Source organism: Mugil cephalus, chromosome 4 (assembly GCF_022458985.1).
Source record: "Mugil cephalus isolate CIBA_MC_2020 chromosome 4, CIBA_Mcephalus_1.1, whole genome shotgun sequence".
Lineage (NCBI taxonomy): Eukaryota > Metazoa > Chordata > Actinopteri > Mugiliformes > Mugilidae > Mugil > Mugil cephalus.
This window is the reverse complement of record NC_061773.1, coordinates 8,843,766-8,986,958: the sequence shown is the minus strand read 5'-3', so window position 1 is coordinate 8,986,958 and position 143,193 is coordinate 8,843,766. Positions and strand designations below refer to the sequence as shown.

Here is a 143,193-nt window from a genome sequence, read left to right as displayed (position 1 = left end):
GGCAGTTTGCTCCTAAAACAGGCGCCTGAAGACACGTATATTGAACAGAGTTAGCTTCAAACAACAATACTAATGTGTAGCACATATTTAGCATTTAAATCGTATTAGAGTTATTTCACCATTTTAACTAACAACTACATGCAGTAGCTGTTGAAGTTTTGCGAGGGTCTCCCACGCGCAGGTACACAACCAATTAACGTGATTGAAAGCTAGAGGCGCTTGTTTTGTAGCATTGGGCAGCACGGATCGGGGTGGGTAAGCGGCTAATCCATTCTAAGCCCCGCCCACAACGGCCACGCTCATTTTTTTTTTTCATTTAAACATACATTTAAAAAAATGCATTGATTTGTGTATCCAAAACACTGTCCATATAAAATAGACAACACGTATTACTAAACACAACTTCAGTCACAGCTAAGGTCATGTCTGTGTTAAAGCGTCAGTCACAATGTGATGTTAAGTTAAATCATATACGGTAAGTGGTTAAAACTTAGGGGGGATCAAAATTCTGTCTTTTAAACAGGCTAAGTTCCCACAACACACCACAAAGCAGAGACTAGCAGGTCAGGTGGTTCTTATTATCAGATTCTTCCGAGCAAGCGGTCATAATGGAAATCACTGTTCCCTGTGAAGACCAGGTGGCTATGGCCCATGAAGACAAGAAAGCAACATATCTTGAGCTCAGAGTAGCGGAGAAGGAATGAGTGGAAGGCCCGTTTTGAGTCTGTCAAGGCTGGCAGCAGGGCAAGGCATCTCATCAGTCATAGTCTTCTGGGAGCCAAAGGGTAACAGGAGAGAAGATCCAGATTTGCTGTGAGCTAAGTTCTGAAGTGGTATAATTTTTTATCATGCTAAACAATGTTTTGCAGACTATAAGAAATCCTAATATGCACAACAATTCTTTTCTTGTTGTAAGACGTTTTCAAACATTGAAGTGTGCATTATTGGATCCTTCTGGTCAGTGATAACCCGTTAATGTTAATAACAGAAAAGCACACACAAGTAGTAGTTTGTTTCTTTAAGATTTAAATAAATAATTCATAAGGTGCTCTCACTGTTCTGCCAATCCTGGGAATGTGCGGTTTGCAGTTCCCAAATTATCCCCCTTGTGCCTGTGTGTTAAATTTACCAAAATGAAGGAGGTTTTTGAGCTACCACTAATGAAGCATGATGGGATTGTCCACTTCCTCTGCACCGAGCGGAAACCAGATAATAGCAGTTGGCTCACTGTCTAGCAATACATTATGTGCTGAATATGTGAGTGGCTACTCACATTAAAGGAAAAGTGAACTGGCCCAGTTTTTGAGAGATCAACATTACTCAAAGAAAAGTGAAAGATGAGAGACCAAGAAATGGATTTAAGGTATGAATGTAAGAAGGCACGGTGTAATTCTTACAAGAAACTGAATGTCGAAATGTGACCACTGCTGAGTATTTAATCGGAAAACCAAAGTACCACAGATTTACTTTTTATTTTAAAACAGTATTTCATCCTGACTCATGGAACTGAAATTACTACGGGCTTTCTTTTTTTGCACATTATATTACATTTCTATGGAGCAGCAAATTGTTTCATTCAGCTTCTGAAGTTAGTGAGTTAGTTAGTTTTGAGTTACAAAACTAATAAGCATTACTGTGATTAATATTGTCAGATTGCCATTTTCTGTTTTTACCATGCACTGAGGTTATATTGTTGTATATCTGTGCTCTGCTTACATAGTTTTAGCAAAATATTGTATCAATTTGATGTACTTGATTTTCTACAAATGTCTCCATCTGCAGGTGCTGTTGTTAAACAGCATGTGTTGCCTCATGAACAGAGATAGATGGGATTGTTACCTGGCTGGATGCCCGGCTGGTGGCTCAGAGATTCCATTTAGACTCGTTGTAATAAAATATACTATCAAGCATTTGTACAGATTTGCAGTAAATTTTCATCAAGTGAAGTTGTATGTGTGTATGTACATTTTTATTACTCTCTTCCTTTCTAGTAACACATTTTAATACTGAATGTCAAAAGGTTTGTTTTGTTCAAATAACTCGTCTGCCTTAATGTAACTGTGAGATTTTCGTTTTGCATATCATTACAAAGAAAGTAGGATGCTTACAACGACTAGTTACACTTCAAGTGAAAAGCTTCCTTCATAGCATAGACATTTAGACTTGTCAGAAACGTCACAGGTCATGATCGTACCATTTGTTTATATGCACAATGGGGCCATTTTTGTGAGGTTATATATTTTCAAGCACAATGTTCACTTTATTTATTCATTTGAAACATTTCAGTTTGGAACATAAATTAGTTTTAGCTTTGTATGTAATAACTTTGTCTCTAAAAATAATATTTTTGACAGATTTAGCAAATCTCATAATTTTCACAAAATAATCAGTTCTTTTCCAGGTGGAAATTGCTCTCAGACACAGTTTTGTGTGTGGTTTCCTGACTACAGTGTGTGTGCACCGTTGTATCAGTGGCCCTTGACACCTGGTCTTATCAGTTATGTTTTTATTGCTGATGAAATGGTGTTGTCTTTATTAATGATTGTTGTGCTGATTTGTATTACTGTTTCACGGTGGTATATACACATGAATGAATCAGATGATGTTTGCAGTTATAGGAAAAGCACAAACACAAGAGGAATATGAATTATTTATCACTCAGACTTAAATAACAAACCTTATTTACAAAGTGCCACTTTTCTGCCAATCCTAGCAAGATAGAGCTATCAGTTCTCAAATTATCCCAGCATGCACAATGTGCATGTGACAGTACAGATATCAAAGGAGGTTCCGTTTTCAGACGTCATTAGTTGTTGTGCATGCTGACTCATTGCTGCATTGTCATGGCTTATCGATGTGAATAGAACAACACTTTTATCCATTACGTACATCTGCACTGTAGGACAGCCATCTTACGAAATACAGTTGCACTATTCCTTTGAAAGACATTGTTTCTCAATGAGACTTTTATGTTTAAATGAAATGAAATACAATCAAACGTCTTCTGTAAAAAGGGCCTTTCATAAATTAGTAAAATGAAATTGGTTTGGTTAAATAAGCCAAAACAAAGTTGTTATTTTCATTTCTTTTTGTGATGCTTGTTAAAGTTACTATTGTTAAGTCTTAGGGACGTTCATGGAATGAGTGAACTGCAGGCGTAATTGTTTACCCAATTGTTAATCCGTGATGTAATGGAATCATGTGACCTGATTCATAGGTTTCATGACAATAGTTTTAAGCCAGCTGTCCATGGAAAACCCTCACCCTCTCCTCTGACTCCTCCTTTTACACACATTATTTACAAAGTACACAACCTTTCGCGTAACAACAGAAACCAGTGGATCAACTTTTCATCCAGAACCTGCTGGACTTCAGCCAGTACGTAAACAGCGTGCGCAGCCTTTAATACCGGGCGTGCCCTCCCGGTCCGTGTCTTTGCAGCTTCCGCGCAGCTCAACGCGGAAATCCAAACACGGAGCTCCGAATTCCTGAAAACTTCACGGACTAGAAATAAGTGTCATCGCAGGTAAACCTATGAAATCTATGCTTTAATATGCAGGTCTTATAAGTGGCGTATATGACAGAAACTACAACGATAAGATAATTTAAACCTAGTTTGTTTTGGATCTACAGCTGTAGTCTACTCTAGAGCAAAATAGAAATATTGTTACGAAATTACTGGCTGTGGTTGAGGAATAAGAACATACTATATACCCGTGTTTCAGTATTTATGAACGTTGTAATCGTTGTTTCCGGGGTTTAAAAGTGTAAACAGGCCTGCAGTCTGTTCGTTATGTACACTCAACAAAGACTATTGTAATGCAACAATTCAGCGAAATCCACCTTCATGGTGGTTAAAGCATGGGTTTGTTGAGCTTTATGATAATTTTGGATAATTGAGAGGTTGTTTGTTTTGTTTTTTCATACCAATGGGTTGGGCAACACACAGCTATATGCTTTTCAACAAAAACTTTGGGATAATGCCATATATTAGATTACAGTAGTTTAAGCTTTTTAAGCAGCTGTCAACATATGGTTACTCAGACATGTGGTGACACGGTCTGACTGTCGGTGAAATCAACAACCAAAGAATTGCATAGTTATTTTTTTCAGTGAGGGGAACTGTTGAGACTTACATTTGGCTTAAATCATGAGCCAGTCAGCAGTATGAGAGAATGATATTTTGTGCATTGTTCAAACTGAACTTTACTTCCCTCTTGTTTCCACAGGATTTCACTTGAGATCCGTATTCTTCTGACTAGCCAGTAAAGAACACGCCATGTGGCCAAATCAAGGTGAGATATCAAAGATAAACCTGCAAGACCTTGCTTTGTAGTGGTAGTAGTTTGTGTTCTGAAATAGAAGGTGTGTATGTGTTCAGGTCCTCCTCCTCCAGTAGGGCCGCCAAACCCTGCGTATCCCCCTGGCTACAACCCTGCATATCCTGCTGTCCCTCCACCAGGAGCCTTCCCCCAACCTCCTCCTCCAGGACATCCACCTGGCCAGTACCCAGCAGGCATGAACCCAGCCATGGGGGCTATGCCTTATGGAACTCCGGGCCTTCATCCTTATCCCACGGCTCCCGGTGGATATCCAGCAGTCCCTCCTGCAGGAGTTCCCCCAGGTCCATACCCTCACTCACCAAAAGGGTGTAACAAGAAGGGCCACCACAAAGGTCATCATCATCATCATCATCATGGAGGGGTAAATCCCATGATGCCAGGAATGGCGGGAATCGGAGTGGGGTTAGTCGGACACAAAGCCCACAAAAAGATGAAGAAGAAGATGAAGAAAGCACATAAAGCACACAAGCATGGACACCACAAACATGGCAAGGTGAGACTGGGTTTAAAGTAAGAATGTAAACTATGTAAAAGTCGTTAAAAAAGTTTCTGCTGCAGGTAAAATATTAATAGAAAAACCAGATAAAGAGATGAAACTTCAACCTGTTCTCACCGCTTTTACCTCAAGCCTTTAACTTCATGTCAGTCAATGATGGAAACAAATTATCACAGGTCAACAGTCATAATGAGTGCAAAGTGCAACACACTTAAACAGTACTATTGAGAATCTACATTAGACTTGAGGAATTATCATCATTTTTCAGGAGGACAAAACACAGACCAAATAGTAGTTCTGGAAATAAAATTTTCTTTGTAAAACGAACAATTGTTTGGTGGATAAGATGCGTGAATATAGTCAAAATGCATAATAATAATAATAATAATAATAATAATGTGATCCTCAGAATGTGACTTTGCTTCTCTACATTTAATTGTTTAGGTTCCTCTTAGATAGATCTCCTTTGACTAAACATTTACTGAAGAGGAATCTGAATATTGGCATACCTTCAGTCATTTACCATATAAACAGTTCTTAATGTTAATGTCTGCCACCTTAATTAAGTCTTTGGAAACATGATGTGGCTCTTCTCTCTCTATATTTGACTATCTTATATCTTGTGGTTTTATTCAGAATAGATTTGGGCTTTTGGATTTTAACACATATGTAGTTTAATTTCCAGTTTACTTGGTTGCTATGAGTTTGATGATTGAGATGATTAAAGAAGATATGGGATCTTGAATATATTCAGTAGTGTATAAAAATCTCTACTGTTTTAGGCTCACACATAGAAAGAAGACTAGTATACATAATGGCCTGCTGTTTGAATGATGAACAGTTGCCATGTTAAAATTATGTAAAGTAGTGAACAGCAACATTATTTAAAACCACAGACAGATAGTAGAGGCCTTTTAAAGGCAACTGGAAGATCACAAATTGAGATCATACTGGTTATGAGCATTCATACACGTTGGGCATTTTTGTCAAGTAATACTTTATTGAAAAAGAGGGACATTGCACATTGATTGACATGAGTATAACGGAGAATCACTTAAATGTGCCAGATATAGCCATGCATGCTAATTTCCATCTGTAGTCTGTTGCGCGTTGATGGTATTAAAAGGGAGACTAAAAAGAACACAGAAGCTTATGACATGCAAGAACAAACAATAGAAGACATAATCAGAAAGAACAACAAACAAAGCTTCGACAAAGGGTCGACCTGTATTGGAGTTATTCAACATTATTATGCTTGGATAAGCAGCCAAAGGTCTTTAAGTTTCCTACTAAGTGTGTATGAACTTATTTTAAGCTGGCTTGGACAAAAGTGTCTGCTAAATGAGAATAAAGTGTGGATATAATTGAGTAACAGTGGGAGAACATATGCTTTGTGGGTGGATGTCAGTATGATGCATTCCTTCCACTTCACGCTGATATGACTCATGTGATCCCATACACTTTTAGAATAAGGGAAATTAGTGTCGGCCTCTCTTACCATTTGTAAGACTTAATTGCAAAATTAGCATTTATAAAAAGCAGCTCGGATTAAAATAACCGCTTTCTGTTTGTGTTATTAAAATATAAACGCATGTGTATTTTTTTTCTTCCCACAGTCGTCTTCCAGCAGCAGCAGCAGCAGCAGCAGCAGTGACTCAGACTGAGGACACCACTTCAACAGAGAGCGTTCACAAAATGATGCTTTACAAAAGTGCAGCACAACTATCAGCTATAAAAACACACAAACATTATTATTATCACTATCATTAGGATTTCTGTTTCTACAGTATTCTGTCTCGCATGGTCCGTTTACGACACTAGGCTGTTACTGTAAACATCACCACAGCATTAAACTGTATTGGCAAACCACCATGTCTTAAAATGAATGCTCTAAGGGCTTGCGGTAACAGTGTTCTGCATAAAGTGTTTCTTGTTACTATTCTGAAATAGTAAAAATACTCACACTAGCGTGCAAACGTGGAAATAATCAAGATTGCAGCACTGTGCGGTTACCTGTCTTAAAGTACTACTATTTTGAAAAAAATCTAGCATTTTTGATTCAGTAAAACAGTATATATATACATTATAGGAGTTGGTTTTCTTGGAAAAATTAACCTAGAAGAAAAATTTAGTGAGATGTTGTTTTTATTCTTTATTATTTGTGTGTTCACTACTGTTCATGGCCATATACACTGTAATAATATGTAAAGTTAAAATAAAAAGATTTGTCCAACAATCATTTTCAGTGTAAAATGTCCCATTCATGTGTCATTCCCAGGATAGTAAATATATTTGTGAACTTAGTCACAATAGATGCGACGCCCACTAGTGGCTCTTTAAATAATAATTGATGTTTGTAAATGTGAATATACTAGAAAGGGAAAATCATAAAATGATGTCACAATAATGTTAAAACATTGAACCACGTGGGCTGTTTGTTATTTCCAAGAAGAGACTGATCTTATAGTGTTTTTTTTTTTTTTTTTTTTTTACTAATGTATTAATGTTTGCGTGGTACTAAACTTACTCTTATTTCTACCGATATGTTTTCGTGTAACTTGTGGTATAGCAGCGTGTTGTGTTTTAATGTAGAAATGCGCTTTTAGGAGACCTCCGGGTCAGATCCGGGAGGGGAGGGGGGTTCGTGATGGGTGAAAGGGGAAAGTTCAGAGGTTGCAGATTTGTTGTCTTTGTGTAAAGGAGTGGAGCTCGATCTCACATCACTCTTCCCTCTTCCCCGAGTCCTTTCTAAACTCTCCCCCGGGTTTCTACCCTCCCGAACCTCTCCCCTTCTACCCTTACAACCCCAACCCTCCCCCCGATCACTTACCAGCGCTCGAATCGGGTGAGTTTTATTCCGATGTTTGGTGTTTTTATATGTGTTGTTGTGATCAGAAGTAGCGGAAAGAAATCGCGCCCAGCGTGCAGCTAGTCGAGGCCGCACGATGATGAGCACGCAGTCTCTGTACAGAAGGATAGCGTTAGCCTAGCCAGCTCCGGGAAGTTTAATCCCAATGTAGCCTTTAAACCCTTCTGTCTTCTTTTTACCACACGGATCCCGTTAAAAGACGACACGACCACATTACCACGAAGGCTACGGATATTTGGCCAGCTGTTAATAACGTTGACGAATGAAGCTAACAAGCTAGTGTTGCTAAGTAGCGCACGCATGCTCCATTCATTTTCCCAGCACCAACATGCTACACAGCTAACAGGCTACCTTTAATAGTTAAATTGGCTTACTTCAAACTAAACAACGGCACCAAAGTACCCCATTGAACATCTTCTCTTTACACTAGACACATCTAAGTGTACGTTTGTCGAAACAAAGGTCTGACTGGTAATGAGACGGTAATTGTGCGCACATTTGTTGATAAACTTGATTCATCGCTAATGATGAGGGAGCATCGTTAGCAGACGTGCCATATGTTTTCTTTCGGGTCGCATTGAGATGCAGTTAACGCTAATTTACTCGCTCTGAAGCCGACAACTTGTGCTGGAGCAAGCCTCTGTCAGCTGTTTGAGAATAAATACGTCCAGATAGAAGAGTGTGTTTGGCACAGTGAAAGACTTTAGCCATTTTTTTTCCTGATTCGTCGTAGTACGCATCACTACTCATGAGCACTAACGTTAGCATAAGCTATATCCTAAATGTATGATGTACTCTGTGATGAGGATCATCTTTACTCCCGTAGGGTCCTTTGTTTAAATCAAGTTTAAGCATAATATTCTGATACTTGTCGACTGACTGTACACATCAGTCAGTAGAAGGATGAGTGAAATCTGCTGTGGCCATGCTAGTTAGACACAATTGGTGAGTTAATTACACGTTGAACTGAGAGATTCAGAGGTATTTAAACTACTTTGTTGACATTTAAGCCTGTGGCCTAATGTAAAACTACGTTTGTATGCAGCAAGAGCATAATGAGGGCGGTAATTTAGGTTCTTTATATGTTAGTAAAATATGCTTCAGCCAACTTTAAGTTACAGAGAAGTATTTAGTATATTTCCAGTTTACTATGTACTAATACACTGCAAGTGGACCACTTTTACACAGAATATTTGTCTTTCTTAGCTTATAATTGTGTTTGTCTGTCCCCTCTTAGATCCATCTCAGTGACCAAAGACCCCCCAGTTCTGTACCGACGACTGAGTTGCTGTTGCCGTTATGGACTCCGGTGTGATTGAAGGCGGGCTCAATGTCACCCTTACCATTAGGCTGCTCATGCATGGCAAGGTGAGGTCACCCATCAGCTGCTCGTCTTGACTTTCTAATAGCATATGACGTTTTATTTATGGAAATGACGTCCCACCGGGATGCATTAAGGGCAGGGACTTTGATGGAATGAGCAGGGGCTTTGTCTCGGTGATAGGATCCCGTATCTCATGGCAAAGTGGAAATGGGTTTTCACCTTTGACTCTGCTGGATCCTCCACATAAGTGGAATATGTGAAACCTATCCAAACGGCAGTCCTTGTCCCATGTTCTCAATATCACCGGAATTGTGGCGATATATCCCCCTCCATCTGTCCTCTCTGTATGATCAGAGAGGACCTTGAAAGATCAACACAGTAAAAATTTACATCAAGGAGGTGTTGCATTGCATCCACCATTCTCATGAACCAACCAAGCTTTCACGCCAGAAATATACACCTGCTGAATCTTTGGTGTGATGGTACCCTGTTGTTGTGACTTCCAGTGCTGGAATGACACGAGTCAAGAACCTTTAAAAAGCTCTGCTGTCTTCAAAGGATTTCATAGCTGGCTAAGCGTTCGCGGTTTACAGATAACTGTGTGTCCGATTGCACCCTGGGTCTCACTGTGGTCAACAGCACCATCTTGAGTCTGTGTGCGACAAAGGAAAAACTGCCTGTGGTAGAGCCCTGGTGTGCTTATCATGGAACTGGTTATACTTTCTTCAAATGTAGCCCGCTGTAATGAATTAATGTTGTACCGACCTGTTTTAATGAGCAGTAAATCAATGGGCACATTCTTGATTACTGTAATTAATTACAATGTGACTGAGGGAGTTCTGAAGGAGGTGCCACTGCAGTGAAAGCTGTTCTTCATGTCCCAGCGTGGTGAAATTGTGTGAATTACTGCAGGGTTTTTCATTTCCTGGCAGGTTTAAAAAATATGAATCAGCCTAATGGATTTTTGTTTTTTTCCCGTTTTAGGAAGTTGGAAGTATTATTGGGAAGGTAAGCTGCTATTTAAGATGATTAAAATGAACTGAGGTGAACTATTATTTAAAGTGTGTTTCGAGCGATATTAAAGTTGACCTTGGTGTGATTCTCTGCCAACAGAAAGGTGAATCTGTGAAGAAGATGAGAGAAGAGGTGAGGTCTTTCATACCCGTTGCTTTGCTGTGGTTATGACACTGTACAACATGAGGTTAAAGTTACCACCATTCAGTAGATTTGTGCAGTGTTGTCTCCGGGTCCCCCGTTTAAACTTTGTTCTTCTGTCTTTAGAGCGGGGCTCGTATCAACATCTCTGAGGGCAATTGTCCTGAGAGGATCATTACTTTGGCAGGTCCAACCACTGCCATCTTTAAAGCGTTCTCCATGATCATTGAGAAGTTAGAAGAGGTCGGTCTCAATTTTTTTTTTACTCACTAATGCAGTCCCCAAATAACTAGCCCAATCCAAAACTGGAATAACCCATGTTTTCCCATTGTTGCCAGGATATAAGCAGTTCAATGACAAACAGCACAGCCACCAGCAAGCCCCCAGTGACCCTACGCATTGTGGTGCCTGCCAGCCAGTGCGGTTCCCTCATTGGGAAAGGCGGCTGCAAGATCAAGGAAATCCGAGAGGTGTGTATAAAGATCTGCATGAAATTTAAAACCTAGAAAAAACCTGAAATGATATGAACTGCGTTGCCTTCAGCTTTTGCTTACTGTTACGTTTTACTTAAAAATAGTTATAATGAAAAGCTGATGAGACATTTCTTATCTCATATTGCTCCATTTGTGTGTCCCAGTCAACCGGTGCTCAGGTACAAGTGGCAGGAGACATGCTCCCCAACTCCACGGAGCGTGCCATCACTATCGCTGGCACTCCGCAGTCAATAATTGAGTGTGTAAAGCAGATCTGTGTGGTCATGCTTGAGGTAAGCGAAATCAGAAAAGCAAATTAATCAAAATTTGTCTTGATAATGTAAGCTAATGTGAGCTCTATATTATAGAGTTTAGCTGCTCGTGTCCTTCTCATCACGTATGTTAACGCATTAATGGATCAACATTTACTTTGTCTCCTGTGCAGTCTCCCCCTAAGGGGGTCACTATCCCCTACCGACCCAAACCTTCAGGATCCCCCGTCATCTTTGCAGGCGGACAGGTACGTGTGACACTTAGAAGCAACGCAGGATGGTGCTGTGCTCTGTCTGTTGCCACAGTTGTTCTATTGCTGCTAGATACATATTTGGTGACGCAAGCCACTCAGAATAAGTTTGTGAAAGCTCCAGTGTTAATGCTGGTATTTGACTTGGCAAGATCATAGTAGTTGAAAGACTCTCTTTCGAAGGTATTTAAGTTTAGAGACCAGCTGTAACGAGATAACCTGTGCTAATTGTTTGAAGTGAGTGTCAGCAGCTTCGGTACAAAAGGTTTGACCTCGATGCAGTTTGTTACAGAGCCTTGTTTTCGGCTAATTCCCCAGAGTTTGTTTCATTGTTTGGAGCATTAAGTTTCATGTCGCCATGTTTCCCCACTAGTGTTTGTCTGAACCAAAACTTGCTTGTTGGCCTAACTTTACAAGCTCCTTTTAACTCACTGAATACCTTTCCCCCTCCCCTACTTCTTGTTTTCCTTTATGCCACTGTAACGGCTCTTAAGAATCTCCTTTTTTCCTAGAAATGTGGAGACTTTGGACAAGACGAATGTGTCAAAGTTATTTAGTATATGTTTCAGACGAGACTCTAATGTGTTAGACTCCTCAGGAGATATTTTACTGTCAGGTGGAGAAGTAAGCTTCCCGACAAAATCCGATGTGAGGCCTGTGAAAGCTTTGTTTTCATTTGTTTCAGGCCTATGCCGTACAAGGACAGCACGCGATTCCACAGCCAGATGTAAGTGCAGTAGACATTTCTACATGACCCTGACCACTCCCTCCCATAATTACAGCTTTTCCAAAATGTGCCACCACCCACGGTTATTACAGTCTCCACCGTTTGCTAAGCTTGCTCCTAATTTGATTTGATTTTCCCCTTTACTGACCTACTATTATTATTATTATTATTATTATTAACCACACAGAGGAGTGGTGTCACTTTCCTTCATATTTGTGTAGTTTGACCGTTGACTGGCAGACACTTGTTAATTAATCTGCCATTTGTTGTTTGTGTTTGTCCAGAATCTCCACTGTTCCATGAATAATAATCTGTCCCTGCTGCTCACTCCTTTCTGTTTTCTCTTGTATCCCTTTTGTGCTGTGTCTAGTTTCACGTGACGTCTCGTTCATTAGTCTGCCCCAGATACACTTATTGTTCTTCCCCCCCCCCTCCTCCATTGTTTATGTGTACTCTGGCCACGTGTTGCTTTATTCAATTAATCTTTCTGTCTCCCCCTTTTAGCGAGTTCCAACAGGGACCATTGGATGTGATAGATGATAAATGATTAGACCTACCTGCCACTGACTGTTAGCATCGGAGCAAAATTAGTTTGCCATTGCTTACAGCAGTAAAATACCTTTTATAATAGAGATAAACGTTTCGTAGCTTTCTCGAATGTTCCCCTCGAGCGATAGTGGAGTTGAATTGTCTCAGTTCATGTTCACGTCTTGTATCGGAGTTGATTAGCAAATCACCTGCGTATTGAGAGATCTCCCCTTTGACTTTGCGCTGACCCTGAAGACTGTGAAAGCTTTACCAAGAGATGCAACCTGCACCTAAGGGGTACACCACATAGACAAGTAATAAGACACACTGGCTGTCAGACATCAGTGGTCCATGTAGAGCTTCGTGAGATCGACACAACTGTTATTGAGTGATGTTGTTGGGATTTTCTTTGTTTGCTCTTCTTTGTGTAGCCGTCTGTACTGACTGTGGTTTTTGTTCTGTTCTTCCCTCTTCCTGTGTTTTCCCATTTCCTCTGTTTCTCTCCCTGCCTCCTCTCTCACTCTCACAGTCTTCCTCTGCTGCTATCTCTCCACAGCTCACCAAGCTTCACCAGCTGGCTATGCAGCAGAGCCCCTTCCCCATCGCACCAAGCAACCAGGGATTTACTGGTATGCAGCAGGACATGGCCCACGGGCTTTGAATGCAACTTTTTAATCAGTCATGCGCCCTGCATGCGCAAACGCGCGCAAACGCATGCAATCAATGGAATAAAAACAACAACACAGAAATACAAACTGTGTTGAAATACAAACACATTTACACATACATACACATACAAAATGAACATTTATTATCTTTGGACATAGTCACATGTTTAACTTAACGACAGCTGTAAAAAAAATATCTGAGCTTGGTAAAGTACATGAGTTTTTTTTTGAATAAGAAGCATTTTTTATGATTATACAAAGGAGAAATATGTATGTGGATGAAAAGATGGAAGATTATTTGGCCACATGGATGTTAACGTGCAAGGAATCTTGTTATGGCTTCCTACGTCTGACAACTAGCACTATGAGAAAACATGTATAATGGTTTTATTTTTTTGGTTTTCTGAAAGTTACATCAATTTATAATGCTGCCTTTTAAACCAAGATCACTTTTAAAATGCGCTGAAATGAGTGATTTACTAAAAAAAAAAAAGTATCCCCATATCCTTTCTGTCCTTTGCACTGGAATCATTATATTCTGTTTAATATTTTGTCATAAAGAGTATGAAGGGCCAAACGTATTTGGGGCACTGTACGTAATGTGCAGTACACATGTAATCTGGTATATGTTTATTCATATGTGAAGAAATATTTGTATATCGCCTTTTGTGGTAAAGTTTGCTGGCTTACGGTTAATGGAAGACGGTCGATACGAGTACCAGTAGCATTTTATGGTGTTATTACGTGATCAGCACAAATCTATATCACTGTCTCAACTTTCCTGTTGACATTTGTGCTTTAATCATTTGAGAAACTTCCCACCTGAGTTCGCAACTGGTGGTTTTCCTGCACATTTTAAGACTTTATCTCATTTTCTCTGTCAGGAATAGATGCTTCTGCTCAGACCAGTTCTCATGAGATGACCATTCCAAATGATGTAAGTTCCTTTATTAAGTCAATTATATCAAAATTGAAGCTGTTAATCCACACATTTATTGGTGGTGCATTAAAAGGGAGCTCCACAGGTTTACGTGTCTAATAATTCCCTATCTAATTGAGGACTTCTGCTCGGTCCTCTTTGGTTTAGGGCTACAACAGCAGCTACTAGCATAACACACCACAGTCTCCAGCTGAACTGTAGGGGGTCACACTGCATTGTGGGTAATTTAGGCACAAGGTTTTTATCAGGGAATAATCATTCACGTGCGCTGTTGTTGATCCCTGTTTTACCATACTCCATGAAACTGGTCGTAATAAAACAGAAAGATGCTAAATCTGTTGCAAGCACAAACGTTTATTCAGCATTTATTCACTATGTTCATGTCTTATTATTTAACTTCCCTGCTGTTCTCCCGATGCAGCTTATTGGGTGCATCATCGGCCGCCAGGGAGCCAAGATCAATGAGATCAGGCAAATGTCGGGTGCCCAGATCAAGATTGCAAATCCAGTGGACGGATCAACTGACCGCCAAGTTACCATCACAGGCTCACCGGCCAGCATCAGTCTGGCAGAGTACCTCATCAACGCCAGGTGAGATAACCAATCACAGCACCTCCCAACACACTGATACAGTCGTGGGACTCATGGAGCATCATATAAGCTGTGTGTGTATATATTCTCAATTTGGTGCTACTGTAACGTCCCACGTGTCTTCTTAGCTGCAGTTTATGTGCAGATTGTAATGATTGAGTTAATGACCGCTGTTTAACTTCTGCTAATCATCACTTTGGTGTTTGCTTGCTGTCTGTCAGTCTGCACTTGTGTTGACTCCCTTCTTCTGTCCTTTACTTCCCCATTGATCCATCGCGAGAGATGTGACTATTCGTTCCGTTTTGATTTTAATTGATGCATGGGTTACTAGTGATGCTTTTTGTCTTGTGTTTTTTTTTTGGACACATTCTTAAGTGATTTTTCTCCCCTCACACCTCACCGCATTCCTCCTCCTCCCTCCCATCCTGAAAACCCCACCCCGCACTCAACCCATTGCTCACCAGCCTGCCCTGTGACCCATCCCGACTGTGTTGTCCCTCTCTCCTTGTCTCTTTCTACAGTGTAGAGTCCTCTAAACCTCCTCCCTCCTCCTCCTCCTTGAACCCTGAACAGAGCAGCCTGTGCCCTTCCTCCACCTCTACTACTACTACTACCACTACTACTACTACTACCACCACCTCCTCTGCTGCTACCTCCTCCTTCTCTTCCTCCTCCTCCTCCTCTTCCTCCTGTGTGGTGCCCCCCACAGCCTCCATCCCTCTGTCCTTGTTGGCTCCAGGGCCGCCTCCTCCCTCCTCTTCCTCCTCCTCTTCCTCCTCCACCGATTCCCTGCTCCCCAGCTCTCCTGCCTGTGTGTCGAGTCTCCTCAGTCTCAAGCCCCTCCCTCTCCTGGCCCTCCATGTTGTCAGCGGGGCCAGTAACCCCACGCACCCACTCCCCACTGAGCCGCCCAAAATCGCCCCAGAGCTGGGCTCCAAGTCTAAAAGGCGAAGGCTCTCCCCTTACTAACGAAGGAAACATAAGTCATCTACTACTAAAGTGCTGACAGTGCTCTTTTGTTGTCTGTACCTGCACTTGCTTTTGTATCTGGCTGTGCCATGCCTCGCTTACTACAGAAAACAGCCCCTTGTTACAAAGCCAGGTACCTGGTTTATGCCATATTTATAGTAATATATATATATATATATATATTAAAAAAGAAAAAGATACCTGTAGCTTGTTTTCACCTGTCTCTTAAAGAAGTGACACGCGATGAGCACATTATATTTTCTAATGACTTTGAACTTAGCATGGACAGGGAATAATTTCACTGATTTACTGAAGCATTTCTCTCTTTGTGTAAGCTCTGCTCAGGTAGCGGCTCCCTCTTTAAGATGTCACCTTGTATTTATGGGAATAGTTTTCTCGTAGTGGACTATAAGTGACTTTTGTTAGCTGTCATAATGGAGTGTGTCGGGATTGATTTATTTTCTCGGTTATGTAAGAAACAGCTGTAATTTCAAATAAAATAATAAAAAAAAATAAATAAATCAACCCTCAGGTATCAAAGCCACCAAATCATCCTTTATGTCATTTTATTGATACTTAAAAAAAAATAAACCTTTTGCTAGCGTAGCTCCATTAACAGAATTATTCATTTTATTTTCTTGCTCAGTGTTCGATGAGAAGCTTTAAAGGCCCCCCCCACCACCCGCCCCCACCCCCTTAGAAATCCTTTCAATATGAAGCTACAGCCAGCAGCTTGTTAGCTTAGCTCATCATAAAAATTGGAAATTGGAGGAAACAGTTAGCCTGGCTCTCATCAGGGGTAACAAAATCTGCCCGCCAGTTGCCAGGCAACCGGCAGAGACTGCTGGAGTTCGCCACGTAATCTCCCGTTATTTGGCGTGCTGTCATTTTTCACGCTAATGTGCTAATTGGCGAGCTTTAGAGGTGAGAGTTTTTGGAGAGTTTGTCGTGCGTTTGGAGTTGAGCTGCAATTATTACATTTACAGCAGAATAATGGCTCTATTGTTACAATGGGGGGTCAGACAAATAAGACTTCAGGGGGTGTTACATTTGACTTTTGAGGAACCTTTATGCTCCATCGTTGCCTGACATTTTCCAAGCAAAACAGTCAACGCAATCAGCTGATCGATAAATGCTAATAATTAGTTGTACATTGGAAAGGGCCTTGCTCGCTGTTTCTCCCAGTTTGCGGTGTTTATGCTAAGCTGAGCTTTTCCTATGAAGGTGAGCGTGGTTGAATCTCCTCATCTCACTCTTATTTCTTTACCTCTTAAAATATCAGTTTTTATCATCTCTTTGTCTGTGAACGTTTTTAAATAATAGGAACATCTAGCTGTATTTTATTCTATCGGAGCATAATCTACCTACTGAATGAATCCATGCAGTGTCCTCTTAGAGGCTTTTACTCTAGCAGTGTAATGTACAGTTAATGATATATCTTGATGATCTTGTCTGTCTGATTGCATGCCTTACTCTCTCTCCCTCCCTGGTCTCCGGGTGTCTCTGTGTCTCTCCAGGCTTTCCTCTGAGGCCACAGGACTGGCAGCCAACTGATAAGACACTGCATCTGCACTAAATCTCACTTTTATATCATCGGCTACCATAAAGCAGTCAATGCAACTATCCACCTTAAGAGTTTATATATTATGCCGCCTCTTCCTCATTTAAAATCATGTCACCGCCCCCTTTGCCACCGATTTGATTCTCTTGAGTTCATTATTTATTTTCTTTGTTTTTCTTTTTTTCCTTTTTGTTTTTATTTTAGTGAGACGAAGAAACAACAGTTACATTTTTAATTCCCCCCCTTCTTTGAGTCGAGGTTTTAATAATTTGTAATATTCATTTATCTTCTTTTCATGATGAATTTCCCGCTCCCTTCCCGTTTTCTTTATTTGCCATCGCAGAGGAGTAGAGTTGAAGAAACTCTGAATAGGCATATAGATTTAGTTCTGTACAGTCAAGTTTTTTTTTCTTTAAAAAGGAAAAAGACAAAAAAAAAGGTATCAAAAGTAAGAATAGAGTGACTGTTTTATTCTGTTTATATACGGCCCGTTTTTTTTTTTTTTTTTTTTTTTCTTTCCTCTCCCAGCTCCACTGGTCCATTTCATGTTCATATTTACTGGCTTTGAGTAAACACAGCATCCTCCCACTTTGTCACCTCTCCTATTAAAGTGCTTGTAACACGGATTACACTTGTATCACCGACGAGAACACGTAGTTGTACATGCACTGTCACCGATTATATTTGGTCACAAATGTCCTAACACTCCCAACTAAATGAATCCAGATAATTTAAAATGTCTAGTGTGTCATACACCTTTTTTTTCTCCCCTCCACATGTAATTCCTGTTTTTTTTTTTTTTGTTGTTTTTTTTTTTTTACCCCGCCCTCCTGGTCCTCTGAGATCATGTGTTGATATTTTGCTGGGTTGGGAGGTTTTCGGGGTATGGCCTCACCTCAAGGGACATGAAGCAGAGGGTTGTCCTCGCTTTTTTTGTAAAGACTGATATATACTAAAAAAAAAAAATTGTTTTAAATGGAGGAAATATTTTTTTTTAATCTACCAAAGGGGGGTGGGAGGGTGGGGGGGATTAACTCCTGGACACTGACTGATCTGTCTATTAAATGTGATGAGGCTGAGAACTGAAATCGCTGATGCTCTGGAACTAGACAAAGAAAGGGTTGCGAGTTAACACTAGTTTCCTGCTCTTTGCTTTTGCTCAAGTCAGAATTTATTTTATTGTTTATTTTGCAGGAAAGGAAAATAAAAAAAAAAAACTTTTGTGCACGTTTTTTGAGACTGTTGACCTGGGTGCCACAAACATTGTTTAAAAAACGAATAAAGATGTGAAATGCTCAAAACACAAATCATCTTGGATTTTTTTTCCCCCCTGTTTGAAATAAAAAAAAAAAAGATTTGATTTTACATGTTTGGTTTTATTTTAAATTTCTTAAATATACTTATTGTACAGTTACAATAATGCAGCATTTTTTAAAAAAAAACAAACAAACAAACAAAACCATTTTAGTTCATAGGGGTTGGTTTGAAATCAACATGTTGAACACAAGCACCTCCACGATTGAGACACTAGAGGGCAGTAGTTTTCCTTTTTGGCAACATTTTATCCTGCAGGAGGATTTCTAGCTTTAAACCTTAGAGGGGATGAGAGGCGCACAATCAGTTTAAAATGCTCTACAAATGTAAACTTTAAAACATAACATCTGATTTTAAAATAAGAACAGCTGCCTTTTTTTCTAGCTTATTGAGTGTAACCTGATCGGTTGTGGATTAATGGAAACAGGATGTAGTGTGCTGTTGTACAGTCAGATTGAAGCACGCCCACTTTCAGAAGGCTTGTCAAGGGACACAAACACATAAACACCAGTTTGTTCACATGGAGCTCTTGAATGTGAGTAAAAAAATGACCGCGAGGTGGTCAAGGTGGACTCCAAACTAATGTGTGAGCTTGGAAAACGTCTCCATCTTAAGCTTATGTTGAGCGTAGCCTGTAAATGAGGCAAGTCATGGTAACTCGCCTCATTTTTGGCAGAGAAACGGCAAATTGGAAAATGTGAAGGATCCAAAAACGGGACAAATATCTTTTAGTTTGCAACAATGACCCCACTGTAAGCAATGTGGCCACGGCATTCAATGACTGAACTGAGCGAGTGAAATAATGATTCGGTTACTCCGACTTATTTTGGTGTTTTGTGTCCCTGTCATGCATTTGCCTTCAGTCATTCACCTGGAGTGTTTAAGTGTCTGCTCGAAATCTGAGGTCTTTCTTTTGTTGCATTTTGTTCCTCTGTGATCGCTCTTTGATTACATCCAATAGGTTAACCACACGTTCTGACAAGCATGCCGATCTGATGCTATATATACACAACCCTCTAATGTTCCACGAAGGGACTTTTAAAAACATTTTAATACAGTAAACACTGCAATACTTAGTTTCAAAAAAAGCCCGTCTCCTCTTAATAAATCCAGCAGGCGCACCAGAGCAGACATATTGCTTTTTTTTTTTCCTTTGTTCACATGTTGTTCCTCTCTCCAGCTGTGTTTTGAATCTCAGACATGGACAGCAGCTACAGTACATTCTACTACCATAAGCTTTTTGAGGTTCAAATATAACAGTGCCACCTAATTAGAAACATCAGCACCTTAAATTATACAATCTCACGTTTTAAAAAATTTGTTCATTTTACAACGTCACATATTTACACTGATGATAAAAAATGGACAACGGAGCGATCCATGACACTGACACAAATTAAAAGATGAATGTAAATGACAGAAGTGACACGTAAACATCGATTTCTGAATGAACTCACCGACAGTAATAATAAATAAATTAGTGCATAATGTGTTTAAAGGAAATGTGATAAGACACGAGGAGGGAAATATCTAGTTTTTCTAAATTAAGTGCAACAAGCAACGTCGGCGGCTGTGCCGGCGACGCTGGCGATTAAAACGTTACAGAAGCCCTGAAATAATTTCATATGACACGATGTGAAATAATATAACACGCTTTCATGGCGGAAGATGAAAATAGAAAATTGATATTAAAGGACAGTTGGCGGCCTCTTTGACCGAGGCCTCTGTTGCTGAGGTGTGTTTTTGCAGTTGCAGCTGATCTTGGGCCCGTTGCTATGGAGAGAACACGGAGGGTTGTTGCTCTGTCAGCTGGGATCGTGCCCCGATTCAGTTCCACGTCCCTGCAATGCATTAATCTCAAGACTACATTTTTCCAGGACACCAGGTTTTTGAGAATGCAGGTCTTCACTTTGTGCATCTCTAAATGATCCCTGATGGTTAGAGGTATTCAGAGGCCAGATCTGCAGGTGTTGGAGTGGGCTGAGGTGTGAGGCTTTCACCAGTTGGCTGGAGGCTGGCTGGGCTCCGCGCTGCAGGAATGGTCCAGCTCTGCACTGTCACAGTCCGAGTCATCGTACAGACCCTGGTTCGGAGAGAAAGCGTGAATGATCTGAGTAAGAGCCGCAACAGAAGGGACATCTTAGTAACCGACAGCAGCAGACATTATCTAATTAATTAGCTGCGCGTCTGCATTATCTAAACTACTTTTTTTTGTGTGTTTTTCCGTTTGCCTACCTCGTAATTATGATCATTTGAAGCAAGCTGCGTTTTGACTTGTCGTAGGATGGCTTCCTTTTCAGACAACCCGTCGGAGCCCAGCTGGGTTGGGTCGGACGGGTCGGCGGGAATCTCTGAACCCTGAGACAGCAGGTCGTCGCTCTTGTCGTCCAGTCGCTCGTCGGTGTTGGTGCTGACCACGTCGGGTGTGCCGCTGTGGGAGTGGTCGGTCGTGTTTCCCTCCTCACCGTCCGACACCGACAAGTTCTCTGAGCTGAAGGTCGACAGGGACTGACATTTGGTGATGCTCACAGGCCGCCTGGGTGGGTACGAGATAGGAGAGTGCACACACATTCGTAAATATCTACAAGTGCCGGAGAATGTGTGAAGAAAGAAAGAAGGCTGTAAATTCACAAAAAGGAGCATACAGAGTTTTTTACAGCTGATATTTTGACATGAAAAAACAGATGTATTAACGACGGCCGCATTTCACTTTGGAGGTCTTGCTTTCATTCATCATGACTACGGTTGGTTGTTATGGTTTACAAGCACATTTAATGGAACCGAGGCATTGTCAAATTAATGTATAATGTGAAAAAGGTCTATTGAAAAATACAATATGCATTAAATTTAGCCTGGCCATGTGAAAAAAAAATTGATGTGACAATGTCCATGGTAAAAAAAATGCCTTGGTTTATGTACTCTGAGCACATCACAAGACAGAGTCAGCCTGTGCTCCCGCATTGCACTTTCATACTGAAGTCTAAATCCAGGCACTATATTTCATAGTGCGCTGACACTCACGGGAAATGTAATAGTCGCTACTCTTAAATTTAAATGCTGGTAAATACGTGAGGCAAGAAAATGAAGTGCAGTTCTTACCGCCTCCTCGGCAGCTCCACTTCACTGTCCACTTCTCCTTCCTCCTCTTCCGAGGACACTCCACGTCTCTGTGGACAAATTTACAAGTGTTTTTTTTTTCTCATGTACACAAACACATTCAAATGTACTTCAGTTAGACTTTTTCCAGGCAAGACTGAGCAGCGATAGTTTGTACCTAATTAAGTGGCTTGTAATAAAATGTGGATAAAATGTGTCTTTCAACCATAGTTTGTAGTTTATGTGTGTGATCCTAATTTGTAGCATAGCATCTATAAAAATGACTTGCACCTAATGGAGTGAAGATGATGATGTTTGGCAGATTAATGACAGAAAGGTTTTGACTTCCGCACTGTAAAACCAAATTTGCATATGGTAGCATTTTACATGCAGAGTTCTGAATCCTCACACACTTGCTAGCCACTGTAGCAACAAATGAAATCCAAACGGTTTGATTTCCCCAAAGCATGTTCCTGCTAATTAATCCTTGCTCCCTTTTAACGCAGAAGTCAAAATGATTTCGTGAAACTGGGTCACGATAAAGAGCGGCCACTTCTGTTCAAGTCTCACCTGACTGCGCGTCACTGCTGCTCTGTAGAGCAGCGCTGCAGGTGTGAGACGCTGACTTCTGGGGGAGCGCGTGATCACCGTCCCGTCCTCCTTCTCCTCGCCCTCGTGGGGGGCGCGCGGGCTCCCGAGCACAGACGCCCTGCCCGCAGCTGCTCCTCTGCCGCACGGCGAGTCTGGGCTGCTGGAGAACGGGATAGACGCCGCGTCCTCACTGGGCGTGTCGCTGCGCGGGGGCGTCTCTGCAAGGTCATCGGCGCCGCCGCCCGCGTCGGGCCCCTCCTCTAGCCCTTCGGCCCTGCTCTCTCCCAGCCCGGCCGAGGCGCTCTGGCTTCCCGCCCTGTCCAGCCCCGGCCTCGCCTGCCCCTTCCTCCGGCCTTCAGCCTCCAGTGTGGTGGAAATGAGATCTGGGCTGGAGGAGGACATCTTCTTGAGCAGCAGGTCGTGCTGCAGGCCCCTGAGGGCCGCGCTGGGGTCTAGATGGTGCTTGCTGCTGGGAACGGACGAGGTGGCGTTGATCATGGCTAACGACGAAGACAGAGTGGCTTTCAGCTGAGCCAAGTCGCCGCTGCTGCCTTTGCCGGCCTTCCTGTAGCGGGGTTTTCCTCGGCGGGAGCGACCGGGGGAGGTAGAGCCCTTGTTGGGGATTGTGACCTGGGTCATGGACGAGTCCAGTTTGGGGAGGATGACCTCTGACTTCAGTAAGTCTGGCCTGGAAGAGGCAGGAACGGAATTAATTTAAAAGTGAGAGGAAGAAACCTCAGCTGCATCACATGCCTTTCTTACCAAACGAACTACAGAATATTCAGATTACCAGTAATACTTTACCACCCTGAAGCCCACTGCTACTACTAAACATGTAGTGGTTTTCTAATGATTACTTAGGTGCAGCTTTAACAAACTGAATCCAATTATAAATGCTCTTTTCTTTTCTCAATGGCTCACCTCTTGCTGTGCGAGGGCAGCTTCTGAGGCACGTTGCGTTTCTTCATGAGTTTCTCCATGGAGTTGGAGGAGGCCGACTGTCTGGAACTGTGGTGCTTGAAGCAGCCCGGGTACTTCTTATCCAGCGACTGCTCCCTCCTGACATTTAAACACAAACCTCTTTTAGCGGTTGTCAATGGACACTGAGCACGTCAATGAGAGGAGCACTTTTTAAAATGCAGTGGCCTTGTGTAACTAAACGTAATGGCCGTTCACTTCACATTTCAGGTTTGAACTTTTCCACGGTCTTTCATTACGAATACTCAAACAGCTCCGGTGAATAAAAAAAGCTCTTAGTGCGAGGTGTGTGACTGAATGAAGCCCTGCATTTGATTATATTATAGTCGGGTTCATTTTGAATTCATCAAGCTTTGTCATCTGTTACTTTGAAGAGAATGTAACAACAACTCAGTGGTCGTACTTGAGCAGCTCTTTCTCTTTGATCTCCAGCTGTAGCATGATGGCGTTGAGCTCCATGTAGAGATTATTGGCTCTCTCCAGTTTCCTCTCATAGTGCTCTCGGATGTCCAGCGCGTGTCTGTGTGGAGGGGAAAGTGAGAGGGATGCACAGATATTTATCTACTTGGTTACAAATAAACACATTAAAATTACTCATGCATGATCCGTAAGCCTTTAGCGTTGACGCCTGTTTTCCTGCATAACTAACCTGAGTTCTTCTCTGCGCCGCTTGATGAGCTCCTCGTCCAGCCTGTGGATGCATGTCCCCTCAGACTTGATCTTCTCAAAGTGGTGCCTCACCTCGTCCCTCCACTCCGCCTAACGGGACACATAAAACGCAGACGTCAGACCAAGTGTTAACGTCTCATAGCAACTGCACATTTCCCACATATACAGATAAAAGTAGTGTTGACAAGCATTCTGCCAGTTTCAGTCCACAAATGGAGTTCCCTTCCTCATGCAACATATGTAATACTTTAATACCAATTCTCTGATCAATGTGTGTGAAATCACCATCAAAATAACTAATTATAAAATGTACTGTATATAGGTATTCAGCAATTTATACTGGATATCCAACTCTGATCACCAGAATAAGTCACAAATATACTTGTAGATAAAGAAGAAAACCTGACCCTGTAGCTAGCTGTCAACACTTAATTTTAGCTGAATTGCACACTCGGAAAATGGAGCCACACCTGTGTTAGTCTCTGAGATAATTATACATCAAACCTGAGTGGCAAATTAGCGACGAGTGATATCAATGCTGAGAGTAAACGTTCTTGCACCTTGATCTCGTAAAGAAAAAAGCTCTTTGACTGAGGTTTGTTTGTATCAGTGAAACAAAACCCATTAGGCTGTCAGATGATAATCAATACACACAGAGAGGAAGAGCAATACTGGACATGAACTGACATGACATGGTTAAAAAAAAAAAAAAAAAACGCAGTGTGGGCATCTTCTTGTACACGGTGGAGCATGACAGCTGTTATCTGATACCTGTCATATCAAACAACAAAGGAAGTAAGATTTATGAGTGTGTGCTTGTGCATGCGTGTCTGTGTGTCTGCGTATACATCTATCTATGCACAAGAGATGCTCTTCTTATTAAGCTAATGGACTCTGCGCACACTCCTCTATGTCTCCAGTCCCCTCTTTCTCCTCTCTCTTTGCTCTCTGCTCCCGACCATTAAAGCAATCAATACACTCCAGCACCAAATGCTTCTTTCTAACGTCACAAGAAAAATCCATTATGGGCCAGAGAGGAGAGAAATAGTGGGGAGGTTTGCTGGGGGAAGGTGGGGACTGGGAGAAATAAAGGATCAAGAATAAGTGGAGTGAGTGAAAGAGGTTTATGTTTTGCATCATGAGATGTAGCGCGAGGTAGAAGCTGTGGATCGCTGCGAAGACAAAATAAAAATCTATTTTGTGTGTGCGCAGCCGTGTCTCTTGATTATACATGCTTGAGTTATAAATGGAGGCCCTGCATGGCTGAATAAAAGACATATTTTCTACACAATTACGCTTTTCCACATCTGTCCATCATTTGCTGTGGGCTGCAGTGGCCTAACACATTTCTTATGTGCTTCCATCCCCCACCCAGTCTCACGTAGACACGCATCCTCTGATATGACGGAGGTAGGGAAAAGGTTGTCCCTTTGACCACACGACAGCACTCACATGCGACAAGGAACAAAGACCAAGGAACCAACAATAATATGTTGTGACTGGAAGGACAGGTATTATTAGTGGATTCCCAAGGGGCCTGAGGCCCCAGTGCAGCTGCACGCTCTCTGTAGTTACTGCGGCACACTGGAAACAAATGGCAGTGGCATGACAGCAAAATGACTATTAGTGATGCTAGCTGCTGTTCATACAAGGTTTTGTGTCAAGAGACATATAGAGCTCGTGTGGACTTCATCTAATGGCCATTTATTTAATAAGAGAGACAGTGATTTGAGAAATGGTGGCTCTCAATTGTGTTCTTCTGCAATTACACATTAACAGTATTTGTCTGTGATTTAATTCTCATTTCTGTCTGTTTTTAATACTGACAAATAATATAAAATGAAAAAATCAAATCAAGTGAAATTAACTAAGGGTCACGACTGGGTTCACATTCTATCTTAAAACAGTACTGACACGTTGTAATGAACAATGAAAACTAAAATTAAGCTTCAGAAGTCCAGTGACTCAGGTGAGCGTTTTCCATTTAGTTACACCCCACCTCACACGCGCACGTCTAAAAGGATAAAGAACACTCACCTGAGACTGAAAGTAAGTTTCTTGGGGGGTGGACAATATATCTGCTGAGGCGATGTCCAGATGCAGGAGAATCTGTCGAAAAGAGGGTCTGTTTCTGGGCTTGCAGTTCCTGTAAGGAGTGGAAAGAAATGTTTTTATTTACAAAGCGTCTAACTTATCATATTTATTTTATGTCATTCCTTCCATCTGCCTCCTCCTCCTCCTCCCCCTCCTCCTCCTCTTCCCCCTTCCTCACCAGCATTGCCTCAGGAGCAGTTTGAAGCTGTCTGGACAGCCTTCAGGTACAGGCAGCTGCAGGCTGTTGTTGCCGACTCCCCAGATGATGGCGGAGGAGTCCACGTCCTTGTAGGGTACCTCCCCCGTCAACATCTCCCACAGCACGACGCCGAACGACCTGCAGAAAGACGTGGCACATTTTCTGTCAGGCGCGTCAGATATGTTGTGATCTGACCAGATACAAGAGGCAGCCCAAGGAAAATGGCACACGTTTAAGTTTCTGCAAATAAATGTTGCTTTTTGAAACCCTGCTGCAGCTGTTTCAACAACAATAGTCCTGAATGTCTTGTGGTGGTGAGTTTTTGGCGGTTTAAAATTAATGTTTTTGATTTTAGAAAAATGTCTTTGAACCATATAAATATGTGTCATAGGTCAATGTATGTGCCACCTGATTAATATATATATAAAATTAAAAATAATACAATGTGTTTTTGTCCCATTTTAAATCCACTCTTGTGCTCTTAACACTGCTTGGTGTAAGAGCGTAAGAGCAGGACCATGGGGATGGTAACTAAGAAAAGTCTGTTGCTGGTGACTCCGTGTGTTGCTATGGTGACCACGTATAGTTTCCAAGGTGCCTATGGCGTCGCATGTAGCATCGAGGGTGCATGTGATATTCTGTTTACACGAGTATTTATAGAAACCCTCCACTGCCACGTTTATGATTCACCGTGCACACAAAGAGAAGAGTTGACTTCAAGACACGGGCATCTTCCTTCACACCACACCACACCACACCGCACAAAATGACAACTAATGGTGTGTTTCTGTACAGAATATCATTTAGGAATGTAAATGAAATATTTATTTCACATCTGTTCTGGCAATAGGAAAAGAGGGGAATTCTGCTCATGTCATCAAATAATTTTCAACCGCCTCATACAGAAGGAACCGTTTACTGTAGAGCATAAAGGTTGTGTTAGTTACTGCAGGTTCCCACGTATTTCACAAAATCAAACCAGTACCATTTTTTTGTGTTGAAATATGAACAATATGCTATAAATACAGATGAGTTTTTAACTATTTATAATAACATCCACCACTGTAGTGGAACACAAATTTAAATAGTCCAGGTAGTGTTGAAAATATCTTTCTGTACTGGTTTTATGTAGTAAGAGAGATGGGAAATGAGCAAAATGAAAGGAGTGGTCAAAACCCCAAAGGGCTAATATGCGGTGCCAGTTTTGCTGCTCCAGAGTGATTTAGTTTATGAGTAAAAATTTCAGTCAGCTAACCCTGTGAGCTATGTCTCCATGGTAACAATCGGTAACACCGGCTGGTTAATAACGACAGCATCAAAAAAAAAAACATCACAAAAGGCAAAAACTGCTTTCTTTTTTTTTCTTTTTTCTTTTGCATATCTGGAGCAGTTTGTTTAGACATTTTTTTGAGCTTGAATCAAGGAGTACTGAGCCTGACACAATAAACAGCCGTGATGTTTCAGCGTTGCTAGATTGCTCCAAGGTTTATTCTACTATTTGAAACTGGAGTTTAGAGCAATAGATTCCTTTAGAGATCTGTCTAAAATTTAATTATGAGTTTGGTCAAAGCATCACCAGAGTCCTCCCTGTGTACATTCTTAAATATTTGTAGATATACCGGCTCTACTTCCTTAATAATAAACATGTAACCAGTTATAAAGTGCTTCGTTCATACGGCAGCTCTTAAACACACCCTCTCCTTCTCACTTCTGCTTTTTTTTTTTTTTTTGTGGTATGAACTACTATTAAGTGATTTACAAAAATTTAAACAAAGCTACACAGTACACACCCATGCTTTGCTTTCTTTCTACATCAAAAGCTTTTTAATCCTATTTTCACTTCTCTACTAATGCACCGCTGGCTCTGGGCCAAACCATCCGTAGGCTTGGAAGGTTATTCCAGCCTCTCCTGAGCACTGCAGCATCTGGCAAATCAATTATTAAATTAGCCAGCGTTCCTTTCAGGACAGAGAGGAAGACTGATGGAGGGATGCAGTATAAGGGGAAAGAGGCTGAGAATGCAGTGGAAGTGGGTGGGGGGTGGGGGGGTCTGCGGCTTAGCATAGGGCAACCCATCAGATGTGGCCGAGACCCTATAGAATTTCACGTAATGAGATATTGTACATAATACTGAATAGATTTTCTAGAAACAGGATCCTTCGCTCTCTAGTGTAGTCAACATCAAGTAATGAGATTCTATGGTGATTCAGGGTCAGATAAGACAAATCATAAGGGAGATTTGTCAAGAGTAGACGGTTTGTAACACCTACCAAATATCCACCTTCTCTGAGACAGGTTCGTTGCGAATGACCTCGGGAGCCATCCAGGCCACTGTCCCTGCAAAAGACATCTTGGTGCTCTTGTCACTGAGCTCCTTGGACGTGCCGAAGTCAGAGATCTTCACCGCGTCGTCGTAGGTGATCAGCATGCTGGAATTAAACATTGGATTTCTCAAGTTTACCTTGAATTCATCCATGTACAAACAGGTAAATAAAACTGAGGGCCAGGACTGCCATTGCCAGTCACAAGGTAAATCTGAGGCTTTGAGGGTTAATTAAAAGGATAGGAAAGTAGAAACCTCTATTTTTTGTTTTCTTTTCATTTAGTTTTTTTTTCTTTTTGTATATTGCTTGCACTAAAATCAAATCGATTAGTTTTTTTAATGTGGCATTTTGAAGCTTTAAATGTAACTCTTTAGTGTTCTGGCACTGTCATTGACATTAGAATCACTTTTTAGAGCTAAGTCTTTCAACTCACTTGGGAGACTTGAGGTCTCGGTGGATGATCTTGTGAAGGTGAAGATAGTTCATTCCCCCAGCGATGCCCATGGCCCAGTCCATGAGCAGGGATGGAGTGATCTTCCTGCCAGCCCTCAGTACCTCGTACAGCTGTCCCTGAGCGCAGTACTCCATGATGATGCAGTAACATGGAGCCTGGGTACAGATGCCTCTGTAAGAGTGAAGCAGAATAAACAGGTAAGAGAGAGTGTGCCAGTGCCGTTACACTGACTGTTGGGAAAGCTTGATCTGAGGTTCTTTGCGTCTAAGATCTAAGATAGCAAGTGATATTCAGAACCGATCAAAACTTAAACACCCAAATGTTCAACTCAAGTAAGTAGCCTACGTCCTATTTTCTGAAAATCTGAGGTTTGACTCAAAATGTTCAAACTCAGTCTCATGCTAAGTGACTTGCCTGAATGTGATAATGTTGGGATGTTTGAGCTTCCGCAGGTGCTTGATGTCCGTTTCCTTGATGTTCCGCACTTTCTTCACGGCCACCTCCTGTCCGTGCAGTTTGCCAAGGAAGACGGCGCCCTGGGCTCCGCTGCCCACCCACTGCAGGTCCGATATCTCCTCAAAGGGGATTTCCCATGCTTCTGAAGTGAGGATAAAGACGGAGGCAAAATGCTTGGTGAGTTCATCCGTGTAGTAATATATCAAATGTGAGATAAAGAACATAGTGATGGTTGCAGGGAGCTCTACAGACTGCAGATAAATTACACCAACTTCAACGATGAAATTACGTTGCTGATGCTTCACGTTGCCTGTTCAACAATACGCCCACCAGACTACCACGCCTTCTAAATTTAATAAATAGTAAATTGGTAGACCTTTTCCACACTAGTATTATGGGTCTATGCACACCACGTCAGCCTGTTGGTCCAGCATTTTGGTTCAGACTAAAATATCCCAACAACTATCAAAGGGTTTGTTATAAAACCTACACAGACATTCATGGTCCCTGGATGACGGATGTTAAGGACTCATGATTCTCTGACAGTTCAGAGTAAAACATATTGACATTTTACAGCTTACATAAAGTGTGAAGACATCTGAAATAGTCAAATAACAGTGGAATGGTGACCAGATACACGTAAAATAAATGACTGACTGTGCAGTCAATTTCATGTGTGTCCTCATTAGCATGAGTTAGCATGCTCTGCAAAGTATCAGTGTGTTGTCACATGTTATTTTAGCTAGGCCCTGCTCTGTCTAGTCTCAAAACAGCCACTGTTGGTCTCTTGATGTTGTTTTGGCTTTATCCCTCCCTTGTGTTATATGTGTGAGTTACTTTGATACACAGCACATCTCTTTAGTCTTTCATTATGAGCCAGATGGGATGCAGCAGCAGCAGCAGTAGTAGTAGCAGAGTGAACAATAGATCTATAAGAAAGAAGTTGGAACTCTCCTTCACTGTATATGGGAATGCATTTTAATGAGACCCTTTTGAAGTCAGATCTTATATATTTTAAGTAATTGGCTTGGATCAGAAATCTCCTCAAGTCCGGAGCTTTGCCTGCAGTTACCCATATATATCCAAAAGTAACTTATCAGTAATCTTGGTGGGAACAACAAGACATCAGAGGTTCCACGGGTGAAAGAATGGGTCTGTGACTGAAACAGAATCTTATGAATGTATGCTTAGTAGATTGAACGATGACAAGGGGTGGGGGTGACCCCTCGGGGTAGCTTTTGGGACTACATAAGGGTAGACAATGACCCCTACTAGTACATTTATTCTTATGTATTTATTTACTTTTTTTCTCTTCTTCCTGTTTGTTTATTTTTTTTTTAGTATCTACCGCCTTATCTTGTACATTAGACTAAAATTGTTGAGTCTATTGTTAGGGTTACGTAATTGTATATTATTTGTTCCTGTATGGAGAATCTTGCTAAGTTTGCCATGTACCAAGCCTGTGAAAAATGCAGGAAAAACTTTAGTTAAAAAAAACAATAGATCCATAAGATGATTTGCAGTCTCAATAGAAAAGGTCAACATACACCCACTCAACCAACACCTCATCCCACTACCATCAGGTCGTAGATACCGGACTTTTAAATTCATGCATGGGAAAGAGCTCAGTTCCTGGAGCTATAGCCACTTCTTCCTTCTCCCCTGTGTCTGCCATCTATGTCCACCACATTTGTGTCATAAGTTGTTGATCGAGCGCCTTCTTGTCTATATATACACACACGTACATATACATACATACATATATAAACTACGATGGTAACGGTGCAACTCCACCACAGGTGGTGCTGCACTGAATTGAAAGGTTGAACTCTGTTGTAAGCCCTGACACAGAACCACAGCTGATATCTTGTTCTGCTGAACCTCATCTTAACCTAAGACTAGAGTGTGGCACACAGACAGGGAACCCTAATCTCCTGTGGGTAATTCTCCCTCAGTCTCCTAAATCCAGCTTAGTGCCATTGTCGGGCTGACGCAAAACAAGGGTCCAACGTTCATGCGGGGGTAGGAAGAGGGAGGGGATTTCAGAGCCTAATGGTGAAGAACAGAGAGGTAGGAAGGGTCAGTGGGGGTCCATGTGGCTGGAGACAGACTGTTAATACAGGGAAAATCTACAGCCCATTCTGCTACTGTTCTTAACCCCGGAAAAGAAGATTCAGACACATTTGTCATATTAATAAGGACGATATGAATGATTAATGCTCTCCAGCGACTGATTGATGGCTCAGTCTCTTATGACCCCTCAATCAGTCACCGGATCCTCCACAATAAAGACACAAGGCCACATCTGAGATGTCACAATCTCCTCTGGTCTGCTTTGTTTGATGTGAGAAATTGTAGAAATTTTGCACATCACCAGATGCCCCAGCGTCCTTCACAGTCAATAAAGGACCTACAATTTCCCTGCTTTATACTGAGATACATTGTTACTTCTAGTCAAAGCTAAAGAAAGGGGTATTGTTACATGGTGGGCAGGCATTCAGTTGCAACAACCCTATTTATTTCACTCTTATAATATCCGTTTTGCTCTGGTTAGTGTGTGTGTGTGTGAATCCCCGCGATGGCGCACAGAGGAGGGGAGCAGCGAGGTGCAGATGGGCTGGGAATGATAACAGCACAGGATGAAAAGGAGAGGAAGGGAGACAATGAGAGATGGAGGGAGGAGGGGAGTAGAGGGGAAATGTGGAAGTCAAACGGGTGATAAAATATCAGAAAACCATAAAGACAAGGAGATGCATAAAACTGCCAGCTTCAAGCCTGATGTGCGACGCCGTATTTATTTTATCAAGTTTGTATTTGGCATCTCATCCGAGTCCATGTGTTCATGTCAGAGCTGGATATTAAGTGGTTTTATTCGTGGATGCGTTTATGCGTGCTTGCCTTCATCCTTGGGCGCATGGTTGCTTGTGTGTGTGTGTGTGCGCGCGTGTCATGGTTTGCGTTAATAGAGATGAGAGGCGTAGGGTCAGAGCGTGGCCATGCATAATTCATGAAGCAGATTTGGCAGTGGAGTCTCAGGGGAGCCCTGCGCTATTGTGGTGGCTGCATACATAAACAACACGGCGTGACGGGGAGCTAGTTTCACTGGGGGGGTGGCAGTGGGAGGTGGGCACATGCAGGCAAAATGATGAGGGGGGGGGGGTATCGGGGGAAAATAAGCCCTTTGCAGCTTTGATAGAGTCTCCTTCTCTGGCTGCAGCTCGTTCACGTCAAGGGAAGTGTTTGTTTACAACATGGCCTTTGTGGGAGTCATTTTTCTTTACCGACTGTTTAATGTAATTAAACTGGGGATAGGATCATTTAATTAGCATATCAAAGCTTCACACTAGAATTATATGGAAGCTAGTGGCTGCTTTTATTGGAAAACGAAAAGCAACCGTTGATTGTGCTGTGTACAGATGTGCACTTTACGCACAAATTAATGTGACTACTACTAGACTTACCATCCAGGTCGTGTTTGTGCTCTGTGGAGTAGGCTTTGCCAATCATAGTCCAGACAGGGCGCAGACACCCAAACAACCCCTCCAGAAACCCTCCTCCCCCTCCTGTAGACTGGCATTGGAGCCTGGCGTCATCAGCATGGCTCCTGACCAGAGATCTGTCCGTGTCCTGCCCTTCGCCCTCTGTCCTTCCAGGACTCCCATCATGCTCATGGAGCTTCAGGACACTGTTGGCAAAGTGCTCTTGTTGTTCCTCACCGGGTGTCTGGTTGTGTCCAGCGGTCTGCCCCTCACCCCCTCCACCCCCGGGCTCAACGGCACCTCCAGTGTCTATGGAGAGGACGTTGCGGAGGACGCACTGGGTTGGGGTGAGGTCCATTTCTGGGGTGCAGGGGGTTTCGGCATCGAGGCGGCGAAAGGATGGAGGGTCAGAGAGGGGCGTGCTGAAGCCGGACAGAGAGGGTGAAGGGGCACGAGGTTCATGAACGAGCGCCATTAGGGACTGACTGGAGAACTGGGAGCCTTGATGGGACCAGAGGGAGGAAGAAAGAAAAAGAGAATGGAAATTATTATAATGACAGTTGTTAATAAAGGTTGATTTAGCTTAACTTCGAGTTTGTGGCTGAGTGCTTAAGTCAATTATAAGTAGCTGTGGTTACTAAGTTAGTACATGTGGCAGAGCTTGGTAGAGTGACCCCAAATGGTCTGACCCAAGCTTTGAGTTGTCAGAAAAGTACATTCAACATTTCTATCATCCTTAGTTTTTATGGTTTTGTTGTTGAATGAGAGGTAGTTTGTAATTTCTACGGAAAAACACTGATTTTGCACAAAGCAAACAAAATAAAATAAAATAAATATGCTGTTTGTTAATAGATGGTAAATATAAAGCATCCACATGATTAAAAACATTCATAATTTTTGTAATTATTCACAACATAGTTCATAATTTGACAGACACAGGTGAAGGTGAGAGTTATAAATGTACATGCGCCATGTAGTCAGGGTACTGGCTAATGTCTTAAGATATCTAAAACAAGAATGTGAATCAGGATGTATGGACAAAGGACAAAAGATCATTCCGTCTGGATCGTAAATCAGAGAAAGCACTAGCTTTGATTAAGTGCACTGTAAATAATGTGAGAGGCCCCTCTCGAGCTTCACTGACAACCCTGCGTAGGCTCCACTGCATCGGAGAACCTTCATTAATTCATTCATTTCCTTACATTTGCCAGAATATTACAAACATGCTTTGCATAACTTCTGTTCTAACATACGTGATTCAATAAAACCAGAGCTCCATAGATCACGGATGGTTATTTATATCCTACTCAAGCAACATCAGCGGCATATTAACATGGATACGATTAGACGACGGCAGAGAGATAATGAGGGAATTTTTACTGGATTCTTCAAAGGTTTACATTTCTCCAAGGACAGGAGCACATGCATGATCGGTGGAGAACGGAAATGCATGATTTCTTGGCAGAGTTTTCTCTGATGTTATCCACTCCCCCTCGCTGTCTCTGACAAGCACAAGTAAGAGGTGACTGGCTTTATATGTTCACAAATCAGAATCCTTACAATTATATAGAACACAGAATAAATATTTTAGTGAATCCAGACTTATTTGACATATCTGTCAGGGTAAAGGTCAGTTTGTGTGAAATTAAAAGCTTAAATGTGCCTTTATAAAAATTACATTATTGAGTCTCCACTGATGCCATTACTGACTCTTATATCAGTCACACTACTCTGACTGATAATCCCGCAAACAGTAATTTACCTGTCATCTGATGCGTGAGCTATCAGTCCACTACTAAGTGTATATATTGTGCCCTTGCAGAATATAACCATACCACATGTAACCACTAACGCTGATCACAGAGATAGTCCAAAACTAGACAGGCACCACCAGGAGATTTCATTAACACAGACAAAGTCTGGAGGGGGAAAATCATCCTCATTATAATTTCTTCACAGGGAGAACTCAACCACTGAGTCACATCTGGTGCAGGCATCATTCACATCCGACTGAACCTGTCTCCCAATGTTGCTGCTCCGGTTCTCACTTTATTTATTTCTAGGTATCAGCTGCGGGAGCCGCAGGAGCAGGCTACGCTCTGTTACAGGCCAGCGCATTGTGGATGTGTCGGAGGCGCACCATCGCCTCTCCGCGCACCTCCTGCAGTTTAAGACCCGGTGCGTCAAAGGAGCATCACTGACACCGCTGAAGTTACAGTCAAACACACGACGGCAGATCACGCGAGAATGACTAAAAATAATAAGAATAAAAAATAAATAAATAAAGGATGTGTTGTTTGGTGCAAAGAGCAGGTGGCTTAATATCTTGTCAGTACCTGCTCTCCATCCCAAATGGACGCTGCCAATGTGCCCGTTCCTACCTCAGTGCCGATGGCTGGAGTCCATCGCTGTTATTCCAGTTTTAGGATTTATTCTATTGACAGCCACTTGACAATTTGTCCTCTCTAGGTTTGTCGCCGCGATCAGCATCCACGCTCCCTCCTCCTCCTCCTCCCGCTTCTTCTTGTCTGCATCCAGGGAGCAGCAGCAACCGAGATCGGAGGAGAAGCCTCCTGCTTTTAGTTCCAGTGAACAGTAAACACAGCTATAGCTACGCTCCCCCGATTCGCTTGTTTTCCTGCTCCTAACACCTCCTCCTCCTTTTCCATTGCTCTCTGAGGAGGCGATGTGCGCACACTCAGGAATTTATACGGCCATAGTAAACACGACGGGCGAGGAGAGGGAGAGAAGGGAGGGAGGGAGGTAGCGTTGACTGTCCTCCTATCAGACGAGAGGTGCGCCGTGACGAGCGGGGTCCGGTGAGACACGGGACAACTGCAGGTATACGTGGTGATTGAGGCTACTCTTAGGCTGGGATGAGGAGGAGGAGGAGGAGGAGGGTCAGCCGGTATGTGAGGTGATCGAAATGATGTCATCTCCAAAGCATGCAGCATTTGAGTGGAAAGCACCATTTAAATCCCTTCAAACCCTATTAACGCGCTCTGCACCGAGTGTAATTGCTGTATAATCTGCGAGCTCCGTCTGCCACCGAGAGGACACGAAGAAAGGACGGCAGCTTTTTCTTTTATTATTATCATATCCAATCTCTACTGACCCATTTCTCCGAGACGGGAGAGGTGGGACAGCACATGCAGGACCTAAATGGGACTTTCCCCAGACGCGATTTGTTTCCCTCAGCGGCTTTAATTAACCTGAATGAAATAAAATACCACGCTAACAACTGTCACCTTTCAACACAAATCCCACTTTGTTTGTAGAGGAGAGACCGTCAAAGCCTCCGGCTTAAAATGAAGTTTTTGAACAAGTTTCTTTTTCAGTGCATGGCTTTCTATAGCGAATTCGTGTGATTTGAGTAAAACTGTCCCAACGCACTACAAAGTCATATCAGATCTACGTCGACACAGCCTTTAAACAAAACTTGGTTTTAAAAAAAGTCCACAAGTACAGAAATCACAATCAAATTTTCTGACTTCACTATTTACCACTGGGTATAATCTACAATAAATAAAAAAAAATGTGTAGGTCTCCCTTGTGCCTCCAAATAGTAGTGACTCATCAGAGAATGGACATGGGCAACAGGGTGTTGTTAGTGGGGCCTATGGGGCCTATGGGTTGAGGGGAGGGGTCTGTATGTACTTGCATCCTGCTGGGGGTGGCTGCTGCCATCAAGGAGTGTCATGCTATGGGGTGGGGGTGCCTGGTCTGGTCTAGTTATGCTACACGTCTAAGTAACATCCACATGAATGTCAGGTGTAAAAGTTTCCCAGCAGAACACTGAATTGTCACAAGATGGTCAACGTTATTGTCATCTTGTTGGTAATGTTATATACCTCTCCAGTCAGCGGTTTTAATGTTGTGAATAATCTGGCCAGTCCTGCCTTAAAATACTACCAAACAGTTTCTGAATATTTCAGGGGTCTGTTGAGCCATTCCCCTGAAATTTAATAATCCCACAGCACCTACACACAATCAAATACCCCTGTGTTCACTTTCAACTCCTCTGGGTTTACTCTGCTGACACAATCAAACCAGGGATGCCCTGCATGATGAGCAGCTGCCAGGTGAACTCTGCAGGCCAACTGGAAGATTATGAAATCAATCCAAACAGCGCAGAATCTGAGTCAAACTCGTTGGCCAGCACGGAGGAGCATGTGTGTTTGTGAAACAGCCCGGGATCCCCCGTCTGAGCTTTGTATTTATTGAGAGACTAAGTGGTTGTAGCTACATGACCCCTTTTTTTTTGAGAGCTAAATACAAATCCTGCCCTTATCTCCCAGATTAAGCCCGTGCTGAGCTTAAACCAATAACGATGACCTCATCGCGTCGCTTGTAGACACCCTAACTAGTGTGGAGACATGTCAGGCTGAGAAACCTGCGCAAACGCAAGCGCTCAAAGCCTCCCCCCACTTTCTCCTTTTGCTGCACTTTATGAAGTCGTGATGCAAATAGGGACACTGTGTTCACTCAGTTTGATAACTCTTGTAAAATGTCAACTAAGGAAAAATCATCGCTTGTGTTTAATTTATTTGAGTCGTTTGCATGTTCTCATCAAATGAAAACACTAATTTTAAATTTTTTATGTTTGCAATTTATGATAGTAGTTTGCTGTAACTAAAATAGAGGGCAACTTTATTTTTATGAAATTAATTAAATGTTCACCCGTATTACTTATAACATATTCTAATAAATATCACGGCCGAATAAAACCAAGGTATCATTTCCAGTCTCTTTTAAACAAAAGTTTTGATCCATATATTTTAGTTTTACAATTTGAGGAATGTTGAAGTTCCCAAATGAATATTGAATGAGTTCGAGCCAAAAATGTGCTTTATGAATGTTTCATGTTGGATTTAATACCAAATGAAAAAGTGGGGTTGGAAAAAAAAAAAATCTGCTTTAATCATTCTTGCTATTTTATGCCATCCCCGTGCAACTCCTGTCTTAGGGCGGTCTGTACAGAGAAGAACGTGTTCTTTTCTATTTCTATCTTTCCTTTAAAACTTTCTTCATGATTTATTTATTAGACCTTGTAGTTGAGAGCGGCTCCTCTTCAGGGATGCTCAGGCCTCTGAGAATCAGTACCGCTGCCTGTGATGTCCACCAACACAGCTTCTGCTTCTCTCGTGGCTGAACCACCAGAAACAAGCAGAGAATGAATGCCGCGGGGTATCCCTCCTCATCAGACACAAACCTTCAGTCTACAAGGTGACAGACAGCTTTATAGAAACAATGGGACGACTGCGCCGTGGATTTTAAATGACCAATTTGTCTTTTTCTTCTGATTTAAGAGGAACCGAGCAAACACACTGTGGAATCCTTCCAACTAGCTGATGTAAAATGCCGCATTGTCTGGCAGCATGCATCATAATCTGTAGGAGGGAATTAACTGAAGCCCGCAGTGAAGAATGTCAAGAGGAATGTCATGTGTGTGCATGTACGTATGCATGCCTCTGAGTGTACAGTATGTTGCGTGAGGACCAGTGCCAAGTGGACACAGATTGTCCCAGACTGGTTTGGGGGAAGGTGGTAGGGTAGAGGCGGGTGTGTTTGTGTGTATGCGTGTGTGTTTGTGTGTGTGTGTGTGTGTGTGTGTGTGGTCAGATGTATACTAGAGGATGAGGGGGAGGGCAGCTTCTGGCTCTATGGAGAGCCTATTTATGGATCCTCATCGAGAGCCCCTTGTGTTACTCATTGTCACTTTCACTCACACACAGTGGAATAGGTGGCCAATCATAAAATCCACTCAACTCTGTTCCTAAAGGGAATGTGAACAAAAGGAGCAAAGATAATTGGCACTTCATCGTCACATTGACTGAAAACCAACAAGCAGGCATTCTTTCTGATTTCTGATGAAAGACGAAAGGAAGGTTCGCGTCTGTTTATATATGCCTTGGTCAATACACACTATGGAGCGATCCCTTCCTGCTGGATGGTGTTGTCATCCATCACGTTGCCACTACCGTGCATTTCATCCATACTGCCCGCTGATGGGATTCATTAAGATTGGCGCCAACCAGGATTGGTGGACGAGTGAGGGGTGGGGCCGTTGTGGGTGGGGGAATTCTCCATTTCAACAAGATGATCTCACCTCCTGTCTGCAGCTCAGGAAGAGAAGCTTTCATTCATAGAGTTCATCCATTCACACTTGCCCATGCTCAGACACGTGCACGCAAACACACATCCACAACCAACACATCCCCCAACGGGACGCTGAGGAGGCCGCTGTGCCAATGAGGCAATATTCAGGTGAGATCACTGCCGGATGCCAAGGTTCCTCTTTCCATTTCTAAACTATATGAAGGATGTGTGTTTGATGTCTTTCATCATTTGATCCTGGCTGCATTACTGAATGCTGAGAAAGAGAACGAAGACGTCCTACAAAACTACTAAGACATGTGAGCAAATAGTTTCTTATTTACACATCCAATAGACACTAAACAACATTAGTGTGCTTATTTTGTTGTTTTTTGTTGTGTTCTGTTTTTGGTTAACACCATCTCACAGGCCAAATCAAGCTCTTCATATGCTCCAAAATGTTCACCAGCTGGTTACTAAAATCAGCCACCAGAACTTTCTCTGGGGACTGGGAGCCTTTGGATAAACTCAGTAAGTTCCCACTGAAGGGACCAGGGTCAAGCTTAGATTGAGGAAAATGATTTATGATGATCTAAATTATCCACTAAACATTTCTGACTAATCCTCCATTTTACTTCAGCAATAACAATCTCTGCAATAACTTGTAAAAAATAACATTTGCTTAATTTAAGTCCAGCAGTTCAGGCATTTTGAATCTGCTTTGCTGCTACTGCTTTCCCCGTTTCCAGCATTGACTCAATATCCCCATTTTCAGAGCAGTAAATCACAATCAATAGCAGCCACACTGTTAGTGTTGCTGCAGAGTCATGTCACATTTTTTGTCAGTGAACTAATTCACCTAATCTGCATGGACCACCATGTAGACGCAACCAACAATCTGAAAAAACTTCCTACTTCCCAGAAAAAAGTTCCTGGGATTAACATTTCTCGTAACATTGAGTGGAAATGCAACTAAACTGTGTTCATCTGCTCTTTGATCCTGAACAAACAGCTGCTTGTCAACAATGCCATTTAAACTACACTGTTGATTCAGATGATGATTCTTTGTAGTTTCCTTGTTAGGTGCTGGTTTAACCTCATGTGGCGAACGCATCCAGCAGAAGATCAGAGAGCTGTGGTTACTAAGTCAGTTTGGTGACTCAAATCCCTCTATGTCGATGGCTGAAGATCCTTGAGCAAGTTCCCTAGGTGTTGCCACCTACTGCTCCAATATTTACTTCTCTTTCTAGTCTGTGTGTACAAATGGATGGGTTACGTAGAGAGAAGCTTGTATGTTTGCGTATACCATACACCATTAATCTTAATTCATATTAATTCTTTCTTGATTCTTTTTATGTTTGATGCTGGTCGGGTATTGTGGCTGAGAATGGTGCTAATATGAACGGTGACAATAACCCTAGACAATAAGATAAAGGCCAAAACAATGAGCTGAAAGTTCAGGGGTTTATTGCTACAATCAATCTCCTTCACATACAATTAGTGATGTTATCCAATGTTAGTGAAGCTACTGGGAAAATAACGATCTCTAGGGTGCACGTGCTCTTTTCGATATTTACAGGAAGTGTCCCAGACAGCTGAAGCATATTGACTCATTCTGTCATGTCTTAAAATATGCTAATCCAACATTTAGATCAAGCCTCGCTTTGATCTTGGGGGGAGATTAGGGATGCATCTGATTTTTCCTTTGAAATCTCTGAGAATGGAGGAGGCAGCCGGGCAGCCTGCTGTTGAGAGCCTCTGGCAGCGGCCCAGTCAGGAGAGGGTTAATAACAATAAAGGGGAGGTTGGAGAAGCCTTCCTGAAAGTCACGTGGTTTGTGCCGGGAAGGTGGGTGCACTGGAGGGAGGGGAGGGTGAGTGGATGCTGGAGACGAGAGGGGGAGGAGTCCGGAGCGTGTTGCCGTAGAAACAGAATCCTCTGTTGGCCGGTGTGAAGTCAGAGGCGTAATATTAGGCGGTGACTGCAGTTTGGAGCTGGTGGTGGTGCGAGGGTGGGAGGGGAAGGGGGAGCGGGGGTGACTCACACTGGAGGACACGCTCTGCATTCTAATGGACGGACACAGATGTGGACACACCTTCATGAAGCTATATCACCTTCAGCGCTCGGTCCCTTCTCATCTCCGCTAACTGCCACTGTATGGCACAGATCAGCCTTTATCCTGCACCACTCTACATCTGAGCATATCATTAATTCATTATGTCCACGGAAAATCCATTAGTATGGCTTTTGGTGGCTTCACTTGCACACGTTGATCAAGGGGCATCTATTAGACCGAGGGAACCGAATGCAGAGACGGGCTGGTAAACTATAGCTGTTTAATTGGTGACGGTATAATTGCAGAGCACACGTGGCAATTAAAGCGATAATATGTGTAACCCATGCTCAAGATTAGCATTGGATTAACTACACTTCCCAAATACCCCTGAGTATAGCCGCTCACCAGCTGTTACGGGGGACATGTGAATAATTATGTTAATGATTTCTATGCTTTTTTTGGGGGGGGGTGATTTATATAAATATGTATATATACATACACATATATACATATATTGTGTACATATATATATACTGTATATATTTAATACATTTATCTCATGGTGCAAGACAAAAATCTAATATGAATCAATACTGAAATATTTTCTTAAATGCAGAAATGCACTGATTCCTCATAACTGATAAAAGCAATGAGATGTTTATACTCTACTACTATACTTTATAAGTTTATACTCATAGCACAAAATCTGTAACTGTACACAAAAATGCATCCATCTACTACATGTATAGCTTCTTTCAGAGTGATTCTGACTTCTGAGGTGAAGAGAAATATAATGATTCACACAATAAATATTCAATGTTTGCTGGGAAAGCCCAAGTTAACACAGTATATGTATAAATGTACAGATATAGGTATAGACTTTCTGCCGTTCACATCAGCCACTGCAGGACTATAACACACAGGGGGATGTGACGTACAGTTGCCCTATAGCAAATATCTGACTTTTGATTGAACGGCGAGTTGCTCTTCCTTTTAAGGAAAGCCAGGGCAGGTTCATTTCCCATCATTGCCGCGTGTAAAACTGGAAGCAGAAGGGAAAATCACAGGCGCTGTGACGTTTTCTCTGTAGCCACCCACAACTGTATCTCATGGTTAGGGGTAAACCAATGGGAAGAAAGCTGACTATCTCATACAGTGCAGGCTGGTCAGAAAAGTGGGAGGCTGGCTGATAAATGGTATCCTCAGCCTTGTTTATATCAATCTGCTTGTGACCATGACTCATTTCATTTTTGGGAAGAGGTAGTGGCTGCTGCACACCCCTGCAGTAGAACCAAAAACTGGTTATCCATTCTCCTTTTTTTTCTTATTTATTAAGTAATATATTTCTTATTTCTTATTTTCTGAGGTGGTTCTCAGTGGTTTTTGCTTGGTATTAACTAAAAGTGAAAATAAATATGCAGGTACTTTTAACCAGATTTCTGTTTTTTGACCCCCACCCCCCGCGCAAAAATAATAATAATAATAATCTAACTTCTTAAAGATATTTCACCTTTAGACCACTTAAGTTTCCTTATCAGGTGCCATTGTTATGGTACAATTGTATTGCATATTGGTTTTATTCCAAACCAAGCAAACCTTACCATGAGTCAATAATCTTCTCATTTCTGTAGCCCTGACACGTGTCTCCCATTTATCTTAAATTGATGCTGTCTTTTACATTTATTCATCTGCCAAGTGTCTGTTCTGTCATAACCTGCTAAAGATGAGATAATCCTACATTTGACTAATATATTCAGAATAATTAGGGGTAGCTGTATTGTTTCCCAAATCTGTATTCCGGAGGAATACCAGTCACCATTTATACGGAGTCATGCAAATTACCCACTTGACTGGATCACATATTAGCTGTATTAAGGGTAATTAATTCAGCTGAAGAAGTCAATTATTATTTTCCCTAAAATTATAGGTAGAGTTAGACTTAGAATGTGAGTACGTAAGTGAAAGGGATGAAAAGACTTGTTGTTGACTCTAAAACAAGAAGCCAGAATCACTGGTTGTCAAAGAGCAGTGCGCTGTCCATGGTGCTGATCAAAGACATCAAGGTACCAAGCTGATAAATGGACAAATGTAAACTCACTTGACAAATCATTTGGTACAAACAAACCATTATAATACAATAGTGTTAATAAAGGTGGTAATTCACTGGTCGTTTTGGCAGATGTATTCTGTTGTGCTGTTAAAATATTAAATCAAAGACAAAAGTGTTTATGGTGTTGAGTGTAACCAACTGACTGAAACGGGGTTGTCAAAATAACAGAAACACGTGTCGGTATAACACAGCACGATTCAATGACAGCCTCCAGAATAATAACAATGATAAAAAAAAAATAAATAAACACAGTTGAATCAACATATTTTAAAATTATTTTCAACAAATTCTGAATGCCATTACCTTCATGGAGTGAAGATTTAGTGCAGGACTGTTGTATTAGAATGGATTCATTTTCCCTAGAGCACCTAATATAGTGACAACTGAGTATATTTCTTAATTGTGACAAACGGTGTGTTTGTAGATATAATAGATTCCATATTTTTGAACATTTACATATAAATCTCAGAAACCTTCAAAAGTTTACAGTAATCCCAGGATACTCCCTACAGTCATCCACACTGTCGTAAAGCCAAGCACCATTGATTGTAATAACTGTTTCGAGATGATAAATTGGAGGTTTCAAGTTAATCTGAGAGCTAGATATATCGTGGGCGTCGACTTTATTTTTTCAAGAGAAACCCTACTCCTTATCCTCTCAGGAAAGAGGGCTCCCCCGCCCCTAAATCAATGTTTATCGATTTCATTACGCTGAAATAAAGACTTATGTCTGGCGAACTGACAATATGAGACGGAGCAGCTCAGCTGACACGCAGCGCCACCTGGTTGTTGTAAACAAAAAAGACATCGTGTCAAGTATTATCCGACGAGATATGCTTACTAAAAGAAATAAAAAAATAAAAAAAATGATACAGCCTCGAATGACTCCAATATCGGACATGATTGCAAGTCCACAACAATACACAGCTTGAATGATTGCCATTGTGATATGTGAATATGTGAATGCGATTCAAGCACATTCACACTGAACAGGATTTTACCAGCATCGGGAGGCTGCAGGAAACAGACTCTGGAATCATGATTCCGTCAGAAAAACCTACCTTTTGCAGGCTTGTTATCATTATCCGGTGAAGGGGCGCAGCAGTTTCCACGAGTGGATCCGGTTGTAAATAAAGAAAGAGCAGATGCTTTTCTTCCACACGGCGAAGCTCTGAAATCGTGGTACCTCCGTTCAGCAGGCTATTACTACTACTACTACTACTACTACTGGGGTCCCATCTGGCTAATTACCTTGTCAATATTCCTCGAAGGTAATACCGCGAGAACGAGAGTTGGGGTGAGAGCTCAGCCTCACCCTCCTTAAAGATCCCACCCTTATTCACAACCGCCGTTGTAATTGCGTTAATTTGAAAAAGGTTATTGAAAGAAAATAAATAAATAAATAATAACATACGTATATATAAATTATTCAATATCAATAACAACAATCCAAATGCTAATCCCTTCACAATGTTGGAGTTGTAAATCACACTCAAAGTCTGAGTCTACAGAAATGGAAGAAACCAGACGGAAGCACAACCGACTCAGTCCATAAATCTCAGCTTTTACAAACTAATCACAAAATTGTCTGAATACTTTTGTGAAACAGAAATTTACTTGTTATATTATCTCATATGTAAATGTATTGGCCAAAGTGGCCATGTTACTTAAAGATCAGTTTCAATAAAGTGTGCAACTAATGAGAGGATCTGGATACTATGTGAGTCGACCGTGTTTAATAAAACCATACTGTATATGTTGTATAAGGTACTATATATGCATTGTAATAATAACATTATTGTTTAAGAAATAGACACTGATACATGATCTCAAGATTTGGAAGCTAAAGACATAGCTGTTCATATGCTTGTTTACATAATGTGAAGTATTCATTGATTAAAATATACAGATTTATGATATATTTTTCACTGTTATATATATGGCCATTGCAGTTTACACTGCTTAGTTTCAATCAATCTGCAGAATAAAATTGAAGGACATCCAGCAGTTTTCCTAGGAAACAATAACAATAAGCGGGGTATTACTGGACCCTGAATACTGTGTGTGTTTTGGAAACTGTGAAAAATTGAGTTTAATTGAATTCCTTATTGTCATTATTACGCATAACAACAATTTGATGAGCAACTCCATTATGCCCAGTGCACAGTAAAACGTGTTTGTTGTGTAAGGATAGAATAAAATGCCGGATAAAAAAAAGGAAGACAGTTAAATAGATAACCAAACAACCACATAAGCAGTCTGAGACAATATTACACAGTTTCACAGTTCCAGGAATTATACCAGATATCGGCCCCCAGTAAACATGTAAGGGAAAAGCTAAAGCTGGTTTCATTTCAAACAGCAGGAGGAGCAAGTTTTCCTTTTAAAAATGTCTCAGAGTCAATAAGAAACACCACAGATATTATTGCAGCTAGTGTGAAGCCAACATCTTTAAGCTTCCCTGAGTAGACTACTATCAATATCAAATCCATCAACCGTTCTGTGCATTCAACCCATTAAACTGAGCACACCACTCTGAGCAGTGGGGAGCCATGCAGGGTGCCCAGGGAGCATTTTCACATTGCCTGTCAGTGATGAGGCAATGAAACACAATTGAATATTGAATATTTATATTGTAAAGCCATATCACATTTATAGGGATAAAAAAAGTCCACATTACTCCTGAAATCAAAGGATAAAAATGATATTTACAGTGTAGTATAGTTCCATTGCAATGTGTAATATCTCTCCACAAATCACCAACAACAATTTTGTAACGTGAAGGATTTGATAATTTAATCGCTGAATGGGAAAGAAGTGCAACACAGCAGTTTAGTTAAACCATTGTCACTTTCAGTTCACAACAAAAACAAATTAATATTTCAGGCTCAGGGTCTCTCCGTACGACCTTCGTGTTACCAAAAAAAAAGGTTTGGGGGACGGCGAGGACAAGCAAGTGGGTTGCGAGAAGAGGAAGTGAGTTAGACGGCTCAAAATACAGGCGCACCAACCACTTCCGGTCCGGCTGCAAAGTTTTTCCGCCACCGACCGGATTTGTTTGAATGTGGCGTCCGTGCGTGGTTGCGCTTAAATTAATAAGACCTTTAACATCTTCAGTAGCTACACGCAAGCCACACTTTATACGGCGGCCACACACCCAGGCTAACTGCGTTTGTTTAGTCCCTATACACTTTTCTCTGCACACGGAACCGCGACACATGTCAAGCGAAGCTAAGAAAATCCGCACCGAAAACAACATGACTGTTAAAAAGATCGGAACTCACAACGGGACCTTCCACTGCGACGAGGTTCTGGCCTGTTTCCTCCTCCGACAGCTCCCCGAGTATGCGGTAAGTACAACCTGCTGCTCGGTGAGGCTGATTGGGAGACTTTGGGGTTTATTGAACCACCACATGCTACTGTTGCCTAACTCCTTATAGTCATATTGCAAGGAGCATCACGTCGAGACCCTCCACAAACCTCGCTTAGTTGCAGTATTTCTTCAACCTGCATTGTTATTTTCTGAACTAGGAAAAAAAAAACATTTTTTTTTTTTTTTTTTTTTTTTTGTCATGGGTCCAGTGTCATGCTAAAACATACCAAAGGGTGGCGCTGTTGTACAAATAGACGGATCTTAGCAAGCATCTGTGGACATCACGGTAACTTCACATCACACATTTCAGAGGCAACATAATACTAAAACGTCATAATAGCATTTTAAATTAGAGTAGAATATCCTTTATTGCCATTGCAACCACATTTTTGTTTTCACTTCTGCAATATGCACAGTATAAACAGTAAAATCACTATTAAAGAAAGAAGAAATTCCTCTTTCTGGCATTAATGTAATGTACATGCAACATTATGAAAGTCTGCGCATTGTTGTGGAGGTTGAGGAGCAAACATGAAATTTATTAATTATCTACCACAAATTCGATTTTTACTTGCACTGGTCAAACTTATCAGTTTAAAACCTAATATTGAGTAGGTCGCCCTCCTACTGCCAGAACAGTGTTGAATCATTGAGGCATGGACACACAGTCAGTGAGGGAGTCTAGGACTGGAGCGTTAGCTGTATATCCTTTGGGTCCTGTGTGTTGAGTGATCAGGCTGCAGATGCTAAATCACATTGTATCTGGGGAGTTTGTACTCCAAGTCAACATCTTATTTCCTTGTCTCGAGCTGTTCCTGAACAGTTTTTGTGGTGCTTTGTCCTGCCATGGAAGGATGTGTTTAGGTTGAACACATGATTTCCAAGCAAAACACTGCACTAATAATCTGTGATTTTAATCTTGTGGGATTAGTTTATGTGACTTTAAATATAATTTAAGTTAATTAAAGTTTAAAGGCCAGAAGATTAGCTACACTCCTGTTATGAATGCATTTGGGTAATTTATATAAATGATATTTCTTTCTTGATAAATTATCTGCAAATCTTTCTTCTCGTTACACAGGATGCTGAGATCATTCGGACCAGGGACCCGGCACGGCTGGCAGAATGCGATGTTGTTGTAGATGTGGGAGGAGAGTTTGACCCAAAGAGGCATCGCTATGATCATCATCAGAGGTACAACTCTGGCGGTCTGGAGCGTGCAGTTTTTAGTTATGCCCCCCAAACAGCTACTGAATGTTTGACTGAAAGTGACAGTTAAAGTTTGATATCAAATTATTATCGTGTCCAGTGTGGTGGAAGGATATTGCTCACTGCCACGTATACAGATGCTATGTGCTGTACACAAGAACAAATTTTACTAATTAACATATTTGTCTCCTCAAATTGCTCAGATTCAGCTTTATTTGTCATGAGCTGGATTAACATAAGGTAACAGTGCAAGAGCACAGTAGTATATTTACTGAAATGTAAAGCATGAAAATTCATTTGGCCTTAAGCATTTTGAAGGTTCACTTCCATCCATGCAGGTGAAAAACTGGTGTAATGTCACGTGTAGCGTCGGCACAGCAACAGAACAGGCGGTGGCACTAGAGTCGGCGCCGCTTTTGGGTCTGGTTACTACCATTTGCGTCAGCAACGGTGCCACTATGGTACAGAGCATCGATATCCCTAAAGTGACAAGTGGCAGTCATATTGCATATTGCAGTGTACCAACTGATATGTTGTATGTTCAGTGCCCAGAGCTTCATTTATTGTGAGTTGAGGAGTCTGATGTCTTGAAAGAAACCATCTTTCAATGTGTGCGTGCAGGCAGGCTCCTGTCGGTACTAGCATGGATTAGGCCTTCTGCAGGCACCGCTTCTGATAAGTGCCCTGAATGGATGGGAGGCTGTTTCCAGTGATGTACAGTGCCATTTCCACCACCCTCTGTAGTGCTTTCTGGCTTCAACTGGAACAGTTCCCGTACCGTGCTGGGATGCAGCCCATCAGCGGCCTCTTGATGGTGCACCTGTAGACATTTTTAAGTATGTTAGGATTTATGCCAAACTTCCTCACTCTCCTCATCATTTAGATGAAAGAAAAGCTACAGTATATGAACATTGTACATTAGTACAATATAACACTATCAGTGCAATTAGAGGTGCATATATATTGTGTTTTTTAGTAAGCCATCTCATGTATTGGGGATTTCTTGCTTTAATGAAATCATAGAAAAAAGAAAAGCCTTTTTTTAATCTTTTTTTTAATCAGTAGATCTTGTCATCATCTGGGGTTCAAGGATCAGCGAGAACATTTACATGTAACTTCTGTTCTTCGACTCTTAAAGCGCCCTGATTGCATGAATGATGAAGGACGAGTCTCTACGTTTTGTGTTAAATTTCCTGGCAAAGTTTCTTCCGAATGATTGCATCCACTCAAAGTCTCATCACGTTGAGTAATCAGCCCATTCCAGGTCTCTTGTCTGCTTAATGTACTGATGATAACGAGACATAGCTTTTATGACCACAGCGATAAAGATATGCTAGGGCTCTCTTCCTGGCAGGCGGTTAGTGATAATTAGCGCTCCTTCAATTGAACGCCCCCCTGCTGTTGGTTCACGAGGCACAGAGGCTGCCACGACACCGTCAGGGGCCACCGGAGAATGTGGCTGTCACTCACATGCACGGATGGGGGAAATGTGGTTGTGATGGCAGGGATGGATATAAGTGGATGCTCATTTCAATTGCACTTCTTTTAAAAACATCCACTGGGTACAGATGAGGTTGACAGCAATAAAATCTAAAGCGAGTGCGTCAAATTGAATCACTGGATGAGTAGGTAAACGTTTCTTGGAAATATTCTTATTGGCTTTCTTGTTGACAGTAGATGATATGATTCCACTCTCATACCTTTGTGTTTAATGAGATGTAACCTGTTTATTAGTGATCTTCAGAGGTGCTAGTAGGTGTTTTTTTATTTTATGTACAGAGTGAGCATGACACCACGGTTGATGAAGCTTGGATTTATCGCTGGATTCTCATGTTAGAATGTGTTTCCTTTCACTAATGTAGAGCAAACAGTAAGATAATAGCGGAGATGAAAAACTCCTTTACAACAAGAAGAAACTTTAAGGAGAACCTAGCTCATGAGGATGGTGGGTGCAGAGACAGAAACAAAGCAAATAAAAGACAAGAGACGGGAGAATCAAAAGTTGTCAAATAAATTCAACACACATGCATACATGCGTAATACAAATATGTATGGTATGGTATGGGTGAAACTTGAACAAGACTGATGGGCAGAGTGGGTATGCAGTGTGCTTGTACAGTTTGAAGATTCGGAGTTTCTTCTATTTCTGATAAGGTGACTATATAATATAAAAATGACATCTTAGACAGGGCAGAAAAAAATGCAGTTTTGTAGAAATTAACATATGGAAGCCGTAAACACCGAGCATCAAGGGAGGCCCCCCACCAAAGAGAAATCACAGCAGGAAAATAAATCGTTTTTTTTTTTTTTTAAGTAAAATTCCATTTGGACTTTGGAATAAGGGGGGCAGATCTTTGAGTACAAGTACGGTTTCCTTATATATAAAAAATAATTATTATATTTTATTATAGTATAGAAAAACAATTACACTATTAATAGTGTGAAGAACTGGGGCAGATATACTTTTGTGTCAGAAGTTTCTAAAGTAGAAAAGAAACTGACTTAAAGAAGTTGAAGCGGGAGCAATGTTTTGACTGAAGGTAATAAAGCAAACAGATTAAATCTGGCAGGGATTAAGACTGTGGATGCTCACACCAGAAATAGACTCGCTGCTCAGTCTCAGCAAAGGAATGAAAGTGAGTAAATATATCTCTCAGGTGAGAAGAACATGATCCTCATTTTGTAACGGCTCAGTTCGAAGGGAGAAGCTGAATGCAGGACACAGCTGGCAAGTTCATAAAGCGAAGTGTGCAGCAAGTACAAACTAGAGATCCAACAAAAACTTGAGATTAGAAAATAAACCTCATCAAAAGCTGCAAAGGGAGAATACCTGGAGGATTTACAGATGAGCTGTTGAGGAGAAAGGGCTGGACACAGAACTGATGAACTAGTTCAAGGTGGAGTACGCGATCGCAAGGGAGGGACAATAAAGAGTATTAGTACGGAGTAAAAGAAATCATTGACACGTGAGGGAAGTGAGACTTTCAAAGTAACACAGGAAACAACAGCCGAAAGGATAACACGACCAAAACAAAGAACCATGACTCTCATCGCCAGTGGAATTGTGTAATGAACTCACTTTGTGCAGCTTTGTTTGACAACTTAGTTTAAAAGTTAATCTCACTGGATTTGCATCTTCTTGCAGAACGGAGGGAAACACGTTTTTATGGCCACTGCAGGCTTATATTAGCTTAAGTCTATAATGCGATTCATGCTTTCCTAAAAATCAGCATATCATCTACTGTAATTTAGTTATTGTATTAAGGCCAAGCTAAACACTGATGAGCTACAATATACTAATGAATAAAAGTATGAATTTTCCAGATTGCAAATTACTAGTGGGAGTAGCAATAACACTATTAGAAAAAAGAAAATAAAATTCAACTGGTCGGTGTTTAACCAGCAATGACAATCTGTAGAACTAAATCACAGTCGGATCTAAACGAATTAAAATGCAACATTTTCCACCTGCCATCTGCCTCTCCAATGAGCACAGGAGCAAATCCAGCATGGCTTTGAAAAGAAAACTATCACATAGTAATTTCTTTTGTTGTGGAAATGCTTCCTGTATCTTGCAGAGTCGTAGGTGTAGAACGGGGACACTGGAAGACGCAGTACAAACATTTATGCTACAAAGCTGCTGCAATGTGTCTCCGGTTCCACCCTGTACCACCGATGACATAAACGAGCCTCACAGCTGTCACGTTCTTTATTAATGGGATAATCAATGGTTTTGACAGAAAGTAAATGAAGACGAATGCACGAGCTGTGTCACAATGTCTGTGCTAGATTTCATGAAAAACACGAAAACATTTAGACAATACCCGACTGTAGCAGCAAGTCTGCTGATGTGAAGACAAGATTCTGGAGCGAACAGCAACAACTGAACTCTGTGGAAATCTCCAATGAAGCTTTATTAATGTAGCATGCAAGCATGCTTGTTATATTTTTCAAAATAATACTCTTTCAAGTTTGTGCATATCTGCAGCAGGGGTCACACAGAGAAATAAAATAAAGATAAAAATAAAATAAAGATCTAAAAAGACACACATCCTTAGGCTGCATGTGAGGATTCACTATATAATGTAACAAGTCATGGTTCGTTGTTGAAGTCCATGTCAATGTTTCCCTATGTTTCCTCTCCAGCTCATGAAAGTCCAAACTATACTCTAGGATGCCATCTCTCTGGAGGACGGACTCATTATGGACTGGCCAATAATGTTCCTTTCAAAAACTGCATGAATAGTATTCACTAAGGCTGTTTTGATGGTTTACAGTGATCAGTGTCATGAAGTGGTGCAGCTGGTGCAGTATGAGATTCGTAGTACCTCTTATGTTTATTATGTTTGAACATTCACTCCCAAATAAATCCAAGCCTTTGTTGTGTTCTTCTCTGTCAGTCGTGAGCCGGTTCGGTTGATGCTGCCAGACGCACCCTTCTTTGATTTTACACAAACAGTCTGGTGACTTTCTCTTTGCTAAGACCGTTTCCTTTAGCCGTTCTCCATTTCAGTTGGCCTCTTTCCCGTCTTGCGATTATCAGCATAGAAATGCCCCGGCTTGCCCAATTAGCTCTTTAATGGCTGTGATTACCCCCCACTTCCCTCGCATGTCACTCATTCATTTGACGGTCTGTTTTCCGCTGCGCTGCAGCCCAAGCATCCTAATTAAGCCTGAATTAAATGACCAACGGTGGCTCGGTGCTGGAGCCCACCCAGCTCAGCACGTGTTTGTGGAGAGACCGACCTCCAGTGGCTCCGTGTGCTCAGACTCACAAACACGCCTTGGTGACACAGCATCATAGATGTCATGTTATATCTGACACACAGGCACTAATGGACATTGCACAGCCTGGTGCATTGAGGAGGTCAGATAGTGGGGAAAAAGTGTGAATTATCTGTTTATGAGAACGAAACGAAAGTGTAACAGCCCAGGCTCGCTGGACTGTCTTTTTTGATTAAAAAGCGATTAAATGATTACGAATAATTAGCTACTGTAATTAGCATATGAATGATTCATTATTCTTATTAGTACTTTATAAATTGTTGAAATGATGGCCAAATAAATCTGATTACAAGAGATGATCTCTAGAGCTGCAACAAAATATTTACTGATCTAATAGTGAAATTAAAGTAATCAAAGGCCAGAAAACCTTGGCTGCAGCTGCTGTAATGATGCGATTTGCTTTTCTCCTTGTCACACATAATTGATTAAAGATTAAACATTGATTGAAGATATACAATATGCTCCATTTCGATTCCTATAAACCTTTTAATGTGCGGCGTTTTAAAAGTTTTAAAAGGCCATTTAGTTTCCTTTGTAATCCGCTAACAGATTGTCTTTCTTCTGTTCAGGAGTTTCACAGAGACCTTCCACAGCCTGTGTCCAGAGAAGCGGTGGGTGACCAAGCTCAGCTCTGCCGGCCTGGTCTACCTCCACTTTGGCCGGCGGCTGCTGGCTCAGCTGACGCAACTCAAAGAGGATGACAAGCAGCTGGAGGCGCTGTATGACAAGGTGAGAGGACAAAGATGACAGATTTATACTGAGCCATGATTACTGCTGATTGTTTTATTTGTTTTGGGTTTTTTTTTAAATCACCAAACAAACACTGTTTTGAAAACAGATATTTTCCACTGGCCCACCTCAGCTGGTAAAGTGAACCTAAGCACTGCCAGATTCATTATGGAGTTGGACGACAGAAAACAGAAAGGCTATTATATCTGTTGCTAATTATGTTAATTAATCTAATTAAGATGTTGGCCAAGAAATGATCATAAGTCTATCTTCACTGCTAAAACTAAAAGAAAGCTTAACATTGAGTTTTTTGGTAGCATAGACTAGGGCTGGGTGATATACCGGTTCATACCGAACACTGGTATTATTTTCTGTTGTGATGTGAATTTTTTAATATACCTGTGCGTTTGATTACACAGCGTTTGTAACGCTGCGCCACGAGACACTGTTTCAGACGTGACCATTTTCAGTGTGGCACTTCTAAACTTTTATTTATTTATTTATTTTAAATCTCCAAGCTGTCCCCAGATTTACACTTCAGCAGGCAGTGCTAACACAGGGCAAAGCTGTTTTACTACTAGTGTGGAATTATACTACAATACTTACACATCATCACAGTAAAATAGTCCATCAATCTACCACATTAATTAATTTCACAACCAGTAGAAAATGTGAACACATTATTATGCATGGAAAATAAATACCATGATAATGTCAGAATTTTGACAATTACAGTGATATACATTTTTGGTCACATTGTCCAGCCCTAGCATAGACCATAGCTAGATATGTCAGATTCAAACCAAGCCTCCATTTAATGCATCTCAAGCAGCTTGACCAGCCTTGGCACGTGGCAAGTTTTGACGACCAGGCACATTAAGCCGGCTAAATCTTGTGGCACCATAAACATTAGCACTGTTAACTCATATTATCGCTGACCTTTTGGTGTGTGAGTTTGTTTAAAGCCCTGAGTAATCCTTTTACCTACCGCTGGGTCTTTATCTATTTTAGGAAGTTGCATGTCTTATCTTCGTCCAGTTCAGACTCACTGAACCCAACTTTTTTTCGCCCCAAAGCCTAGTTTGACTTGTAAGCTACTTGAAAAATGTCAAGTCTTTGGTGAATGACCTTTAAATATACAGAGGAGTTTACTTTTCCTCACTAAATCACGCTTCCTTTCAGTTTACAAGTTAAGTGAGGGGAAAAAAAGCTCAGTTGAGTAACTGCCCACACACTGAGCAAGTGGGCTTTAATCATGATTTAATAATCCCTGGGCATTTATCTCTGAGCCCTGTTTAATATGCCGGCTTCATGCTTACAATTAGCATAAATGTGATACCATTGATTCCTGTGCTGTTACAGTTTCATGACCTCTGCTGTCACATGTCGATCTGAATTGCTTGCAGGTGTACGAGAACTTCGTGGAGGCGGTGGACGCTGTAGACAACGGCATCTCGCAGTACGACGGGGAGGCCCGTTACACTGTCTCCTCCACGCTGAGCTCACGTGTCGGCTTCCTGAATCCACGCTGGAACAGCAAGAGTCAGGATACTGAGGTGAGGCTGTGTGTGTGTGAGAGAGAGAGAGAGAGAGACACACACACAACAGATACACCCACAGATAACCTGTACTATACATGCTTCTGCATTTGTGCTACAAGATTTTTGAAAAGAGTTGACATTTCTTGTGGTTTAAGCTGTAAAATTGTGCACTTTTCTTAGGTTGACTTGGACATTTTTATTCGGATGGTGTTGAAGTTATTGAAATAATTAAATGAAGTTTGGACGTGTAGTGGGATGGGTCAACGTTACAAAGGAAAACGTGCAGTTGAGCAGCGTCACAGGGTTTAACTAACGCATTAGAAAGAAGTGTGAGGACATTTGTGGCCAAACAAACACACACACATCAGTAGTACGCTGGGTTCCTCTGAACACAGTGAAGTAGTAAAGTAGTTTAGTCAATTGTTTCATAACCATTCAAGTCTGTCAGAACGGCTGCATTTTCTCACTGAGTATAAATAAATGACCATGCAACAAAACCTTTCAGGTTGATGAATAACATGTCGCCTTGGCCCCTTTTTGTGTTTACCACCTGGGTATTTATTGGAAAGCAGTCCCATAGTTTGACTTTCACATAATCAGGAGCAAGGATTGACCTGTAGTAAAACAAAATACAAAATGGCTTAAGAGTGTTGTGGTTAACATGACAGGTGCAATGTAGTGCAATCATTGTCACCAGAGCCTCAGAAATGGCCGAGCGTGATGTTTCTTTCTCTCATTAGTGCAGGATGGGAATGCCTGCAGGAGAACAGCACCTGTCCTCTGCAGACTCTCATGAGATACCTGCAGCCTAGGTTTGCATATGTGTTGACTACGCTAACAGTTTTTTTTCCATCATAGAGGCTCTCCAGGGACACGCTGCCCTATTTGTTTTGGTTTTTTTTTCCCCCACCACATTCCAGCTTGCGTTATTATAATTCTTGTCCTGCCACTTTCCTCCAATTTTCTGACTAACTGACACTCCAGGCAAGCCAGCCCTGAGAGATAGGAGAGATTTCAATTGGCGAAGGTTTGGTAGACAACAGCGATCCGGTGAACTCGCAACAGTGGCTGTTTGTGATAATTGAAAAACCTAATGGATTTTCATCTCCTCCATCCATGGCTGTTAAAACTCACGGCCACTGCGAATCTCTCATTCGGGTGCATCCTGATAGACTTCTGCACGACCAGCGGTGCGTGTCTGCTTTTTGTGTCCAGTGATCACTTAGGTTTTCTGACACACAACCCTCCTTTTAAATGTTGCACAGTCCCAAAGTATTCGGCATCAGACGTTATTGTAATTCAGAGATGACATATTTGTGAGAGAATGAATGAGCAAAATATTTTTAGCAGGTGAGTGACGTTCACTGAGGGCTTTTTCTTTCTCAGCCGAAGTCCAGTAAAAACAACATATTCTCAAGAACATGATGCAATTTCAGTGTCACTTTCTATTACATTTTAACATGTGTGACAAATGTGTTTGCATTTTGTCTCCAGGAGAGTTTCAAGAAGGCCCTGAAGATGGTTGGGGAGGAGTTCCTGGAACAAGTGGATTTCTACAGGTCAGCCTGGTTGCCGGCTCGTGAGCTCGTGGAGGAAGCCATTAAAAACAGACATCAGGTACAAACATTTTTTATTTTTTTTTGGCGCTGATTTTTCCACTGTATAGAGTTTCTGTCACAGCTCTCACATCTGGGAGAAGTCCAGTGTCTTTTCCATTTTTGCAAATGTTTTTCATATTTATTTATTCTGTTCTGGATTTAATTTTAGTCCCAACTTGAATTTACAGTCAGTCAGTCCCAAAAACACACAGTGTACTTATACTTGTAACGATGCCAATTATTCGATTCTGCTTTCTTATCTTTTGTGTGTAATGCATTTCTAATTGCATGGGGAAATTAAATCATTTCTGCTCTGCGTCCACACCCAATTTCCTGTTTTCCATCTCATTTCCAGGTAGACCCCAGTGGAGAGGTGTTGGTGTTCACCGTGGGTGGGTGTCCCTGGAAAGAGCATTTGTTTGCCCTGGAGAAGGAGCTCCAGGTAGAGACACCCATCAAGTTTATCCTCTACCCAGACCAGGAAAAAAAATGGAGGATTCAGTGTGTCCCTGCTGGGCTCAACACCTTCCAGAACAGGTACTTTATTTATTTATTTGGAACAACTGCAACTTACTCCAAATCTTTTGTTCTTATTTTTTCATTTCAACTATTTTAATATGAATTTAATATGAATTATGAATTATTATTTTCTGTAAAACATGCAAGACACATATCAACTGGCCAAGTACTTTTTCTAATGCATTAATACTTACGTGGACGGGATCATTAAAGGTCATTCAAATAGTATTCCTGCTCTGTGTGATGCAGCTCGTGATCTTAGGTGCAGAGGGACCTTACCTTGGCAGAAATCTAGCATGCATCACTCGCACAGGTGTCGTGACAGTGAGTCACACACCAAAAATGTTCCCAGGCACCTTTGTGGGAAACGTGACAGCGACAGAGTTTTCCACGTGTGTTGAATTGAGTTGCGTCCTGCTAACGGAGACGATCCACGGCGTGTGATTTAACTTAAATGCTTTTTGGACCATTTGACAACTGCTCGCGGAGGGAGAGAGACGCTTCGACAGCGATATTAATATTTGTTTGTAGGATGAAGGAGTCTTTACTTCCGGCAGAGGTGTTGTTCTCAAATTGCTCTCTAAGGAGATGAAAAGATGTAAACAGACTCACGCCTCAACGGAGCCACCTGAGTCTTATTTTCCGTGCACATCCCTCACACTCAGCTGTTTCTCTCTTGCCTTCTTAATGTTAATTAAACATGGTGCTTCAAGTAAAGCCAGCTGACGGATACACTACACATGCTGTTTGCTCATATAGACATATGCTTTTATTTTCAGCCTGCTCCAGGGTTTTTATGAATATTAATGAACGTAAGATTCAGTTCCTTTATTCCACTCACATCCTTCTCATGATTTGAATAGGATTTAGGACAGGTAAAAATAGTTTGTTTATAGTTTTCTTTATTCTTTAAATGACAGCACTAAATAAATTAGAATTTTGATGTGCCAATGTGCTTATGCTGAACAAAATAATTATTTATATTGCCGAAGATCAAGGGTCAGTTATCAGAGCTCGGCTTGAACGACGTTCTCTCTGAAGGGTGAAAACAAAATAGCGACGTCAGTGTAGCGTCGAGTCTGATCAACGTTTTTGCAGCCGAATCAAATCAAGCTACAACTTTCCACCATCTCTCTTAAGGCTAAGACTATTTTTAGTTGCTGGAAAGCCAGCGCAGCTTCCCTTGCCCATAAAAGTTGTGCGACAGAAAGTATGTCTGGGTTCTGTCCGTTGGGAAATGATTATACCACAGATGTTGATCTGTCGATCAAATCTTTTGGGCTTTTGTTTACAATGAAATGCCACAATTTCACATGGGACTACGCAGTTAAGTGCTGAAGAATTTTTTTTCTCTGCATTGGTTGACACACATCCTATATGCTCATATACTGATAAGAAGCTCAAAACACATACTATAGCTGAGGCTAATATTAAACTTAACTGTTACATAACTGGAAAACTCTGAGTGGTTCCCTGCATATACATATCTTACCTCTTCTCTCATGTCGGTCCCTGCTGCTGCTCCTCTTGTTGTTGGACATTTCTACATGTTTTGGCAATGAGGTTCTGAACCCTAAAGCCAGACGCCCGAAAGATTAAAGTGCCTCATCCATGTTCATGAGACCATATTAGTATTCTTGTCCTGTCACTCAGAACATAATGACAGTGATGACAGCACAAAGAGCCTCTGTGTGAATCGTCTGTGTTCCTTACCCCTGGAGGGGAATTGTTTATCCGAAGAGCCTCTTGCAGTCTGACCAACAATGCTGTTCTAATAATGTCATCAGTATACACAGTGGAGTTCTGTAAGTGTGGAGCGTTTTCTTTTATTACTTTCCTAAATCCCAGAATGTGGCGCACTTCATCAAGTTGTCGTCAATGAAATCGCCTCCCGGGCTCGTCCTACTTCTAGCTGTCATAGGGTCATGTTTGTCAATGATTTTGATTTGATTAATTTTGATCTTTTACTTTTAAAATATATGCAACAGGAAGACTCTGAGGCGTTGATGTGATTGGTCACGTCGACCCTAGTGACTGAGCATTTGATTTTCATAGCTGTAAACACCAACAATACCACCTGGGGATAAGTTCTGATGTTGGTTACCTCTTTGATCTTGTGCCCCAGGTTGTAAGATTGATTTTTTTTTTTTTTTTTTTTTTTTTTTTTTGTAAAATCTCAGACACACAAACTTTTTTTTATCACATCTTATATTTTTTACAGCCCCAGACACACCAAACCAACATCAAAGAACTAGCGACAACAAATATGTACCGTTGCCTTGACCCATGGAGTGTGAAGTATGTCTGGGCTAAAAAGTTGCACTTGAATGCACCTGGAATACCAGAAGCAGCTCGGACATACACCCAGGTACCTTAGCGAGAATGAATAACTCCATACAGGCCGGTGGCACTAGTCTGTGTTTGTCATTATAAAATAAAAACCTTAGTCATGCTGATCAGTTTGTCTTCAGTATCTTCATAATGTCACGGCGAAGATGCAGGGCCTTCCACGTGAGCCCTCTATAACATTTGTTGTTTGCCTCATCCCTTGTGGATTTTGGATTTATAAGCTAAAAAGCCAGCATGATCTCTCTCTCGCTAATAAGCCACCTGTTCAGCTTCTTACTGGCTGGAAGCCAACGGTCCAACTTGTGTCAGGGGTTCAGCACACACAACAAAAGCTGACACTGACTGATCAACGGCGCGGCCACACCGCACCCCTGTGGGATTCACAATTTTAGGCAGATTATATCAGCTGTTAATTATTCTGTGATGACAAAAAATGAAAACGTTAATCTTCTTTCTTTGCTTGTTATTGCTTGTAAATGTTTAAAGGGAAATCTATTAAGACCCAGTGGTATTGACTATGATTAAATAAGGAGATTTGATTGAAATACAGATTTGTGTAAAAAAAAAAAAAAAAAAAAAAGGAAGAAAGGAGGTAATACCGTGAGGATGGAGCGATCTCTGGTATTGCTTGTACACCGATCAGCCATAACATTATGACCACTGAAGTAAATCACACCGACCGTCTTGCAATTCATTGTTCTACCGGGAAACTTTAACACCTGACATTCACGTTGATGTTGCTTAAACACCCACCTAGACCAGACCAGGCACCCCCACCCCATAGCTATAATACTCCTTGATGGCAGCAGCCATCCCCTGCAGGATGAAGCCTGGCACAGACACACACAACAGTTTAAGAACAACTCGAGGTGTTGACCTGTACTCCAAATGCAGCTCAACTGATCAAGTATCAGTATATAGGTTCATTCACAGAGACCCTTCTGCTCAACTCTTAGGAACTAAAGTCCCCCACTAACAACATCCTTTTAATAACCACAGGACACCCTCAGAAGGTCCATGTTCATTCTCTGATGAGTCACAATTCTTTTGGAGGCACAAGGGAAACCCACACAATATTAGGAAGGTGGTCATAATGTTATGACTGACTCGTGTATATCCCCTCATCAAGTGGGTGAGGCTGATTTCTATTTTTATAGTGTTCTGGTTAGTCATATGAATGAATCATAGCAGAATGCAATATGAAGTAATTTGTCCCCATTGCCACTGTACTGTCACTCACGCAATTAAAACAGTCGAAATTTTGTATGTGATTTGTTCACCAACAGCTCCAAGTCATTGCATGTTCTGTCACAAGTGGTAAATTGGCCTTTGCACAAAATTAAATTAAATCCTACTTTATTCTCCGACATCTTCAGTCTTATTAGATTACTTCCTTGGAGCAAACGTTAAGCTTTTAGTCACATTTCTGTTGTGGGAGAGTAATTATCATTGTGACTTCTGTTTAACGTTACTCACCCCCAGCTCCTGACTGACTGTAGGGAGCAAGTTTCATGTGGAAGAGAGGCCTAATAGTAAATTTAATTGCTTTTTGAAAGACTACATCTTCACACACACATTTTTATTTATTTTTTTCTGCTCCGAGAAGCTGTTACAACATTTATTATATCTTCTACTCTGGAGGCATTTTCTGTTAGTACAAATCCTCACGATGGAATGTAATGTTTTATGAAATGTGAATCAAATTAATTCCCTAAAAATTAGCCTGAAACTTCCTGTGTCTCAGATAAAGCAATAGATGAGTGAACTGAGATACAATTACACAGCCTGCCACTGACAATGAAGGCATAATCCTAAAGAAGGAATTATACAGTGTGAATATGCTGAATGACTGTTGCTGAATCAAATGCTGGCCATAAATACAGTAGTGTCGATAATAACATAAGGTTATACACTGTATTTTTTTCTGCTTTGCACATGAGTCATCGGTTGGATGTCTTTCTCTTGAAAAGAAGACCCTACTATGGTCTCTAATAGGTTTTCATTTTACAATACAAACTTTTGCAACTCCACCAATTTTAGGGCCCACATAAAAGGAAATCTCGCTTTTAGTTTGAGAACTCCAGGCTGGTGTTTAAGTCTGAGCAGGCAGAAATAGAGAAAAAAAATAAAAAATGATGACACTGAAACTTCCCTCCTGGAACTTATTATTTGCTTTGGAGATTATTCTTGAAAACGCTTGTCACAATGAAGGTTTTTAAGCGACAGCCACACTGACGTAACCCTGTCAGTGTGGCTGCCGCTTGAAGTTTCTGCCTTTTTCTGTGTGATTGATCTCCAGTATTCCTGACGTTAGAACTGACACCGTCTCAGCAGATGGTCTCTTACGTTACTAGTCCACCTGACCGCCATGTTCTTTAAATGTCTTATTACGCCTGACATGATGTGGCCTGGTGCTTTTATTCTGGGTCTCATTATGGATACACTGTGCTTGAGAGCGGTCCTGAACACATCATGCCTATAGACATAGGAAGAGGGTGGTAACAGCTTTTTGATGTCACATATCTTCTATTTTCCTCTTTCTCTTTGCGGTGTCATTAGTGATTTTTTTTTCCTCTGTCCCTCTCTTTTGTAGAGCATTTTTCCTATAATCAGCCCCTTTTTTCTGTTTCATTGTTTTTTTTCCTGTGTTGTTCTTTTTCCACGAATCCCATTTCTCCCTAATCTCTTCCTCATCCGCCTTCTCCCCCCTATCTCGCCGCTTCACCTTTCACACCTTCCCTCGCCTCATCCCTCCCGTTGACTTTTATTTTTTTTTCCACTCGGCTGCAGAATCTCATCAGGAGGCCGCTCTTTCAACTAAAAGGACAGGCACCTGTTTATGGTGGCGGAGCACTTCAAAGATTCAATTTAATGCAAACATGCTGGTTGGTGTGGAGCTACATGGGAACAATGGCTTGTTGGGGGGATAAAAAAAACACAGCTCCAGATGGCTCTTTCTCTGGGTGGCCTGCTTCCTCCCAGTAGGCTTGTGCCGACTCTGCGAAAGGGGTGTTGTTATCACCCATGTCCCTGCTACTGCACCTGGGGGGGGGGGGGGGGGGGGGGAGGTCTATTTTTATCAGCATCACATTGCTTAGGAAATGTGAGCCGGCAGAACGAAGAGGGGAGTGGAAGCAGTCCTTCCTCGGAGATGCGCTATATAGAATAACACTGTTGGTGGACGGCAGCAGGAGCTGAACCAGAAACCTACACCTATTTCAGGGGAAACACACTGACTGCTGTCACTGTTATCTACTGAACCCTTGCAGCAGGGCTCCAACTGTTGATCATTTCCTCTCTATCTCTTCTTATTTTCGTCATACAATAGAGGCTCCCCAACAATCGCCCGTCTGTCACCAGGTGACATATTCAAGCCTCCAACAAACAGTCCAGAAGCTTTTATCTAGCAGAGTAGAAACGAGCAGCAAATCTTTCAACGTGTCTTTGCTTCAGCAATAATAGACATAATTTATCTGTGTAATTGATGGAGCTGATGGTTTTTATTCCGATATCATAGATTTAAGCAGGATAAACAGCTGTCTTGGGAAGTGTGGAGGAAGTGAAAATAATTCCATGTAATTTCCCCTTCAAAAGTGACTAAATTATGCATGTTCTCCAGCTTTCCCCTCTTGTGATATCAGTTGGCTGAATTACCGATATGGCCTGTGTTGAAAGGAGAAAATGTGTGAAAAAAAAATCTGTAGCTCAGAAATGATGTCCCTGAGTCAGGGTGCAAGAGGATCCAGCACCTCTCCATTTAAGTGGCTCTCGTTATCCTCCGATCAGAGGGTTCCAGCCTGTTTAATGTCAGTAAATATGGTTTAATGTCTTGAAGCTACTCTAAAGAAGTATCATTTTTTTTTGTAAGAGGATTTGTCCCAGGTTATAATATTTAATATTTTGAAGTCTACTCCCATGAGATGCTAATTACCAGTACCAGTTGTGGTCTTATTTTTAGATTGGTCATCTAGAGAACGAAAGCTTCCTGGCCTGTCATAACAACAGGCATCCCCCCCTCCTACTCCTTCCCTTATTATCGGCCCTGTTGACCTTTCCTCTGAGCTCGTTTTCCAGCCATGCTGTGGCGCTATCGATTGGCTGATACTTTAACGGGGATTAGAGGTTTGCCATGCTTTCCTCCCCAGGTTGGCCTCTGGCAGCCTTAATAAGGATAAGACTGTGCAGACCTGGGATAATTGCCAGGAGACTAATCACAAGTTTCATGCAAATCATCTGACATTGTGGGTTCCTTTTCCACGGTTGGTGATGGTTGTCTGTGCCATCAGGATGCTGCAGATAACGACAGTTAATATTCAGAGGCAGAATTCATAGAAGGAGCCCCTATACGGGTTGGACAGACGAAAACAGTGTTAAATTTGAGAACTTGGCCACTTTGTTTCTGACAAGTTCAACCGTACACTCTATAATTCACCGGGCATGTGGCAAAGAGAAAGATGGGGCTGAGTTCGGAATGACATTCACCGCTTGTAGTGGATTTAAGTATGAAACACATTTAAAGTTAATTTCAGAAGCAGTCAAAAGGTGAGAGGTAAGCGATGCGGTGCTGAATTGGACTGAAACCAGAATGAAGCATTGTCAAGTATAACAATACTTTGAAGAGACCAGGGCGATCACCGATAATGACGATAATGAAGGGAAAATTGACACGCGTGTATGCATTCGATGGTAATGTATTTTGAACGATCGACCTCGTTGCATACAGACATATATGCTTCATGCAGTAGGGGGTAAATGAGCTTCTTTGCATTTTTATGAGTTTTCAGCCTCTGTCCACTTCCTCCATAGACACTATGTCGAGGTCACATTTTAGACCCTTGCAGAGCCAGTCTTTATATCTGAGAAGCTTCACCCAGTTAATATATGGCATTACTGTTAAAGGGTCACTCCTATTAACTTCTATATAGGTGTTTTATTTACTCCTAATATTGTCTTCCCGTCGACCACGCAACTTTTATCCTTTTAGCCAACTTATTCTCAACTAATTACTGTATTTTGTACACTTCTTTTTGGAAGTTTTCCGTAGACCACATTTAGATCTAATTATATGATATATAAGACGGGTCAAATGTGACCTGGAGGACAATAAGAAGGTTACATTATTCCTGAGTCCACAATTGGTTCTCCTAAGAGCTGTTCTTTTGCTTGTGCAAATGTGCTGCTTGTGCAGCACAGCGTGTTATGCAAAAGTAATGTGTCAACAGGAAGTGAGCAGCTGACCACATAGTGTCCATCTGTAAGCCAACTTGCCCTTCTGTGCTCCTGTCTCAGGCTGTCCCTGCCAGAAGAGTGGCGTGGTGTACGCGATGAAGCGCTGTCGGAGCTCAGCGGGATCAAGGGCTGCATCTTTGTCCATGCCGGAGGCTTTATTGGCGGGAACAAGACCCAGGAAGGAGTCCTGGAGATGGCCCGGAGGACCCTGCAGGCCGCCGCCCAGTCCCCTGCAAACGGAAGCAGCTGACCAGTTAGATAGGACAGCAAACAGCACATTTTGTTACGTGGCCCCAGAGAATAACGAGGATTATAATGTTCCTTAAGCATTTTGTGTTGTACATCCGAGCCGCCGCAAATGTTGTTTTGTACTGCAGAATGGAGATGGGCTGGAAATGGCAACCAGATAAAATCGGACCAATTCGTAAATGCAAACATTTCAGCACATTCTCCCCCACAGTTACATTATTAACTCATAGTATTCTGCTCTCTACCTGTTCTCATAAATGTAAGTAAACATTTCAGCGTCAACTGTTTTGTTAAACGCATCATTAAACTGACTTCCATTCGTATTTTGCTTACGTCTCTTGGTTTTTTACGTAACGTGCCACCATCTAACCGATCGTCTCCAGGATCTTCATCAAAGCCTGTGAATACCACGGCCTTACCTTTCAAGGGTTGATTTCTATAGACACCTGGACCGTGGTTCTTCCTTTCATTTCCAGTGTGCTGACATTAACTGCAGCACTACAAAGAGATACAGAGGCTACTTCCACTGCCCCTGAGATCAAAGCGCCAATAATGAGGCCTGATTAATTCTGAGAAATTAAATTTCCAAACACCACAAAGAGGTGCTCCTTGTGGCAGCCAGTGTCGTGACAAGGTTACCGGCACTGGGGCGAGTCGTACAACCAATTTCCCTGTAATAAAGTCGGGAGCGATATGCCTTGAATATTCTCATTAATACTCCAGATTTCCTTGTCCCTGTATCTCTACCTGTGACGCTCCTCCTTTCTGACCTCCTGCTGCTCTTCCACTACATAACGTAACGCTCTAATTTCATTGCCGCCCGTTTTATTTCCATCATCGCTGGTGTCATCCAAATGCCACTGGGTAAATAAATAAATAAATAAATAAATAATCCACGTGTTGTTACTTGCGGCTGTTAACGTCGCCCTGGCTTCATTTCTTTTTCCTCATTTCTCATTCATTGTGTTCAGCGGTGCGGACTGTTAATTCTTAAACGACAGGAACGTTTTGCTTTTGTTTGTTTTTTTTTCTCTCTCTGACAGAAGCTTGTTGTGTGTCGGAGTGACTCCTGCTCAGGAATGGAAACACGAGGTGCCTGTTAGCCTGCGAGTTTACACATACAGTACTACACATACAAAGCTTGTTTTATATCATCTCATCTAAACTTAGTGTCAAGTTTCAGCTGCTGAGCTATTGCTTCCTTTTTAGCTGAGGGCGCAGTGGCTTTAGAAAGCAACTCTTGCTCTTGCATATTCTGTACTACACATAAGCACGCGCACGCACACATTTTAATGTTATTACTCTGCTCTGTTGTGCTGGACTTGAGCCAGGCTCTCAATCTAATCTATACACATTTCTGACAACCTTTTACAGCCACCCTGCTCATGTTGCAATCTTGGCCAACTGATGTCGTCTTATTTGGGGCGCAGCAGAAGATGACCATTTTTGTTTCACAGCTTGCCTCACCGAACAAAGGTGTTGTTCATAATGGTGGTGTAGTTAGAGACACTCTGAGAGAGAGACATCAGTTTGAAAGTGGGAAAGAACAGTAAGCTAATATGTATTGATTTGAAATTCCAGTCGCCGCTCTGCCCTTGCGTGCATAATTTCAGGTGTATTCATGATCAAGTGCACTTGCCTGATTGCTGGGTGCAGGAAATCACACGATGCTCTCATTGTGTTTTAAAATTCAAAGTGTCCCCAGAAGTACTTTTGCGCATGTTTTTGTTTTATTTTAGTCCATGCTCTGTTGTTTCCTTCCAGCACCAAGTGCCTTCCTGTCAAACAAATTACCTGCATCAGCATGGAGGATCTTTTTTCACCGTATTTTCTTATGACGCAGCACAAACGGACCAAACCTTTGTGTTGGCCTTGGGTCGTACGCAATTTTAGACAACTCCATTCCCAGTCTGGTCCCATTTGGCCACACGGTGGAAAGAATGGCTACCGAGAGCCTCAGCAGAACATCTGCCCCCAGCCTGACCTGCTGTTAGGGGATTCAATCCCGAGAGAATGACAGGCTAGTTACAAGAAATGCTCCACTGCTTTTTTATCTCCCTTTTCTCCACTCCACAAGGCATACTCTTTGGGATGTGTTTTTTTGGGGATTCTTTTTTTTTTGTCCTCTTTCTTTCTTTTCATGGTTCAGATAATAGACACAATCCCACCCAAGCATGTTGTCTTGTTGAGGAGTAGGCTTTTGCTCTGGGCTATCATATTTTTTCCACTGCCTCCTTTCTGTTAATAAATTTGTTGAAGGTTCATCCAGGATTCCCCTCAGAGCTCTGCACCCAAACCAAACAGACGATGCCAAACTGCTTCATTTCACTGTAGTTTCCGGTCGAGTTCACTTTGTCAACATTGTCATCAGCAAACTGCTTGTAGGGCATGTATATCTTTTTGAACCATATCCTCTTAAGACATCCCAGATAGACACATGCATGATACCCTTCTTTTCTCAGCTTTTCTCCTCTTGCAAATTGAACTCCTCACCCACCATCGTGCATCGTCAATCTCATCTCAGAAAAAAAAACAGACAACGTGCAAGATTTTTATTTTTAGGGTGGGGTGTTTTTCCCCCTGTCTGCCGTGTCGCGTGCTTTCTCATTATGCACCCCTTTGTCCTTAATTTTTCTTATCTGTGAAACCACAGGACTCGCTAGTCCACAGGCCGGTCTCTGGCAAACACGGCGACAATCACTTGTAAAGGGTGAAACGTTGACAAAAAAATCCGGCTGCAAGGCTGAAAAAGAAAAATCATCATCATACTGGCAGCATTCTGCATTATGTTTGTCAAGAGTGGAAATGTCATAGGTTTGAGAAAGCTGATGGGAGCAGGACAGGCTGGGGGAGACAGAAGAGGGATATAAGGTGCCATCATAACTGTCAGAGCCATCCTGTCCCCCCGGAGGGCTCTGCAGTAGATACGCGGATATTTCTGCTGCTTATGGTACAAAATCTAAGGGAGAGCAAGTCGTTTGTACTTCAGAGTAAAGCCCATGAATAACATATTTCTTTACATGCATTTCATACGCTGGTTTGCGCCACTGTTTGTATGTAATTTATATGGAAATGTGTGATCCTAATGTGTGTGTGTGTGTGTGTGTGTGTGTGTGTGTGTGTGTGTGTGTGAGCGTCAAGGTGGCCATAACAAATTCATGCATTTCTTTGTATGACTAATCCAAGTCAGTCCTTCAATCCTTCTGTTCAACTTGATGTATGAGTCCAGCAACCTCCACTCCTAAAGGTTGGATGAAGCAGATGAAATCTTTCATGTTTGATTTCCATCAACTCTCTATACTATTTCACACACCAATCAGGCACAATATTATGATCACCTTTCTAATGTTGTTTAGGTCTCCCTTGTGCCTGCTGTCTGACAACAGGATGTTGTTAGCGGGGTCCTTTGGGTCATATGGGTTGAGGGGAGGGGCCTCTATGGATCAGGCTTGTTCCAGTGCATCCCACTGATACTTGATCATTGGGGGATCTAGTGAATTTCGAGGCCAGGTCAACACCTTGTGCTATTTTTCAGGGTTTTTTGAGTTGTTCCTAAACCATTTTTTGTGTATGTGTGTGTCAGGCTGCTGCCACCAAGAACTGTCAGTGCTATGGGGTCGAGGAGCCTGCTCTGGTTTATGTGGGTGGTACATGTCTAAGTAACATCCACACGAATGTCATGTCTAAAAGTTTCCCAGCAGAACATTGAACTGTCACACAATGGTCAGTGTTATTCACATCTCCTGTCATCGCCGGTCCTAATGTTATGCCTGATCGGAGTACACGCCTATATTTTCTTTCAGTCATCTAAAATGTCTTTCCTTACCTGTGTACCTGCACAAGATTCAATCCAATTGTGCAGGAAGATTGTAAGAATCTAATTATACCTAGTATAGACCCCTTCATGACCTATGTCACGGTGTTAACGGGAGGCAAAACAGAGGGAAGCTTGAGGCAAACACTGTCACTTTCAACCATGAAAATGTCGTCTTTCTGTATTTTTGGTGCTAAAACCAAAAAATCTAAAACATTAACTTGAAGTTTTATCACATATTGATGCCGTCTTATACACTGCCAGTCTAGACAACTTTGGTTTGACATTGGCAATTAAAAGAAAGGAGACAATCAGGCCAGATTCATATGTAATGCATCATTGGTTTCATCCTGGAAAACTTTATGGGTTAGACTAAATTGTGACTGAAATTACACTGAGTTAATCATTATTAAGGGGATTCTTCTTAGACGTTAATGCTATTGCTCACCGCTAGGTCACGCAATGTGTTTCAGGGGTATCCAAGCTGGTCCACCCTCCATAGTGTTTCCACTTACTTCTTGTAATATCTTTGTTGGAAAGGCTACAATTGATAAATACAATCCCTCTGCATCTGTATGGATGAAAGTCCAATTCTTCTATTTCAAGTCTTGCACATGTCCATGTCAAGACATTGTTGTAGGCGTCTAACAGTTTGTACGCCTTCAATTTTCCTTTCGTGTACATGCTGGGTTTCACAGTTAGGTACATGTAAATGTCCTGTCAAGTCATCCATCACTCACTGGATGGATAATTTGACAAATTACGTTAAGTTAATCATTATTTGGGGGATTCTTGTAACAGTTAATGCTAATACTCACCACAAACTAACGCAATGTTAGTTGTGTGTTTCAGGGGGGTCCAAGCAGAAGTTGCATTTACCATGTTACCCTCCACAGTGTTTCCACTTACGTCTTATAAAATCTTTATTGGAGAAGCTTCATTTGATAAAGACAGACCAGACTTCGTCCCCTCTGTGTCCTCCTTTGGTCAAATCGTCCATCCACTGAGTGAGAGTGTAGGGGTCGGTGAATGTAGTCCCACCTGTCAGAGTCAGCTTTTTTAAAATAACACTCAGTCTCAGAGATTGAGTGAATTAGTATATTCTCTAAATATATACTATATACTATACGTTTTCATTCTTGCCAAAACACTCTCATTGAAATATGCTAACCACTGTTTACAGGCTATAGTGTTTTGAGATGCGCTGCATCCAGATAAGCCCCGCCCCTCACAAACGTCACATTGTTTCACGAGCTGTGAAGGGGTCTACTTTCTTTTTATGTTTTTATACATATTTTCAACATTTTTTAGTATATAATATTTTAACTCTCTTGTAAATGGTACCTTTTGCACCATTCTGTGTATACTTTGTGTCTTTACTGAAAAGGAGAGGCTCCAGTCTCGTTATACACTGTATTATGACAATAAAGGGCTTTTCCATTCTATTCTATTCTATTCTATTCTATTCTATTCTATTCTATTCTATTCTATTCTATTAAGTGATCAGCTCGAGACTCCTGTCATCTGTAGTGAAGGCACACCTCCCGTGTTTGTTTTTTGACACTCACTCACACATACAAACGCACACGCACTCACGGAGAGAGGGAGGGAGAGTTTGCCCTACATCCTCATTCTATAACTGCCCTCCACTGGTGGAACAGGCAGTGACGGAGGCGTCTGCAGGCGACAGCTACCCCGGCTCACAGCTGATCCTCCGCCTAAATTTATCGACACAGATGATGATGACGATAGTATCCACTCTGTCGTTGGGAAAACCCCGAAGAAAAACTAGAGACGGAGTCTAAAAGGGAGGAAAAACACCCTCACCCGCTCAAACTTCACAAGAGACAGCTTTGCAGGTAAGTTATTTTATATCAATCCATTTCAGCCTCTCACATCTATCTGTAACATATGTTCTTTAGAGTTCACGTGGGAGCTGAGTTGTATTGTAATCGTTTATTCTTTAGTTTAATTTGCATAAACTTTTTAAAACAACGAGGTGACCGGAGCAAAGGCTTCCTTTAAATGTTTTGTTGAGTTGTGTCGCGCTTGCAACAGGATGCAGGGCGCTGTTATTTGCTTTACTGCAAAGCAAATATGAATCTGAAAGATGCTCACTTTCGAATAGCCACGCAGGTTGATGGCATTTATAAGTGGGAAACGAAATTTAATCGGAAATGTTATGGCTCAGGGCAGTTTGATGCAATTATAGCGAGGAGAGCCGGGGACTCATCTGTTGTATTTTCCAGTGTAGGCCTACCTTACGTCCGTTTAAATAAAGACAGATAAGAGGAATGTTGAAAAAAAACAAACTAATAATAATAATAATCGGTAACTGTAATCACCAGCTGTAACCACATAGCCAGCTGTGTTTGCTTTGGGATCCTCTCACCATTCCCGTCTATCCTTTCTCATTCCCATTCTCATTCATGCAGCGGATGATTATTTGTGTTAATTGGGGATTTGCATGCGCCGTCTACATTGGGTATGTTAATAACTAGACAGTTAATGAGTGGAGCACTGAACCCTCGCTTCGGTTTATAAGACACACAGGGCCACTTGGCGTGTCAGTTCAGTCACCTTAAGGCAGATCAAGCCCATCTAGGCCACTCTCTGGTCTGGGGTCGATGGATCTTCAGTGTAGGCAGGAGAATTGAGACGGATGACAGTTCCGATTCTATTAGGGAAAAGGGAACAAGTAGCAACTGCTTGGCATTTAAGAGGATAGTCTTTTAATTAAATTCAGCGAGGGATCCCTGTCTTGGAACATGAACATCATATTGGGCGCACTAAAAAGCAAAACTGGCCTGAAAACACTTGATTGGATTGTCTGAACACACTGCAATGACACCGTTTAGAGACCCACATAGATTTTTTTTTTTTTTTTTTTTTTTTTTAAAAAAGCCAGGCAGACAAAAAGCTCTAAAATAGCCTAACACACATAGTACATGTAATCTCCAGAGGGGTTTTCTCCAGTATAGCTAGATTTTCTTTCTTTTATTTCTTTAATTTTTGCCTCCTAACTGCAGGACCACTGAGCAGATGCTAACATCCAGACGACTGCTGGGTTATTTTTTCCATCTCTGTCACTTATTGACACTCTGGGACTCAGGCAGGATTGATGTTCTTGCGGTTAATGGTGTAGCCGGCAATGCTTGGACTATCGATCCCACTCCCATTGTAACCTCCATCCCTACAATGCACCCACCCTCCTCCCTACCTACCTCCCCTTTGGAATATGATTATGGGGGCTACGGCACCATGTGAAAATAAATAGAGGGATAAATGAGATGAGCGTGTATTGATGGGAGTGATATGAAGCTTTTCTGCTGGTCTTTATTTCTGAGCCACAGGAAGGACGCGGCAGGAAAGAGGTGGGGAGGAGTTCATATAATCACATCTAATGATTTATGTCCTTTTAATGTAGAAACACAAGAGGGGGTTTCAACCTTATTAGATCACTTAAGCTGTCATTACTGCTGCTTACGCTGTGATTCATGGGGGAATCGCTGCAAAAAGATGCCTCTTTTTAAAAGTCCATTTTTGCTCCAAAGTCATTAACGGCGCCACCAAATCTGAATTAGTTACTTTGCAGTGAAGTGTTTTTATTGCACAGAAATGATCCTCTTTCATGTTTTGGGTATATTTGTATGACAGTGTCTCCCCATGCATGAGTCTTTTTGTTGGATAAACGGCCTTAAGCTCATTTCATTGTCTATCGCTTTACCCACTAACCTTTATTCTCCTCCTCCTAACCATCGTAATCTCCTCTCTGAACATGATTGCATGTGTTTGTAAAGGGATAGACGGCGTCACAGAGAGAGAGAGTGTCATCTTTTCTATTTTGACCCCTTTTCTCTCAATCTGTCAGGTTCTCCTGGTGCGACCGTGTATGCCTGATTGGGACCTGGTGTGTGTCAGTGGGCTATGGTGAGGCGATGTGCACAGGCTGGTGTGAGGAGAAATGTACCAGCATCAGTGGAAGGAGAGGTAAAAGACTGGATCTTCATTCATGGCTGTGTGTGTCACTCTTGTTCTCAACCCTGTGGGGCCAAGCTTCCCCTCAGTGCCCGGACAGCTGCCACTGTGCCTGGGACACGGCCACGGTCCTGTGCTCGGACGCCGGGCTGCGGGAGATCCCCGAGGGGATCCCGCCAGAGACCGTCTCCCTCCACTTGGAGCGCAACTACATCCGGACCATCCCTGAGAGTGCCTTCAGCAACCTGGTCCACTTGCGGGAACTGTACCTGTCCCACAACCGCATCGACTCGCTGGCCTCGGGGGCCCTGCTGCACCTGGGCTCCGAGCTGCGCCTCCTGGACCTCTCGCACAACCAGCTGAGGCAGGCCAGCAGGGAGGAGTTCGGCACCACCCATGCAAAAACTCGCCTCTACCACAATCCCTGGCACTGTGACTGCGCCCTCCAGGAGCTGATGGGGACTCTGAACTTGGAGCCCGAGACGGTGAATGGCATCATTTGCGAGAGCTCTGTGCGGGGGGTGGGAGAGGGGAGCCGGTGGGAGGACCCGGTCTCACAGGGGGAGCACGCAGGCCAACCTGTGGTCAAACTGTTGGATTCCGGGGTGAATTTCTGCAGCATGCAGAGGAAGACCACCGACGTAGCCATGCTCGTGACCATGTTTGTATGGTTCTTTATGGTCATTGTCTATGTAGTGTACTACGTGAGGCAGAACCAGGCTGAGGCCCGCAGGCATTTGGAGTACCTGAAGAGTTTACCCAGCCCACGCAAGACTCCCATTGAGGCAGACACTCTCAGCACTGGATTCTGAACGGATTCCAATTGTTGTTGTGTAAATGGAATAATGAAATGTCATTTTAATGGAGCTGTAAACCGTAAACCAACTGTGGAAGATGTAGATACGGAGGAAATGGACCGCTCAGTGCTGTATGATTACAATATTTGTTTATCTTTCTTACTCAGCCCCCCATGTTTTCCCCATTCCTCGTCCTATCACACTGCTCTCAGTTAAGTGAAAAATAGGAAGCACTTGTTTACACACCCTACCGTCTGCACTGAGAGAAGAACAGACACTGAAAAGTAAAAAAATATATAAAAGATGAAATAAGAATGTGTAAAAAAGACTTCGAACTTAATAATCTCCCTTTGTAGTCCCTCCTTTCTTGTTTCGCCGTGCCTCGTGCTGTGCTCTTTTATCTTTCATTACACCCTAATTAGAAGTCTTTGACCGACTGACCCTTAATGAACACTTGAAAGGCACTAATCAGCTGGAGTGTGTTTATAAGGCCAGAGAAAAGACGAGTGTGGAAACTCCAGTGCGCGTCCTCTTCTAATAGCGCGATTGATTTGCGCATGTACGTTGGCACTGGTGTGGTACTTTTTACGCGGCCATTTTCTACATAGACAACATCAGTTTTTACACAAATGCCATTTAAGCCTTTCCAAAATACATGGCCAATTAAGCCAGTTGTGTTGGTTCCAGTGGTGAGCAGCTTATCCAAATTTACTCCCAGGAATCCATTAGCGACAGAGGTTAACGATTTTGTCTCCAAGCAGCAGCAATCAGCCCTGAAACATCTGCACGGATTAGGATACAGACATCTGTTACTGACCGGTATAGAACCATTTCATCCAAATGTAGGAATCCTGACAGAAACTGTTAATCTCTCCAGTCCCGCTTATTTCACCCTCCCAATTTTTCTCAAGGGCCCTAATTGACTTTTACCTTATAAATGGAATAATTTTCTCAGAACATTGAGTGTTAAAAACGGAAGTCGTTCTTTATATATGTACACCGAAGTTCATGTCTGTTGCGTATGTGGCACAAAACCTGAAGTGGATAACATTTTGTTCAGTTGTACGTGAGTTTATTCAATCAATACATGGAGCATTCTCTAAGAGGAGGGCTTACTGCCTGAGTAAATATTTTTCATTCTTTGCTGTTACATTAGAAAACTGTTTTCTTTTGCCAGCCAACATCCATTGTAATGGGTCACAAACTAATAATTCAAAGGATGTTTTCAGCCAATTTTTCCGAAGTGTTCCGAATATTTCCTGAATGTTGGCTGTTTGTCTGTGTGAATGGGATAGAAAAGCTGAAAACTTCCCGCAATTTTTTACAAAAGATTTTCCTCTAAGGGGATTTTGTTTCCATGATGTTTTTTCGGCATTCAATTTGATGGTATCCAAACAAATTAAGGACTAATTACTTTATCATAACTTTAAGATTACAACCCCTACGTGATGTCACAGGAAAAATGAAGAGTGATTTTGAAGCAGAGTGTGGCACCTCTGGCCATCGCCTTCTTGGTAGTGCTTGACTCCACCCAGCTCTAATTTCAAAAGATGTGGAGCTGAGGCAGATAACTAGCAACCTGTGACGGTGCTCACCTGTGTCACAAATAAGAACCATCAGAACAAAACAGTCAGCCATGTTTATTTCTGTTATGAAGTTAGACATGTTTAACATGGAGATTTATGGTGATAGACTCACTTTTGGCCTAGGTGGCCATTAGGAGAACAGCAGTTGTTGACACTTCAACACCTTCATTTCTCAGTCTGGAAGTTAGCCTACAGCTGAGCAGTAATACACAGGGCTCTCAAGTCTCACACACATTTCAGTAAGTTCACACGCTCACATGTGGCATTTCTCATGCTGAGAAATGATAAAACTCGCGGCACATTAGTGACAGACTGACCTATCAGCCAATCAGAAAGCAGTATTTCTTGTTGCCAGATGAAATAGCAGCGCTGTAATCATGCCTTCCACCAAATGTGCACTTAATATTTGGTCCTGAAAGTCGTCCATAAAACAATTTGTTAGGTTTAAAGGAATGTGTCCTTTATAAGATTAATACACTGATATATTACCTTCAAACATGCTTCACCCCGTCTCAGCTCGAAAAAAAAAAAAAAAGCTCACTCCAAGCTAAGCTCAAAACTTTAGAGCCCTGGTAATGCAGCAAAATCTAAAGTACAGATTGATGTAGAGATTGATGATTTAAGTAGAGATTGATGTTTTTTTTGTTTTTTGTTTTTTTTACTTGTAATGCATCACAAACCAAAACCTGGGAATGTTTTCAGCCTAGCTATAGGGATGTCTGTCTGACAGTCAACAGCAAGCATAAAAGCTGGTCTAACCATGTTCACATAACTTTTGCTATTCCTATGTTTTTCTACCAGCAGCACAGTCATGTGTAAAAAATAATCTCATGAATCATTCTGGATACCTGTCATGACATTCCCACGATAATTAGGAAATGTTTGTGAGCGAACCTGAACCAGTTATTATACCCACTAAACATCAGCTAGCATTTAGCTCAAAGCCGTGCTGATGGAGCACTGTACAGCCTCCCAGAGCTGCTACCGGGGCATTGTCTTATTTATGTGTCTCTTATATGTGGTAGATTTAAGTGTACAGACTTCTACATGTTCATGGTATGTAAACATTGTTCTGCGTTTGATCTAACCGTTGGGTTCGTAAAATGAAAAGACGTGAGGCAGAGTCTAGAATAGGTCAACTTTCTGTGTACTGTGCTGTGCTGATGTGTTGTGTGTGCTTTGTAATCTACAAGAAAGTCTCTGTGTTGTTCCCATGCTGTTAAACTAGAACTAGAGCAGTTAAAAGTTACACATAGACTGATTTTTGACACTGGTATTGTGAAACTTGATCTTGGTTGGTAAACCATGGACCAAAAGAGTTTGAGAATAAAAAAAGGTGGACTCTTGTTCTGTGACTTTCAAAACTAAACTGTGGGTAAATTTGTGAAGCTCTGTTTTCATGCCATTTCCTGAATGTTAGCTGTGTGTCTCGAGTCGTACATCTAATGCAAGAGTTCAGTTTCCTGCACATCTCTAACATTAACATAATCTCGGACCAACTACAGTGATGGCAACAAATCCAAACTCAAGAAGCAAACATGTCCTCCGAGTGAATTTTTTTCAGTGGGTATTTTTTTTTATTATTATCATTGATGTATTTCTGTCCCAGTGATTTGTTTACTTTCCTATTTGTTCACCAAAATGACAAGGATAAAGTCAGACACATCAGACACATTAAATAATAAACTAACACAAAGTGATTTCAGAAAAAAAACTTACAGCAAATAATGTAAAAAATAAAAGAAACGTTGCTCTACTTTGTTCATAGAAATGCTTCTACGTTTTATTGCTACTATAGGTTGAAAAGGGCAAGAAGGTGAATAGAAGCAATAGAAGTACAGAAAGATGTTATCAGTTCACAGAATAAGATGATCATGGTTGACAGTGTTTCCCATTTCTACTTTACCATGCATTAAAACGGAAGCAAACGACTATTTTACATATATAGATACATGATATGGACGATCACCACCCCCTTCAATGTTTATAGTTGGTTTCTTTCATCATCATCAATACAAGCAAAATCCAAATATCCCCGCATCCACCCATCCATCTCTCCACTGCCTGTTCTTGAAATCTGAGTTCTTTCTCCCCCCCACGCCCTGGACATACATCTGGATATGAATTGTTTAGGTGTAATGTGCTCCAGATGTTTCAACGCGGAGGAAGGGGGGCAAAACAGAACATAAATAAAAAGCAACTTCAGCCTGTCACTTGGTTTTGTCTTTTATTTCCAATTTACATTAATTAAAACGTAACAAAAAACAAGTCATGATCATAATAATATAATAATGCTATTATTATTAATAATAGTACTATTATTAATAATAAAAAATGTACACAACCTCACGCACAAATGAACCCTCTGCACTGGCGGCGTAACTGGAGCAACAAAGTCAAACACACCTTAAATCTCTGTTACTGTGCGTGTGTTTCTGTGGGTGCGTTAAACCGAGGCAGAGGGCAAGCGTTGTGTGAGGGGACTGAATGGAGGAAGTAAAGGGGGACTTGGGGTTTGGGGGGGGGTCAACAGTCACAGAAATAAGGTGTGGGGGTGGGGACCTTCATGGCCAATATGAAATAAGAAATGTGGGGTTTGTAAACAAAAACATTAAGGGGTAAAGGCCTTAGTTTTATGTGTGAAGAAGTTTCTTTTGTTTGAGGTAGCTTTAAAACATCAAAACAAATCTTAAGAATTTAAAAAGAGTATAAATTTGTTCCAAATTGTTCGTCAGGGGCACATGTGTTTATGAAGCAGGACGGTGGGGCAGAGACACCCTGAAATCCCAAATCTGTATATATATGTATACACACATATACATATATATACATATGTACAAGTCACTACATATGAGTATGTGGTTGTTAAAAAATACAAACTGTTTTACAACAATAGCACCATTGATTTTATTATAATACACAGTCATTTTTGATACACACTGTGGCGGCAGAAACAGGAACACCTGCACCCTTCTATCACATAGCTACATTTTTGGTTTCAAAGAGATATGTATTCTTTAGTGGGTATGTCACACGAGCGATGGGGTGGTTAGAAAAAGAGGAGGAAGTATGAGAGGACGTTGGTGGATATTTTTAAACATGTGTAAGCGGGCTTTTTATTACTTAGCAACAAACTCAGTCCTACCACACCTGGGACCCAAACCTAGACAATAAATAAATAACACCGACACATTTTTTCCCTCTCTCTCTCGTTCCCTGGTATGTTCCTGTACTCTCCGCATACTTCCTCCTTCTTGTTCTTGGGTGTTGGGGGGGGGCTGCTGTTCACAAAGCGGGGGGTTTCTGGGGGAATGCAAGGTGTCCATGGGTGGTGGGGTGGGGGGGGTTGGGGGGGTTTAGGGGCTGAGCTGATTGGAGGCAATGCTGGGTGAATCACAAATGACAGTTGCTGGTGCCATTCAGTGCAGATATCCTACGGAGTTCAACTTGGAAAAGCACTTTTTACTTAGCAAAAAAGTCGCATTTAAAAAAGTGTCTTGATTTTTCTTTTTCTCTCTTTCTCTCCTCCTTTATCTGGTGTGCTCCTCTTTTACTTTTCTTTTTTTCTCCTCCAAATTTCCACTTCTTCTTTCTCTTCGTTTTGATCCCTCATTCTTTTACAAGAAGCAGACTGACCCGACATCGACTCCAAACTCCTGGTCGGGTCCACCAATATCCATGGGGGCAATGTCCACAATGGGCAGACGGGAGGTCTTCTGCGATCTGTATTCGATCACTGTCTTGCCCCACTGTCCTGTGTGTTTCTGTGAATTGGGAAAGAGAACAACAGCTGGTAAACAACCTTCGAATTCTCCAAAACGGCAATAGATGAGATTGATTTGGTCGACTGAACAGTAGAGTTGTGAGCTTTAATGTTTAATGTGTGTGCCAGTCACTGCCGGTCTTACCGTGCATCCGTCATCCATCACGCTGTAAGTGAAGCGGCTGTTGCCCTCGGCTCTGATCTCCACGTCGTTGGAGCCCTGCAGCAGCACGGCCTTCTTCAGGTTGCCTGTTGAGGCGTCCATGTAGGCCACGCTGTTCTTACAGTGGTAGGTGAGGTTCTGGGAAGCCTCAGTGGACAGCAGCCTCAGGAAAGTCATCTGAATGGCAGCCGTGTTGGGTGCCAGGCTGTCGTCGCCGTAGCTGAACTGTAATGAACAGGAGGTAAGGAAAGGAAACCATGAACAACAACTAAGAATTCTGTTATTATGGCTTATAATAATTAATACATGTTCATCTATCCATCCAGCAATGTATTTGTATTCATTTATGGTCATGTGTAGGTCCTCATTCGGCACTGGAAGTCAATGTTTCACAGTAAAGTAAGAATAGTTGTGCAACTTACGTGGAATCCTCCATTCATTGTCTCTCCGAACCAGATGTGTTTGCGGTCCTTGCTCTTGCTGGACCACCAGTTCTTGCGAGGGATGCTGGAAGGCTTGGGGTAGACGCAGGACTCCCCTGTCTCCATGTTGCAGAAGACCTTGATAGCATCGATGGTGCAGCCCTGGTTGGGATCAATCCAATACTCTCCTACAGACAGAAAAAAAAAACAGTGAAGAAAACACATCAGGATATTTATATATTAATGTTATGCCTCCTCTGTCACCGCTTCGAAATCTGACGTTGAAATTTTCACCATAGCCCATAACGTCATGGCATATTCTAATACAGTACAAAAAATTACTGTGAGTCCACTCAGCCCGCTCAGACCATTCAAACTATATTTAACACAAATCTTGACTTTACCAAAGCGGCGCTGCCGACACAAATCCCGTCTGCTTCACCACCCCAACCCAATTTAGCCAATTCATTTTGGTGTCACTCACCGCTCTTCCAGTCAGGGTGGCAGAGCTTCAGGTCTCTGCAGGTGCGAGCTGGGTTCTTCTTGGATCCCTCGGGGCTGCGGATGTTCTCAATCTGGTTGTTGAGAGATTTGAGCGTGGCATCGACCTCGGCATCGTGCTGACGGAGATTTCCAGAGGCCTGGTCAGCTCTCATGTACCTGAGAGGATCAGGAGACTTCTCAGTCTGACCCAGACCAGCGAAGGCTGACATATCAATGCCAGGGCCGGGGGGACCAGGAGGACCAGGGGGTCCGGGGTTTCCAGGAGGACCCTGAGAGAATAAAAAGAAAGATGTGATGGTTTTGTTCTAACAATCACTGCACTTCTGTATGCAGGAATGTGTGGAAGAAATGTCCTGTTTCCTCTGTCAATGTTTTCTGTCTTTCTAGTTTTTGAGTCTATTAACTGAACATTTAATTTATTTCATGAATAATTCTGTTCATTGTTAGAAGCATTTTAGTGATTCACCTTTGAAATCACAAAATGAAAAGTAGATACTACTACTAATTCAAATAATGACTCAAATAAATCAATTTTATTCTAATTATCTATACTGCAGACTTTAGAGAAATGGCAACCTTATTCATAATAAGGAATCTTTTATTCAAAGGGCGGAAAGATTAAAAACATACTATACTGGACATAAATATGCCATGTAAGATCTAATTATTTATGCTCGGGTTTTTCATTTCTTTAGCCTAATAGCATAATTTGCCTTAGTCATATTTGAACATTTTCATAAAACAAGCAAAACCACAATTTTTAGCAGCACATTGGTATTTTTATTGATCTTCCAACAGCCAGTCAAATAATGACTCAGGCAATTATGCTATTAAGCCAGCAACAGCATTACTTAGACCTGGTACTCATGATGCTGTTATGTTGTGTGAATCATGCACTCAGACTCTTGACATTTCAAGGAGTTTCCAGATGGACTTTTACAGTTCTGAGGTTGTTTTAAAATACCAAAAAAAAAAAAAAAAGGAAAACATGTTTGGTCACATATTTTAGCTTGTTCTAATTTTCAGAGGAGGATCAATGTAACAGATTAAGTTCTCGTAGATACTCACGGAAGGACCGGTTTCTCCACTGCGACCACGAGGTCCAGGGGGCCCAATGGGTCCTGGGAGACCGTTTGAACCGTCCTTTCCAGCGGGGCCAACAGGTCCAGGTGGTCCCTATGAAAACAGATGAAGATGTTAAGCTCCAAAGAAACTTGCAATTTGTATTTTAGTTCATTGTGATTTTCTGTAATTTTGTCAGCACTCACGCGTTGTCCAGCAGGTCCAGCAGGTCCAGTAGCACCCTGGTCTCCAGATTGACCCTAAACAGAGGAGGTGCAGTAAATATCAGAGGCCTGATGATAGCATGCTCGCAGTTATGACTAGAACCAGTCTGGATGCTTACTGGGGGTCCGGGGAGACCCTGCAGACCAGTGAAGCCTCTGTGTCCCTTCTGTCCTCTCTCTCCGGATTCTCCACCCTCACCCTTGTCACCACGGGGTCCTTGAGGTCCCTACAACAAGTAGAAAAACAACCTGATTTAACTTTGTCCAGCTGGTTAAGTGTGTCAATGAATGGCTAAACCAGGTCACAAATAATTCACGCAGGTGGGTTTTAATGTTTAAAACGACACATACGGGCATTCCTCTGGCTCCGGCAGGTCCTGGAGATCCAGCAGGTCCTTGTGGACCCTGAAAAATAAAGATAAAAGAAGCAAAGGCAGTGATGTACAGCAGCAACACTATGCCTGTAGAAATACAAAAATTACTTGTGGGTATCCTGGTATCCTTTCATATTGTGTTAAAACAAATGATGAATTTTGTTAGTTTTCCTTTTTAAAACTGATTAATAGCATTTTGCCTTCACTTGAGCCAGTCTGCTCTCTTGTCCTTATTTTACTTTAAGAAAAACAATATGCTTTGTTATCAGAGCTACCTGTATCTGGGTAATTAGTTTTCCTTGAGATAAGAGGGCACTTTTCTGTCCCGGTGACCCCTGAGGTCAAATATGTTTCCTTCTATTTCTATGGTGTAATTTAAGGTCCATTCGAGGAGCAAATTATATTCCAGTGCAACAGCAGACAACCCTAACTAGTGTTATGTAAAGGAGAGACTTGAGCACAATATTGAGATTTCTTAGAAAAGAGGTCAGCAAGGGATGAAACACTTGAGACATCCCCCTCTGTGCTCGCTCAGACAACACGCTCACTTTCGTCCACCTCACAGAAATCTCATTGCGGGAATCAAACTTTACACTTGAGCCGCAGGTGTTCTAGAGAAATCCTGTTGTACTGAGAATGTTCAGTGGAGTTACTACTCACAGACTCTCCTCTGTCTCCCTGTTTGCCGGTGGGACCAACTGGTCCGGGAGCACCGGGAGCGCCTGGAGCGCCTGGAGCACCTGCAGGACCAGTGTTACCACGATCACCCTGCAGAAAAGAGAGCAAAACAGTCACACCAGGGAAGATATGAACACAGGATAACTGCTCTCTACTAATAATTATTTATATACATACATATATATGAGCAAATAGCTCTGGAATTGTTAATTGATGGCATACGATTCATTTTCAGCAGCTAGATGCTTTTACCATTATTTTTAGAACAGTTGTAGGAAAGGATTGCCTGAATCAATAATACGTATTCCATCAGACCAGAAACCCTACTTGAGTCAGAGGAGATGATGTTTTTAGCATCAGGGACCAACACATTAAATTCAAATCACAGCGTCTTCCTCCAAAATAGAGCACTTGACCCGGGGCGTCTTGTGTTTCTCACCTTAATTCCAGTAGCACCATCTCTACCAGGAGGTCCATCAGATCCAGGGTTGCCCTGTCAAGTGACAGAACAACATAAAGTGTTTGTGGTTTGCACCTCCACTGAGCCAGCTGTCCTACTGAATACAGATCAGCTGCATAATGAACCCTGCTCCAGCAATGCACATTAATGACACGGTGTAAACACAATGCAAATGTATACATGACGCAAGTAGCAGTGAATTTTAATGGGCTTGGCCTGCAGTCGCAGGACAGAAACACTCCAGAGCCACTGGAACACGGACAATGTGGCAGATGTGAATTTGAGCACACACACAGGCTGAGTGTTGGATGTTCTCTGACCTCTCTGCCGGGCTCTCCAGCAGGTCCAGTGAGTCCAGGAGGTCCAACGGGTCCGGGGGGTCCACGGTCTCCAGGACCACCAGCCGATCCCTGCTTTCCAGGCTCACCCTGAGAGAAGAGAAGAGAACTTGTTATTATTAGACTTTGAATCTAGGCATCATGAATTAAACAGTGCGTCAACTTATCCTATGACTCAATGACACACACTCCTTAACATCACAGTGAATGACAGGACCCAGACAAGGTTTGCTCACTATACATCTTCTAATTGATGTAGCTGTTTAAAAACCTTGCATGCATACAGTCCTCAGGAGGAGATACGGATATTATCTCATTAGTATTCAATCTGCCAGATTCAGAAGTGGCAATCTCTAAAATCAGCAGAGAGCCACTTGGTCAGGAAATTGGACTGGGAAGCTTATAAATCTAATGTCATTAGTTTCGCAAACAGATATTACCATAATGCAGAATTAATGGCCAAACACTGCCTCGTCAGTCTACGTCTTCAAGATGCAACAATTTGACAACCATTGAACAATTAGTTGTTAAACTAAAGTGTTCTCCTCAACTTTAATTACATACAACTGGACAACCGCAGTCAAACCTTGTCATGTTTGGATTGGTTTAAAAGGCTAATATCATAACAATAAAAAGACCAGTCCATGATCTTATGAATTCCTTCATGTATTATTAATTTGGAAAGTGATGAGATATTTCCAAAGCACCACCCTCCACGTTTTGTTTCTCAGTGTAAAACCAGAAGCTTGGTCAGTTTTAGGAAGGTTTCCATCCGATTCTAATGTTCATATCTCATTGACTAAAGTGGATAACATTAAGACAGCATGCTTTATTCTCAAATATTGCTATTTGAATTAAACAAGTCATTTTTGGGACTTTTAGGTCTAGAAACAGACTGAACTTAGGAGTGAACTACAGCCCACAACAGAAACTCTACCACAAGTTCAACCTTATTTCTGTTATTAAAAGCTTATTCTCTGCTTGAAAGATTCCTGGCATCACTCCTAATTTCTTGGCACCCCTTTCATGCATCCTGTTGAATAATTCATGGTAAGGACGTACCGACAGAGATATAGTAAGCAGGGGATTCAGCTCATGTCACCTCTCAAATAGTGTGCATCCCACACTATCTGAGAGGTGACATGAGCTGCAGCTAGCAGAGGAGGTTTCGTGCCACATGTCATACTGGACATCAAACGGATTCACGAGGAGAAAAGCTCTGGCTCATGTGATCTGACAGTGGTCCAACTAGGACGGGGCAGGAGGACAGTCCAGAGCTGGTCTGTGGGTTTTCCACATTCACTTTGACTGAGTGACGAGTGAACATTAGGCGATGTGGTCTGAATTCACGATCATTTCAGATTAACAGACATTTCTCTCCTTTCAGCAGTGAAAGGGAAAAGAGTTTGTTAGATGCACTAGTGTGATGATTGCCTGTGTGGTTTGTTTGCTTCCACAACATGGTTGCGTTTGACTGAAACTCAATTTTCATGATCAATTAATCTGCACCTTATGAGAATAAAAGAGAATAGATTTAAAGGTGTTTTCTTTGCCCTCAGCTCTCAACCATCATCACTTCACTAAAGTCTTGAAATGTCTTGATTTGTTCGACCAACGGAACGAAGCCCAACAATCTGCAAACACATTTACGGCTGAATACACTTTGGGAGACAAATAACGTCGAAGCTCACACAGTGAAGATGCTGAAATTACAAATTATCTACGCGATTAACATGTTATCAAGAGTTCTTCATTCATTTTCTGTTGATGGATCAATCCTTTAATTGCTTCCACTGTGATGTTCATACCGTTACTACATTTCTAGTTGTCACCTCAGACCCCTGGGTAGGCATATTTTATTTTTTTCTAGAAAATAAACCAACAAAATAATCATTTAATGTAGATTTATAATTAACAGGTTAATCAACAGCAGAATTTGTGTCATTAGTGACATGAGATGATGAACACAATGCGACTTACAGAAGGTCCAGGCAGACCAGGGAAACCTCTCTCACCGCGCTGCCCGGGCAGACCGACAATACCGCGCGTACCAGCCAATCCTTGAGGACCTGAAGGACCCAGGGGACCCTGAGAGGGAAAGAAAATAACACAATTAATGTTTTTTATATGGTTTAAGAATAATAACTGAAAATGTATAGTGTTTACAAAAAAATTAAATCTCTAATGTCCTGTAATCTAATTTCCAGTCTGTCAAACCTGCATCGCCCTATCCAAAATATATACCAGAAAGAGTTAAATGAATACAGTGACAGATGCAATGTGCAGTAAAGACAAAAAACACTGAGTCTTAGAGTATTTTCTTTCAATATTTTGGTAAATACCCATTGCTGAGAGATAGATGAGAAGACCAACTAGTAACGTCCACATACCAGCACCTCTAAAGCTCTCTAAATAATATGTTACATATACCAAAATAAAACCACAATGTTTCGTGCTGTCTGGGCTATATTTATTTGAGCCCTGTTCTTGTGTTTTCCGTTTCTGTCCTGTTTCTCTACTCTTGCTTTACATCGTCTGTCACTTGCCTCTCCTGGGACTGATAGGACTCTCAACACCAATCTCCTCATCACCTCTCTTGTCTGCTTCATTCTGCCACATGTTCACGACGAAAACCTGACTCAAAGTGGCACCCGAGACACACCGTTCAGTGGACAGCCTTTGATGTGTCGATATAAGATTTTGTATGTATGTAATTTATAAGTAGGGGGGTGCCTCGCCAGCTATCTTCAGGTTGGAGAAGGCTATCATCTGTCATGCACTGTGTCATTATCTTGACAGGACTCATCATGTATATATAACAGGTGCATGTGTGCAACGTTGACTTTAGGTAAGGTAGAAGCCTGGGGTCCTCGCACCAGTCTGTCACTGGATTGTGTTGGCCTGGACTGTCTTATGTCTCAGTCTGCTATTAAGGTCAGTGATGGACACTGACAGCTCTGTATATTAATAGAAAGTGTGCCTGTTACTGATGAATTTGACTCTTAGGGCAGACAGAGCTACATGAATGTTAACAGAAATGCCGAAAACAATTAAACAAACACATTTAATCATTCTCTCATCTCTAGAGATGGCAGCCAGATAGGATGCTTGTGGGCGCCTGAAGACGTGGAGCAGGATGCAGGAAGCACCATGAAGCCAAGAAGTAACAGATCATGTTAAAGCCGGCGTCTTGCGGGTGTGATATGGGGGAGTGTGATTAAAGAATGGCAATACTCACAGGAGGACCGTCCTCTCCAGGATCTCCCTTCTCACCAGGAGCTCCAGCAGGACCACGAAGCCCAGCATCACCCTGTCTGCCTGGGGGTCCACCGTCTCCTCTCACACCCTTGGGTCCATCTTTACCAGGAGGCCCAGCAGGACCTGAGGGTCCGGGATTACCCTAAGGAGGATGACATATTTTGTGGGAAATAAAATCATATGAAGAAAATTAAATCATCTATGTTATAAAACTAATTAATTGTTGAAATTGAAACCACAGTGGAAAACAGGGATTCCTTTTTATTGTTTTCATTAAAGCCTGAGCATCTCTAAATAACCTCTCATGACACATACTTTTTTTCCATTAGCTGTCTTACAGGATACACAACTCTTTAAAAAATATTCTAAACAAACTCCAACTGTGTCAGAAACACTGTTTGAAAGTGTAGGTGCTGGAATAAGAGGAAGTGTTTGCAAATTAAAAAGTTGACAAGGCAGCAGAAACATGCCGGTGTCTCGTTTCTGTTTCTTGTTTGTTCTGTGGCAAATGTTCTTGCTTGTAAGACATAAAATATCTACAACCTATATATATATTTGTTCTTTTGCGCTATGAACTCGGTGGGACAGATGCAGACTGCAGGGTTACGAGGACACTGAACTTACATTGGGGCCAGGGGGTCCAACACGTCCAGCAGCTCCAGGGAAACCAGTTGCTCCCTAGTAGAGAGACAGAAATTTAAGCAAAGTCAAACATTTTTTAGACATCGTGATGTTTTATTGTGACGAAAGTATTTTCACTTACAGGAGGTCCCTGAGCACCACGAGCACCTTTAGGTCCAGAAACACCTGTAGGACCCTAGAAGAGAAAACATGGTGTGAGTTAATGGCTGTTTCGTGCTTTATTGGGGGTTGTTTGACTCAGCTAGTTTTTGTTCTGCCTGGTGTGGCACATTCGCCGACAAGGACGGCTGTCACCCTGACTTAATGTTAAATCCACCACGAATGTTCAACAAAGAGGAAAAAAATAACAGTACTGTACTATAGCATTTCCTCTTTGTCATAGGCAAAGACACAGTCAGTCAGTGTCAGTCTTGCTGTCATATATTAAAAATAGTCCTATAGGCTGAGATTATCCAGTGTTTTTGCTATGAGCCTTCATCATCCTGGGTTCAGACAAAGTTAGTAAAAATTATGAATGTTTTATTAGTAAAAAAAAAAGTTTTTAGTAATACTCACTGCAGGTCCAGGGGCACCGGATGGTCCTTGGGGTCCAGGGGCACCAGCATCTCCCTTCTGTCCAGATTCTCCCTGCTCTCCCTTGGTTCCAGGCTGACCGTCAGCACCCTGACAGAAAAAAAAGTAGAAAATACATTTTTAAATGGCCTATCGGTTTTCTGTGTTTCTTGTTTCTCCAAAATACAAATGGAGAATAATTACAAATGTATGCTTTAAACACGGAGGAGGAGATGATTCATTTGTTTTGTTTATTTTTTTTCCATCAGAAAACTTGATTGCGATTGTGGCAGCCTCAGCAGCAATTAGAAGTCAAATGCAGACTTCAAATAAATAAATAAATAAATATATATAAATATCTGCTGACATTTTAAGCAGCATTCAAGTCTACTTTCAGTCTGTGTGGTGATGAAATGCGATGTTACTGAACAGTCTGTGAGCTGTGAACCACAAACGATTTAGACACCTTATAGTGTTATTCACCATGACACAAACTCAATAATTAATCATAGTGCAACCTTGAGGGGAAAAAAAGATAAATTGTGCTGTCACAATTTCATATATCAATGAAATCCATTTGGAAGGATGCAGCTTATTAAAAACATTTATTTGAAGTCGGTCTGGAGTCTTTGGAAAAAAACAGTATTAATGACTAACGCGACAACTTCTGGCAGTCTACACGCCAATCTCTCTCCACAGAACAATACACAGAGTAAACAACACACGTGTACGACACAAACACATCGACTTGCATTGATTATTACCAGGGCGAGATATATATATCTGCTATGTTTAAATAAAATAATGAAGTCGATGCCTCTGAAAAACATACTTCGATAAATTTAATTTCCATTGCATACTCGTGGTTCAGTGTGTTGAATGACACATTGACACTTAAAGACTTTATTTTTAGATTCTTTATAACACGCCTGGAAGGGTTCTTTAAATAACATATGGATTATGTTATATATGCACATATTCATATTATTTCTATTCTATTTTCTACTTCTATTTGTTACAATTTAAGTTAATATATGTTGAGTGAATACTCATATATTTTTTATTTTTTTTACACAGGGATGTATTTAAGTTTTCTGCAGAGTAGAAGAGATGGCCACAGTGTTGCGTTTCAACTTACAGGGGGTCCAGCAAAACCAGCAGGTCCAGGAGGTCCAGTCTCTCCCCTGTCGCCCTGAGACGAAGGAAGAGAGGTAATGACAACTCAAGAACTCAGGCCAAGTGAAGAAATCCATGATGTGTCAAAAAGGAAGACCTTGCAAATAGATAAACTCTGCTCGGAAGATGCTATCTGCTATCTCTAAACACGACTGCTTCTAACTGAGAACTGACAAGTGAACAGTGTTACATTATTGGACATTTAACAGGAGGAGATAAACACCAGTATCTACATGGGTCTTCCTGTATTTCAAAGTACCTTAACATGCATTAAATTTATAAATTGGTGGCTTTGACAAACTCTTATTTAAAACAGACACTGTGAGACTTACAGGAGCACCGCGAGTACCAGGAGCTCCAGAAGGACCAGCAGGACCAGATTCACCCTACAAGCAAACACAGGGACAGCATGAGCAACCCACATCGAGCTGTCAGCAGCTGGTGTGGATACACAAAAAAAAGAAAAAAAGAAAAACAAACAGAAAACTAGTGATAGGAACTTGTTTACACAATCAACTGATAGTGAATGATGGTTTGTCCAGGACATTTTCAACTTACTCGAGAATAGCTGATTGGTTCGTTTTAGAGCGTGACAGAAACGCTACTCACCTTCTCACCATTGGGACCAGATGGACCAGGAGGACCAATGGGACCAGTGAGACCCTGTGACAGGACACAGTCAAGAGTTGAAACATTTCAAGGAAAAACGTTTGAACCAGCACAACAAGTTATATTTAGTCTCAAAATATGAAAAAAAATGAAAAGATAAAAGGAAATCCACTTCAGCAGACAGTTCTGTCTTCACTCATTATAACCATGACAATCACTCACTCTAGCACCATCTTTGCCAGAAGCACCTTCGGGTCCTTTCTCTCCAATGTCACCCTGTGGAGATAAAATAAAATAAATAAAAAAGTCAGTCACCTGGTAACAGGCATTAAATTCAAATTCAAAACTTAAATTCAAATGGAGAGATGTCTTCACATTTAACGCACACACACACATACTGTATATATATATAGTCTTGTCTTTGTCTTGGTTTGTCTCAAGCTGGGCGACGTGTTGTAGCTATAAGAATCTCTGACCAGTGTGTGCTTCATTTGTATGAATTTGAATTGCTTCAGTGTGCATCATAGTTTTTGTTGGTTGACTGTTCCGTCTTTAGCGTTTAGCGTCTTTATCCGTTGGTTCTGCTGCCTGTCACTCAACTGCACATTTGCTGATGCGTGACAGTAACTCTACTTGGACAAACCGCCTGAAATGTGTTGTCAGACACTTTCAGTGTCATTCTGCTGCAGATGGGTCAATTGCATTAACATTTTTAATTGGATTCATCATGATGATGGATGATCACGTTCATTCTGACAGCCCTAATATATATTAGTTAATAAATATTAACTCACTCTGTCTCCTTTGGGGCCAGGAATGCCAGCAGATCCTCTCTCTCCAGGCATACCCTGCAGGCCGGGGGGTCCCTGAGCTCCAGCAGTACCAGCAGGTCCAATGGCTCCCTGTTGTGGATCAGAAATGGGTTAGTGACACAGACACAGACAGAAAAGTTGCATTGAGTAACTTTAAACACGTGCTACAGAAGTGAGATCTGCTTCCAAAAACCAAGAATTGTTTTGAGATTGTTCACTTGTCACATTACAGATTTTCTTTATTTATATATGAGGCAGAAACACAAAACATTGAGCTGTCATAAAGTAAGAAGACATTAAAAAAAAAAAAGAGTCAAGGTCATCCTCGTCTGTTCCAGGTTATCAAAGAACTGAAACTGATTTTCAATTTTCAATGAAGAATGAAACTGTTGCCAACTGCTTTTTTTTCTTTCCAAATCTAATTATTACATGAGTAGAAATGTTGATCAATTAAGTTTATAACTTGAAAATTCCACGTGTTCCTTTTAACGGTGGATTCACAATTAATTCTGTATTGAAAAAGAAAATATTTATTTAATTTTTCAAAGACAAAAAAATACTGAATCAATGCAGGCTTTGATTTTTTTTTTTTTTTTTTTTTTTAAAAAGTGGATCCAACAGGCAGAGACTCTCCTGGTCAGGAATTAAGTCTTAACCACAGGGTCACACAGCTGTGATGCTCACTCTGAATACTTTAAAATGAGAGTCGAACTTAAGGGGAGCGATGCACAATGCATCTCAGGAAAGATATCAGTCTTTTTCAGAAGCCTGCTTTCACATCTACAGACTGTCTGTTCATCCCTCCTCCATCACTGTCAGCCTCCCACTCATGTCAGCTCTATAATCCTCACCCTCTCTATCCTCTTCTGTCTGACTTTAAGGGAAGAAAACCTATGGACTGGGATTAAAATCTGACCAGATAACAAACCAAAAATGGGAACTGCAGCAGCTTTGAGCCTTTCCTTTAATCACAGTTCAGTTGTGACAAATAAACTGCAGTAGATGGTATTTGGTGGCATGAAACTAAATGTAAAGCTTGACTGGAAATACATAATGTAGAAAATATGCTTTCAATAAAATATGACAATCTTTGAAGATAGGAGACTGAAGTTGGTCTGGATTCATTGATAATAACCCCGCTAAGATCTCCCAGGATAGTTAACTGTTTGGCCCGGCTTTGTGTGATGATGGACAAAAGAGTAACAGCAACATATAGTGACACACATAATCTGAGCACCATGGAGAGCACCACCAGATTCTGACTAGTCTGACTATGCAAGGCTAGATTTTGGCAACTGTTGGCGCTATAACCCCTAGGCCAGTGATCCACAGCCTTTTTAGTTTTGCTTCAGACAAAACTATATCTACTTAACACACTTTGTCATTCTGATCCTGAAGCAGCGATTCTGAAGAACACAAAGCAGAACTGAGGGCAAAGTCTGAAAGAGCAGTCACTTTCCACTCTCGGTAATCATCTCACATCAGGACACCAAGGCGCTCCTGAGTTAATTCACGGTTACAAGACAGGATGATGATCATCGAGGAAAATTGAACGGAGGTGCTGTTTCTTGACGCATGTATCACATAGATTATTATAAGATTGTATCTGTCAGGTTCCTGAATGCATGAAATGTACAGTACAGTACCCGGAAACATAATGTACCGAGCTCAACTCACAAACACCTGAGGCAATTATTATTCAAAATCACATTCTCATTTTCTGCTGGTGAATGTGATAAGACTATTAAAAACTGTCGCTCAAGTACCACAGAAACATATTTTCCCGTGCGCCCGAGGGAATCATGTTTAATAATTAGAAAGCCTGCCCGTTCTGTGGCGTGCTGCGCTCACCTTGGGTCCGTCGGTTCCAGGAGTTCCGGGCAGACCTCTGGGTCCCTGCAGACCTTGAGGACCAGCAGCTCCTCTCTCTCCGGGGAAACCGCGCTCTCCCTGGCAAGTGACACAATCATCAGAACGCCTCACAATCATCAGGCCAAAGCTCAGTGAATTGCGAGGAAGACAGCAAACTTACTCGGGGTCCAGTGGCACCAGCGGCTCCGCCCTCTCCGGGAACACCCTGGAAGAAAAAGGCAAGTTCAGAAACATGAAGGAAGTTGTTGGACTACCACCACACTACTGCTAGTGATTTAGTTATATTGTAGATCAGTGTACGGCAGTATCAAGCCAAGTCAAAAATACTAGTTTAGTTTTAATTACAGCAGTTCATGTAAAACCCAGAGCCTTTCCATTTGTGCTGATTGAGAAATTATCAGATGGAATAAGAGAAACTAAATAGCTTAATAAAACATAAGTTTACACAGGCGTTCAGTTTATTTTTATGAAACTAAAAAGTGTCCTAAAAGATGACAGATTGTTACAGGGCCCTTGTCTTTCTGCCTACAACATAATACTGCTACTGCTTCCACCTGTGACCTTACAAGCTACATATGTGTCACTAGAACGTGCACCAACCTGGTCTCCAGGCTTTCCTCCCTCACCAGGGGGGCCAGGTGGTCCAGGAAGACCCTTAGAAAAGAAGAAAATAATTAAACAAAGCATTATAACAACACAAATTCATTTAATGCAACAAATTGTTATGTAGCACAAAAATCCCTCCAGTAACATTAATCACTGAGGGCAGTGAGTTCAAAGCCATAGACTAGTAACTGCACATGAAGCGCAGTTTCGCATGAATAAAGTATATAAATAAATAAAGCATTTCTCTGCGTTGCTTACAACACACTCTGCAGTTTGTGTATTTCTAACCACACACAGAAATGCTCTTAATTTGTAGGACTGACTGTTATCTGGGATTGTTACTGAGAAGCGTGGCCTAGTTCTGTCCATATTGATTTTTGCCAGGCTCAGTAAAACACCAGCAAATAAGCTGAGCGACTGGAGTTTTTATTTGTAGTCTCGTCTAACAATAAAGAAAAGGCTATAAGAATATTTTCAAACAAAAGCTGCTTTCACGCAGACGTTAACAGGCCCAGTTAAGGTGAAGGTTTGTGATGGTAGTCTCACCTGGAAGCCTGAGGGACCGGGCTGTCCCTGCTCTCCTCTCTCTCCAGCGGGGCCCTAAATAGACAAGCCAAAATCATCAATCACACACATTATATTCTATCGGCAAACGCATTTCAGAAGAATTCACACACTACATTTTTAACTTAAGTGGCTCTTTTATAAGTTGACACAGTCTTCAAAACATGTTGAATATCTGTGGGTAATGCTTTGAGCGTCAAGGACTTTTCTTTTCCAGACACACCTATCGTAGAGGGAGTCTGGGAAATGGAGATACTTAAAAACAGGAAAGATAATATCATCACTGAAGCTATATTGAGTGGGATAGGGCAGACAGAGATACGTACACCAGGGCCTGGGGGGCCAGCGGGTCCGGTTTCTCCATCTTTGCCAGGCAGACCCTGAGATGAGGAAAGACAAGAGAGTGGAAGGAGGCATAGGAGGAGACACATAGACAGATATCAACAGTTAAACCAAAGGTGACGCTATTAACTACGTAGACATCTGATAGATATAATCGAGCTTTTCAGCATGGTTCTCGTGTGAATTCAGAAGTAACATTAGATTAAAGGGATTCACAGTAGCTACAGAATATGAATCAGCCCATCTGAACAAAAAGATCAAATGAATATGTTTAATGATTAGGAGCTTCCAATAACAATGTCCATTTAGATAAAGAAGAAGTCACAGCCGACGTGTAATGATGTACCCATCTGGTTTCCATACGGTTTTGTACAGTTTTAATTAATGCTTTACATTTTTAAATCGGTGTGTCAATCGTGATAGTCTATCAGATGAAATGAAAACATGATAATTTAGGCTGTAAGCTTTTAAAATTAAATTAACATCCATTTGGAAGGCGAATTTGAACTTACCCTCAGACCAGGAGCTCCACCCAGTCCTTTCTCACCAGACTTTCCAGGCTCACCCTAATAATAAAGAAACAAATGTAGGATGAAGTATGTAGTATGTAGTCATTCCTCAGTGGCACTCCAGATAATGTATTTTTAGTATGGACATTTATGCAAATAAAGCTATCCATTATAGTATATAGGCTTAAAATGAAATGCTACACAGAGGACAGTTTTTACACAGCAGCACATCTACTTACAGTTGCTCCCTTGGGTCCAGGGAATCCCATCACACCAGGCTGTCCACGGGCTCCCTGTGGCCCAGGAGGTCCGGGGCGACCATCCTCACCAGGAGCTCCCTAGTACAGTAAAGTCAAAAGCAACTGTCAGGGAGGACAATTAAAAACAAGAAAAGTGAAGTACAGTTTCATAATCTAAGCTAAGTAAAGTAAAAATAAACATGTAGCAATATAATTATGAAGAGAGGATTTTGGGTGGATATTTGGCATTATGACTATCGGATTGGGGGTGAGTAGAGAAATGGTGGAATTCATTTTATTAAAATGTATTTTTGTATTTTTTTTCCCCTGCAGCTAAATGAATAAATATACCTCAGGGGGGGTAAACCAGGTAACCCAGGACACGCCTAGAGAATACAAATAAAACAATCCCTGAGTCATAATAAGTCAGTCCATCAGCCAGCCAGGAAAAAATGAAACAATCTTCTTCTTAATCTGTAATGTTTTCATGTGTCATAGTCTCTGAACAGCAAACGTGTGAATATTTAAAACACAAATAAGTTTTAATAAAAATTAAAAAAAAAAGTGATCATAATGTTGTATAGCCAGCATAAAAAAAGGTGTTTCTGGTTTAGCCAAAAAACATCAGATGAACTGTGTGGGAGAAGAGCAACAAAACATTCACCCTTTTTCAATTAGACGACATGATGAGTGTTTATAGGAGGAGCCAAACAGACTGTATGAAAAAAACAGTGTGTACATAGTGTACATAATTGAAGATTAAGTGTTATCATGAAAAATAGGAAGCCGTCTACAAAGCAGAGCACCGAGTGAAGTTGATGAGAAACGCCTGTGCTCTGAATCCAGTGTGAAATTTGAAGCAATCTACGGTGTGAGGCTGGTTTATAATGGGCGTATAAATCTCCTGCAATTCAATTTGATGAAACCACTTATGAGCAGCTCTGATGAGAGCACATTTGGTACAATTACGCGTCTCCCCCTGGTTGTTCCATATTTGACAACAAAACAACAACAACTGCGCAGTTATTTCTGTTGATCAACAGCTACACAATGCTGCTGCGAAAAGAAAAAGAGCACTTACGGAAGGTCCAACTTTGCCTTGAGGACCGGCATCGCCAGGGCGTCCAGTCAGGCCCTGTCACAGAAGAAGAGCAGAAACACAGGCGACATCTGAATGAGTCATCAGACATCTCAGGGCAGACATGTGCTTTAGAAAGGTGGGAATGAGGAACATATGGCAGTGTGGGGAACCGAATTTACACCTCTGATTGGTCCTGTCTGAAGGAAGCAGCAATTCAGTGCCTACTGTTGGAAATGGAGAATGGAAATGTGATGGGAGCTCACTGAAAGTAACTTATGAGCTGCTCAGCTATTGTTAGAGATTTAACTGATATCCCGAGGAGGTACAAATGCTGTTCAGTTAAAAACAACAACAACCTGTGATTGTCAATTGTAAAGATGAGGAATAATTTCATTTTCTCACCTCTTGGGGAGTACCACCCGCACTATGAAAACACTGGTTCTGGACAAGGTTTGTTGACTCTCAGAGGATCCTTAGCTTAGATTTAAAAATCTTTAAATCTAACAGATTCACTAATCAGTAAGAAAAAAATCTGGAGGTATGTATTTAGAAATAAATTAAATTAAGAGATCCAGATAACCATCTACACACGTATGTTTCTATGTGTGGTAGTACCAGTGTAACACACACAAATCTCAGTCCTAACTGTTCAAATTGAATAGTAAGTAATGTAGGTGTCTCTGGAGGTGTGTGTTAGATTAAAATAGACGGGAGCCCTGGTTCTGCTTAATCGATAGTAATACCACCAATACTATTTTTCAATTGTGCAGTGCAGTCCTGACCAGCTCCAACCTTTCAGACCAATTCATTATTCCTGAGAAAAATCTTCTGTGTTTGAAGTTAAATGAAAATAAAAAAGTGTACTGACTCTGATTTGACAATTTGGCTTATTCTGATGTAAAAACAGTGAAATTGTTTGAATCTAGTGGATATGCTTTTATAACCAAATGTCCCATATTATATCTGTGAAAGACAGGCAAGACAAACTTACCCTTGCACCAGGAAGACCAGACTCTCCAGGACGACCTGGGTCACCATTGGCGCCCTTGGGACCACTGGCTCCAGGGGGTCCGCGCTCACCGGGGGCTCCCTGTGAGAGAAAGAAGAGAATTAAACCCGAGGCCATTAGTCAATGACTAGGACGTCGACTCAATTCTCAAACTGCAGAGGAAATGAGTTTCCCTTGTAATAGTGCGAAGGAGTTGCTGGAGATGAGAAGATTAAATTCTGACAGATTCATTTTGGTATAAATGAAATTGTCCATGGGAAGATAATGTTAAATGGGATACTGACTTTGGGTGATATGAGACACGTAGGTCAGTGGTGCATGATGAGCCATACTGCCATCTTGTGGTCAGTCTGTGGCATTACAGATGTTACTGGAGACTACAGTGAGCTTCAGTGAAGTTAAAAAGAAATTGACATTTTTCATGTTGTGATCTTCACAGAAAAAAATAATGTATTATATCCTTCGTTAGTTTATTAGTCTTTGACACTTAGAGGCTGATCTGAGTTAAGATACAAATCCTTGAAGAGGAACACAACTCATTACATGCTTCACTGACCACATCATTTTAAAATCCGTAAGCTTCTTTGTGCCATTTAACTTGGGTTGAGAATTATTTAAGTCAGTGAGGTGAGAAATAATCTTTCAGAGATGTCATCAGGGGCAACCGGGTCAATGAAATGCTCAGATATATCTGCTAAAACGATGTTAATTGCATTATTCATTTGTCGTACTTTGTGCTCAGTGCAGTGGGTCCAAATGTGTCTCTGAAAGTAATGTCACTTAAGATGTGACTAAGAATTAAAAATCAGAAGAACATCAGTTTATTTTAGGGGGAAATTATTTTAAGATTCTTTCTTTATTTCCATAAAAGGCGAGATTATTCTCCTGCCAGACAAAATCAGTCTTTAAAGAGTGATTTCAGCTATTAATTACATTACTATAGTTCTTCCATGAACTATGATACTGTCACTAATGCTCGCTCTTAGTTGGATATTAACTGAAAAATACATTCATCTTATTAATAATGTAGTTTTATGATGGGGTGGAAAGTTTGTCAAATGAGGCAAAGTGAACCTGATTTATAATTAACGCTTGCTATTTTTAATAATCCAATTAAGATAACTGGGTTAGTCACTGCTAATGTCAATGGTAAAATGCCACTTGGAGTAGATGCAACACATTATTTGCAAGTTTTACAGATTTACATATCAACTGGATACATGTTCTTAGCTCTTTTCTTTTCTTTTTCTTTTTTTTTTTTTTTACCTAATATGTGGATTTGCCCAAAATGAATCAGAAGTAATTTTCTCTGTCAGAAATGAAATCTCTTCTTAGAAGTCTCAGTGCAGCTGTGATGGTACTCACCTTGAGACCAGCCAGACCATCTTGACCAGGGAAACCACGGTTACCAGGAGCTCCCTAAACAGACAATACAAAATCACTGAATATCATTCTTTTAATATTTGAGGAAATGTCCAGGTGATGTCTGATGAAATAAACTTTCACGTATAAAACATTAGGGGAGGAAACCTTTTAAAATGATGACGTCTGAAAATCTACACAAGGCGATAATCTACACAAGAGCAATCTATGCGCTATAGTAGTCTTCCCAAGCAGCATACGTTTTTAAGATCTAGAAATTAAATGGGTCTGAACGAATTTGATGGCACTTACTCTCTCTCCAGGAGGTCCAAGTGGTCCAGCAGCACCAGGCTCACCTCTGGGTCCTCTCTTGCCTTCTTCTCCTTGTGGGCCAGGTGCTCCCTGAAGACCAGCTGGTCCCTGGAAAAATCATCAGAAAAAAGACTGTCAGTTTATTTATACCAGCAAATAAATGAGTTAATATATAGGTAAAAATATGGGGACGCTTATTATTTTGGTTCATTATGCAGTTTTCCTTAAAACTGTGTAAGAAATACAGTTTGAAGTGTCAATGTTATTTTTACATATTATATTACATGACTGTTTTAATGTGATGAAACATCTAAAAATACTAGTATAAGAAGACAAAAACTCACAATTTCTCCTTTGGGTCCAGCCTCTCCCTTGAACCCTGGAATACCTGGGTCTCCCTAAATGGTAACAAGCATTCAGACAGACAAAAGAAAGAGAAGAACGGATGGAGAGAGAGGATGGGGTGATGATTATTAATTAATATTATTAGCTGTTTCCAAGAAACACAGCTCTGACCAAAAGCGTTATCTATTGAAGGAGAACATACAGATGTTCCTTTAGGCCCGAGAGGTCCAGTCGCTCCCTGAGGGCCGGGGGGCCCACGAGGTCCAGGGAAACCAGGAGCACCAGCGATACCAGGGGCACCCTACAGAGAGAAGAAGGAGAGGGACATGTGTAATCTGTGTAATATTGGAAAGGGGCCAGCGCTATGAAACCATCAGTGATAGTAGTGTTCACAACTGTGAAATGCAACTAAAACTAAGGCCCTGATTTACTAAAGGTTTGCATTTGCAAAAACATCATGACATGCACAAACCGAAGACAAAGCTGATTTACTAATGAGGCGCAATGAGGGCTGTATCTGTCAAACAGGCAAAATAACGCACGCAGTCTATTGAGCATATTCCGCTTAATGAATATGCAGATATGGGCGCTTTCCCACAGAAGGCACATAAATATTGAGCGGAGATGCAAATTATTATTTAGCGCACGCAGTGCGATTTACCAAAGTTGAAAGTCTTAACGGGCACTGGGGGTGTAGGCACAATGAAAGGCAGAGAGAACGAATAATTTCTTCTCGTCATTTTTGGAATGACAGAAGCAAATAATTGAGACATATCGCCTATCCAGCAATGCTATTTTGGAGTCACCTGTTTCATTTGCTGTGGTTTATTATGAGTGATTTTATTCCTTTGTTGTTCTTCTTACGTCTTGCCAACTTTTCTTAATTTCATGCGGTCTCCTTCTTGTTTTCCCCACAACATTAACCTTGTCACAGATAGACTCATATATTACGCTTCTCCTGGTTATGTTAATATTTCTTTGTTATAACTACAAAATATATTCATTTGCCTCTTGCAGTATCTCCAATTTCATGGTTCCAAATTTCATTTTGCATTTTTGCTCAGTCTGCTTCCCCATATTCCTTAGCCGGAACAAAATCCTTATTTAAACAGGACGGTCTCGACTGCTTTTGAGCCTGTCAATTGCGCATACATAGTAGATCACCCACGACACACAAACCAACAGCAAACACAATCTATAACCTTGTGCATGCAATTTAGCGCCCCTTTTTTGGGATCTAAGTAAATCAGACCCTAAATGTCTTATGAGGGTTTTCACAGTGTACATTGTGTAAAACCAACTGTGAGAATACCTCACGTGCAATTTTATCATTCAACAGCTACAAATAGAGAAACAAATAAGAAACTTACAGCTGATCCTTTAGATCCAGGGATACCATCTGTACCAGGGTTGCCCTGTAAAGAAAAAGAAACAAAATAAATATCACTGCAGTATGTACACCTATATTATGAACAGATGACAACAAATATTGTTATCGATTCTAAACTTTCTTTTATTAAATATAGATTTTTTATCGTATCACTTACAGAAGCGCCAGAAGGTCCAGGAGATCCAGGAGTGCCAGACTCTCCACGGGGTCCCTGAGCACCCTCGGGTCCACGAGCACCAGTAGGGCCGGCTTCTCCCTGAGCAGCAATACAGAAGAAAGACAAGCAATTAAGTCAGTATTCATTCAGAGTGTGTATATGACAAACATTAAGTTAAACAGACAAATTTCTGAAGAATCCAAACCAAACAAATAATAGTCAGTTGAATAGAACTATGAGGCAGAAATACATTAAGGCTTTACAAAAATGTGTTCCAAGCTAAAAAACATTTCTAGAGTTTATGTACCTTTGTAAACTTGTATTTAGAAATTCAAGTTTGTACACGTACAGAAAAGAATTAAGTGTAGAAAAATCTATGAAGTAATTAACATGGAGTCAATGCAAAAAGCTTTTCAGGTAAATTACTAACGTCAATTTTTTAAATTATTTGTAAATATCCCTTACAAAAATTAAAATGAAGCATATTGTCAATTATTTAATAACGTTTTTTGTCCCTTCTCCCTGAAAGACATTTGAACTAGTTACATGTGAGCAAATATTACAGTATAAATATACACCCATATATTGTAAATAAATGAATTACAACAACTAAAGCAGGAAGTGAAAGATGAGGAAAAATAAGGTTGAAAAAGAAAAAAGAAAGGAAACAAAGATATGATAATAATATGAAACCAACTTAGGGAGAAATTTGTGTTTGCAGTGAATTTAGCTAAAACATTACTCTTTGCAACACATACCAAATGCTCCTGGCGGGCTATTTAAACCATTACCATCCACTTCCACATTGCTATAGCTCCTAGCTAGCTAGCTAGCTAGGTAGCTCAGTCCTGGATGAGTTCACCTATCTTCTCCTCCTATCTCCTATCTGCTAACAGATGGAGACGTTACCAAGCTACATATTTTCTGTTTTTACTAAAATACAAGTCAAGAGCCATGACCACGATGTGTCAGCTAGTGATGCTGCTAAGATGCTAATTGTTAACATAGCGGTGCAGTACTAACACACTCACACTGTTTAAACTATATGGGGCTTATGTCAGATACTGGCCTTTTTTCCAAGTGAATTTTAAGTGAAACTCATTTTCCACTGACTTGTCATTTTGAACTATTAATGAATTCTTGTCATGTTGTATCAATTGTCCAGCGGCAGCACCCTTTATTTAGCAACCTTTATTTATAAAGTTTTATAAACCTCATTGAGACACAAGGACTCATCAACCACAGCTTTATATATTTCACTATTGCCATCTGCTGCTTATCAATGGTACATACTAATGTGTCTTGCATTCTCATACTAAACATACTCTGTTTAGCATGGCAGAAAAAGAATTTGGAGATTACAACACAGTCTTATGTGGGTGATGAAATGAACAATGATGCTGCATACTGTTGGAATTGTTGCAATTTGGTGGAAATTAGAAAAGCAAACAGGTCCTTTTAAAAGATAAATAACATTTAAGCCTCTTTTCATCTTCTACTACCACCTATCCTCACTAGGGTCACTGGGGTTGCTGGAGTCTATCTCAGATGTCATTGGGCGAGAGGCCAGGTACAGCCTGGACAGGTCTCCAGTCTATCACAGGGCTAACAACCATTTACACTCACACTCAGACCTAGGTGCAATTTAACCAATCAACCTAATGACCATACCTTAGGGGAAAATTTAAGTATAATGCTTGTAAATTACAGCATTTAGTGCTATCAGTTTGTTGTCTTTTCGGTGTCTCTCCAAGGTGCGTTATCCATGGCCAAATGCTTAAGATTTTGCAGACCTTTTGGTTAAGTACTGAGAAGATTTAGGCCTCTGATGGACACGAGCCACAGATTTTACCACACTGACTTTGCAACTCTGTGGTAATGAATGGAATTCCTTTGCTGTTGCTCCAGCTTTGTAGACAGTGCAGACCAAATAGTATGACGTAACAGAGTTTATCAAATTTGGTACGCCTGTTGCCAGCACCAGTATTTTACTGACTCTCTGAAAACTGGGACAAAAGGATGAAGGTGTGGCAGTTTTTTTCTCATTACTTAGGGAATAAATTCTCAGTACAGACACAGTAGCTGGTTGTTGCTCTATAATATAGCTCAGAGGTATTCTGATATGAGACTGTCTGAGATTTGTTCATTGGGGAAAGCACAGTTTATTCAGTATAAGTTCTGTTGTTTTTGTCTTACTGCTTGGACATTGTCTTGGGTCCTTTAACTGTTTAAGGCTGTGCTAGACTAATAAACTGAGGCTGCATTTCATTGACACTCGGGGAGTTAACAGTCAACGAAAAGGCTCCTGAACGTATAGCAAAATAATGTGATATGAGATTTTCAGGCAGCATGGCGCATTCCCTGGTTTATCATAAAGTCACATAAAAACAACATATTCTCACAGAGGAGGCATTCAGACAAACATGAAACTACACTGTGTGTGCTTTTCAAATGGTAAAATATATGAACACACATATATTCTCATCATGACTTTGCCTTGAATATCCCCTTTCCTTTCTAAAAAGATCCCCGTTTGTAATTCCTAGAGGATTTCTCAAACATTCAAACTTCATGAGGAAGAAAGCAAAGCACGAGCACCAGACCCGCGAGCGCACCGCTGAGCCTGTCTGCTATGCAGGAGGAATAAATCAGAGGCAAAGCACAAAGAGAGGGGAAAAAAGAATGAAATGATAGTAGAGGGAGTAAGAGAAGGAGAATAACACTTAAAAAGAAATCCCCTCCACTCTCATTTTCCACACAGCTGGGACGCCAAAGCAGTTTTCAATGCAGAGCAGGTTTCTCCAAATGACTAAAGCATTTCATCTGGTCTCCACAAAATCCTGGTGCTGCCACTTTCACAGATATGCAGTTTTTAATTTACAAATGTCCTTTTACATGATTTACAAATCATGCCTTTATCTTTGTCAAAGAAAAGTAAAAAAAAAAAAAGCAAGTGACTGACAGTTCCCTTGTGCCTCCTAGATTTCTTGAAGAGAACGAGGCAAACATTGATTTCCCTAAATAAACACAACAAAGGTGACGATAAAGACGAAGTTGATGCGCGATGTAGGCAAAAAACCTGTGACTTACCTTTGCACCAGGAGAGCCAGGGAAGCCTGGAGCTCCAGAAGGACCAACAGGCCCCTACAGAGAAGAAAGCAAAAGAACGCTATTAATCTCCGACACTTCCAGGTTCAGACATTACTGTCGTAACCGCAGAGGTGTGTGTGTGTGTAGTGAAGTGAAGGTCAGGGGAAACAGAGCTTTACTTCATGTGCTAAATTTATTAAAAAAGATCGGGGTGCAATTGACACTTACAGGAGGACCAGCAGGACCAGGCAAGCCATCATTTCCACGTGCTCCCTGAATAGAGTGAGCAATGCATTATGAGCACATGGTGGAAAACAAAAACAGCCATACAGTAATACCAATCAGCAAACTGGGATATGAGGGATATAAGGAATGATAATAAATTAACTGTTTTTGTTTGGTACATTTGAGAAATACTCTGAGCCTGCTACACAACTCTAAAAAAAGGAAAAAAAGCAGACGCATCTAAACCATCTGTTATGAATTGCACGTTAAGTTTGTGCACATAGAGAGAAAGATGGCACCTACAGCAACTCCACTGGGTCCAGGACGTCCTCTCTCACCAGGTAGACCGCGGGGTCCCTGTGCAGGCAAAAGACACAATCTTAACACAAATGTATTATTTTTAAGATATGAATGGCACATATTTCTTTCATAGGTTGTTGTTGTTTTGATGCCCACAAATACGCACCATTGGTCCAGGAGCGCCGTTCTCTCCAGGAGCACCAGCCTCACCCTAAATAGCAGAAAGATTTAGGCATTGATATAGTGACGCAACCCTTAGGAATGATGTAGTTCATCTATGTCACCGTTAATCATATTTCTGTCAATACCTGCTCTTTCTATAGTATCCATGCTCTAATTTGTGTGGATTACATAGGAAGATTTACCTTTAGGCAATTTATATGTAAATAAAAACCACCTTATACCACATCTGCACCTGCACCTCGCTACAATGAGTGTGGTTTACTTTACTTTTACTAAGACATACAGACAAGTGTAGAGTGGTGCATTAACTGGATGCAATATCCCACCTTAGAACCAGCAGCTCCAGTCTCTCCCTTTGCACCGTCAAGACCTGGATAACCCTGGAATAAAGAGGAGGCAGAGGTCGCACAGTTAGAAATTGTCGAATAAGCCACCTTATTTGGTCAGAAAGCATTAAGATAACTGGCTTACTCTGTGTCCCTTGATGCCAGGCAAACCGGGAGTCCCTGGGAATCCACGGGCTCCCTGATACGCAGAAGAAGAAAAGACGGAGGACATCAATACACAGTCGGAGGTAAGAAGATAAGACTATAAAGTAATTCACAGATATGACCGCTAAGGCAGTGCTCCTTTGCTAATGTCAATTTTCAGCCTTTAGGTGTGGTGGCAGTGTAATTGAATATTGTGCACAGTGAGTTTGTTCCCCCTATTTCTTTTTTCCAAGTGATTCTGTCCTCCAATGCACATTTTTAATGAGACACATAATTAAATGCAAAACAACAATTTGAGTTAAATTGTAATAAAATTACATGTTTGTATGTTCTTTTGAATAGTGAGTGATTCATTTATATTTCATGCATTACTGTCTGATGATAATGATATTTTGCATGTGTTGTTATTAGAAAAAAACTGCTTAGCATAAATACTTTTTTACATTCGGGATTAGTTAGAGTCAGAATCAGCGGACCGAAATAACTCACCTGAGGTCCGGCAGGTCCACGCTCGCCTGATTTACCAGGTTTGCCAGCCTCACCCTGAAACAGAGAGACAAAACAATTGAAAAAACAAAACAAATAAAACAAGACAAAAAAAAAAAAAGAAGAAAAAAAAACAGTAAAACGGTACTATTATTTCCTTGCAATATTTTCTAGCTATAACAAAACTGCTCTGGGTACGCCTAGTGGACACATTGTGCCATATAATGTCTGCTGCCATCATGTGGATGAAAGTGAGAATTACATGTCCATGTCTATGTTCCCTGCGTAGCTTAACGAGCAACAAGAATTGTAATGTTTGTTTTGATGCAATATATTACAAATAGACGACTTTCTTAATGACAGCTGATTAAAAATACACGACCTGCTACTAAGATCCTACATCAATAAGAAAAACACACACTGTGACATGTAGCCTGTGCCATCTTAAATAATCAATATTGGCATGCAGTATTGAACGTAGCTTGGCGAGAGCAGCAAATAGCTGAGAGCTTGCTGAGCTATGGATCCAAAATGGACCCAAAAGCAAGACCTAGGATGAATTGTGGATTCTGTGCGAGTCCCTGATATTCAAAGCTTATTTGTGTGTATTTGAGTATTTCTTAGAGTTAGAAGAATTGTTTAATTCAGTTTCATATCATTTCACATTAAATTTTGTCCACTCTGGGGGGGGGGGTTCTTGTTTCTTGCCATAAAAACTCCTCAACTCAACACTGTCACTAAGCTAATTATTACAGAAGTACCTCTTATTAAATATGTATTCACGACTTGAATACGTTTCCGCAGTCACACTTACATCATCTCCAGGTTTTCCAGGTGGTCCAGGGGGGCCGCGGGGGCCCATGGGGCCCTGTTGGTGGTAGAGAAAACAAGCAAAGGTGAGACACAGCTACCATTCATAACCTACAGAGGGCGGCATTACAGAGTTTATCGGCCCTGACAGAAAGCAAAGACAAGCCAAGCTTTAATTACCATTTGGACTAGTACAAGCCAAAATAAATAATGTTAATGATACATTAATCAATCACAAATTCCTCTGTCCTTTTCCAAAATCCAAGATCTGCATGCAATTTCCTTCCACAGATTTCTCATCTCTGCTGTCACTGTTTTTCATCTTGTACCTTCATTGATAAACTTCTACATTTATTAAAAACACCAATGCAAATCTCTGGGATGCATTGATCCCTTGATTGATGCATCTAAAAAGTTAAAATTATCTCTGATTTTCCCACTCAGCCAACACTGACCAACTGTCAAGTTGTTTTCTGGAAGGAATTGATTTTAATCGCACATAATGATGCGCTGGCACATTCTTTAAAAGTGAAGGCATCTCAGAGACGCTCTGTCTATTTATCTGAGCTCCACATGACCAGATTAACTCAGCAGTGGGGAGACCTTGCTTTGTCTACCTGCTGAGGGAGCACGGAGGACAAGGAAGGGCTGTTAGTCTGGTTTTAGGAGGCTCTGGGAGGGACGTGGGCTTGATAGCAAGAGGAGAGAGAAAACTAATAAAATAAATAGTTTTCTCCTCGGAGAGTGTTATTTGAAGTTAAGAAATTATCAGAAAACAAATACATACAAACAAGGAAAACCTTCAGGATAAGTGTTCCCATTAGATGTCAGGTTACATGGAATTAAAGATTGGACGCACCATAAAAATAAATACAGATTGATGGATTAATGGATTAATGGTCTCGACACTGAAGAGGCAAAATAAGGTTATGTTGACTTATTTTGGTGAGTTTTTTGAGGCCTTTTGGTTATTTTATATTGATTTATTTATTTTTTGAGGTTAGAACCAGAAATAAGACCTGAGAGAGCGCAAAGAAAGTACTGAAGTGTTGCAGAGGGGGAGGAATAGTACTCTGTGGGATACTTACAGATTGTCCGGGCTCTCCAGCCTCTCCTGGGTTACCTTGGAAACCTTGTGGGCCCTGAGATGTAGAGAGAGGAGAGAGGATATGTCATCACACTGAAACAATAATTAATTGTGAGCTGAGACCATTAGTTGATTATCAGTTCGTGGATTGACAGGGAATTATTTACTAACTATTCTGAATGTCAAATAACTAACATAAGTAACTACCTTTTTCTCAAATGGTTAACTGAATATCTTATAATAAACAAAACAAAAAATCCAAATAAGTTGAAAATCTGACATTTTATGGACAAAACAATTAATCAGAGAACATAAAAAAATGGTATAGCATATATTCCAGACTGATTATGTAGTAAACATGTGTGCTGTAATTATATATGGCAATTTACACTATAAACTAAAGAGAAGAACTGCAGTCTAGAGTATATCCACTTATAGTCATTAAAAGCAATTCTGTACATTATAATCAGCTGCCACTTAGAATTGCACTACTTTACAAATAACAGGTAATTCCCTTTGGGAGTCTACTCTGCCACTGAATCCTAGCCTCAAAGCAGTCAAAGGTGTCCAAGGAGAAACCGCGTCTCTCCAAATGTGGTCTCGGGGTGATTAAACCATCAAGTTGAGACAAGTCGGGTGGCGATGCCTCCAACTCCTCAGCTCCACTCTGGAGGCTGGCAGGGAGGGCTGAAGGGCCTACAGGCAGAGCTTGCAGTGGAAAAAGGTGGGTGGGTGTGGGAGTGTAAGCCTGCGTGAAAGCTAAATTGTCAGGTGTTCTAGAGTATGTCTGGGCCGCAGCACAGGAAAAAGCCCCGGAGCCTGCAGATGGGAGACGAAAGCAGTGCCCCCTTCTTCTGTAAAACAGCAAATACTGACAGCTAAAGACAGCTGTGTGTAAATCTCTAACAGCCTGTGTTATGCACTCCTCGCTGGAGTTCGCGAAATCAGTGGTCATTTTGAGGTCAGTATTGTTATTAAGGAAGCAGACAATGTGGCATGGTATCAAGAACACTGCAATTACGAGCTTTAGCCACGAATATCCTATCTCTGTCTCGTCTACAGGTGCGTCTCAATGGTGTGTTGTCTTTGGGAATGTAGAAGGTACTTACAGGTGCGCCAGTGGGGCCAGGTGGTCCTCTCGGTCCCATAGGGCCCTGAGGGTGGGGGGGAAAAAGAAAAAAGAGCAGGCGCACAGTGTCAGGATAACGATACAATACACAAACAATAACACTCTTTAAATCCATAAATGCATGAATCGCAGAAACGCACAGTTTCTTTTCATTCTGCAATTCTGTTTAGGTGAGTTAAAGGGTAAACCCACATTTTTCTCCCCTTGACTTCAGTAAGAAGCTATAAAAACATATCACCTTCTTCACCCCAAAGCTACATAATACTCCACAGCTTCACTTGTCAAAACCATAAATCTTCTGAAATTCCTTCGAGGCATTCTGACTTTCTCTAATGCTCTATTCTGCACTATTTCACTTCTTTTCAACACCCTTCTGCTACTTCTCTCGGCTATCATTCCCTCCCGCTGAGTGTTTCTATAGTTCAAAGGTCATCAGCTGTAACCTTGACAGGGGAGTCTGAACTCTGCATAACTTCCTATACTTTGACTTGAGGTGAAAAGCAAAACGATGCTAAACTCTGTGACATCTTGACATCTGTAAGCGCCCTCTGACCAAATCTTCAACAGCTCTGCACGAGCTCCCGGCTGGAGCCGCACGCCAGAGCCATTTCTACTTCAGCTTCATGCATCGGCACAAGACAACCAGCTGCAAAAGAAAGGATGGACAGCAGCACGTTGATTTCAAAAATGTTTCCAAGATTCATATTTCTTTCCATGACTTGGATTACTTATGACAGCTGCTCTCCCGCTGGATAAAACATATTCCTTTCAGTAGTCTTGCTTTCATGAATGCTCATTCAAAAATCAGGGAATGCTGCCAAAGAAAATGCCTCGATGCGACAGTGGTCCACAGAATCGAATGAAAGTCACCTTTCAGTGGGTGTGGAGAGCCTTCACCTCGGTGGGTGGAAACCTATCAATGGGGCTTTATATCTTAATAACGTTTGCATGTGTGTTTGAGGCACACGGATATGTGTGCGTACAAACATAGCGCTGCCTGTGTAGGAGTTGGGGTAATGAGTATAAGGGCTTATAATCTTGACTTGTGATTTAGCACCAGTCCAGTTTGTTCTTTCACCGCTCTCTTCCAGCAAGCCGGCAAATGCCAAAGTAAACGTGGGCTAGCTTCAAAAGTGCCCAGTATTGTGGTGAGCTCTCAGGCAGACATGTGGTAGGACAGTCAGTAGGAGTGAAGCCACATGGGCTCATGCTAACTGTGGGGATCTAATCGACTCCAGTCGACCCCCTTCCTCCCCCTCCTCCTCCTCCTCCTCCTCCTCCTCCTGGCGTCTCAAACCTCTCTTGAGCTGAGGCGCTGCCAAGCTGCTCTGTGGCTCTCTCACCCGAAATAGCTCCCAGTGTGCTCCTCACTCCGTCTCAGGCAAGCTGCCATGCCAGCTAACCCACAGCAGCAGCAGCAGCAGCAGCAGCAGCAGCAGCAGCAGCAGCAGCAGCAGTTTTTCATGAGCTTGAATTATAATGATCATCAATTGCCGTTTCCTCGGTTTATAAAATGACCCATCTGTACTCCGCGTGAGGTGTTTATTTTCCATCAGGCTCTCTCCTCCGGCGTCAGGGAAAGTGTTCACTTTTATCTCTTAATGTTACCCCAACACCATTAATGAAGGAGGGGAAAATACACAGATGTGACTATGTACCACTGGGGCCGATCTGTTTCTTCAAGTCCTGGACGGGTTTAAATCCTATATGGGTATCTATCGCCCATATGAAGAACGACGATGATGATGATGATGTTGATGATGATGTGTCCATCTCTTAGGTTCAGAGTTTAGAGTTCTTTACATCCCTCCAGAGCGGTTTCAGATCCAGATAAGCTTCAAAACAATGCCAGCGATAGGTATGCAGAGACGCTGGCCGATGCAGAGCCTTAAACGTGGTCTTCTGGTCTAAACCCATCTGAACCTCGCTTTCAAAACTGTAGCATCTTTGCAGGTTAAACTCAGTCAGCTGTAAGAAAAGAACACGGGAGTGGCAGCAGGTTTCATCATGGCTTGCTCACCATTGGTCCTTGCATCACACCCATCTGTGCGCCGCCAGCCTTCTCATCGAAACCACCGGCCATCTGAGCAGCAAAGTTCTTGATAAGAAAAGACAGGACAACATTAGAAATTTTTGGACAAACAAAACAAACAAAAGGTGCTTTCTGTGCTCGAACACACGGTCTGAAATGTCAAATAAATCTCACATTGCTGGTCAAAGCATTTGCCGGAACAGGTAAAATAAAATGGAATGACGAGTTTAAAGAAGTACACATAGTACTTGTAACTGGTCCCCATTTTAAAAGACGACCTTTGACTGTTGCAGATTTGTAGAATTTATGTAAACCCTAAACCCAGCTAAATGTTCATTGTCATTCATTGGTCACTGAGTTGCAGAGTCAGGATGGAGCTTATCATGTGAATCCTGATGCAGACAGAGGAGAGACAGAGGGCATGAGAATTTTTTTCTTTTTCTTTTACAAAGAACGTCCTTCTCCTCCCCAGTCCGTCATACTACCGCCTGGCCTTCCACCTCCCCTTCCTCCCCTCAATCACCTCCTCCCTTCTTTTCTCCTGCAAAGAATGAGAGGCATTCGGCCTTTTCTTTCTCTCTGCATCCACTCACTGTTGTCCTCCTGCCTCCTCCCATCGCCAGCAATTTCCCACATCTTTTGTACTCTGGGATTCTTTCTTTGCTCCTTTTTAGCCGTCTCTTTGGTCATTCCATCCAGTCAAAGTGAACCCATTCTTGGACTTGAATCAACGTTCAACCTGTCAGCTACTGCCTCTGCACTGGATGCCAGCCCAGCCCCTCTGGTCATAGGATACTTACTCCACCAAGGCCGGGGGGTCCATTAGGTCCAGGAGGTCCAGGAGGGCCAGGGTTTCCGGGGGTGCCGGGCTCGCCATCTCTGCCGCGGGGACCAGGACTTCCCTGCAAGAAAAAGATAAAAAGAGAGACATAAAAAAAAATCAATAAATAAGTCAGGGTCAATAACAATAATAATAATTACTCAAATAATTACCCATCTTTAAAATGTCACAAATGGATTTTTTGTTCAGCCAATAATGCAAAACCAAAAGCTGGAACCAGAGAATTTTCTGTTGCCAATTAACTCAAATTAATTAACCACATTCTTCCACTGGGCTCAAATATTTTCATTATGTTTCTAGTTATTCATCTGCATGAACATTTCTGACAACTAATAACAGGTTTTAAATGAAAACAGATGCGTATCCTTAAATTATAACTGGCCCATCTAATTGGGACTTCATTGTCATATTGGCTACGAATGCATCAGTGCAGATTACATTAAAGTATTAAATAATAATCACTACAGTAGAACATGTGTTGATTTCCTGCGTCTTGTCTGCCAATGCTTGAGTGCAGGAGTTGTTTGGATAAATGATTACACAGTTACTGGTTAACCAACTGAACAAAACATGACATTTAAAGGTAAAAGACAAACCCTGGCTTTTATACTGGGCCAACTATTAAATTCAAATTAAAGTTCATTCCCTCAAAGGTTGTGCGTGGTTTCTCTGGTCTAATCAAACTACCAGACATACCTCTCTGCATGTGGTGACAAATTACCTTCTGAGGGGATCAAAACAAAGAATGTGTTTTAACACCTGAAAGTCTGCTCGGCCTCGACTAGACAAAACTCACCTAGCTTTTGTTTAAATCTGCATAAACATGATGACAACCGTGATACTGGATGTACCTCTCGCCTGCAGCCATTATCACATCTAAGTGTTTTCACATTAATGAGAGGATCAAAGTCTGGCAAATGCGTTGATGCTGAGTTCCCACATTGACAGACTGTGTGAGACCTCTGAGGGAGGCAGGTTTACATTATGAGCCTCAGACAGCCTCACGTCTGTTAACCAACCCAGACCACACAGCTTAATGGAAATGACACATGACTAGTTAGAGTGAGAAAGGCAGCGGTTCTGTGAACCTGAAAGCTACGAGCGGCCACCCAACCCAAAACAACGACAATTGTGACTTATTTTCTTATTTTAACGTGTCAACCTGACCTTCTCTCCCTTATCTCCTCTTGCTCCACGGGCTCCTTGCTCTCCTGGTGGGCCCTGGGTGAACAGAACATCGTAAAGAAGTCAGAAACTTCAGGTGTTATTTCACAACAATTGTGCTAAAACACAAACAAATGAATCCAAAAAAAACAAATCCCTGTGGCATTTAACTCTGCTACTTTTACATCAGATCAGTTTCCATTTCATGTCACTGCGACTGGCAATTACATCTAATACCCTTATAGTTGCTCTCAGTGTAATCTTGAAACAAAAATAAACGGAACACTGAACAGCATACAAGACTGAACCCATGAAAAAACCCTTTAGGAAAAGTAATTAAGGATGTATAAATGCAGAAGGAGGTGCATACCATTGGGCCAGATGGTCCTCTTGGTCCTACAACCTGGGTAAGGAAAGGAAAGAAAATAAAGATAAGATGTCAATTTTCTTTAAGCTCTAGGCCCACTTCTAAAGCTGACATTTACCAGACATATTTGCACACGAGACGTTTACGGAAACATTATCGCTCTCCCGTCTGAGCAGACTTGCTAATTGCTAATCTCTTTGGGCAAAGCATTATAAGAAACCTACAACAAACAATGCCTTCTTCTTTCCTGCTATGAACTTGTATTCCCTCTGAGGGCTAAAGCATTTCCAGGTGCAGCAGCAGCAGCAGAGTTTATTTCTCTCTCTCACTCCTTATTTTATAAGCTGGTGATATTTAAGCTTTAAGATCTTTAGCTGTTAAATAAGTTGTAATTATTGTTGCACAGGTCCACAGCCAGGTGTTGTATGTGTAACAGCCGTGTAGTGGAATGTAAATAGATATACTTACTCATGCACTATAGTACAAATAAGAGATTGTGATTCAGTTTTATCCAGCTATGCTTTGCAATATTTGACTGTTATGTATTAGTATGACACACTGTTACATATTAAAGTGCTCAGCATTTGATAAAATACTTCAAATCAATACTACAATGCTACCTACACAAGATACATTAGATAATGACATTAACTCGCTCAAGTGACATTTTCTATGCCCAACTTTTAGTAGTTTGTAGAAGTGACAAGCTTTTCCAAACCAAAAGAAAGAGAACTTATTATTTTGAGCTCTGTGTGGAGTCAACTTACATCAGTAATGTCTCCGGGTTCACCCTTCTGACCCTGATAAAGAAAACCAAACGCATAAAAATAAGAATTAAGGCGAGGACGTGAAAGAAATCTCTTAACATGTTTCATTTCTCGTGTTTCCACAAAACCTATGATGAAAATCTGCCCCCAAGAGACCAACAGATTAACACTTTTGATGCAAACTTCACAGTTTTATCAAGAAATTGCAAACTGTTTGTCCCCTGTAGTATCACTGCACACATAAATATGGCAGACTGCTTGAACAGGAAATCACTATTATGCATCTTGCAAAGCTCTTGCACATCAAAGTCTTTTTTAAATCCAAAAACTACAGGGCGCTTCTCCAGCCCTGATATGAGCCTGGGACAGATCCAGTTGTAATTGGCGGTCAGCGCACACACACACGCGCACACACACACACACACACACACACACACACACACACACACACACACAGAAGCTTTAAATATCCTGCAGTGTCTCACCTTAGCTCCAGGTGCTCCTGTTATGTGGTCGAGCAGGTAGAGGAGTAAAACAGACATCAGTTAGTGAACAAATTACACAGAAACAATCCACGTGTGTTATACAGTCCTTCAAAACAGTCTATTTGTGCAGGGAGCCAGGTACACTTTCCAAAAATTAAACTTTTCTCAAACCACCACCAAATGAAGTTTCCGTACACTAACACCCCACTAGGGTTAAAAGTAAAAAAAAAAAAAAAAAAAAAAAAAAAAAGAGTTGGTTGACTCTCCATCTTACAGCAAGAGCTTAAAGCAAAAGCAAAGCAGCTGTGGGTAAAATGGAATGGGATAAAGAAAAGTATTGGGAGTAGTTTCCCATTGTTAAATTAAATGTGTTTAAGCAAATTGCTACTCGAAGCAGTTAGTTAAACTGTAATGACCACTTAAGCAATGTTAAGGTAGCAATTTTTATGTAGGGCTGGATGTCTTTGCAAATATTTTGATACTACTGTAGATCCACAACTGAACATTGTTTTTCTCTTTTAGTCAACAGCAGACTTCTCAAACCTTAAGTGTTACCTAAGTACAAGGTTATGAATCTGACAGATGTGTCTTTTTGGTACTTTGGTAATCTATATACTTTTCCTTAAGTGTTGCCAGCCCTGTGGTCAATAATACAAAATTATTCTACATACTTCTTAATAAGCACTTACTGATCATTTAGCCTTGAAGTGGAAGATAAGTACATTACAGAGCATTTAATTACACAAGCATGCATTGCAAACAGTGACACCTCTGATTTCATTCATGCACCTCAACAGACTTTGTTTATATTTCCAAAGCTGACCAACGGCCCTTGAAAATCAAGGTATTTGTTTATCAGGAAGCAGTGGGACTTTTAAATGGTGAATAGCCCCTTCTAACAGTCTGAACTCTCGCTGAAGTGTCACGGTGCTTTCTCGCCATCAGATCTGCAGAAATCCACAGAGAGGATATAGAGTAGAAATGCGAGGCCATGTCTGCTTGACTGAGGTATTTCCTTAATGACTCCCACATGTTTTCATGATACTCAGGGAAGGAGAGAGTATTCAAACAAGATGGGGCCAAGGTGAGGCAGCAATGGAAAAATGACGGTGAGGAAGCATTTTGCAGAAATCTTCTCAGATGTGTCACTGTTATTTCTTATCATTTGTTTGCTTTGGGGATAGAAAACTGTATTCAAATCAAAGGCCGCAGCACGGCCTAAGCCTGATTAATGCATTAAAGTGGCAGAAGTTAAATAGCGTCTGGCCAGCCTTTGATTAATACAAAATCGTGTCGTTTTCTCCCCAAAATAAACAATATGATCCTGTACGGTAATTTATTTATGAGAGGTTTGAGATAAATAAATTACAACCAATGGATGGAGTCTGGTCAGCAGCGCAGATGGGGCAACACTCTCCGAAAGGGATTTCAGGTTTGGGGCAGTCTTTTAGCTCCTCGCAGACAATTTCATCGCACAGGATGGTTCCGGTGTCGCACACACAGATGCGACAAGGCTCCGGTTTCCATACGTCCTTGTCACTATAACGTTGTCCATCCTGTATACAGCTAAAAACATCCTCCTCTGTGTGTGGGGTCACAGTAAGGGGCACACAGAAGTCCAGGCAGGTAGGAAGAAAAGGAGATTATGCATCAAATGTCACATTATGGCGTAAATCATTGTAAGTCATTAGATGGCTTTGCATCAAAACTTTCAATGCTGAGAATGCTGGTTGTGTGCTGGTTGCACAAACCTAAATCCAGAACCCTTCTTTATTTTAAATAGAATTTTAAAAAATTGATTTGGTTCATTCAATTGTTCAATATTTTTTACCACGAAAAATGGTCACAGGATACCACGAAAATCAATGCATCCCTACAAATCCAAAGTGTATTCCATTTACTGTCAAATATGACGAAAAGCATCAAATCCTCACGTATGGAAAGTTGCATGACCAAATATATAATTTGCTTAATGCTGATGAGTTTTTTTGTTAATGAATGAATGAATGAACTGAATAGCTGAACAGCACCTGAAGTCTGAAAACTGCAACCATGAACCTTTGTTCCTCATATCGCTTACAGTATCAACAACTCAGTCTGGTAATAATTAAGGTCACACATGCAACCTCTCGGGTAGTCACAGGGTGGCAGTACAACATCACAGCACCACTGTGGGGCTGAGGAAACGCTGCAGGAAACCTCCAATAACTTCACAGGAGTCGGAGACCATGTGCCCAAATTCCTCCCCCAGTTAAATATAGGGCTAGTTTACATGCGGGGGAGACTCCCTAATTTACTGCAAAGGAGACAGACTTTGCATTCAGTAAATTAAAATGTTTGTCTTTTTTCTCAGACCACAGCCTGCCAAAGAGCATGAGGGGAATGTGATGGAGGTGGGGAACACTTGAATACAGCTACTGTACGTGCTCTAAATTACACCACACAAGAGAACGTCTGCAGTAGATATCGCACCAGAGAGTCTGTAATATTGCTGTTAGTTTTGAAGCCCGGCATCCTCCTTGGTAGTGGTGGCGTGGTGTGAAAGTGGCTGAGGCATCAAAAGAAAGGCCTCAGGGTGCAGGAGACAAGAGGAGAAGGAGTAAGTACAATAGCTATATTTACCACTGAGCTCTGCTTAGGTCTAGGTAACCTATTGGACCTCAGCAGCAATGAATGAAGTCTTTCTGGAAAGGGACAGAGTGGGCAATTCACAAACTATTGCCTTGTATAAACACGGGGCACATTTTAAACCCCATCTGGAAGCCATAGCTGTGTCAGATGCCAGTTCAAACACGTCAGAGAAAAGAAAATGGTCAGCTTTCATGCGCATACCTTGTGGTTTTGACATTTAATTTTACAGGCCTGGATGTACAATCAAAGGCATGCACCTGTCCTCTCACTGGGCCGAATATGAAAGATTCTCTTGATATGGGATATTCTGGGACAAGGCCTCCTCTATCTACTGGAGAACTGACAGAAAGCTGGCTTTTCGTCACAGAGTATAATTTGTAAGTCTCTCCTCCCGTGTGTTGGCAGCCATGCTGTTTTGCAGGGGAGTAAAATGAACAGTGAGAATTGTAAAGTGAACCCAGGTGTACTTTGAGGACATTAGAGTCAACTCTGCATTGACTGTTTTTAGTAACTTTCGTGGCCCTCGTCTCTTTTTTTTTTTTAACTCGTATACAAACATCTCGGTCAAAGGCCTCAGAATTGCGAGCTAATGACCTTTTTCCCCTCTCAGATACTCTGAGCCAGTGAGCCTGCTGTGCTGAGGTCACAATCAAACCTCTTTACCACTTCAGTGTCTCCCAAAAAAAAATAAATAAAAAAAAAATCTGCCTCCAGTTAGGAAAGAACGGCTTGCATTATATCCAGGGACCCACGTCTCTGAAAGGGTAATCTGAGACTTGCAATTGCTTTGGCATGATTCCCCCCCGACCCCCCTTTTTTCTCTTTCGCCTGGGAAAATACACCTTTTCTTTGGCTTAAAAGCCTGGTGAGCTTGACTTGTCAGATAGTGAAAATACCACAATTCTGAACAGATATTTATTCTTCAAATTACAATAATAAAGTCTGTGTCTAATATTTTTTCCAATCAGCCCTCTCTTGCACCCTGGCTCTGCCTCTCTCTGGACTGACTGTCACAGCTTATGGGTAATCTTTTAAGCAGATGGAAAACCTGAAATCGTATGGAACATTATTTCTGGCCCCAATTCTTCTGGCGCACCATCACTCTCAAATATCTCTTGCGGATACTAAAATCAATAGCAGTGATGAATAATCCCCAGTTCTATTTAAAAGTAAGACCGTCTGCAGGTACAAAAAAATTATATGAGGACTGTTTGTTTCTTAATGGAGTGAATCTTAAAACAAATCCTCAAAAAGCTTTTTTATGTGGAAAACTCAGGTTTTATTCAACCTTTCCGCCTCAACAAGCCAGGAATCGCCTGGATGCCCTCTGACAGCAATGGAATGTGAACAGTTTTCACCAAAGGCCTCTGAGCCTGACCACCTTTCACTTTTTGCCCATCCCCTCCCCCTCTCCCCCTCTGTATTAAGTGAATCTGCAGTTAAAGGTCTGTCAAGGCCCCCTGAAGCACCCACAGGTGTCAGGCAGTTCAGCGTTAAAAAGGACTGGGAGGGAGGGTGAAGCGCTGTGCTGGGCTCACTGCAGGGGATTCGGTTCTCATTAAACGCTTTTAACTTCAGGTTTTCGGACTACAGGTGCAACGAGAATGGAGAAATATTGCTTATAACGTGTTAACTGGACCCAACTTTGAGCGCGTTATTTTGCGCGTTGAACGTCCCGCACATCTCCAGCTACTTCGTCTTTCTTACGCACCTCCACCACCTTTATATAATTCATTATTTCACACCTTCCAGTTACAGCATCATCATCACCTCTATAACAATCTGCATGTATAAACAATGAAAACTAACATGATACTTTTTATGCCACAAAGTATAATACGCATGACCCAAACTATCCTAAACTGTCTGTGCGTAAAAGTGGCCACCGGACATAATATATATTAAGTTCAGATACTGTGCATGAAAATAAATAAAACATTTCGGGATATTCTGATTGAAAAAAAAAACTCATGCACGTTGTATGCACATTATAATGCAATTAGTTTTGTTTTCATCAGCCAAAAATAAAACTGTCACTTACGGTCGTCCTCCTCCTGACATCTCACAACGGCTAATAGACAAACTTGGGTTGCTACAAGTAGCAGTACAGTCCTGGAATCCATAAAGCTGAACATGTCTAAATATTAGACATGCAGGGCCCTTAAGGGAGAAAGAAGGGTGCGAAAGGAGAGGAGGCTTCTCTCAGTATTTAGTGTTTGGGTCCCCAGTTACAAAAGCCAGACCATTCGATATTCAACCTTCCCAGACGCCGATGGGGGAATCCAGCGGCAGGACCTGGACCTGCAGCAGAAACTCAGCACCGACCGCTTCAGGTCAGAAGCTGTAGTTTTATGTCCCCGTTGCCTTCAATGAATCTTCGTATATTCCCAAATATCAGTCCGGCCCCTTACCCCCTGTCAGGCTGAAACCTGATTCCCGTCTCCCTCCCATTCTGTCTCCCAGGTTCCATTATCCCAGTCCCAGACCACTCCTTTTCCCCACGTGCTGGACTGAACCCAAAAAAACCCCAGAAACTTTTTTTTTCTGCCTGATTTAGGTGCCCTCCCCCTCTCTCCCCGCCTTGTTCATCGAAAGCATAGCGATGTCAGAATCACTTCGTTACGCAGACTGAAGGCGCTTCTTCTTTATTTGGTCAGGTCTGTGACATGTGGAGGATAAATTACCTCTTGTAAAATAAAGTTCTAAAGTTTTCTCTGAAATACATCTGCTTGCAGAATATCTACCTGAAACGTGGTGCTTACAAATACATGAAAGTGTTCTTAGGATAAGGAAACACATGCAAAAACCTGCAAAAACCCTCGAGTAGCACAGAGACGCAAAAAGTCACTGTTGCGTTAAGCCTTAATCATAGGGTACTGAAGCAAAATAAAACGTCTTCAAACTAAAAACTAAAGTTATTTTAAACCTTTATCATAACAAACTTGCACACACTTGTCTTGTATTAGCACATGGAGCATCTGCATTTACATTCTAAGTTAAGCTTACAGGAATTCTTTGTTGTAAGTTATGCTTCATACACCTGTTATTTACCTCCTGATATGGAAGTAATGTGAGCATTTTTTTTTTCGTTTTGTTTTGTTATGCACTCATAAGGAAATAATTGGCAGAGTTGAATGAACAAATAAGCAACAACAATTATCTCTGGGAAGTGGAACATTCCTGACTGCTTTTTAACTATTAATCTACGAACCGATTAGTAGTGAGAGATTAAACAGCAGTTAATTGATCATGTCATATACTGTAGTTGTTTCCCTAATCGGCCAAATAAGCATGACACTTGTTCCTATTTTCACTTTGCTTTTGCAACACTAACTTAGATTTATTATTTTCCTATTGGTAACATGCATAACAAGAGGTTGATAAGAACAAAACTTTTTTTTTATGATAGCATTAACTTTTTTTATTCACCTATTCATCATAGTCCTTATATGACCCAGAGAATCACAGAAAGACGAATGGCACTGATGGGTCCCATGGTTTTTCTGCTCTGGTTGAAATAAGCTGTCCACTTCTTATCACTTCTTATGATTTGATGCTACAAATGGTTATAGTGAGGAATGTGGGACAACAATAACAGGCAGACTTCATGCAGACTGACACACAGCTCTTACTAGATCTACAACGTCATATGTTCCTAACATGATGTTATATTGGAGAATTATTTTATTTCTTTTAAAGAGATGCTGCTTGTGTGATGTATTTTATGTAATGTAGTCCCTCGATAATCAGGTTCTGTTATGGCTCAGGTGGTGTCAGAATGAAAAGTTTATTTTCATGAAGGAAAACATTGTTTACAATCTGCAGCTTTTTCACTTAGTATATTGAATGATGATTAGCTGCTCTAATGAGCTGGTACTGTGGGATTTCTGTATCTCACTGGTTAAAAAAAAGGACAGGAATAATAAATAGAGGATGATACATAATAATAATCTCTCATTGGCATTGAACTGCTTAGTCATTCTTAGGGCACACATGAAGTTCATTTGTAAACGCCAAAACGTGTACATTGGACATGTGCAAAATTATAGGGAGAAGAAATCTTATTTTGTAAAACTGTCAGTTTCACACTCATTTCAAATACCGCTGTGTGGGTTTGAATGGACTGCTGAACCAATATGATGCAGTGCATAGCTGTGACAAACAAATTATCCTGAACCATAGCCACAGCTGTGAGCCCCCCAACCAAATCCAACTCTGACAAAACTGTAAACACGACAAAATGAAAGCAAATTCTAAAATCAGCAGCTTGATGCTGAAGGCATCTTGGGGCGGGTTCAGTTAAACCTGCTTGTTAGCAAAACACCATTTTCCTACTTCCCTCTAATATGGTAATATCTCCTCTAACAGAGAGAGCACGTGGCCTTTCAAAACAGCCTTGATCTTCCCATCAGACTTCTGGAAAGAGCCTCTAGTCTGTGCAGGAATGACACCCTTGTCCCCGCCGTAACCTTGTAGCTGAGGTTATAAATCACACCAGCAAACAGAGCGCTCAGGGAGATGCCACTAAAAGACACTTGTACTCTCCAGCTTCATCTCTAGCTATATATAAATGGCAGAGGACAGTTTGGTTGCATCATTTATGCAGGGTCCTCACCCGCTCTGCAGGTTGTGACCTGTCTGCTTTCACCTTTGACCCCCCCACACTTTATTGGAAACAGGAGCAGCTGGTGCTTTCTGAGTGTGCACCATTAGCGCTGTTTTCTACTGGTCGGCAGTCTGAGGAGAAATCTGGTTGTCCAGCGGGTCAGAGATTCTCACCACCAGTTCGTTTTATTTAGTTAGTCCAGGTTCAAGTGTAGTGAAGGATCACGCATTCAAGGAGAATTTTAATGTGAACACCTACAAATGTATTAATCGCTTAAGTAGTATTTTTGGTCCAAAAATCCTGTTTTACACTAGTTGGCCACCAGTAAAACTGTATGGACAAATGTGTTCATCAAAGACACTGAGTCATATTTAATAGTGGTCTTCTTTTATAAACCATGTGAATGGCTTGTTTTACGTAGCTGTCCCTCAGAGTTGTGTTTTTCATGTTTTCTCTACTCCACAAATTGCCATGAAAGTTGAACAACATGCAATTTTGGTACTTTGGGACATTTCTTTGCAGTTTGTATTTTACAGAAAGCCTGTGTCTGACTATGTATAGTTTTGTCCCTGGCAAATTATAATTGTTTCACTTTTGTGATCTTGCGGCTGAGCAATAAACCCTGCGCAACCCACGGATCAAAGACTGTGGATCGTTCAACTGCCTATTATCTATTCATAGGCTGGAGACCTAAAATCAGCTGCACTTTCTTATTTAGTTACAACTGGTAGTAGCCGTCTGGCTGCCCCTGGCCACCATGGGCTAAAAATGTGAAAGAATTAGTCCAACTAGAAAGCTTTACTGGGCAAAAGTGCACATGCTGATTCATGAACTTTAGGTATTGTGTGCTTTTACTCAGCCACCCACAGGTATCACCGAAAATGGCCAGTTCTTACGATACAGACATTTCCTGCTTCTCATCTGAATGTCTGCGAGGGTGCGTGTGCATGGTATGAGTATTAATATTTGCTGGCGCTAAGTCCAGAGAAGAGGTTTCTTTGTTTCTGACCTCAAGATTGCCTGGAAAAAGGATGAGGTGTAGCATCCTGTGGCTGGATTCTGATTACTTCTTCAAAGTTTCTCCGTGATAAGCTGACAGACATGTCCCCCTCTGACAAGGTGAGGGTTTGAGGATGAACTGCAGCACTCAGAGAAAATGAAAAAACTTCAGGGAGCCTTCCAGGTCACAGCGATGATAATTTCAGATGATGCAAGCACATGAAAAACAAATGCAACTTCAGTAGTTTTAGTACAGAGCTTCTATATGATTATGATTATAATTATTCTTCTAATGAACGGATTGTTTTCCACTAGTCTGAAACCGCCTGGAGTGATGTGATGACAAATGACACCTGCAGGGATGTTCAGTCCGCCGCGCCCCTGAGAATTTAGAGCCGCGCTTTAAAGAGGCAAAAAAAAAAATTATGAGAAGACTTGGTGAGCATAGGGCTGCAGTTGTTTAGGAATGAAGTCTGTCTGGAAAGATAATCAGAGAGTATGGGAAAAAGGCAGAGAGGGAGAAATGTGGAAGGGAGACGGAGAAGGGAGGTGCAGAAAAATAGAAAATGAGAGAGAGAGAGAGAGAGAGTGGTAAAGTGGGTGGGTGGGAAAGATGGAATGCAGGAGAGAAGGAGGAGACAGCTGAGAGAGGAGAGAGAGGGAGGGATGCTGAGAGAGGAGAGAGAGGTGCACTCTGCAGGGAGAGCTTTAACTGAGGCCATGTGAGCTCGACACTGAAACAACAAAAGCCATGACATCACCAGCCGGTCTGGATGTGAAAGAGCACACTGTCGGAGCACCTATAGGCATAATAACATTACCTCTGTAACTGCAGCAGGGACAAATATACATGATTTACTTCACCGATTCATTCTCACATATCTCTGAGTGCATTTGGTTTTTCAAAATATTCCAAAATATTATTCTGGTTGAAGTTTAATGGTGACAATATTCTGTATGATTGAAACTGGTCATTTTCACTCAGGTATTGATATTATTAGACAGGTCATTGTCTGTTATTGTTATTGGTACTGTACGTACTGTATTAATGTCTTTAGCTGCTATAACTTACAGAGATAGACATTAAAAATGACAGTGAAAACTGAGATTGATACCTTTATAGTTTAAGTGACTAATGAGGCACTCAATAATACCATAATACAAATACTTTTCGTGTAACCATTGTTTTATCTTCATAAAGAGCCTTTCCTACCAGACAAACTGCAGTTACTACTTTGTTTATTAAGGGAGTAATGTCAGCTGTGGATTGATACCTATTTGGACTTATAGCAGATGGGTTTTATGGGACTGAGTGCAAACTACTGAGTGCATGTTCATCAACAAATAAGGACCATTTCACTCAATTTCACATTAATCTAAAGTGAATAGTGGCTACACAGACAATGCGGAAGCTATTCATTACAGGGCTTGGTCTTTGTATCGGATGTGTTGACAATAAGAATAATACGGTATCAATCATTTTAACATCTTTAGACTTAAGATGACTTCTGAACACCGCTCCTATCTTTCCCCATGAGTTACATCATGGACTAAATAAGCCAGCAACCTTTAATTAGCTGCAACCTAGTCCACAGTCCCATCATGTGAACTTGGTGTTTGTTGATGGAGGCTGGGAACTGGCCGTCTAATGTGTTTCCAGCTTGGCTAAATAAACCGAATCCGCTAAACAAATTACGGTTTATTGATTTCCAACATCGCATTGAGAATTATGGGATAAGCATGTTTGTAAGCACCGCTGTTTCCCTGTTGTACACAGGATGTTAAGAAATGCTTTAATATTTGTATGATCAAAGCTAAAGAGCATTTTTCTCCAAATCAGGAGCTGAAGAATTTAATTTCTCCCACAAGAAGCTATGGAGACGCCATTGGCACCAATCAAAATATTCTTCCGCTTATTAGCAAAATGGGGTGAACTGACAGACTGGGGTTTTCTTAGAGCTAGCCCTCAATAAGTAAAAATGAGGGTATTGCTCAACGGAGGGCAGAGGGGAAACAAGTCATGTGGACATCTGTTCGTGTGTGTGTGTTTATTTGTGTTTGGATAGTCACCTCTGTGTACCGCGTGATTCCGACTCAAGAGACAGACCTCTGTCTGGCTTGGAGCACATCAGTCAACAGCCCAGCACAATTATGTTTGCATAAGTCAATGACTGTCTCACACAAAGCCCCACTATTTGAATAAGAAGCAACTGACACCAAAGTGTTAACCAAAGTTAAAGAAAAAAAACAAAAATAGGAAGAAAATTTCCAACTTTCCAGTAAGGTTACGGTGTTAGCTTTGATAAGCTAACATACGACAGTAATTGTTTTCTTAAATAATGGACGGAATTCAGATATTGGCCAGGCTAACGGCTGGGGAGAGTTAGAAAGGCCCGGGCCAGAAAATGAGAGGAAAATAGAGGAAAGCAGTAGAATGTGGCAGCATCTGTGGAAATCTCCTGGAGGAAGGAGTCGGGGGTGGGGGGAGTGCACTGGAGGAGCTCAGATCTCTTGAAGAGCTTGGTTTCACTGGTCTGGGCATGTGTTTCTGAGACGCCTCTACACTGAAAGAGTCAGAGAGAAGAAAGAGAGAGGGAGAGAGGGGAACAGTGAGGATGAGGAAGAGGGGCTGGGGGAGGAAGAAGTGGAAACTTGATGAGAATTTGTGAAAGCTGACAAACACATTATTGAACTGCTTCACATATTTGGTCAAAAGAAAGCATTTTTGGAAGTATTTAAGACCAGGAAGTCCTGCCTATGAGCTTCCTAGTATAAACAAAAACACTTAAAGTCTGGATTTTTGTATCTTATTGCAACGGTTGGAGAAAGAATCAACAAGAAACTGAAAAAATATAGTTAAACAATAAAAGAAACTTGAGGAATTCAGTGATGCTTTTGTTCTTAACGTGACCCTTTCGGCAACTCCTTTCTTTTCTCTTTCACCGCTTTCTTTCTCCTTTTCTGTGAATGTGTCTGGTTTATCTATCAGTGTGATCAGTGGTTCCACCTCTCTACCAGGACGTCTGTGGGATTTAGGAAGGTTTTTCTTCTTTGTGCAGTGCAGCGGCTGTCTCTGTTACCTGGTTTAAATCGTTCAGACACATTTAGAAAGATCACTTTTCCAGTCACGAGTCCTTCGAACATTGTATTCTATCACACAGTTTATGTAGTGGAGGAAAGTAAAAGATGTACTTATACAGATCTAATATTTTAATGAAAAGTCCCCACTTTAATGATCTTTATTGGTTTATTTAGGGTATTGCAATGTGAATTGAAAATAACTCAACCTAAATGTGAGTGTTTTCCATATTTAAAGTGCTTTTATAGTGTATATTAAAGTCACTTGTTTAAAGACTACTTAACAGTTAAAGTGACTGTGGAGACCCGTAGTCTCACACCTGCACAGAACCTTCACATCTGCTCTCCATGGCCTCTTGAGATTTCCAACAATATCCATCTGAAGAGCTGGCATTTAGCTGAACTGTAAACTGACCTCTGCCAACATTTCTCTTTCTACTTCTCCTTTATCCTGGACCTGGAGGCACTTTTTTTTTTTTTTACTTGGCAGTTAGTCAGATCATCAGTGTTAATAGATGTTTTCCATAATCTATATGTTTCTGTCCATTTTATATGCACATTTTCAATTTGTACATTACAAATGCGTAAATAAGTGGGAGATACTGTTGGTACTAAGAGCAAAATGACTGTGGTTAAAGCAGGCCTAAACGTGGATCTGTGAGGTGTGTAAGTTATATGCAGGTCCTAACTAAAAACAATCCCTTTAATTCTTCTGCAATATATGAATGCGGCTTCAGAGTTAAGACCAACATTGTATCTCAATGCACCAACAATGAGACAAGACATGAAACTAAAAGCTGATTTAGAAAGGGAAAAAAAGTCAGTGTGGTGTTTGAGGTGACTTGTTTAGTGGTTAAATTAACTTTAACGCAGGATAACAATGAAGTCTAAGTCAACTTTCAATTCAACATATTCATGACTGAAATAAAAATCTCATTTGTCGGTTCAGCACCTTTAAAGGCAGCTATTTTGGTATGAGTGACTCTCCACAACCTTTTCATTTAGTCACAGCAAGTCCAGAATAAACAGCAGTGACACTGGGCTTGATAATGTGATTTAAACAATTGCAATTTATTATAACCATTATACTAAATATAGAATGGTTTACATATATATTGAAATTTTGGCTTTCAAAAAAAAAAAAAAAAAAAAAATCTAATTCTGTCCAAAGGGCTGGTCCAGTGACCATGTCCAGAGACATGCACACAATCTACAAGAGTGACAGTCTCTGACAGCTAGCCCAACACTGCGGTTGAATGTGGTACAAAAATCTCTTTGTTTCTCTCTTTGGCAGGGCATCGCCACACTGGAGAATGCTGTGTAGCACAGTTTATGATTATCTTTGTGTGTTTATTTCATTTGACCTCATGTAGAGTGATACATATTGTACATAAAAACTATCACAGTTAAAATGTGTGTACACATATAAATGACCCTAATGTTGTCTTACTGGAGTTCTTACAAAATAATCTATGACAGTGGCATTAAGATGCAGGATTTGAGGCTAATGAGTAGCAGATGTGCTATAGATGTGTATTTCCCATTAGAACGAGCCAAACAAACAATCAGAACAAAGAGGAACGGGTGATCTATGCAGATCCATCTGGGAGTCATTCTCTCACTGAGATGCTCACAGTGCCTTTGCTGTCCTCGTGGATGTTTATTCCTTCTTTGGGGAACAGATATTCTTCTCTCACAGAGCTCACAGCCATCACTGTAAATATTGTTATTGTGTTTCCATAAGACTTTAGGTCTGAGGATAAAATGTGAACCTTCCCCAACAAGTGTTAAATCAATGCAAGTGGAGATTTAGTTTTGATGCAGTACATTAAAAACAGCAACTGTATTTTTAAATGACTGATAAATAGTCACAAGTGCATCCACTGATATTATTTACTTAGCTAATGACATTTCAACATGGTAGTCTTAGGAGAAACACACTAAAACGCATTAAAAACATGTCTGGGCTAATATGCACCTCATAACTGATGCCTGTGACATCGCCAAAACACTGGAGGCCATACTTGTGAGGAGGTACTGTATTGTGGGGTCTCAATACTGAGAACGTATGGAGCTCATTTCCTGCAGCAGATCAGTGTCAGTTAGGCACATGAATAGGACTATTTATGGAAGCTGAGTGGTCCTGTGGATGAAACCAGGTGGCGAATTCTCGAAGGAGGTGAAAAGAAAGTTTTAATTGTTGTAAATTGCAGTGATCAGTGGAAATAATACAATCAGCTTTATTTTTCATCACATTTTTCTTAACAAGGTCATCAAGTGTTTCCAGAGGGACACATAATTGATAAAAATCAAATGAAAAGAATGAGGACATCACACAACTAAAGAAACTTTATAGTTCACAAAACCCGTGAATTTCTTCAAAAGTGTGGTGTTACAACCTATGTGAGACATGCACATTCACTTGGCACATTTGACCAAATTTAACTTTGGGTCACTTACGTCCCCTGATGTTTCTGCGTACTCAGCATCAACCACTCTCCAAGCTGAGAAGATAAATCTTTGCCAGCTTTGCCAACAACTCGAAATTCTTTACTTTGGACTTGAGAGGATTGTTCATATAGAATTAGTACAATGCCCCATGAATGCAGTGCTACCTAGTCGGTTCTAGCAGTAGCTCTTTCCAAATTATCAAGATATCAGACCATGTATGCTGCAGCTTCGTATCCCACTATGTCCAGTCCTGTCTTACCTGGCTGGTAAGCCACCGGCAATTAAATCTGACTGACCTATTAATAACAAGTATAATAATAAGTATGTTACTTTGCTCAGCTTTTGCTTTTGGCTTTGATTTTTGATTTTTGCCTCAACAATAACAAAAACATTACATATTACCATGATTATGATGCACCAACCTTCGTCTAAGTTTGACTTTGGTAAATCCTAGTGAGAGGAAACAGACTACTAACAGACATGGTCTGTCTGTCAGACAGTTATAAATAATAATTTTAAGTACTTCTTCAATCAATTGCCGAAATTTGAAATGCCGAAAAATTGCACACAATTCCCGCTGCAAACATCCAAGATTGTGCTTCAGATGGTTGGTTAAGAAGGCTGGGTCCCTGATTGGCAGGAAGTTGGACTCACTGGGGACTATCGTTGAGAGGCGCACGTGCAGGCACACCCTTCATGACATCCTGGAGGCAGTGGGAGGCTTCTCTCAATACTCTGCAGGACTGAGAGGTTCGGGGAGGTCCTTTGTGTCCACAGCCATCAGACTGTACAACTCCACTGTTTAAATGCTCAAATATTCACTTGTAAAACTGTGAATTGTGTATATATATATATATATATATATATATATATATATATATATATTGTTGTGTATGTTTGTGTACAAGCTGCTGGACACTCGAATTTCCCCCAGGGGATGAATCCAGTATTTTTCTATTCCATCTACACTATTCTAGATGTTGAACCAACAGTCCAAAGGACGCATCAGATTGTTTATATGGCAATGGATGACTCACTGGTTTATTGGCTGTTTCAGCTTTACATTTATTTGGTTAGTGCTGCTGTCTGAAGTTCATTGTCCAGTTAGAAACAAAGAAGGCAGCGGATGCTTTTCTGTGCTGAACTCAGCACTAGGAACGAGCTCCCGTCCACATTCTTGCCCTCAGGAACCCCGATAGAAACTCGGTCTGGTCCCTCCCCTCCTCTACAGAGCCACTGAAGCAAACCTGAGAAAGCTGCTTCCCTCTGTTTTCCCATGGCAGCCGTCCACACCTTTGAACTGTTGCAGTGATAGAAGAACAGTACGACAACACTCCTCTGTGCCGTACACCTCCTCATCTTCTATGTGGATCTTAACATCAGACAAGACAAATCTGGGCACTCTGCAGCTTTCTGAAACCATCAATTATGGTAATGAAAAGGAAAAATATCAAAGAGAGGCTGCCACCTCTCTAACCAGAAAACTACCCATCAAATGACAAGAAGTCACAGCAGCCCAGGCTTTAACTCACCACACCTACATTTGGTAATAATTATAAGGCCGTGAGTCAGATTAATCAGTGTCACGTTGCAGGGAGCAGACAGTATATAATACGAACAGATTTGTACCCAACTCTGTCTTCCCTGTCTGTCTCACACATACACTGTGTTTACTTTCTTTTCAGTGGTCTCCCACCAAGTGAATTTGAAGCAGGGGGACCTATAAAAAGCAACACAGGTTCTTGTATATTTTGTTCAAGGGGTTCTGTGACAGAGTTGACAGGATTTTGGCCAATCCACCAATCACAGCTTCTTTTTAACGAGGTAATAGTCAGGTTAAAGCATGGCAGCGCCTTAGATGACCAAAAACGTGCCATTAAGTCAAAGAGTAGAGGTTTTATTGCATTTCAGGGTTGTGCGTTTAGTCGATGACAGTCTTTCAGTGCCCCATTAAATGTGACAGTGCAATTATGCAATCGACCGTGCCAGTTTTAAATATAACTAATGTCACACGGCTTTTTGCGGGTGTTTGGAAAATTCTGAGATATGGGTGTATTATGGTTGTTTCAGCGGATCTCGTAGGCTCATTTCTTTCTCCATAACAGCTGTTTTTTCAAAAAAAAACCTTCCTCATTCCCAACCAACGTGGACTTAAATAACTTTACTGAAGGCAATTTGAGAGCTCCCTCTGTCGCAGCAGAAGTCTCCACACACATTGTTACACATGTGCAGTAGCACCCTCCAACACCTGTAAACAAGACGTTAATGTGCAAAATTGGGTGAGTGACCCAGATTTATTCATTTTCAATCCCAGCTGTGTTGTGGAATAAAATGAAGTTGCATAATCACAGGGCAAATAGTGTCTGCTGCTGTAAATGGAATGTTCCACTGCACGACCAACGCTCCTGGCCAAAAACCATGAATCACGGGAGCGACATACATCCAGGAGGAACGGGGAGAAGAATTCAAGAAGTGGGAAAAGGCATGTGGAAAAGAGAGAGAAAATAAATAGCAGCTATCTGTCCCCCTCGTCTAAGATGTCGTGGAAAGTAGATAGACGTCTGGCATCAGATGCATTCACGACAGCTTTGATTTCGAGAGCGATTCTCCAGGAGAAACAGATGCACATTTCAAGAAAAGGGAAAAGGAGGACAGTACTCCTCTGGAAAACAAAGACACATTGAGCAGTGCGTCTGTGTGTGCTGGAAAGATGAACTGATTCCCGTTGCCTCAAGCTGGACTGTGTTAGAAAAAAGGTAACCTCAAGTGTTAATGAAAAACAGAAGAGTTGTGGGATCTCTCTTCCTTTTTTTTTCTGTGACATCTTCAGAGTTTTGCACCGGATTGGCTGAAAGGACTTTGTGATCAGTCAACAAGCTCAAGTTTATTCCCCAGGGCTTTTTTTTTTCTTCCACTCTTTGTCTGAGTGTCTTTCTGTTTGTTTCTCCTTCCGTCCTTCTTGCATGATTTTGCACGTTTTGCACACCCACACTGATTCAGACTGAATGGGCAACTCTGAGCTTCCCCTTGAAACCTTAAAAAGCTTTGAAGAATTTTCCCACCTCAGCTCATCCTGGTGTCCATCTGGAGTCACTCTGTTGAAAAAAAAAAAAAAAAAAAAAAAAAGCCCAGCTCAAGCTCAAGCCCTCCACAGTCTGTGGCCGTCGGCACAGCTGCTGTGCCCTTGCAGGGTTCAGAATGAAACAACAGAAGATGCAAGAGGGATCAATAGAAGGAAAAAGAAATAGTCCTAAAGTCACTTTAGGAAGTCTCAGCCATTACATTCAACATTCTCTGTAGAAACTGACTGACGTTCTTACTTAATAAATAAAACTGTAAAGTGTGTAGTATTAAATACAATACTAATAATCTATGCAGCTCTAATAGATCCATATCAGCACAATAGCACAATATATCACATTTTTTTTTAAATGTATTTACATCCTTATATTTGGTATATGTGGTTTGTTTTGTGATTAATGTGAAACTTAACTTTCAGCTGTTTCAGAAAGTAGGGCAATAGCTTTTGATGAGTTGGCTTTGAGCTTTTGAAACAGCCTGAAATCTAGATCTTCCTCTAGTTTGTCTTTTGATTTGCATTTCATGGTCGTGATTGGTTTTGTATGATTCATTTCCTCTTACCTACAGTATTTCATTAGATGTTTTTAATCTGTCTTAGCAGTTGTTTTAGCCAGTTTGTTACTGATGTCTCCATTTCTTGTGTGCGTCACATCAAAAAGCTTTAATGCACTTATGATAATCTATGTTATTCAAATCAAGCTTCACTGTGTTTTAAGTCCACAGCTTCAAGTGAAACAGTACACTATTACTATCTGTCCAATTTAAATACAGGTTGATGCACCTGCCTGATTCATACTTCGTCATATTGTTGAAATTCATGACACCCTCACACCATCGGCCAGTTCGGACACAGTCTGTGTTTGCGCAGGACGGAGCCTTGTGGTACGTTTTGTGGTGGAAGTCGCTGGACACTGGCCTATTGCAGTTCTGACATTTGCAACTTTCTCCCTCCAGCTGAATCAATAAAAGCCAGCACTGTCACAATGGTGCACTCCTGATCCCCCACCCACTCACACACATCCATGTGCACGTTTGCACACACACACACACACACATACAAACATACGCTTAGTCATACTGGAAGGCACTGGCACAGAGACCCCAGACACACACTCACACATAGAAGACACCAGACCCTTCCCAAATACGAACATTCCTCACACCCGAATGAGAGCCTGAGCTCTTTCCTCGGCTCCGTGCCCTCTTAAACAAAAGTCTTGTTACACATAACAGTCTTGTTATGTGAGTCCAGCCCTTCGCTTCTCCTATGCACTTTATGTTTCTGCATAGTAACGCTGACATCATGCTGATGAATGTAAGGCTGCAGCACACTCTGGACTTTAATAGTACGCACAGCAAAAACTGATGTTTAATAATTAAATTCCCCATCTAATATATATATATTTTTTTTTATAGATTTAGGAGCTAAAGATAACATAAAAAAAACAGTCATTACCATCACTATTTATATCATACAGATCATTTTATGTTCTAAAACATCTGTAAAAACGTTTAAATTCTTTTATCACATACTCCATGGTTAATAACTGGACTGGCTTCTTGGTTTCAGGCTGGGTTCTGTGAAGCATCTCGACACAATGTGTATTGTTATTGACACTATATGAATAAAATTGAAATGAACTGAACTAAATTAATAGCAGGCAGTGGCAGGTGACCAGTGATCATCAGTCAGCCCCAAACAGAGGGGAGGTCGTTAAAAATAGAGTCACCGCAGGGTCAAATGTTAAAACTCCTGCACTGACACTAATGTAAATATAAATGCAGAGACACATGTAGAACCATTGAAAAACACACCGATGGCCCCCACATACTGTACATACAAATATACTGACTACGAAGTTCCTGCTCCTGCTGAAGCGTTTATGCCTTTTTATTATGTGTCAAGCAGAGCAAACCTGCTTAACTGAAAGACCTGCAGCTCTGAGACCACGGCCCGGGTTACTGCAATGTTTCAGACTTGTCACTCAGGGGTTTTACACCAACATACTTTCTAATTTATGGAAACAAAATTTCTTTGTTGCTGCTTTGCCAAAGTTCAGTTAATATGGAGGTTAGCTACTGGTGCAAGAGGCAGCAACTCATAAAGAAACTTTATATGTCGTAAATGGAAGGTTCCTAACTGGGCTCACACATATTCATTCAACACAGAACAATCTGAAGCTCAAAGGAACAAAATAGTCACTGCAAAAAGAAGTTCAGAATGAGTTTTGTTTATATTTACATTTACGTGTCAAGACCAGCCGTAGTGACTGGCTGTTGTTCACCTCAGCCCAAGTTTCACAGAGATCTGTTCACCTCTTATAAAACTCTTTTCTCTCTAATAGTAACAAAGATGATGCTGTGCAGTCGTGGTCAAAGCAAAGGTGCTATATAGAGATTGTTTCCCACAGTTTAGGAATGTGCTGCTGTTATATGCTGTATGGTTACCAAGTGGAAACATTCATATTATGTATTTTATGTCATGTCCAAGAAAGTCAGACTTTAAACTCTTTGTTCAGGTGGTTAATGAGTTAGATATGTGTAATTTCACTCTTGCAATAATGCAGCCAGTGGTTCATCCAAGTACTGTCTGATGGCATTAATGCTTCCTCATGCAAAATGCAGTAGCCCATCTCCACAGTGATGAATGAGTCCTGAGGGAAGAGGTTTTAACTTGAAGTCCAAAGAGATAAAATTTGAGACTTTGGGAGAACCACAGCACCGGGCAGTAGATGCATTATTTTGAATGTTTCATGCTATGCTGCAGTACCGTTCATTTAATATAAATCAACTGTTATTGCCTTGTAAATATGTCTTCAGGACCAATACAGCTCTCCTTCAGTCTCGGGCCCTCAGAGCAAAACACAGTAAGCATTATATAGTATATAGTGACATGCTCACAACAACATACTGTAAGGGCGCACACTAATCTGCCTGTTTTGAAAAGTGATACTAGCATATTACTGCCCTTTCTTTCCAGTCCTCAGGTGGTGGCGAGTGCTCTGGCTGACTCTGTAATCTGGCTGAAAGCAGGCCACATGGCTCTCTATCTCGTGAGGAGATCCCTCTGTGTGGCTGCTCATTCTTTTCAGCCGGCATCTAAGCCTCTCAGGAATGCTGAACTCTCAGACTTGGACTGAGTGTGCGAATTGTGCATGTGTGCTTCAGTTTGTGAGTGTGTGCCAGAGCCTTTTTTTTTTGTCTGTATGGTGATCATGAGCCATTCATTGTGTCTGCATACAGTATACTTAGATTAAAACTCTGTAGCATGAGACTGAGTATGGAAATAGTACAGAATTACAGGCCTGTTTCTGTACTCTTCTTTTAATCTAAATGGAACAAGTGGATCCTGGTATAAAGCTTTTCGCTAGCAAGAAACCAACATTGTTGTTCACACTCCTGGTCCTTCTGGACCCAGAGAGTCTTACAGAATTATGTCTGTGAGTCACACGTGATAATCTCTCAAATGGGTCCAGTTGAACTCATTAACCTTGAGGCTGGTGAATTGGGTCACTTCTTGCTCCACAAAACATTTGCATGGACTTTCTCTTGTACGGAAATGTCAGCATAAAACAATCAGAACACACACTATGCTTGAATGTTTTACCTTATTTCGCTTTAATCAAATGTTGCTAATAGTTTCTGCACCTGCAGTTTAGTCAGTGCACTTTGATGCTGTTAATGCCATTGTTTTATAACCAATTCTATCATTTACCCAAAATTGTTATATTTTAATATGTAACAATGAAGTTCCAGCAATACTACAAACATGTTTCAGTTGAACAGTGTCACAGGTGAAGGCAAGATGTGCACTGTTTAATTTACCAACACTGTAGAGTACTTGGTATATGTAGGTAGGTAGTACATTAACTCAAGTATACTTAAAGCTACAGTGTTTTGCTTTTGTCTCTCCCTCCTGGCAGTGGAAGTTATTAGATAAACACTGTTTTTTATTATACATGCCTACAGTCCCTTCATTCACATCTTGGTAGCGAGTAAAAAAACCCAAAACAAAACAAACAAATAAAAAAAAAACACCATCTCTTATCATTTCTGGCAATCCCTTATTTTTATTCTTTTTCTCAACACTGAGATCAGACTTTTCTGGGGCACTTCCTAGATTCTTCTTCCTGAACGTCAGAGACGGCGATAGCAGCCAACAGCACTCAGACTGGTCGATCCATGTGGCTCCCCCATTTGGCTCTAGCAAACAATCATAGCTGACTGGCCTTCATTAGCATTGTGTGAACGTGCTTGGCAGGGATGTGAATGTGATGCATTCATTTAAAAGATTATTACTGAAGGATAATGATCCTCTGCGCGAAAACAACGACTCATGGCGATGGACTGTAGAGCTCCATCTCCCCTCGGCTCTGTGGGACCTAATCGTTGCTTTCTGCTGCTTCTTGAAACCTGCAGCTTGACTCTTCACCCTGTACAGGAAATCAACATCAGTAGCAAGTGATAATCATGTAGCAAATAAAAAATGGTGGTGGAAACCAACACAGAGCTGATGGAAAGTCACTATTTAACAGTCATCATTAATGCATTAATATAACTTCCAATGAATGTTGGTCTCTGCCTGATGAATTGACATTTGACAATAACACTGACCTATAAATTCAAATTTCAATAATTTATTCAAATGTTGAAGTTTGCCCCCCAGTGGCCAAAAAATGCATTTGTGCAGCTTATGTTTAAGAACAATTCTGTGGTTATGGTAACATTTGAAATTATTATTATCCAGAAATCCACAGCATTAATCTGAAATCACTTACTAAATAAACATTACTACTATCACTATGCATATTGAGACATTTTAGTTGCTTACTTACTAGTAACTTGTAACACAGAACTGTGAATTACAATAGCGTTACTCCCATTTTTATTTATTATTATTTATTTTGTTGATAAGTACCAGGCCGGGTCGCTGTAATTCTCTACAGCTTTTAAGTGGTTCAGCCTCACTCACTTTGCTATTTTCATCGTTTTAAATACCAGCCCAGATGGACCGGACAGGGTGGAGGTCTTTACTCAGGCACCTCAGGTATTTTATACAGGACAGCATGGCCCCTCAAATTATACCACCCCGCATCCCTCCTTCCTTCCATCCCTCCCCCTCCTCATGGTCCGCTACCGCTGTCTCATCAATGGCCTTTTTGAGCAGGGCTGTTCGGTTACAAACACCGTTTTTAAAAAATGTGGCCGAAGGCTGTTGACTGTGGCCGGTTTCCAAAAGCAGTGGAAGTGTGAGCGGAAGAAAAGGGAACAGAGGGTGAAATGAAAGCAGAGGAGAGGGATGGAACGAGCGAGGAAATCGAGACAGAAAGAGCCAAAGTGTGTGTGTGTGTGTTTGTGAAAAGGCTGTACAGTAGTGAGCAGTGGTCTCCTAAGGTGAGTCCAGCGGCAGCACATGGTGAGAGGCCGGACTGAACGGTCCCTCCCCGACGCACTGACACAATAGAGCTCTTTATGGTGAGCTTGAGGAATGCTGAAAGATGGCAAGGCTGTGGAGATGAGAAGGGAAGAGAGGGTTTCAGTGAGGGAAGGTAGTTCTGGGTGTTGGTAATAGATAGGGAACAAAAAAAAGAGTCTCGACAATGAAGAAGAAGAAGAAGAAGACTGGCACCTTTGTGTGACCGAACTGCAGGATTGTAGGACTCAGGATTGTATACGACCATTAACACTTTCACATTTTTATATCTTGTGTCCCATGAGGTTAAATAATGTGAAATGAATGATAATAAAATGGTTGGGGAGATGGTAGCCTCTGAATGAGAAAGTGAGAAAGGGGAAATACTGACTCCTTTAACCCAGCTGCTCCAGTGGATCTGCTCAGAGCTCAGTAGGTCAAGTTGTTCTAGGCAATTTCCAAGTGCAAAAATTGTTATCTATTGCAAGGTTATCTATCAGTTGATCTGCTCCAATTGAAACAAGACAATTGAAAAAGGGAAAAGTAATAGAAATTGTGAATTTGTTGAGTTATACATTTTCTAAAGTGAAAATTCTTCCTCTTTTTCTGTTATCTATTATCGCCGTCTATCATGAAAAGTAATTTTTATCAAATCTATATATTGACATTAGAAGTATTATTCTAACAAGTTTAATATTACAGTATAAATTCTATGCTCATTGTGGTAATAAAATCACATATCTATGTACATCAAGTAGCACTACTAGTATTTACAGCAACAGTCCCTTTTGTGTATATTTCTACTGTATTCATGCTTTAATTTTGCCTCTCTGTGTTTTACTTTTGTAGCTTTTTGGTGAGTCTGTGTTACAATGAAAAGGAGCGGTATGAGGGTAATACAATGAGGTCTGAAGCAGCAGAAGAAATGAAAAGTCTGGTTGTAAGTGAAAGGGAAAGGGTGACAGAAAAGGAGGGCATGTTACCAGCTGTGACTCGAGGGGAAAGTAGACACATACAAGTGAAGAGATGAACATGAACAGGATGAAGAAATGAGCAGGTAGAGATAATTTTTAAAAGGACAGAACAGCGCGCAGCATGAGAGGAACAAAATAAGAGAGGGAACTTAGTAGCAGCATAGTAACATGGGACTTAAGGTTGGAGGAGATTACTTCAGGTATTTATCAACGCAGTTAAAGGGATGGAAAATGTAGTCTGGACGTAAGGATGAGGAAGAACGAAGGGGAGGTGGAGAGGGAGAGGAGAGAGGAAGGTGATATCAGATTTGTTTACAGACTCCCCCACAATGAGCAGGTTCCAGGGGTCTTAAAGGAGACTGGGGCTCTGCATTTGGCCAGTGTATTTGATGGTTTGGATAGAGACACATTTTCACTAACCTGGATTCAGGTGCAAGGCAGAAACTATTTATAGTTGCACAAAATATTCTGGGTATTTGTCCATAGTCCATAATGGTAGTTGTGTCTATTTTTATCCTTTTCATGCCCATCTTATACTTGATGTGTTACAAAGTCAGTTGATGCTGAGGTAAAGGACACAAATGCTTTCTGTCTTGCAGAAGTTACCGAAGTTACAGAAGAAGGTAGCTCACCCTCACATTTAAATAGATTCAAATATCCATTGTGATCATCTCTGTTGTGTTCTTTTCCAGGTCGCTAAATTTACTATACAGCTGACAGTTGACAACAGTTGAGATCAGAGAGTCCAGACCTGCTGAAATTTCCCCACATGTGCACCAGACTACACTACAGCCGAACTGTTGCTGTTTGCATGTGACACACGTTTAAGAGGACTTATGGTTTCATTTACCCATCAAATATACAACGACTGGGGCAAATCCCACGCTGCAAACTAAACTACAAATGCATTTGATTTAAGGCTGAGGCTTTGAATCTTGTATTAAAGACGTTCATTATATAAACCCATCATGCTTGATATAGTGTGTTAAGGACTGGCCATTTTCCCACAGAAAACCTCAAATCTTTTTCCCTGTGCAGTGGTTTAACAGCAATATAAGCTTTGTTTGATAGTAACTTTGAGTACAACTAAGTTTTAGTAGAAAAGCTTGTTGCCATGGTGAAAACGGCCCCAACGTCACTTGCCACGTCACTCTATTTCTTGTGGAAGTTTTCTTTTACTCACCATTTGGTATGCTTCTTAGCAGATAACCTGCACCTATGGCATCCCAGGCATGCTGCCAAAAACATTGCTCCAAAGCACAACTGTGAACGGCTGACTGCTGTCTAGGGTTACTTGAATGTGAACACATCCACGTACCTTAAGGAATTTGTGCCAGGTCTCTCTACATTCTAATTTAGTTTGAAGTTGCTAAAAGTGAGTGCAGTGCTGCCCCCAGAAAGAGCTAAGAGGCACCTTAACAGAGCTCTGTGGGTTTCTGTAATCCAGTCCAGCTCCAGCTGAGGGGAGAAACACTTCAGATGAGGGCTGCTTAGAAAAGGCAGGGCGCAGGTCACTGGGCCAACGGAGAGACGGCTACCTGCATGGGTGTACAAAAGAATAGTGTTCTGGATGGGCCACAGTTAATATGCTGTACATATGGTGGTGATAACTCTTAGAAAGATAAAAAGAAAACCAAACATACCGTGGCATATTTGTCTTGCGGTTGGAGATATTCATGGTGTGCGTCCATGAATATGAATCTTTTACAGAGAGTGGTGTGTACATGTGTGTGTGAGGGCTGGAAATAGTGAACCAAAGTGTTATATTTTGGGATACTGTAGGGAGATTAGGTTGTATATTTGTGTGTGCAATTCACAGCCGCCTGAAAAGAGACCTGTATGTGCATCTTGGCAAATGTCAAGTGTGTGTTTGTGTTTAACCAGGGATCATGCTTTTATACACAAGACCAGTATTCAATGTATTGTACAGAATATTGTAACAGTGCAAACACTCAAACTAAACAGCCCCCTTGTGGAAAAAATGCAGCTCAGCAAAAGAGCAGCAGTCCCCTAAGCTGATTATTGAGCACCATTAAACAAAATGAATCGAGAATGAAGCGTTCTTGCCAACAACTGAGCAATGATGGTGCCGGTCTATGGTGGAGAATTTTAATGGAGAGATCTGCAGCTTTTTAGTTTTTAGAGTCTAAAAACACATCTCTGGCTCAGAACTTTAGCATGTTACTCTTCCCTCGAATGTGTATTTAATGTTTCTACCATGGCCCCACATAATAATGTCCAGTATGTCAAACATGTCATGACACCGCCATTCTTTCCCCTTCATTGCTCTGCTACACATCTTTTTAGCACCTTTCCGTGCAGGTACTGTATGTTTCAGCGGACTGGGTTTGTAGATCAGCATGCTCTAATCGGCATGTGGCAGAGGTCCAGTAAATAACTTTAGAAATGAGCTGAATGGCTGCTCTGTTCACCTGTGGCTAGTCCCACCAGGGCCATCTCCAGTAACTCACATGAGAAACTATGAGGTGCTGTGAAGTGCACCAAGCCTGATACAGAGTAACTTACATGTGAAATGAACCTACAATCAGCCTAATAAACAAATGACAGTATTGCTCTGGGCAGTTTTTGATTAAATAAATACGAGGAGCTCCTTCATACTGTTCAAGATCCATCGTCATAAAATAAATTTCACAATAAAAGACACAAGCATGGCATGTAATAGATGGCAAGGCAATGACAATGCATGGCTGTTTTCAGCAGCTATGAGAAACAGGATTTGCTCCATGTGCAATACAAATTAGATTAGGCTTTTAAAAAATAAACAAAAATGCAGCGTTTCCTGAGCGTTGCAAAAGCATCTGAGGATACATGTGCACCAATATTAAAGACATTATTCAAAAGCGTTGCTGATAGATACACATAATTATTCTCAGAGAAAAAGGGACGTCAGTGCAGCTGAACCCATATTCGCCTTAATTTGGGTCTTCAGAGGGAGGACAGAGGTAGGTTTTGTAACACTTGAGCGGAGGGATGACATACATATCCTTCCCGTGTTTTGGTTCCAAACAGTGAGTGAGAGTAAAGGAGCCCATGAAGCCTGTTGGGGTGCCAGTGGTAATGATTTTACCCCCCACTCAGGAAACTTCATCCAACTGCGGGTTTATTGTGGGAGCAGAGAGTCAAATTCCCTCTCTGGCAGCTTTATTTTGACTGAATGATCCAGGATTTTAAAAAAGCCCCAGTGTTTGTGGTGTTTCCACAGGTAAACTGGGTTCTGGAGCGAAGGCATTTCCTGACACTGCACAATCTCTCGACGGCCGAGATGAAATGTGGCTTGCCATAGATGCTCTGTTTGCTCCATCAAACAGATGAGTCAGTACAGCAAATGTTTGACGACAATCTCACTTCCAGCCAAGGAAATAAACCAAGCTCGACAGGAGCCATAATACTGCTTTGAACAGCATAAATGAACACAACTTAATGAGTTGTGCTCCATTAGCAAAACCATTATACTCTCTTTATTTCACTTGACATTTGACATAAGACAATGCAATGAAGGTAATTTTGTCAAAAGCCAATGGAAGCAGACCGATTTTAAGAGAAGATAAAATGATTTACAAAGTTATAAGTTATATAAATTAGTCAGTATACTGTGTACAAGGATCTGCCCACCTATTCTTTCATAGGACATATAAAGTTTATCATGCTAAGGAGGCTCAACGGTGCCTGATTTCAAACAAAACTAGGTCTCTCATTTACAATCTTCATCTGTTTTTGAGCTAACTGGAAAAATGTTTAAAAACTACTATCTGGGTGCCTTTATTATGCTCTTAGGAGATGCATAACATGATATTGTGTTACAGTATAGTTGAAAGCATTTAGAGGACTTTATTCAGCTTTTCTTTGTAGTGTCCTATGTTTGATTCTGCTTTTACAGTTACAGTATTGTGTTCATGGGTTTGACTTTAAAAGGAACGAGTTTCTCTCTTCACATTATTTGAGGCGTGGTTAAACATGCAAAGAAAGTGTGACTGCAATAGACACTTTAATGTCCTACGTCACTGTGATGTCACAAGTTTGAGGCAACACTGTCACCTTCCACCATGAAAATGTCGTCTTGCTGTATTTTTGGTGCCAAAATCAAAAATTCAAAAACACTAGCTTCAGCTTCTGTCACATACCACCCACTGCCAGTCGTACACAACTTTGGTTGGGTGATTACAAGAAAGAATTGACAACAACGCACACCTCCTATCAGATAAGATTAATATGTAATGCATCTTCAGTTTCAGCCTGGAAAGCTAATGCTAACCACCAGCTAACGCAACATTAGTTGCGTGTTTCAAGGGTGTCATTGGCAAAAGTGATAAATAAACTTAAGAATTTACTTCTAATTACGTCTTGTGACTGTAAATTACAGCGCCTATGCTAAGCTAGAGCTAACAGCTGTGCTGCCAGATTAGAGCAATGACTGGACCAATTTAAAAATGCTTTTCTCACTTATCCAACTCTGGGGAATACGGTGAGTGATTAAATTTCGGGGGGTGGTGTATCCCTTTAATCTCTGCCTCTCTATCTCCCACTAAACTCTCCTTTGGACAAACACTGTGTTGTCTACTTTGTGTGGGTTTCATTGTGACACATTAAAATGGGGCGCAGGCAGTAAAGGGAAAATGCCTGAAAATAGAAGAACTCAACTCACAAAAACATGATTATTAGTGCAAATTCAAACAATCAGGGGGCACAAAGCAGCTTTTATTTTGTTGACTATATTACTATATTATACTATATATATTCATCCAACTTATAGACCTTACTGTGTCTTAGCCAGGTGACTTATTCAGTAAATCATGTGGGTCTTTCGTTAGGCAAACAAATTTTTAACCTCATGCACGTTTTTCTGCTGCCGTCCACAGAGAGCCCTCTATACGTCGTGCTTGTGGAATCCTTTTGGTCGCGGAGGTGGAACCGGGCAGTGGTCGGGTAGGTAAAGGTCTGGATTGTGAGGTGTTCACCTTGTACAGACAGTGAACGCTTTTCAAGCAGAAGGGAACAGGTCTGTGTCAATACTGAGCACGACAAGGTCCTGATTTATTCAAGGGTCTGACGCACTTGAATTAGCTGCATTACCAGTTTCCAGGCGTATCTGAAATGCCTGCTTTTTCAAGAGTGACTTATAGTGACATGAAAGACATGCACAGAATTCACTTTGTGTATTATGTGAAGAGGAATCACAGAGGAGAGGCGGTTACAACTTGGAGGGCAGGTATAGCGAATAGTAAGGGTCTATGTTTCTCGCGGGGCTCCCTTTATGAAAACTGCAGTATTAATCGGCCCATGTGAAGCAGTGACTCTGTGTTTTTATGTCCCTGCGCTGAGGAGAGAAGTTTTGAAATGCTCTCAAAGGGGATAGGGAAGCAGAGCTCGCTGGCTGTATTTTATAATGAGCGACTCTTTTTGCTGCCAGCAAAGTATAACAATACGACATTCATCCACAAAACTATCTACAATTTGCTCAAATGATTAAATAATTTTGCCTGTTTAATTCCAAACCTTGTTTCTTTTCTTTTTTTTTTCTTTTTTTTTAGATCCCAGAAGTCTTGGCTTAGTTACCAGCTTGACAAAAATGAACCCCAGATTGGTTAGACATTAGATATGTTAGATTTATGACAAAATCAATTACAAGTGTGCACAAAGAATAGTTCGGTTTGTTCTTCAGCGTCTCTCTCCAAACTATTGTCTGGCTGGGCGCTAGTGCTTTGTGAAACATCTGTAGGTTGTTTGTGCGTGGCACTGGTAAGATTAAGTTTCTTGGCAGAACGGATTTTTCATTCCATGTGCAAACTCTCACAATCGTGCACAGTAGCCTTTTATAATACTGCACATTTTTTGCACATACGTGTCTTTTTAGTAGCTCTTTACATTTTGTGTACGGTATATTTTTCAGCCTGTCTTCCTTGTTGTTGTTTTCACTGTGGATTTGAGAGAAACACAATTTACATGTATCAGATTTGAATAAAACTGACTTTTAACATCGACATAATATATATTCATAAAAGTGTGATATTTCTTTTTTTTTTTTTTACTGCAGGTGCCATTTGAACTAAAAGGTGGAATTTGCTACAGATAAACAGCAACCGTCCTCATATTAAATCCTTTAGGTGCATTTACTGCAAACATCAAACTGAAGTTAGTTCAAGTTCAAGTCATTGCTCATCATCTCTGTGCTTTCCAGAGACCTCATACTTTCCATTTACACAAGAAATGTTTTTATACTTAATTTTGTTCATGACCTGCGCTATTCTTAATCAAACTCTTGTTTTAGTCTTTCATTTGAGTCTTTGTAAAATGCTTTTGATTGTTTTCAAAGGGATGTAATTGCTGCGAGGTGGCAGTAGTTTAATAACGTCTCCTGTAAACCGCTGTCAAATTACTGTCTTCTCTACTAACTTTGAATAGAGTACAGTAAATGGGAAAGACAATTGTATATAAAAAAAATTTTAATTAAATTATAATGAGGAAAAACTAGACTAATACGCCCCTATGCTGGCAGATAACCTCCCGGAATGTTGAGTTCAAGTAAATATTGTTGAACACTGTGGATGTGTTTTCCATGTTGTGAACCACGAGGACACAGAAAATGAATGGCGCTTATCACTGATAAGTGCTGCCTTCAGTAAATTAAAAAATAAATAGATCTCGCACGGAAGCTTTTTCAGAGTGCCAGTGAGTCATTAAACCTTACTGAGGACTGAGTGCAGTTGTAATCAGCAGACGGAAATGTATGCAACCAGTTGAAAGGGGAGGGCAATAAACAGCTTCTTCTCACGTGCAAAGCTTCTCTGAGCTTCGAAGCTTAGAAAAAGATCATGCATTTT

The 143,193-nt window shown here is 41.2% G+C and overlaps 7 protein-coding genes across 16 annotated transcripts in view; 4 read left to right on the top strand and 3 right to left on the bottom strand.

Annotated features, from left to right (window-relative positions):
- The window catches only part of LOC125006199 (cell division cycle-associated protein 7-like), a 4,304-nt gene extending 4,079 nt beyond the window's left edge, over window positions 1-225 (bottom strand). The window contains exons 1-2 of one of the 2 annotated variants that reach the window (XM_047582019.1): window positions 120-225; window positions 1-25 (exon numbers count right to left, since the gene is read on the bottom strand). The exon at window positions 1-25 is cut by the window's left edge and continues 86 nt beyond it. In XM_047582019.1, coding sequence (XP_047437975.1) covers window positions 1-25; window positions 120-122 — 28 coding nt within the window. In that variant the 5' untranslated portion in view covers window positions 123-225. The other variant, XM_047582018.1, reaches the window with a different exon arrangement.
- Window positions 226-3,362: 3,137 nt separating this feature from the next.
- On the top strand, window positions 3,363-7,078 carry prr13 (proline rich 13). The gene is made up of 4 exons (XM_047582005.1): window positions 3,363-3,526; window positions 4,230-4,295; window positions 4,382-4,836; window positions 6,456-7,078. The coding sequence occupies exons 2-4, from the start codon at window positions 4,280-4,282 to the stop codon at window positions 6,501-6,503; spliced, it is 519 nt and encodes a 172-aa protein (XP_047437961.1). The 5' UTR covers window positions 3,363-3,526; window positions 4,230-4,279; the 3' UTR covers window positions 6,504-7,078.
- Window positions 7,079-7,508: 430 nt separating this feature from the next.
- On the top strand, window positions 7,509-18,360 carry LOC125006187 (poly(rC)-binding protein 2). 5 transcript variants are annotated; one of them, XM_047582001.1, is made up of 13 exons: window positions 7,511-7,684; window positions 8,946-9,076; window positions 10,017-10,040; window positions 10,146-10,178; window positions 10,314-10,430; window positions 10,526-10,657; window positions 10,825-10,953; window positions 11,106-11,180; window positions 11,869-11,910; window positions 12,995-13,067; window positions 13,991-14,043; window positions 14,468-14,637; window positions 17,124-18,360. In XM_047582001.1, exons 2-13 carry the CDS (start codon window positions 9,008-9,010, stop codon window positions 17,158-17,160), a joined length of 954 nt encoding a protein of 317 aa, XP_047437957.1. In that variant the 5' UTR covers window positions 7,511-7,684; window positions 8,946-9,007; the 3' UTR covers window positions 17,161-18,360. The 5 variants fall into 5 exon arrangements, with proteins under 5 accessions (XP_047437959.1, XP_047437957.1, XP_047437960.1 ...); XM_047582000.1 differs by having other exon boundaries at window positions 7,512-7,684; window positions 12,968-13,067; XM_047582003.1 differs by lacking the exon at window positions 17,124-18,360 and having other exon boundaries at window positions 7,509-7,684; window positions 14,468-14,641.
- Window positions 18,361-18,522: 162 nt separating this feature from the next.
- On the bottom strand, window positions 18,523-44,313 carry LOC125006186 (mitogen-activated protein kinase kinase kinase 12-like). Of its 4 annotated transcripts, none has more exons than XM_047581997.1 (14): window positions 44,145-44,313; window positions 32,804-33,322; window positions 29,301-29,484; window positions 28,866-29,057; window positions 28,379-28,537; window positions 26,088-26,246; window positions 25,853-25,961; window positions 23,796-23,905; window positions 23,550-23,666; window positions 23,090-23,227; window positions 22,148-22,856; window positions 21,581-21,648; window positions 20,717-21,017; window positions 18,523-20,564 (listed from the first exon to the last, which is right to left on the bottom strand). In XM_047581997.1, exons 2-14 carry the CDS (start codon window positions 33,294-33,296, stop codon window positions 20,478-20,480), a joined length of 2,826 nt encoding a protein of 941 aa, XP_047437953.1. In that variant the 5' UTR covers window positions 33,297-33,322; window positions 44,145-44,313; the 3' UTR covers window positions 18,523-20,477. The 4 variants fall into 4 exon arrangements, with proteins under 4 accessions (XP_047437953.1, XP_047437955.1, XP_047437954.1 ...); XM_047581999.1 differs by lacking the exon at window positions 44,145-44,313 and adding an exon at window positions 35,203-35,622 and having other exon boundaries at window positions 29,301-29,481; XM_047581998.1 differs by lacking the exon at window positions 44,145-44,313 and adding an exon at window positions 35,158-35,621.
- A 1,776-nt stretch (window positions 44,314-46,089) lies between these two features.
- myg1 (myg1 exonuclease) lies at window positions 46,090-64,987 on the top strand. The gene is made up of 7 exons (XM_047583890.1): window positions 46,090-46,433; window positions 47,538-47,650; window positions 53,020-53,179; window positions 54,586-54,735; window positions 56,215-56,337; window positions 56,674-56,855; window positions 64,476-64,987. The coding sequence occupies exons 1-7, from the start codon at window positions 46,146-46,148 to the stop codon at window positions 64,663-64,665; spliced, it is 1,206 nt and encodes a 401-aa protein (XP_047439846.1). The 5' UTR covers window positions 46,090-46,145; the 3' UTR covers window positions 64,666-64,987.
- A 5,066-nt stretch (window positions 64,988-70,053) lies between these two features.
- On the top strand, window positions 70,054-76,610 carry LOC125006239 (leucine-rich repeat-containing protein 3-like). The gene is made up of 2 exons (XM_047582125.1): window positions 70,054-70,337; window positions 72,350-76,610. Exon 2 carries the CDS (start codon window positions 72,417-72,419, stop codon window positions 73,266-73,268), a length of 852 nt encoding a protein of 283 aa, XP_047438081.1. The 5' UTR covers window positions 70,054-70,337; window positions 72,350-72,416; the 3' UTR covers window positions 73,269-76,610.
- A 1,111-nt stretch (window positions 76,611-77,721) lies between these two features.
- col2a1b (collagen, type II, alpha 1b) lies at window positions 77,722-118,133 on the bottom strand. 2 transcript variants are annotated; one of them, XM_047582123.1, is made up of 54 exons: window positions 117,794-118,133; window positions 114,494-114,703; window positions 113,122-113,138; window positions 112,637-112,669; window positions 111,873-111,905; window positions 111,506-111,559; window positions 110,298-110,399; window positions 109,486-109,563; window positions 107,446-107,490; window positions 106,338-106,391; window positions 105,254-105,307; window positions 104,443-104,496; window positions 103,934-103,987; window positions 103,789-103,842; window positions 103,446-103,490; window positions 103,283-103,336; window positions 102,983-103,027; window positions 102,755-102,808; window positions 99,665-99,763; window positions 99,488-99,532; window positions 98,320-98,418; window positions 98,117-98,170; window positions 97,773-97,880; window positions 97,464-97,517; window positions 96,081-96,179; window positions 95,090-95,143; window positions 94,009-94,107; window positions 93,773-93,826; window positions 93,245-93,298; window positions 92,901-92,954; window positions 92,349-92,402; window positions 91,909-91,953; window positions 91,728-91,826; window positions 89,859-89,966; window positions 89,287-89,340; window positions 89,065-89,118; window positions 88,788-88,841; window positions 88,418-88,471; window positions 87,283-87,390; window positions 86,849-86,902; window positions 86,710-86,763; window positions 86,066-86,227; window positions 84,808-84,915; window positions 82,810-82,917; window positions 82,469-82,522; window positions 82,012-82,119; window positions 81,329-81,382; window positions 81,097-81,204; window positions 80,960-81,013; window positions 80,760-80,867; window positions 79,672-79,960; window positions 79,188-79,375; window positions 78,748-78,990; window positions 77,722-78,603 (listed from the first exon to the last, which is right to left on the bottom strand). In XM_047582123.1, exons 1-54 carry the CDS (start codon window positions 117,885-117,887, stop codon window positions 78,457-78,459), a joined length of 4,476 nt encoding a protein of 1,491 aa, XP_047438079.1. In that variant the 5' UTR covers window positions 117,888-118,133; the 3' UTR covers window positions 77,722-78,456. The 2 variants fall into 2 exon arrangements, with proteins under 2 accessions (XP_047438079.1, XP_047438080.1); XM_047582124.1 differs by lacking the exon at window positions 114,494-114,703 and having other exon boundaries at window positions 117,794-118,132.
- Window positions 118,134-143,193: the final 25,060 nt, after the last annotated feature.

What these genes read in the sequence shown, in the direction of transcription:
- LOC125006187 (XM_047582000.1), top strand. Translation starts at nt 9,008, where the DNA reads ATGGACTCCGGTGTGATTGAAGGCGGGCTCAATGTCACCCTTACCATT. An exon ending in GGCTGCTCATGCATGGCAAG is followed by an intron (nt 9,077 to 10,016) that starts GTGAGGTCACCC and finishes TTCCCGTTTTAG; the next exon opens with GAAGTTGGAAGTATTATTGG. An exon ending in TCATCTTTGCAGGCGGACAG is followed by an intron (nt 11,181 to 11,868) that starts GTACGTGTGACA and finishes CATTTGTTTCAG; the next exon opens with GCCTATGCCGTACAAGGACA.
- col2a1b (XM_047582123.1), bottom strand. Translation starts at nt 117,887, where the DNA reads ATGTTCAGCTTTATGGATTCCAGGACTGTACTGCTACTTGTAGCAACC. An exon ending in GAGGAGATAAGGGAGAGAAG is followed by an intron (nt 110,400 to 111,505) that starts GTCAGGTTGACA and finishes TTTTTCTTGCAG; the next exon opens with GGAAGTCCTGGTCCCCGCGG. An exon ending in TTGGACCTCCTGGAGAGAGA is followed by an intron (nt 97,518 to 97,772) that starts GTAAGTGCCATC and finishes TTGTCTGTTTAG; the next exon opens with GGAGCTCCTGGTAACCGTGG.
- prr13 (XM_047582005.1), top strand. An exon ending in GACACCACAAACATGGCAAG is followed by an intron (nt 4,837 to 6,455) that starts GTGAGACTGGGT and finishes TTCTTCCCACAG; the next exon opens with TCGTCTTCCAGCAGCAGCAG.
- myg1 (XM_047583890.1), top strand. Translation starts at nt 46,146, where the DNA reads ATGTGGCGTCCGTGCGTGGTTGCGCTTAAATTAATAAGACCTTTAACA. An exon ending in GACAGCTCCCCGAGTATGCG is followed by an intron (nt 46,434 to 47,537) that starts GTAAGTACAACC and finishes CTCGTTACACAG; the next exon opens with GATGCTGAGATCATTCGGAC. An exon ending in GCAAGAGTCAGGATACTGAG is followed by an intron (nt 54,736 to 56,214) that starts GTGAGGCTGTGT and finishes TTTTGTCTCCAG; the next exon opens with GAGAGTTTCAAGAAGGCCCT.
- LOC125006239 (XM_047582125.1), top strand. Translation starts at nt 72,417, where the DNA reads ATGTGCACAGGCTGGTGTGAGGAGAAATGTACCAGCATCAGTGGAAGG.
- LOC125006186 (XM_047581997.1), bottom strand. Translation starts at nt 33,296, where the DNA reads ATGGCGCTCGTTCATGAACCTCGTGCCCCTTCACCCTCTCTGTCCGGC. An exon ending in TCAGAGAAGGTGGATATTTG is followed by an intron (nt 26,247 to 28,378) that starts GTAGGTGTTACA and finishes GTCTTTCTGCAG; the next exon opens with GTCGTTCGGCGTCGTGCTGT. An exon ending in GTGGAGCTGCCGAGGAGGCG is followed by an intron (nt 21,018 to 21,580) that starts GTAAGAACTGCA and finishes GTACCCACCCAG; the next exon opens with GCGGCCTGTGAGCATCACCA.